Consider the following 144,179-nt stretch of genomic DNA (forward strand, 5'->3'; position numbering starts at 1 on the left):
ATTTTATTTTATTTTGAAGATCTTATTTATTTATTTGACAGAGAGAGACACAGCAAGAGAAGGAATACAAGCAGGGCGAGTGGGAGAGGGAGAAGTAGGCTTCCTGCTGAGCAGGGAGCCCGATGCGGGGCTCAATCCCAGGATCCTGGGATCATGACCCAACCCGAAGGCAGACACGTAACGACTGAGCCACCCAGGTGCCCAAGACTGCTTATTTTAAACAAATTTTAAACTTACAAAATAGTTTAAAAAACAGTACCTTTCAGTACTCCTCACTCCACATCCCTTAAGAAAACCATCATTTTATTTTATTTTACTTTATTTTTTAAAACATTTTATTTATTTATTTGACAGAGAGAGAGAGCACAAGCAGGGGAAGTGGGAGAGTGAGAAGCAGGCTCCCCGCTGAGCCAGGATCCCAATGTGGGGCTTGATCCCAGGACCTTGGAATCATGACCTGGGCCAAAGGCAGATGCTTAACCGACTGAGGCACCCAGGTGTCCCAACCATCTTTTTTTTTTTTTAAGATTTTATTTATTTATTTGAGAGAGAGAGACTGCAAGAGCAAGGGGGAGGGGCAGGGAGAGGGGTTGGGGGAGGAGCAGAGGGAAAGGCAGACTCCCTGCTGAGCAGGGAGCCCCATGTGCGTCTTGATCCCAGGACCCTGAGATCAGACCTGAACCAAAGGCATATGCTTAACCGACTGAGCCACCCCCGTGCCCCTTAAGAAAACCATCTTATCTAAGCATAGTATAAGGCTGAAGAACAGGATACTATCACTGGCACAAAATAGGCAACTGAACTATAGAGCTTATTTGAATTTCACCATTTTCCCCACTAATTTTGGTACTAGGATCCTAAGGATGACCCCACATTCTATTTAGCTGTTGTTTCTAGTTATAAGTTTCTCAGTCTTCCCTTGTCCTTTCTTGACGCTTTTGATAAATACTGGTCAGATACTTTGTAGATTTTCACTCAGTTTGGGTTTATCTGATATTTTTTCATGATTAGATTGAGGCTATGCATTTTTGGATAGAATACTACAAAAATGCTCTTGTATCTCTCTCTGAGTGCATCATAGCAAGGGGTTCATGAGGTCGACGTGTCTAACTGCTGGTGATATTATTACCTTGATCACTTGGTTGAGTTGGCGTCTCACAATTTCTTCATTGTAAAGGTATCACTTTTGCGTTTTTAATTGCTAAGTATCTTGGGAGAGATACTTTCAGATTATGCAAATCCTAGTCCTCCTCAAACTTGTGTGCAGTAAGCTGAGCATCCATCAGTGCATCTTGTCTGCAACAGTTACTGTTAGGTTTGTCTAATGATGATTCTCAATTCTTCTCTTTTCTTATAGATTATCAATTGGGATCTGTTGTGAGAAAGAGCTCTTGAATCCCCCCCAACCCCATTTATTTATATGATGATTTATTATAACCACATGGACACATGGATATTTATTTTATTTTCTGGATTAAAATCTAATGACATCAATATTGATTTTTTTGTTCCAGCTTTGGCCTTTAGGATCTCCTTCAGGTTGCCCCCTCTTTTCTTTGAGCTGCTGCCGTCTTACTTCAGCATGTTCTCTCTGCCATCACAGTAGGTTCCAGGATCACCTTGTGTCTACCCTGCCTCTGCTTTGAAATCAACCACTTCTAGGATTTCTCTTCATTGGAGGATGGTGTTTAAAGACCAAGATCTGGGGACCAAGTGTATTCATTATTGCTGAACTATTATTGCTACCAGAAGACAGAGCTGGAAAAACTATATATGTATGTATACATATTTTTACATATGAACCTATATATACACGCATATCTATATACTGATACCTCTGCTTCCACTCCAAAATCACGGGGTTCATTCTAGAATCCCCCCTTTCCTTATTTATAACTTCTTTTCCCAATGGTAAAAAACTCAGCTCTCACAGGGCTCCTGGGTGGCTCAGGTCATGATTGCAGGGTCCTGGGATTGAGCCCCTTGTCGGGCTCCCTGTTCGGCTGCTTCTCCCTCTGCCCCTCCACCTGCTCATTCTCTCTCTCTCTCAAATAAATGAATAAAATCTTTAAAAAATTCTTTATGTATTAGATAAACTATCCTTTTGTCTATGGTGTATGTTATGAATCTTTTTTTTTTTTCCAGTTTGCCAGTTGCCTCTTGACTTTATGGTACTTTCATTGTATAAGATGGGGAAGAAAGAAGAGGAATGGGTGGTGGTCTATTGATAGCAGTTCCCATAGACTGTACTTCTTTTTTGTAAACCTCATCAGACTTCCTATTTTTTGTTGAAGGTTCTCTTTTTAACTAGATTCTACTTGTTCAATGTCTTATTTTCCTGTTATACAATATGTCCCATGGGGGTAAAGACTGTGTTCTTTACCTATTGCTTTATCCCAAACACCTAGAATAGCTCCTGGTACATAGGAGTTACTCAATAAATATTTGTTCAGTGAATAAATACATGAATAAAATGTGACCTAGAATCTTTGTTCCCAGTAAAGTAGTGTGTGAGACATAAGGACATATAATACATGGTCTTTCTCTTCAGTTAACCTGCAGCCTAGGTAGACACTTGGGATCAAGCACGCAAAAGTCTAATACAGAAAAAAAGATTCTACAGCAGGAATTAAATTCAAACCTTTGCCCCCAGATTTGTGACCAGAGCTCAGTGACCAATAAAATTACTCTGATCCTTTATGGTGATTGCAATAAAATATATACTTGCCTACATTTTCTCATATCATCTTCTAGTAGCAAACGAACACAGGACTGAAATTAAGAAGCCCAGGGCATAGTCTCTTAGCTCTCTAGAATTCACTTTCCTCATCTGTGAAATGCAAGTGAGGTCAGGCACTGGAGTGATGGTTGAAAAGGACCTTCCTAAAGGTAATCTTTGTAAAACTTTTAGAAAATCTAAATTGCAGAGTGAATATAGAAGGGGATAGTTTTCCAAGTATCTTCAACCCAAAGAGGCTAGAAAATACTGAGTTAAATGAAGCCAGAAAAATGGACCTGCTCTCATTATCAGATTGAACTATACATGAACTGTAAAAGGAATATTAAATTTTTTTCATACCACACAAAATAAATCCCTGAGAAACCAGTGAACAATGTATTGTCTAAAGGAGAATTTGACATTAATTGATCTGCAAATGTTCAGGAATTTATGATTGATTAGAGTTGAATACAAAGAAGACATAGGAATGTCATGGATTGCTATCAGTCAGGAGAGAATGTTGTACTTGGAGCCATGAGAAATATATATGTGTGGTCAGGGTGCTGAAAGAATAGGAGTGAAATGGGTTGTCAAGAATGTAGGAATGATTAATATGTACATGCAGTGACATGGTTTGGACTATATTGCACAGTTGATTGAGTGGGAAAAGTAGGGGGTATCTAGTACCTATAAGTGTATGAGGATTGTTTTAATATTGTGCATTAATAGTAGCCAAATCCATTAAGAGGTTGTCACCAAAACTCATCAATTTTTCTTACATTATATTTCTTGTATCCATGCTTCTTTTCATTTCCTCTGCTTTTCCTCTAGTTTAGAACCAGCATTTCATGTCTTGGATATTGCAATGGTCTCCCAATTAATCAATATGCCAGTCTTCACCAAATCCAGCTGACCATATCTAACAACCACCAGGTCAGTATTCCGAAAGCATCCTTTTAATTCTCTCAGCCCCTCATTCTCCTACTCCCACAAAATTGCCCAGAATAGTGGGTTTCAAACTGTGTTCTAAGGACCAGACATAGTATGCTCACAAATGTGCTGGGTTTTTTTTTTTTTTTAAAGATTTTATTTATTTGACAGAGAGAGAGAGAGAGAGCACGAGAGGGAACACAAGCAGAGGGAGTGGGACAGGGAGAAGCAGGCTTCCCGCTGAGCAGGGAGCCCGATGCGGGGCTCGATCCCAGGACCCTGGGATCATGACCTGAGCTGAAGGCAGACGCTTAACGACTGAGCCACCCAGGCGCCCCTGTGCTGTTTATTTTTACTCAGCCATTGTCTTTCCAGTGTCTAGCATAATGCCTGGGGCAGAATAAGTATCCAGTAAAAATTTATAAAATGAATTAATGAATTGGGTGACTCATCGGTTGCTGGAAGGTGGAATTTGAGAAGATCAGAAGACTAGATTCTACTTCCTCTCAAATCAGCAGTCCCACTGTTATCTACTTACTATGTTGGTGTTCCCAAGTTAAATTTTATTTAAGAGTCCTGTTGCTTTAAGTGCTTGTTTAAAAATCAACAAAGAGATAAAGATGTCTTATCTTTTCTTGCACCTGACATTCAAAATCACAAATTAATCTTCCAAAGGCAATTGCTCCTACTCCCTGAAATGTAGAAAATATCATCAAGGGTTTTGCTCAGCAATCTTCCCCCAAACCTCATGGCCCTATGGGGGCTGCCATGTTTGTTCTTATATGATCCTATCCCTGAGAAACAGGCTTTGACCCAAGCATAGCCAATTATAATATCTTGACACCCAGGCCAGAGGTGATTTGCTTGGGGCTGGGCACCTGACCCCAGCTGGGCTCTGGGATTTAAAATGTTTATTTTTAGAAACTGAATAATAGCAATCCGTCTATCTCTGTGGCAAAAACAATGAGAAACTCTTCATGTTCAGGTCTCCTAATTTTTTTTTTTTTTTTTTAATTTAAAAGCAACATCTTGGGGCATGTGGGTGGCTCAGTCGGTTAAGTGTCTGCCTTTGGCTCAGGTCATGATCCCAGGGTCTGGGATTGAGCCCCATGTCAGGCTCTCTGCTCAGCGGGGAGCCTGCTTCTCCCTCTTCCTCTGCCCCTGTTTGTGCTCTCTCTCTCTCTCTCTGTCAAATAAATAAAGAAAATCTTTTAAAAAAATAAAAGCAACATCTTTTTTGGGAATTTTCTTTTTCATTTTTCTTGTTTTTTAGTTCCAGTGTAGTTAACATACAGTGTTCTATTAGTTCCAGGTATACAATATAGTGATTCAGCAATTTATACATTACTCAGTGCTCATCATGGTAAGTGTACTCCTCAGTCCCCATCACCTATATCACCCACCCCCTTACCTACCTCCACTCTGATAACCATCAGTTTGTTCACTGTAGTTAAGAGTCTGTTTCTTGGTTTTTCTCTCTTTTTTTTCTTTCCTTATTTGTTTTGTTTTGTTTTTTTTTTTAAAGATTTTCTTTATTTATTTGACAGAGAGAGACACAGTGAGAGAGGGAACACAAGCAGGGGGAGTGGGAGAGGGAGAAGCAGGCTTCCCGCCGAGCAGGGAGCCCGATGCGGGGCTCAATCCCAGGACCCTGGGATCGTGACCTGAGCTGAAGGCAGACACTTAACGACTGAGCCACCCAGGTGCCCCTGTTTTGTTTCTTGATTTGCACATATGTGTGAAATCATATGGTATTTGTCATTCCCTGACTGATTTATTTCACTTAACATTGTACTCTAGCTCCATCCATGTTGTTGCAAATGGTAAGATTTCATTCTTTTTTATGGCTGAATAATATTCCATTTATGTATATTCCACATCTTCTTTATCCATTCATCTATTGATGGACACTTGGGCTGCTTCCATAATTTGGCTATCATAAATAGTGCTGCAATAAACATAGGGGGGTATATAATCTTTTCAAATTAGAGTTCTTGTATTCTTTGGGTGAATACCCAGTAGTGCGACTACTAGATCATAGGGTATTTTTATTTTTAACTTTTGAGGAACCTCTAAACTGTTTCCACAGTGGCTGCACCAGTTTGCATTTCCACCAACAGTGCATGAGGGTTCCTTTTACTCTATCTCCTCACCAACACTTGTTTCTTGTATTTTTTATTTTAGCCATTCTGACAGGTGTGAGGTGCTACCTCATGGTGGTTTTGATTTGCATTTCCCTGATGATGAGTGATGTTGAGCATCTTTTTGTGTTACTACTGGCCATCTGTAGGTCTTCTGCAGGTCTCCCAATATTTGGAGAAAGCCAATCTGGAGTGGAGGAGACAGAAGCAAAGATGCAGACAGAGGGAGAAATGAGAGACAGAGAGAGCATCCTGGTGGCGTTTGAGCCCTTTGCTCTACATGTTTCTTAAGCTGTCAAAGGTTGGGCTCTATGAAATCAGACCCTGGGATGGAGTTCAGGGTATAGGATATTTATTAGGAAACAACAGTCATGGAAAGGCAGGGAGGAAACAGGTTGGGTAGAGGGGGAAACTGAACTGCAACACAGGTCTCATGAAGACTTGGATGACCCCACAGAGAGTTCTGTAGTGTACAGGGCCCATTGGAATTGTCCTGCATGACCTGAGATTACCTGGCCTTTATCCTCCCACAGTGACCAGTCAATGGATATGGAAGAAGTATCCACGGGTGAGGCGACTCTCTACAGCCGAGGCAAACCCTGAAGTAGCTGAGAACTGCTGGCTGTCCACTGACCACATGGTCAGTATCTGGGGCAACACATCCTTCTTTGAAAGGGATGTGGACAGCACTTCTCACGTCCATCACAGAGGCCCACCTTCAGTCTGCCTCCACTGTTTAATGTTCAACACTTTCTTTTAATTATGAGACGCTTCAATCTGCTTTCCACACATTTCTATTTTTGCCAAATCAAGGTCAAGTTAGATTTTTATCATTTGCTGCTAAAAACGTCCAGGCTAATATCCTCCAGCCAGATTGCTCCCCGGAATGCCTTCTCTACTCCTTTGGCTGGAAATAAATGCCTATACTTTTTCTTCTTTACCCACTCATTTATGCAACAAACATTTCTTGAGTATCCAGTATGTGCCAGGCACGAGTCCAAATCCTACTTTTTCTGAAGCTCCAGCGGCTGCCCCACACCTTTAGAAAGCCCTTTGTTACCGACGATCCCTCAGCAAGTTCACCCTCCTCTGAATGCCAATAGCACTCATGGGCTCTACCATTCACTCAGCGCTACTTTGCCTTTCCTTGGATTTCTGGCCACTGGTGGAACAGTTTTTGTGACACTGTTCTGTGAAATACATGGGCCTCATTGAAGAATGGGGTCAGAAAATTCCTGTGGGACTTGTCCCAGTGTTTTTTTTAAAGATTTATTTATTTATTTGAGGGGGAGGAGGGGCAGTGGGAGAGGGAGAGAATCTCAAGCAGACTCCCCGCTGAGTGTGGAGCCCTATGCAGGGCTCAGTCTCCCAACCCTGAGAGCACAACCTGAGCTGAAACCAGAGTCAGATACTTAACCAACTGAGCCACCTAGGTGCCCCACTAATGAGGTTTTTTGTTTGTTTGTTTGTTTGTTTGTCTATTTATTTTTATTTTTTTGTACTAAGCCTTTGGAATCCAGTGGCTTTTACTTTTATTGTGGTAAAGTATATGTGACTTAAAATTTACCATTTTAACCATTTTTAAGTATACGGTTCAGTGGCCTTCAAGGCAGTGCCCAGCACAAGCTTGGCACAAAGGAGGTGTGTGACACGTAGTGTGGGCACGGGTCACACTGGAGGGGAGGCAACTATGGAGGGGGCAGGCAGGGGGGTGCCTGCTCCTTGGCTGGGGTGATGCAGGACACAAAACCAGGGTCAGCCTTTGGTGATCATGGCTATGTGTTTCACGGTCCAGCATTCACTCTGCTTCCTTCGTCAGCTTTCATGATGGTCTTAGTAATCGCCTTGTCAACATACGTTACCCTCAAAACACTGGACTGGGCGCCTCTGGGGGAGGTGCATGGGCTCCTCTCCCTGACTTCCTATCCCAGCCTCACTGCTTGGTGGGGACAATCACTGTGAGATCAGCCTTAACTAAGGTGTAAGGCTGCTTTAATGCTCAGATGTTTCCTGATATTCAAATTCATTGAGAAACACTTCTAAACTTTTAAAAATAGAGATACAATTCAGTGATTTTAGGGAAAAACCTTTAAAGACCAACCTAAAAAGAGAAGCTTTGCAAGGAACCTCATAGAGAGCTCGGTCGTCTCAAGAAACAAAGTTATATGGGGTCCGTGGCTCCCAGCAGGCTTGTGTAAAAAGGTTGCCTGAGAGGAGAGAGGCTAGGCTAGAGTGGCCCATCAGTGTAGATCCCCTTAGAATACCTTAAAATCTGGAGGATTGGAAGTAGAGACAGAAGCATCTAATCCAACTAGGAGAGGCCCATCCCTGACAAGTGGGCATCGAGCCCATGCAGGAGCCGTGCAGGGATGGGAGCTTGCCACCCATCCATACCTCCCTCACCCGCACAGCGCCCTCTGTGTTTAGACAGCCTTGTGAGAAGGATTTTCATTTTACTGAGACCAAAACATCATTCTCTAGAATTATCACCTTGGTTCATGATTTGCCTTAACATACATATGTCTCATCCACAATATATACACTCACTTGGCCAATATACATATGTCTAATCCTCAATATATACACTCAGGTGGTCCTCACTTGGGCAGTAGACCCTGAGGGAGCTCAAAACTGCACTAGGTGATTTTCATAACACAAGAGGGGTTGATGCTGTTCAAGGACGCATGTCTAAATGAGACTCTGGGGAGGTAAGGTGGAGGAGCTGGGGATGGCAGTGGCTCTGGCAGGGGGCACTGGGTGGCAGGTAAACAGTGGGAGGGACTTGAAAGATACCTGAAGACTGGGAGAAAAGAGTCCAGTTGGCCATCCTGCTTTCCCTGGATCTCTCCCACGCTGGAGCCTTGGGCACCACAAGACACTGGGCCCTGGGCTAGAAGTGAGGAAACATGAATCTGGTCCCAGCCTATCTTTACTGGTTCTGTTATCTTGGGAAGATCAATTCAGCTCTTTGTACCTCAGTTCTGTCGTCTGGAAAATTGGGTTAATAATAACTAGGCCTTTCTATTTTGTAGGATTATGTTAAAGATCAAATGGGATGATGCACAGGAAGTCTTGTAAGATCAAAGCTCCTTAAAGCACATATATTGGGTAACATAACCTGTCTCTGCTTCTGTTTTACTTCTTGCCTTCAGTTTTCTTTGTGTTATGGAAACACTTATTTATAACCTTTTGTATAATGTTAAATTATATATACTTTTCAAGATACCTCATACGTTTTTTGAAATATGATGAGGAATAAATGTAAACATATATAAAATAAATATTTAATGGATTGTCTTGGGGAAAATATACTAGGAAAATTACATATGGATTATATTATACAAGGATATCATTTAAAATTAAAACAAATTTTTCCCTGTAATATTGAGAGTCTGTTTTTTGAACCTAGAGATTAAATATTTTTAGGGGCTTAGCAGGCAAATGGAAACACAATTATGTTGCATCAAACCAAAAAGGAGGATATGTCTTCCTGTGTCTGATTTTATAAAGCAGTGAAGACTAAGCCACCTAGTTGTCATTCTAATCAGGATTCTGCTGCAGCCTGTGAATCATGATTCATGTGCGGGCTCTGAACCCAACAGTTGGTAAGCTGAGCTTCAACAAGAACTTATTAAGGAGAACCACCCCCTCCCCCAACCTCTACCCACATAAGGATGTGTACCTTGCACTTAGCTCTGGCCCTTTTTATGCACATTGTGATATATATCATTTCACCCAACACTGCTGGATGAAAGTAGTCCTCCTTCAATTTACAGACTCACTTTACAGGAGATGTTAGAGCAAGGCCAGGGTGTGATTTAAGGGGCCACTACCAAACACATCCACCCAGATGCATCATTCTCATTGCTGTGCCACAGTTCCTAGAATTGCACCGGAGATCCGAACCTTTGTGTTCACTAGTATTGTATCTCCAAAAACTTTGAGAGAAGTGCATCTATTATGCACTGTTTGCAGTATATTGTAATGCCTATTTGCATGTGGTGTTTGACCCACCCTTTTCCAGGGCCCTCCATGAACTTTGCCCGCTTACCTCTCCCACCTCTTCCTGCCACAGCTCATTCTGCTCCAGCCATCCAGGCCGTTCTGTATTTTGGACAAACAAAGCTCATCTAACCTCAGGATATTTGCATTTGTGATTACTTCTGCTTAGGACATTCTTTGCATGGCTGGCTCCTTCCATCAGGTCTCAGCCAAAATGCCACCTTCTTAGAGAGGCATTTCCTTACTGCCACTCTCAGTGGTGGCTTTTCTCCATACCACTCCTGTTTCAATGCCTCCATAGGGCTTACCAATGACTGTAACTCATGGAGATGACTGAGTGATGACAGGGAGAGGTCAATGTTGAAAGAAGAATGTGCCACTTTCATTTCCGGAAAGAAGGGGGCATTCAGCACCATGTATGGCCACAGGGCAAAGATCTGGTTTGGGTTGGGAGGCAGAAGCAGGAGTGAGGGTAGAGCCCAGGCCAGGGTCTTTGTCAGGAAAGGCAAGGCAGGGCAGAGAAAACCGATTATGATCCGCTACTTTGAATAGTTCAGGCGGGCTTTGGATTATAGGGGTGGTCTCTACTTGCCTGGTACTCGGCCCTGGATGACATCGGGCAGAGGAAGTATGGACTTGGTGTGTGAGAATTAGGTAAGGGGTAGTTGGAGGGAGGAGACTCAGAATCTGTTGGTTTGCACAGGAAAGGTATGGTCCAGGTTGAGCTCTTTGCCATCTCTAAGAACTGGTTAGCCCTGGGTAGGTCAGCTCTCCCCTGCCAGCAAAATTTCTAATACGTTAAAACATCATGTGATAAGGCACAAACTTCCAGTTATAAAATAAATGTCATGGGGACGTACAGCATGGCGGCTAGTTAATAACATTGTATTGCATATTTGAAAGTTGCTAAGAGAGTAGAGCTTAAAAGTACTCATTGCAAGAAAAAAAATTTTGTAAGTATGTATGGCAGCAGATGTTAACTAGATTTATTATGGTGATTATTTTGCAATATATAAAATATCAAATCATTACATTGTACACCTGAAACAAATATGATAATATGTGTCAATTATATCTCAATAAAAAATTAATCTAAAAAAATCATAAGATACAGAAAATAAAAAACATGATTAATGCACACTACCTGAAATAATCTCACTTATTTATGTACTTCTTTTGTCTACTCCAATAGAAGGTAAGCCCCAGAAAGGTAGGGAACTTGTCCTTATTGTCCTTTACTAAGTCACCAATACTTAGGACAATGCCTGGCATATAGTAGGTGTTCAGTAAATATTTGTTGCCTAGATGAACACATATGAGCTTGTAGAGTCAGGAAGCGGACTCATTTGTATGTCCTGATCCCACCCCATCCCTATACTTCCCCCAGGACAGTGCAGAATATGTAGCACCTGTTATAAATAAAAAGCGTTGTTGAATTAAATCAAACTGAGAATGGTAATACACCATTTTGATTTGTGTCGTTTCAAATAGTTTTGGCAAATTTATTTATTTGTTACAGATAAGGTGGATGGACGGGCCCCCCAAAACCATAAGCTTTGGTGGGAAGAAACAAGATGAAATAGATTCAAGACATATACCCTTTTTAGTGAGCTATTAGCAATAGCTTCTTCAAATATCAAGGACAACATATCACAGGTTATAATGACATGCCTTCATCTCTGCATTTAAGAGGCCCTTAGATTAAACTTTGAAAAATACGAATGTAATACACCAGGATGTTAAAAGCATTTAGGTCTGGACAGCAGGATTATGAGTATCTTTGGAGTTTCCTGCATTTTCTATATTTTCTACAATAAGCATGCATGACTTTTTAAAAAAGAAACAAATCATTCACAAAGACATTAATATTTTGGTTACATTTTATTCTAGCTTCCACACTAGAATATGCCAACAAGATTAATAGAACTAACAAAGGAAACTAAAATCTGCTGTGTTTTTTTCTAGATCCTTCTTTATTTATTTATGTCTCAGAATAAATGTGAATTCCTAAATTATCCCTCATGAAATCTATTCAGAGTTTCGATTAACTCCAGCTAATGAGAGCATAGCACGTTACCATGTCATGCAAGAACAGAAAATAGCCTGGTAAGTTCTCCATGTCCCTTTATCGATGTCAGCCCTGCCAACGTTCCTTACTGACGTCCCTGAAACTGACATTACCCTTTCATTGATGTCACTGAATCAGGAAGCTGAAAAGCTGTTGCAAAGTGACTGTTTCTATTGCAAAGGTTTAAAACTTTAGAGATTGAAAGGTTAAAGTTAAAAATATGTATTTTAATTTGAACAACAGATGGCCTTGGAGTGACTACAAGGCTGAATTAACTCTCGAGGCTCTATGGCTGTTTGTGGAAGAGAAAAAAAAAAAAAAAAAAAAGACAACCAAAACCCTTAAAAAGCCCACACTGGAACACACAGCTAAAGTGCTGGTGACATCAGCAGAATCTCTCTGTTGAATTAGAGTCCCGAATTTGGCTTCAGAGCCATCTGTTAGCTTCCAGACAGAATAATCTTCTATGAAATTATACTGCATAGTTTCACTAATGAACCTTTCCAATTGTCAGAGCCTCAGCCTCACAGCTGTCTCACCTTCTGAAGCCGCTGTGGCTCCCTGAGCCCCTGAAATACACAAGGGATCCTACTTGCTCAAGTCCACTGCGGAGCTGTCTTTTGGAAAGATGTGTCCTGTCCTAGACAGAGGTCTATGGACACAGACTTTGAGACAGGGACTTGCACGGAGAAGGTTTATTAAGACATACTCTTGTGAGGAAATGAGGAAGGCAGGATGGGGCAGAGCGGGGTAGCTGACCTATAAGATGGTCCAGCTGAGACCTCAGCCGTCCTATCAGATATTCTATTGTTGGGACGTCCCAAGAGAGTCGTCCCAAATTGAGTCAAGGAAGCCAGACATTGTCCTCACATAAGCTGTCATGGGACACAGGCTGCTCCCTGAACACAAGCATGCCTTGGATGACATAGTTCCCTGTGGCTGAGACAATTTCCAGTGATAAACGTAGCCAATAATTCCAATAGCTGAGGGATGAGCATGTCAACCCTGATGAGGGGATCTGAATGAAACACTCCAGTCTCTATTCCACCCCCGCCCATCCCGATTCTTCAGTGACTGTGGCATCCACCTCCCTGGAGCTCCTTGTTACTCAACTCCTGCCTTCCCTTTCAGCCTCGACCCAACTTCTTTTCAGCACCATGGGATCCTAGAGACAAACCTCAGTTACCTGGAATATTGAGCACATTTTTTTTTTTTAGAGTAAGCTGTATGTCTATTGTTGGGCTTGAACTCATGACCCCGAGATCAAGAGTGGCATGCTCTACAGACTGAGCCAGCCAGGTGCCCCAGTTACCTAGAGTATTTAGATATTCATTCAATCAATTATATTTTTAGCACTACCAACCCTTTGCTGAAGATATGTCCCCTCTCTCATGGAATTAAGGGAAGAAGAAATGCCTTGTGTGGAGGCCTATGGTCAAGAGAGAGCATTGATGAGCTAAGAGAACTGAAAATGGGTCAGAACACAGAGGGAAAATGGTGGGAGAAAAGTAGGAGATTGTGAAGTGTGCTGTCTCCCATACTACAGAGTTTGGGATTTGTCTTGATATCATTCCATCATTCTTTCATTGCTTTGGCAAAACACTTTTGTGTCATCCTTGACTCATCTCTTTTGCTCAGACCACGCATCCAGTCTGTCATCAAACCCTGTCAGTTCCAAAATAAGACAATTTATTTGTTTGTTTGTTTTCCAACCCCTTCTTACCATTCCCATCACCCCTACACTGGTCCAAGTCTCATCGTCCCCTGCCTGGGTTATTGAAATAGCTTCCTGATTGGTCTCTCTGCTTTTGGCCCTGCCCCCCTTGGTAGTCCATTCTCAGGAAGGAGCCAGAGTGATCTTATAAATATATCAATTCCAATGATCTAATGCAGAGGAAAAGCCAAAGTTCTTAGTATGACCTGTAGACCCAACCTGCATGAATTATCTCCTCCCTCACCCCCGCATAACTACTCTAACTGCTCTGTCTCTCCCCACTGCTGCAATACCACTCTGTGCCCCCCTCTCTCCCTCTGCTCCACTGGTCTCACTGGTCTGCAATAAATCAGCTATGTTCCCATTTGGGGACGTTTCCTCTTCCTTCATCCTAAGATGGTGCTCCCTCACTTCTTTTATGTCTTTACTCAAAAGTCACTGTCTAGTAAGGCTTTTCCTGGTCACCCTATCTAAAGTTTTAGCCTTCAACCCCAATATTTCCTAGCTTCTTTCCCTGTTTCATTTTTCTCCTTAGCACTCTCTACTCTGCCATATATATGTATACACACACACACATATATATATACATATTTAGCTTATTCATTGCCTGAGGCTCCACAAGAGTGTGAGCTTCATAAAAGCAGAAATTTTTGCATATTTTGTTCTGTTGTATTCCTAGCACCAAGACCAGTGTCTGCCAGCTGATAAGTGTCTTGATAATTACTGAATAAATGGATAGAGAGACTAGAAGACTTTTCTGGATGGCTGAATTGCCAGATAGCAGGCCTATCTTACTAAAGAGTAAATCTTTTTATTTTAAAATTTGAACATGGTTAATGGATAGCTTTCTAAAATGTACTACACTATTATCTGCACTTTTGAACAAACATAATTAGTTCTGTGTGCTAAAGTAGGGACACTTTTAGAAGCTCTTGGGGTATTTGCCCCAGTGCTAAACAACCTCTGTGTATTGTATCTTGGGTCTGTATTTTACAGTCTTCCTCCCATTTCTTCACTTACTAGTAGGCTTTCAGCTGTCAGTGTACTTAAGACTTCTCCAACGTATCAAATGGGACAAGAGCCAAAGACATTGGCCCAGCATATTACAATAAGTGGAGAGTCAAAAGATTGCCTGGTCAACTAAAAAGCAAAGAGAAGTGGGAGTTACAAGATCTAGATTCTAGCACAGCCAATAATAAGCTGAGTGATGTGGGGAAGGAAGAGAACTGATACTTACGGAGCTGTTATTTTATCTGCTTCACGCAATAACCTGGTGATGTTTGTATCATTTCCATCTTACAGATAAGAAAAGCAGATTATGGGAAATTAATCTGTTCAAGATCAGATGGCTTGCCAATAATAGACCCAGGATTGATTCCAGGTCCCCTGATTCCAAATACTATGCTCTCTTTACCATATTGAGGTAAATCACTACTTATTTCTTCAAGAGAGACGTCAAATGCGTTAAATCTGAGTGACTGTAGTCAAAAAGAGTCTCATATGCCATGGGCTGATTGCCTGCAAGAAAAGCGGTTAAGAGAAAAGGTGCATGTCAAGCAGACTCACATTAATTTCTGGCTCCAAGTCATTTAAACTTTCTGAGCCTCAGTCTCCTCATTTGTAAAATAGAGACAATAATAATAATAATACCCAGGTCAGAGGGTTATTGTGAGCTCTTCTAGAATAGTGTATAATAAATGTATAATAGTGTATAATAAAATGTAAAGCATTTACCTTAGTACTTGGCATATAATAAACACTAAAAAGGATTGCATTATTATTATTATTATATTACCAAAGTAACTGAGTCCTTCTCCTCAATACCAGGCACCATCCAGGGAGCCTTTGGGCCATTTGTACCCGTGACTTCAAAGGCTTAAGGGAGGAGAATAGAACACAAGTCAGCTGTGCAGAACCATAGTTAACAGAAAGGTGATGTCATCCTGGCATGGCTATAAACATGTAGAGAGAAGCTAGCCACGCTCCCCAACAGGGATGAAGCCCTAGAGTCCCACTGGCCTGGGCATCTCATTGCTTTTACTGGAAACTTCTCAGCCTGGGCTGCCATCAGAGTGGGTCTGAGCAGTCTCTGTTTTAGGCAGAACATTATGTGGATTGGATTCCATGGCTGTAAACTGATCAGTGCATATTCATATACTGTCAAGCATCTGAGTTCAAGCAATTGGACTATTTTAATAAGATTAGCAACCTGTCCCCTTCCTACAGTTTTTCTCTCTGCATGATTCCATGCAGAATCCTTCAGAGAAAAGTGTCTTAGAGAACTAGTAGGATTTCAGGATGCCCTGAATCTTCCTTCCTGAGGCAGACATAGTTAAAAAAGACTTCCATGTCTGGGGCCCAGAACCACCTATGCACCCAAAAATGTGCCAGGAAAAACCCAAAACCAAAGGAGTGGTAATGTGGACAGGAAGCTCAATAGGATGAGTCTGTATTTTTGAATGGTCAATCTCGCAATGGTTGTGCATGTGACTCACCCATGGGTTGAGAACCAAGCTTTGCCTCCAAAGGCTAGAGTGTAACAGATGGCTGTAATTCCCACAATGTAAGGCAGAGTTTCATCATTATATAATTGTTAAGGGGTTGGTATAAAGCTTGTGGAATCACACAGACCTGCCTTCCAAATCCCACTTCCTTCACTTACTAATTTCAAGAAATTGATCAAGTGATTTAACATCTCACACCTTATTAGTTTCCTCCTCTTTAAAATGGGTTGGTAATACCTACTTGTGGCAAATGGACCTAAGCCTATTGCTTACTCAGAAATATCAGATCCTCCAGGGATTATTATTATTAGGCCCTTTTTGGTAGAGAGTAAGTAGCTTGTAATAGTTACCTCGTGGGTAGATAGGTAGATGAGGGCTGTAGGTTTCCTTCTCCAGAATCTATCAGGTGCTACTTTGCAGTGAAAGCAAATCTCAGGCCAAATTCTCAAATTCTGCCACAGATAAGGAAGCACCAGTCATACAAACCATTTTGTAAGTGTGACAGAATCTCAGCTCTCTGCGATTCTGTTCAGGTGACTCTGACAATTTTTAAGGGTAGAATTCTGCCTAAATTTCTGATAGGAGCCAGGTAACACCATCTTCTCTTTTAGAACCCTAAACCTAGGGATGCATTTTTGAAGCAACTGGGCTATTGAGTGACAAGATTTTTTTTTTTTTTTCTTAAGTAGGCTTCATGCCCGGTGTGGAGCCTAACACGGGCTTGAACTCATGACCGTGAGATCAAGACCTGAGCTGAGATCAAGAGTTGGACGCTTAACCGACAGCCACCCACATGCCCCAAGTGACTAGATTTTTATATTGTTTTAGCAATGGAGAGAGAGAGTGCCTGTATACTACTACTAGTCAATCCAGCATCTGAAACACTCCTCATGTCACTAACAAAAATGATTTCTAATATCCATTATGCTAATTCTAAATAATAAACTTTTGGTGTTGACCAGAGATCATGATGGTTAAAGGACTAAAGTAGTTTTGTAGTAACCTCATCTGGAATGTGGGATTCTAATAAGGTCTTTCAAAGGCTAACTAGACATCCTTAGAGTGTGTTTTTCTGATTAGAGTCCTTTGAATACTAATTAATCTTACTAAAGTGGTTTTAAACAGGGTAATTACCTAGGATAATTAACTACCCTAAGGTGTAGATTGAAACATGCACACACATTGCTGTCTGTGCTGATATGTTTCAAAGTTAAAGATGACACAGAATATCTCATAGAATCAAATGATGCATGTTAGGGACTTAGTGTCTACCACGTGCTAAATGGTAGCTATTAATGTTATATAAATTTGTGTTTCTAATAATAAAATTAACAGAGCTTGGGCCAGTTAAGTGCATCCATCTTGGTGGTTGGCTCAGAATGGTGGCCCAAAGGCCAGTGGTAAGTGGCAGCCTGTCCTGAATTGTGGGGTGAATGATACCTCCTTGGCAGCCATCAGAAATACATTGATGGTAGGGAGACTTATGCAAGGGATTGGAATTTTTGGGGCGAACAGGTAAGGGTGGAATGTAGAGAGCTTTAGATATTAATGTTAATGTGATGCTAATAGGTAACACCAGACAGTAAACTCCATAAGGACAGGAAATTCTTTCATTTTCTCCCCTGATACATCTCGATGCTTAGAACAGTGCCTGGTATATTATATTTGCTCAATAGATAGCAGTTGAGTGAATGAATAAATTAATTTTTAAAATCCAGTCTAGTTCTCTTGAGGATGTTCAGGACTTAGTGCTGTGCTAAGCATAGAGTAGAAGTTCAATGAATGTTTACTAATTAAAATGAATGAATAAATGAATGAATAAGCAGTTGAATGAACACATGGAAGAATTCCCTAAAGAATACTGGCAAACTAGAATAGAACAAAGCTTCTTGAAATCCAGATATGCTTCACTTATAGCAACTCCAATGACAATATTTTAAATAAGATGGTATGAATATAGTGGCATTATAACCAAATGAATATCCCTATGTGAAGAGTACAGGTGGATAGATCCATATTGACCCGAAGAAAGGGCTTTTAGGTCGTTATGGGAAGTCTCCCTTCCAAGCTCATCATAATTTTTGTTTAGGAGTTGTCGTTTCCTTTCTTTGTGGTATTTTTTGATAAACAGTTCTTAATTTTAATGACCAAATTTATCAATCTTTCCTTTTTTGGTTTGCACATTTTATATCTTTATTTTTAAAAGATTTTGCTTATTTATTTGACAGAGAGAGACACAGCGAGAGAGGGAACGCAAGCAGGGGGAGTGGGAGAGGGAGAAGCAGGCTTCCTGCTGAGCAGGGAGTCTGATGCGGGCTCGATCCCAGGACCCTGGGATCATGACCTGAGCCAAAGGCAGACGCTTAACGACTGAGCCATCCAGGTGTCCCTGCATATTTTATATCTTGTTTAAGAACTCCTCCCTTATTTCAAGTTGAAAAATATATTCCATATTTTTTACTAAAGGTTTTTAAATTTTGTCCTTCTCAATGTCATCAATCCATTGGGAACTGATATTTTGTGTATGGTGTGTAGTAGGTATACAATCTCATTAGTATTTTCCCAATCATTACTTAGACGAAATGTTATTAAGTAGTCCAATAACTACATTTTTATCATTTTGAACTACATTTTTTGACTAAAGTTATTTTTTTTCAGGGGTGTCCACACATAATGTTAATCCATCCCCACAAATAGTGTGAGTGGGAGCCTGTGGTTAGGAATTTGGGGTGAGGTGTCCTTCCCTCCCACATTCCCTCTTTCCCAACTCCATTTAGAGTCAAGTCTGAGATAGGCCAACACTTTCTTCTTGTTGAAAGTTTATTTATCATCTAATGAGGACATCAATCTTTGAATGTGGGGTTCCTTCTTTAGAATTTTTGCTTTACTTTCTCATTCTACTTTGGCCACTTCCAACTTTATATCTCATGTCTGGCCCAATAAAACCAAGGCTTTGGGCTTCCTGGGATAAGCAATTTTTGTACTAGGTTATTTCTTTTTACTGTTGATTCTGGCCTCAAGGATTTTGAAAATTCCCTTTAACTCCCTGACAGTTCATCCATGCATTAAAATATATTTTAACAATTTAATTCAAACTTTTAGGTGTTCTGTACCGTGAAAAAGTCTCCAAGGACTAGTCTCTCATGGTGCTGAAATAGAAGTCTATGGTTTTTTGTGTTTAAATCTTTGATCCATGTGGAATTAATTTTTAAATATTAAAGAGTGTGGTAGGGATCCTACTTCATTTTTTCTGAAGTCATCCAGTTAATCCAATTATTTACTGAATAAGTCACAAGATGGCAGTTTTAGAATGCAAATACTCAACATGTTATAGGGAAAAGAACACTGATACAAATATGAATAAGACGTAGTCTCTGCTTTGAAAGATCTTACAGCCAAATGAAAAATAACTCCTACTATTACCATTTGCCAGTCTCCAATGGGTAAGAGCAACTTCTTGTATCATTAGGGTCATTTTTGCTGGAGATACTGCCATCCCATTTTAGTTCCAAATATTTACAGACAGACATACACCGCTGAGAGTATAATGGAGGATATATTAATTTTTTTCATGTGTACTGTTGTGTTACTGTACCTAGTAGATGAGTTCCAGAAAAGTTGTATTATGTTTAAATCATGCTTTAAATTTCCCTGGTAAGTTTCCTATTTAAAGGGATTTTACTTTGAATTATTTTCGGAAATCATTCTGAAGAGTAAACAATGACTCCCCAATTTTTCCATGCAAATACGAGTTTTCACTTACTCGGGTTTTTAATGCAAGCTGTATTTGCATAATTCAGGTTTTTTTCTAAAAGAGGGAGAAAGATATAAGGAGATGAGAATTTTAAAAGCAAATCAATGTGTATTTTTAAGAATGCAGTTGTTGGAATACAGACTTAAAGACATTTCTTAAGGATCATTTACATGAATTCGATTTGCTTGCTTCCACACGCGAGGCAACATTTTGGGTGATTTTTTTTTTTTCTCAAAAGCTAATTTTTAAGCTTTGTAGGGTGGGTGCCAAATGGTATTTTAAAAGACGCGCATTTAAAAAAAGAAGAACGTGCAGTTTTGCGTGGAGTGCAGATGGAGCTTGTGTCAATTGAAGGCGTTTTGCCTAAGGACACAGAGAAAAGCACTTTTTCATAAAGACCATAAACTCCACTCTTTCGTTTCTGTTCATCCTAATTTGTAGAAGGTGGGAAGAAATCAAATAAAAGGTTTAAGGGTTCAGTTGTTTCAACAATCTCATTGTTCAAATTTTATATCGAGCACGCTGTAAATATTATTTGACCTTCAAATCAGTAATGAAGGAATATGATAATTTCAGTTATTTCTTATTACTTCTCTTATTGATTCATTTCTATCTTGTACAGATATGGCCTAAGTTCTATTTTGTATTTACATCTAATATGTATCTCCTCACCTTGGCCCCTGCAGCACACAGTATATTAAAAATGATGATAGTAACTCTTATTACCAAGCGTTACCTTGTGCCAGGCATTGTACTAAGGACTGTGGAGGCAGCATTCCATTCAAACTGCAAAACACAGGGCGCCTGGGTGGCTCAGTCGTTAAGCGTCTGCCTTCGGCTCTGGTCATGATCCCAGGGTCCTGGGATCGAGCCCCGCATCGGGCTCCCTGCTCCACGGGAAGCCTGCTTCTCCCTCTCCCCCTCCCCCTGCTTGTGTTCCCTCTCTTGACGTCTCTCTCTGTCAAATAAATAAAATCTTAAAAAAAAACAACTGCAAAACAGAAATGAGGTACCAGAGAGTGTTGGAGAGGCAAGGGGCAGAGGCAGGATCTGAGCATGCACTTTAGCATTAAATATTTTGTCTTTACCATCAGAGGATATGTTTTGTAAAAACACGTATGTGAAACTGCTAGTAAGATGATGACGTAAATCTTCATTCTCTGACATGGAAACATGCCTGTTACATATTGTCATGTGCAACCCTCAGGTTGTAATACAGTGCATGCAATAGGATCCCATTTTTGTGAAGATAAATTTGTGTATGTGCAAAATGACTGGAAATGTTAATAGCAGTGATTTTTAAAAATTCTTCTTTAAATTTTTGAATTTCACTTATTAGTCACGGTTCTTTGTTGCAACCAACAATTCTGGAAAAAAAATAAGCAGCAGTACATGGCTCTAAGTGGGATCTTTGGTTTTTATGCCGCATGCTACTGTATCATTTATATATATATATATTTTATTTATTCATTTGAGACACAGAGATACAGAGAGAGAGAGCATGAGCAGGGAGAGAGGCAGAGGGAGAAGGAGAAGCAGGCTCCCCGCCGAGCCAGGAGCCCGATGCGGGGCTTGATCCCAGGACCCCGGGATCATGACCTGAGTCGAAGGCAGACGCTCAACCATCTGAGCCACCCAGGCGCCCCAACTACTGTATCATTTATAGATTCTAATCTATCCTTTTGATTATAAAGCCAATTCTCATCAGATAGCTGAGATAAAATTAATCCCTCCTGGTGATTTCTCATCAGTTTTCTATTTCTAAAAATGAGCTCATTTTTGTTTCTCTTATCATTTAGCCTCAATGTGGTGGTGTCGAGTTACAGAAATCCCTGCACAAACTAGCGCATACAAAAAAAGGGGGTGGGGGGTTATTGGCTCCTGTAACTGGACTGTGGAGGTTCTCAGTGTCATCAGGTACTGACCCACTTCTCTGGGATTCATTTACCTCTGCTCTCCCGCCTGTGACGGGCTCATTCTCATCCTGGTTCCCTATCTTTGTATAAAGAGGCTCCATATCCTTTCCTTACTCTATTCAGGGGAAGGAAGACCATCACCTCTGATAGCTCTTAGAGAACTATGAAGAAGCTTCTTTCCCAGAGAAGTCCCAGCAAATATCTCCTTGTCTCTTATTGGCCCAAATAGGGTCACCTGTGTGACCTGAGCCAATTACTCAAATCAGGAGCTGGCCATTTCCTGAAGCTGAGGTGGAGGCAGTTCTCCAGAGGAAAATTTAGATGCTGTTGAAGAGAGAAGAGGGAAATGGGGGCTGGAAAACCCACCAAGAGCTCATCCTCCCATTCTCATTGGCTTTCAGATTTTGGCTCTTCATAGCCACATCCCCTCAACCACCCCCTCCCCCAACACACACACTCTTAAGCCTTCCTAACTTCATTGCTCCAACGGCTTTATTCCATTTCCTAAATAATTTTTCTCACTTTTTTATCCTCACATCAAGACTCTAACATAACTTGCCTGTGGCCACAACATCTAATTCAAACTCTAATATCCATCTAAATTTTTCTCTCCCCGACCATTCACTACCACTTGATCGATCATCCTAAAAAAAGTTCTCGTTTCGCTCCTTCCCTCTTGAAAATCTTCAATAGTTCTCTGCTGCATAACAGATAAAGTTCATTCACCTTATCTTGCCATTTAAAAATTTCAACAATCTGGCCTCATCTACAATTTAATTTTTTCTCTTGCCCTTCCCCTTAATTATTTCCAGAAAACACTGTACTCTTTCATACCTCCACAAATTTGAAAACACTGTTTCCTTCCATCTGGAAATCCTTTTCATAGGTCTGGGTAACTAAGTAACATTCCAAATGATGTGCTTCTGCATAATTATGCCTTTTGCTATGTATTATAACTGTTCATTAAAATACAAACAATAGCAGTATTTATATAAATGCACATTTCATTGATTAGTTTATTTACTGATCATGGTGTATAAGGTCCTGCATGAGCCTTATAAGACCCAGCCTGGAGTTACACCGCCCTATTTCTTGCTTGCTGCATGCACCCTGCCACACAACAGATGCTCAATGCTGTTTCCAGTTTTAACGCACATATTCTCCTCCCAAAACATTCTTTCCCTACCTCTTGAACTCGATAAATCCTACTCATCCTTTAGGTGTCTCCTTGAATATCATGTTTTTAGGAAAATCTTCTCTGACTCCCAAAAGTAGATTTGGTCCTCCTGTTATGTGCTTTTATAGGACCCTTTACTCTTCCTTTATGATACCTATTTCAGTTATAATTAATTATTAACTTGGTTATCTCTTTAGTGCTGTTTCTCCTAAAATACTCTAAGCACCTAGACAGTGACTGGTACTAGTGGATGCTCCATGCTTTGTTGAATGAATACTTTTCCCCAACAGTGATGCGTTTTTTTCACTAGTCTTCACTGGCTAGCAGACACTGCTTGATCTAATACTGGTTTTAGCTCTGTTTTCTTTTTAATTTTTTAAAAAGTTTTTATTTATTTATTTGAAAGAGTAAGAAAGAGTGAGCACGAGACAGGGGGTCAGAGGGAGAAGCACACTCCCTGCTGAGTGGGGAGCCTGATGCAGGTCTCGATCCTGGGACTCCGGGATCATGACCTGAGGCGAAAGCAGACACTTACCCGGCTGAGCCACCCAGATGCCCACAGTTTTAAGCTTTGGATCAAGCAGTGCATCCAAATCATTTCATTAGATTTAGAAGCCTTCCAGGAAATAGACATAAACTACCAACTCTAGAGCTCTGAAAGTAACTTTATTTTCAGATCTTCTGGGTCCCTTTCCTTGTCCTTGGTCATCTTACTAACAAATGAGTCATTCTGTCACATCACATATAAGAAGAAACTCTCATTTGCTACTGGTGTCCTGTTCTATGTCTTTTTGTTCTCAAGGACAACACATAAGATAAAAGATTGTATTACATAAGCCCATCTCCCTTATGTCAGGGTTTTTCCAATCAGTAGCAGATAGATATAGATATAGATATAGATATAGATATAGATATAGATATAGATAGATATAGTACCTACTCCAGGTTGTCCTCATGTAGCCTGGCATCCATTTCAAGCAGTGCAATCTGGCCTGAGGCCGGCAGCAAGGCCAGGGCCAGCTGGGGACCACCAGCTGCCTCTTCCACGTGGCTGAGGTCTGCCAGGGCTGTGTTGTCCACAAACTCAGCTGAGTAGGCACACACCAAGTTCCGCATGGGTATAGGTATAGGCATATAGATAGACTGGGCCATTCCCTTAGGATCAAATGAGATCTAACAAAATGCTGTTTTTTTTTTTTTTAGGGGCGCCTGGGTGGCTCAGTCGTTAAGCATCTGCCTTCGGCTCAGGTCATGATCTCAGGGTCCTGGGATCAAGCCCCACATCGGGCTCCCTGCTCGGCGGGAAGCCTGCTTCTCCCTCTCCGCCTCCCCCTGCTTGTGTTCCCTCTCTCGCTGTGTCTCTATCAAATAAATAAATAAAATCTTTAAAAAAAAAATGCTGTTTTTTTTTTTAATGAAATATCAAAAACCCAAGTAACTATTCTAGTAGACTCCAAAATTTTTCAGTTTGGTCATTCTTTTTGAATATTTCAGGACCTATTTAGTCAAAATCTTATGCTATTTCAACTGAGTCTACAAAGTTTTAGAATGAATTTTGGAGAAACTAATTGCCAAGTATTTTTCTCACTGATCCTATGATATCCTTCTATGAGGGCTACAGAGATAAATGCTGCTCTTTTTTTTTTTTTTTGAAGATTTTATTTATTTATTTGACAGAGAGAGACACAGCGAGAGAGGGAACACAAGCAGGGGGAGTGGGAGAGGTAGAAGCAGGCTTCCCGCCGAGCAGCGAGCCCGATGCAGGGCTGGATCCCAGGACCCTGGGATCATGACCTGAGCCGAAGGCAGACGCTTAACGACTGAGCCACCCAGGCGCCCCAAATGCTGCTCTTCTAACTTGAAAAAATGGAAATGGGTATCATGTCAATGCCGCCCCCCACTCTATTTGCAACAATAGAAATGTTCTAAATCTTGGCTGTTCAGTATGGTAGCACTAGACTTGGGTGGCTATTGAGTACTTGAAATGTGGCTGGTACGACCAAGAAACTGAATTTTTCATTTTAATTAATTTAAATTTACATAGTCACATGTGGCTAAGGGCTATAGTATTTCACGGCACGGGTGCACTTGCTCAACGTGATGGATGGGCAGAATTCTGGATTTGTAAAAACAGAGTGAAGAAGTGACTGTTAATTCTGGTCCTCTCTCCCTTTATTTCTCATTTAGGTGAGGGAACTATTCAAAAGCAGAAACTTGTTTCTGATAGGATGCCCAGGCTACGCGGGACATGCCATACTACAAAAATTACGCATCACCTCATCTGAAACACTGAAGGACGGACTTCCACAAAAATAATTTGTTGAGCATGTTCAAACAGATACACTCAGGGTTTTTTTTCTCTCATAAAGCTCAGATGCAGGAATGTTTAAAGAGTTCCGATTCATGCCGATCGTATGAACACCTATTGCAGCTGAATGTTTGTGGAAATATTGCACATCCACCCAACTCATCACCTGTTAAGTCACATCTTTGTTTAATTTTCAAGAATGAAATGATTCATAGTCATTTCATTCATGGGAATTGGTGCCAGTTCATTTCTGGGAGTTCAGTCGCCAGCTTCTGGAATTGAGAAACAAATATCTTATTATAACCAGGCTATATGCTGAGCTTTCTGTCTTGTTTCCCCCTCGGAAAAGTATCAGTAATTTCATATTTGGTCTAAGATATCAGTTTCCGGAAAAAAAAATTTTTTGATGTCATTTTTGTTATTCCCTGCAGACTTGATATGGGAAAATAGTCTAGGTCCTATTCAAAATGGGAGATTAGCCTGAGCAGTGTCCTTCTGCCTGCTGAAGCCCCTACTCCTCCAGAGTCACAATTAAGAGGTGTTTTTGCCATACCACACAAGAAACAACACGGTGGAAGACAGATCGGGAGGCGCACTGGGAAGAGAAGCTGGAAACTGATTTCCTTAAACAGTGATTTCATCACGTCCACTTCCAAGTTGTGTCTGCTATTTGCTATTTCAGAGAAGAGGTCGGAGTCCCAGCGCTGCATCCAAAGCTTTTTGTAATCAAGCAAGCAGGACTCCCAAGGTGAACACACACAGCAAAGGCCCACATTTAAAATTTTATCTGTGTGAATTTTGATTCAAATTAACATGAAGGGCAGCCCTGAAGGGAAAGACCCAAGGAGGATATTTCATTTCTGGAAGAGAAGAAAGAGAAGAGATTTCTGGTTTGGAGCACATACTGCTGTGGTTGTATATTTAAGAATATTCTAGGGGGGGCGGGTGGGGGGATGGGTTAGCCTGGTGGTGGGTATTGAGGAGGGCACGGATTGCATGGAGCACTGGGTGTTATGCACAAACAATGAATCATGGAACACTTCATCTAAAACTAATGATGTAATGTACGGTGATTAACATAATAAAATAAAACTTTAAAAGACTATATAGAGCACAAAGATTAACATGTTAAAACTCTACAAATGTGAAAAATCCAAATCAGCTGAATATTAATTGTGGATTTAACATTTTAGTTGTGTTTTAAAGAAGGCTGATAAATATCACTCTATATGAGGCTACTTATACATAAACAACTTTTTAAAAATCACAGACCTGTACCTCTAAAACAAATAATACATTATATGTTAAAAAAAAAGAAGAAGAAGAAGAAGAAGATAGCAGGAAGGGAAGAATGAAGGGGGGAAATCGGAGGGGGAGATGAACCATGAGAGACTATGGACTCTGAGAAACAAACTGAGGGTTCTAGAGGGGAGGGGGTGGGGGGATGGGTTAGCCTGGTGATGGGTATTGAAGAGGGCACGTATTGCATGGAGCACTGGGTGTTATATGCAAACAATGAATCATGGAACACTACAGCAAAAACTAACGATGTACTGTATGGTGATGAACATAACATAACAATAATAATAAAAAGAGTAGAAAGGCATTTTCCGTTCATACTGTAGTTGTTTTCCATGCTCCAATGCCAATAACTTTCCATGTACTTCTTGAGCACCCACTATCGGCAAAAAGCTGGACCCACTGGTACAGGAGGATCCATTTTCAGCCTGATTGATGATTTAAGCCACACCTTTTTTTTTTTTTAAGATTTAATTTTTTTACTTTATGTAATCTCTACACCCAATGTGGAGCTTGAACTCACAACCCTGATATCAAGATTCACCCCCTCTACCGACTGAGCCAGCCAGGTGTGCCTAAGCCATGCCATTTTTTTAAATGAATTTTTATATTAAAAAATTTCAAACACACAGAAAAATTGAGACTAATATAACGATCCCCTATGTATCAATCAACCAGCTACAAAAATTAGCAAATGTTAGCCATGCTCACATCATTTATCCTTCTCTGTTGCAGTTACTGTTGCTAAATATTTTTAAGCAAAACCCAGATCTCATATCATTTCCAAATTCACTTATACACATCTCAAAAAAATTAGGGCTTTCTTCCATAACCTCAGTGTGATGATCACACCCAAGAAAATTAAGAATATTTGCTTGGTATCCTACAGGGCACCTGGGTGGCTCAGTCGGTTGAGCGTCCAACTCTTGATCTCTGCTTAGGTTGTGATCTCAGGGTCTTGAGGTCAGCCCCGGTTGAGCCCAGGTGGAGCCCCACTTGTATCCCTGCTTTGAGCCAGAGATGGTGAGGAGACCCACGCTTAAGTCCGCTTCTCTCCCTCTCCCTCTGCCCCTCCCCTCGCTTGCACTCTCTCTCTCTCTCTCTATTTAAATAAATAAATAAATAAATAAATAAATCTTAAAAAAAAAAAAAAGAATATTTGCTTGGTATCCTCCAATAACCAGTCCACATTCAAATTTCCCCACTTATTCAAAAATGTCTTTTTAAAATTGGTTTGCTCAAATCAGGAACCGAACAAGGCTTAAACATTAAATTAACTCAACCCAAACCAAGTTCTATTATCTCTCTCTCTCTCTCTCTATCTGCAGGGCAGTTGACCAGCAGTCGTTACACTCTCAGATTCTAAATTTTTCTGTTTACTTCCTTATGGTGTCATTCATCTTGATTCTTTATCCTTCTGTTTTCAATAAACTGAAAGTTAGATCTAAAAAGCTAACTGGATTTACATTCAACTTTTTTTTGGCAAACATACTTCATAAGTGGTGCCATGTGCTACATCAGGAGGCACACAGTGTTGGTCATTTCATTCTCTGAGCACTGAAAAGTTAAGGGTGACCTTGCGTACATCATTTAACCCTGCAGAGCTTTACTTTTCCAGTATAGAAGATGGGGACAATCATACCACATACTTTTAAAGTTTGTTGTAAGGATTAAATTATGTAATTTTTGCAAGAACTATAACATGGTTCATGGTAACTTGAAACACTTAGATGATGACTATTATTGTGGACAAGCATGTGATGTGTTTAGTACAGTATAGTGGTCCAGGAGGTACTTAATAATGTTAGCTAGTATTGTGGTCATTACAAATTATTTCAGCTGAACAGATTGGGGAGATTTCACTGGATAGCATTTGAAGGATGAAATGAAAGGGGCATAGACACCAATACAGTGAGGCTCCGAGAAATCCAAGCATCTTTTTAGGACTAGATTTTAAGATTCAAGATGACAGGAATTTATTAATTCCTATGCCTACAGCATATAGCTCAGTGCATGACCCTCAATAATGAGTGAGCAAAAGACCCCGCACAAAACTCAACTTCAGATCCTTATTCTGGTCCCTTATTTCATAATACCCTGCTTCTACCTTTGTAACACCCATATAACAACAAAACGTCCCCCACTCATTGCCAGCTCTGGACATTTGCCCCTGCCACCCCCACTGTATAGGTAGCTTGGGCCCCTCACCTTAACAGTGTCAATTGGACCAGCCCCTCCTTGTCTATCTTATGCCCCTCTCCTCTGGAAGGACCTTTCTGAGACCATACCACCCTATGTCATTTCTTTCCTTTTCTCATTACCTCTGTCACTTACTGTTTGCCACACAACTCGATGCTCTCACTTTACGAATTTGTAGATTGCCTTGATTTTTAACAATTCCTAATATTGCCATCTTATTTCCCACAATTAAATTGTGAACTCTTTGATGGCTAAAGTGATGTTTTCTTCCTTCCCAACTTCTACCCATTCCCAAACCAAACACTTCGCACAGGAGTAGGAACATAGTAGAACTTTATATGAATACTCTATACTAATTTTGCACCTCCTCATTATACTTTTTCAATGTACTATATTTGGAAACCCAAGGATGTTATCATCAATACACTTCCAGGATGAGGCTGGCTATGGCTCTGTGCTCAAAAGCACCCTATGTCTACTCCTCTACCACTTACCACATAATAATTGTCTGGTTATGTGCTTGTGTCCCCATCAGAAGGACAGGGTGCCAGAAAGAGGGATTATGAATCTTAACCCCTGTTGCCCCAGCAGCTACTGTAGGGCTCGGCATATAACAGATGCTCAACCAATCAATGATGAATTTAAGAAACAGTGGGTCACTGAATTTGATGAATTCACTTTTGTCCAGAAAAGAATTTCCAGCTGATATAGTCAACAAATTAAGATGTTTGAATCAATTACATGTGAAGGTCTAGTCTTCATGAAAATACAAAACATATTTTTAGGATGCAGAAAGAATTAGACCTGAAACTGAAATGGGGGGGGAGGAAGAAATTAAAGAAAGACATTGATTGCTAATAGCTTTGTTGTTCTACGCAGGAACATTATAGAGCTTCCAAGGTTTTAAACCTAAAGAAAAACTAGCAGTAGAATTTCAGGCAGGGGAGAGAGCTATTTTGAACTGTGAGGCCTCTTGATACTGCTTAATTCATACTAAAGAGATAGCTCTCTCCTCCCTTCTAGAAGCTCCAGAAATGCTCCTACTTCCCACCTAGCAACCAAAACAAGGCAGCTTCAGGTGGTGGGAAGCACAGAAGAAGAATCCTCTCTGCTTATGTTGTAGATGTGTTTCTTCCACAACTGGAGGTGGCGCTTAACACCCAGGTTGAGGCATGTCCAATTTCCATGTTCCACATACCTTCCTCTGAATCCTGAGCCCAGATATAAATCAGACACCCCCACATTAGCATTCAAGAGAAGAGTTGGCATTTCTGTGTTTTAAACACTGATATCTTCTGGTTCAGTGGTCCAGCTAAAAGTAAGGGAAAAGATTGTTATCCAATTATCTTTATCCTTCAAGCCAAAAAAGATGTCCTTCCTTGCATTTTACTGACCACTGCCTGGTTTGGGGGGGGAAAAATATATATATAAACCTCTCTTCAAGAACCTGGCAAACTGGCATCTTAATGTTACATAATTTAGTTAAAAGTTAATTCTCCCCTGCTGTGAGCCACAGCTGATTTGTTTAGAGAATTATTACCACTCATTGTTCATTGAGTGTTATCTTTCTGAATTTCCATTGATGTAGCATGATATGTTACTAAGAAAAATATTATGATTTTAATTGCATTTTGGCATCTTAAAAGACTATTTCACACTGCTTAACATCTGCAGTCAACAGATGTTTAAACACAACTCCCTCAATGACTAAAATTTGGCAAAATGTGTAATAGTTGGAACAGCTTAAAATTCTAAATATACTTCTAGGAACATGATACAGGCAGAAGAAGTACTACTTGTATGTGTTTTATATTAAATATTAAAATATAATATTATATATATACCATCCCTCTAAGATATGACAGGTTTCAGGGAAAGGATAAGAACAGCCAGGAGACATTTAAATCTTATTCTATTCTAGATATTCTATAAATGGGGTTGCGTGTATGATCACTGTCAACTGCAGTTGACCCTTTTTGAAATGCTACTATTACTTGTGGTTAACTCTGGAAGGTAGCAGAAACAAGGCTATGAGGAAGAACAATTTGTCCCTCTGCTTCCCCTTTTGGTATCCTTTTCTCTGACTCAGTTCCCGGTAGTCTCCATAAAGATTGATTCTCAGACTTATCTTGTAATTAACTGGTCAACCTTCAGTTAATTCAGGCAAAAATTCAGTCAGAGGAGACAGAGAGAGAGAGAGAGTGTGTGTGTGTGTGTTTGTGTGTGTGTATTGAGAGGTGAAAGACGGGGAAGGGAGAATGACCCAGTTAACTGTTGACCAGTTCACCAGTTATCTCCGTCATGGCTAGCACAGCTTAAAGCAATCCAAAGATAACTATGAATTTCAATTGATAACTGAATGTCAATTCAATCACAACATTCAACAATCTACCCCCACTGACCCTTTATGACAGTTGCTAACTCCTGGTTTAGCTGACAGTTGTTTCCTTTCTTCATGTAGAGCTAAACTCCAGAGGAAACCCCATTTCCACAGCAAGCATCCAGAATTCTGTAGCAGAAAGAATGAGAACTCACATTTTCTATCCCTGAATGGTTGAGTTCACAGTCACAGGAAATGTATTTGAGATTCTGACATTCAGAATTAAGACTCTGAGATTCGGTATTTCCAATTCTGGTTACTATATGGGGCTTTCAGTAGACACATCTCTTCCTGAACCCATGACGTCGTTCTGTTCCCTGCTCTCCAATAGCTTAAAATCCTATAGAGGAGAGACAATTCAAATATATAAAATAATGGTAAAGGGTCAATTTGACCAGGCTATTGTGCCCAGTTGTTCGATCAAATAACAGTCTAGATTTTGCTGGGAAGATATGTTTTTAGATATGGATTTGGGACTAAAGACTGCAACGTCAAGTCGTATCTGAATTTACAACATGCAGGCTTGCCCTACAATATACATACACATATAAACTTATATATATGGTTGTGTTCCTCTGGAGGACCCGGACTAATAAAGGTGTGTTTATGAAACATCTGGGTTCAGAGAAGGTGACTATTGCTAGGAGGAAGTAGAGGGAGCTTCATAGTGGGATAGACAGGATTCAGCTGGTAGAAGTCTGATGGAGGTGGTTTGTCATGAAGAGCAACCAGTTTATACAAAGATGTGGAGATTGGAACTGTGCCCTTGTGGGGATCAGTGTAGAGTCCTGGCCTGATAGTCGGGCGATTGTATGTTGGAGAGCAGTGGGTTCTACGACTGGAGGGATTGATGGGACCCGAGGACTGATGTGTAGAAAACAGCCTCTCCTTTTTTCTTCCATGCAGGGGGCTTAGATGGCATTATTGCATTTTTCAAGGGGCAATTATCTTTTCAGTAGCACTCTGACAGCAGAGTCCCCTTCAGACTGGGCACAGATGTCTCCAGCCATCATCTTCTCTCCTACCTACTCACCCCTAGAGGCATTTTCTCTTCCTAAGAGGGAAGCCCTCCAAAGAAATTTTAAAACAATCTCATCAAGGAAATCTGGAGAATAAATGAGTGTGAAAGTAAGTTCACAATCTGACAAACATTTTGGGGAAAACTTGAGTCAGGAGATGGATGAAGAGGTGGTAGAATGAGGATTTATTTCTGAGAGAGTAGAGGAATTCAGAGTCTAAGGGAAGCCGAAATTCAGGACCCGGGAGAGTGAGCATTCCAATTTGTGCAAGTATCACAGACCATTTGAGCAGGTGGATCTTTCAAGTGATATTTAAAAATATATATATTTATTTATTTCTTTTAGGGAGAAGGGGAGGGGCAGAAAGAGGGAGGAGAGGCAGAGAGGCGGGCAGGGAGAGAGAATCCTCAAGCAAAATCCCCACTGATCGTGGAGCCCGACAAGGGGCTCAATCCCAGGACCCTGAGACCATGACCTGAGCCGAAATCAAGAGTCTGAGGCTTAACTGGTAAGCTATCCAGGCGTCCCTCAAATGATGTTTAAATGAATAAAGAGGACCCATGTCTTAGGGTCAGAAATGATGGTTATGCAGTTGACTGTCCTTCTGGAGAGGTTACCACCTCACTGAGAGGGGGTGGGATAACTTAATAAACATTAGAAACAGGTGTATTAGAAAAACATGGGGGGTGGGGAGGGGCAGCAGAAAAATAAAAATAAAAGCTATCCATAATCCTCCCACTTGAAAATTTCATAAGGGAAGTCCTCCCCTCTAACTCTCCTGTCTAATTACGTGTAGTGAACATGAATTTTATTTTATAAATTCAGGTGTGCAAGAAATAGCACTTTATTTATTTTACATAATTTAAATCCAATTCTGAGTCCACAGCCACTCTTCTCATCCTATCAGGTTATTAGAAATTCAATCTCAGTCATTATTGCCATCCTCAGTGTTGGGCAAAGGTCCCAGGGTTTTATGTAGCACCAAGTCCTCGGGACTCTTCAGCCATTGGATGTAGTCTGTGTTTACTGCTGAGACGTTCATGGTCTCAGACCACATGATCTCTTCCTGTTCTGGCTCCCCTTCTGCCTTTTTGTAAGCCAGGAATATCTTTGGTGAGACTTTAGAATTCCCAGCTTCCTAAGCCAGTTCATCTGAGGTTTTCCTCTTCCTGGGAGTACTCCAGGATCACAGACTTCTATCCATTTCCATTTCAAAGGCCTTCCCTTCTCTCTCTCCTGCTCCTCCAAGATACCAAATAGAATCTCCTCAATGGATTTAGGTTTTATAAAATTCCAGACTGGGATCAGAAGTGTCTTAAAAACAACTTTAGCTTCTGGCCCTGTGACAAAAATTTCCTTTGTGGCAAGAGGCCACAAAAAGCCCTGGCCATCTGTTTACAATGGAGGAAAGGAAGAAACACAGGGAGGATAAATGTGAGTTAATATGCCAAAAATTGAGCCACCACACACTGTTCCTGCTTGGAGAGTATCTTTTGAGAATTTTCTTTTGCTTACAAAGTCAAATATCTAGGTACCTATAAGCTGTGTTTTAGACCGAAGGGGGATTAGACTTTACACAGGCAGTTGCAACTTACTTTTTTCACTTAGTATAGCTCGAATATCTTTCTAGATTAACTTTATTTTATTTGATGACATTGGGTATTGTGCCACTGATGGATACTCAGACTCTATTGTTTTGTTATTACAAGTAATGCTGTACTGTTTACATATATGCATGCATTTGTGTTATTTTTTTTTTTAAAGATTTTATTAATTTATTCATGAGAGATAGAGAGAGAGAGAGGCAGAGGGAGAAGCAGGCTCCCCGCGGAGCGGGGAGCCCGATGCGGGACTCGATCCCAGGACCCTGGGATCATGACCTGAGCTGAAGGCAGACGCTTAACCGACTGAGCCACCCAGGTGTCCCGCATTTGTGTTATTTTTTATCATTGCTTCCTAGAAGTGAAGTGACTGGGTTGACCAAGTGATTAGTGGATATCAGACACTCAGGTTTATTTGCAAAGGGCAGCATAATTCTCTGCTTCCTGCGGCCTGGGCCCTGGCCAGCCCTGGTGAGTTGGTTTCCACAAGCTGGTTTAAAGAGAGGGACCCAAGAGCTATATTAAAGCCACATTGACCAGAGGTGTGAGGGTCAAGATGGAGAAGCCAAATAAGATGTCAGAACATCAGCAGATGTCAGGATGTCAGATGCCAGAAACACAATGAGCAAACAGGTGACAAAGTCCAGGAAAGGAGTGAGAATAGCAAGAAAGGAGGAGGAATCCAGTGTGGAGGTGCAGACCCAGCTACGTGTTAGATGGCAGCTCTGTGGTATGTGAGCGGCTTTGGGGGACAGACACCCCAAAACCAAGATCCAGGGCAGAGGGGGCACCGACAGGAGACGGCTTGGCCCCGAGTGTCAGATCGTGTAACTGTTTGGGGTGATAGAAAAAAACATTGGCAATGAACCAAGGGCCTGGGGAGGGTTTAGTCAGGTGTTAAACGTTGCCCCTTCCAATTTTGGTTCAAGAGAAAAAAAAATAACTCTGGTTAGAAAAATTTAGGAAATTGACTTGGTAATGTCACTAAACCAGAAAAAGAACTTTGTAGGGAAAAAAAAAAAAAGCAAAAAGCAAACCTATATTGGAATTTGGGTCTTTGACTTATTACCTGGAAGAATTTGGGCAAGCAATGTGGCCTAGTAACCTCTGTGCACTTCAGTTCTCATCAGGAAGTATAGATAATATCCCTGGGCTGAGGGTGAGGAAGCAGGAAGACAATAAAATAAGGATAGTGACGATTTATTGAATACGTAATATGTACCAGGGGCTTTCATATACTTTGCTTTATTTTCTATAATAATCCTACAAGACATGCACATTATCATTCTTATATTACAGATGCAAAATGAGTGTCCGTGTGGTTAAATACCTTGCTCCACGTCCTGTAGCTAGAGAATATATATAACCAGCATGCATGAAACACAGTGGGTGTTTAACACATGTGGATTCTCTCCTTTCATTCTGCCTGCAGTGCCCGCCATAGAGGAGTTTAAAATTATCTGATGATTGAAGATAAAGTCCTTGGAAGTGTTCCCTCTATGCTGGGCTGGGATTGGTTTAACTATCATGTTCTCCTGAATTTGATAGCTTCTTAATCCACCGAGGCCACGACCTTATTGTAATGTGTTGACTTCCTCTGACGCCAGTGTCTCTCAAGAGACCTCCATCTGCATTTGCTTGTGGCTGTCTCTCTCAGTGACATTTCTTTCTCTACCTGATTCCCAAGACGATTTGTTTCTCATTTGAGCTTGGGCAGCCTAAGAGATAATGTCAAAATCAATCAATCCCCCGACAAGCTTTATAAATACATCCCTCAGCTTTGCATTAAGGGTGATCTCTACGGCCCGATTTTCTCAGGAGCACTGAGGCCACCCAGAAGAGAACCAGGACAGGAGAACATTTCTTAGAATGTGGAATGTCATCATACGGGGACTTCGGTCTCATAGCACCTGAGTCCAAATATAGGAAGATGGGAGCTGAGAGTCATTCTCTGGGACTCCTAGGGGCTACAGGTGGGACACGGGAGCTCTAGATGCAATGTGGATAACCAAGAACCCCTCTAGAGAGCCACAGGAACAGCCCCTGAGTCTTATCTTCCCTTTTCACTCAGTATGGCCTGCTGTTTGGGGGAAACCAAAGATGCCTTGGGTGGTTTGAACTGGTTTCTGAAGAGAGGTTAAGGGTGGAATCTCATCATTACCTCTTCTCTCAGGATGGGCCAGCAGCCGTGGGCTGAATGCAGCCTGTTGTGGATTTGCTTTATGTGGTTGTTTAAAAAAACTGAATTATTTGAGACATTTAAAATGAGAGGCTATACATAAAAACTCCTCATTTTTGACTTCTCTTAAAAAATCATGTCTGATAATCCTGGGCTGGCATTTCCACAGCAAGAATAGGCCGGATCTAAAGAAGCCTCTTGGGATGGGGGAGGCCCTCTACTATATGTCCTGGTCCCTCACTCACCTAGGTTATCTGCCCAGTCCCCTGGGCATTAGAGCTTTCTTTCTTTTCTTTTTTTTTTTCTTAAGATTTTACTTATTTATTTGAGAGAGACAGAGATAGTGACAGAGAGCACAAGCAGGAAGGAGAGGGAGAAGCAGGCTCCTCTCTGAGCAGGGAGCCCAACGATGTGGGGCTCGATCCCAGGACCCTGGGATCATGACCTGAGCCAAAGGCAGACACTGAACCAGCTGAGCTACCCAGGCGCCCCTGCATTAGAGTTTTCAAAGAGGAAGTCGGAAGGAAAATAACAATGGGTTAAAAGAGAGTCTTAGGGGGCGCCTGGATGGCTCAGTCATTAAGCGTCTGCCTTCGGCTCAGGTCATGATCCCAGGGTCCTGGGATTGAGCCCTGCATCGGGCTCGCTGCTCGGCGGGAAGCCTGCTTCTCCCTCTCCCACTCCCCCTGCTTGTGTTCCCTCTCTCGCTGTGTCTCTCTCTGTCAAATAAATAAATAAAATCTTTAAAAAAAAAAAAGAGAGAGTCTTAGTTTATAACAACAGGGAAAATAAAAAGCATTTTATAACTATTGGCTTTATATATCGTTCTCCCAGTTTTGCAGAAAGAGAAACTGGAGACCAGAGAAGTGAATTAACATGTTCTACGTCACATGTTTGGTAAGTGGTAGAGCCATAATTTAAGGTTGGGGCTCTCTGGCTCCAAGTTGTGTGACCACAAAATCCCACTCTGCCTTTCCCTCATGGTGGCCTCATCCGGAATCTGCTTTCCCCGTATGAGTAGGATGTCGGTGAATTCTTGAAACCCCAGGGCACCTGAGGATTAATATTGCCAGAGCCCTCAGAGTTAATATTAGTCCAGTCACCATGCTGGATACCAGGAAAACCCAAGTAGAGTCTTGCTTTCCTCCTACCCTAACTGGCATCCTCTCTGCTCTCTGAGGCCCTAATGAGAATGTATGCAGTGATATTCAAATAGGCGAGGAACAACTGCTCTGTAGATCACTGAGGTTACCATTTGCATGAAGGTGAAGAGGTTGGATGATTCTCGGTCCCGCAACTCAGCAGCCATCTGCATTTCACATCACTGGCCTGAATTTTCAGCCTCATTAAACTCTTTCAGGGCATCTGGTCCCCATCTTTGCAGTTGCCTGAGTGCATATTTATGTCCCAGGAGTTATTGCCATTTCTAACCTGTGCTTTACTGCTCCCAGCTCCCCACTGCCCTTAGTTCTCTTGCAGTACTTCCAGCGTTATTTTAGAAGACTTCCCTCTCTCAGTGATTCCTGAGAGCCCGCAGAGGCTGCATGAGGATCAGACATTTGTCTTCTGGGTTTCTGCATGGCATCTGCTTTGTTCCGTCAAAGCTCCCTGTGAGCCACGTTTGCTGGGCACCATGATCTCTACCTTGACACCAGATGTCAAGGTCTTACAGGCTCCCGTACAGCAGCGGGTAGAATAAATGCTTCTCTCTCATGTTTTGTGTTTGGCATGGCTACCAAACTGCTGTTTGAGAGAGTCTTAGCCTGGTTTTTATCCCAGCATTGCCCTTACTCTGCCCCATACGATCCAGAGGAGATGCCGCAGGGAACTGAACACAACACTGAGCTAGGGTTTGCCCTGATCCCTCGCCGACTAAGGCTTTGCTTTTGCACCCAGGATGTCTGCCTATTGCCTTCTTCCTCGAGACTGAGTTTTCTGTGAAAACCCCTACTATCTTGCCCACACTAGGCATGACTGGATCTCAGGGATGCAGGTGGCTCCGAGCCCAGTTGGGACTCCTGAAATCTTGGGTGCCAGGATTTTATATTATCTTGTGTTCTTAAAGCCTAAATCATTTGAAATAGGCTTGTCACACAGCCTCAATCCAGACACAGTTTGGCTTCAGTGTTCCTCTGAGTGCCTGGGTATGCAGCTTCCATGTCCTCTTTCCTAAAGAAGCAAGCCTCATGATCTAAGGAGATTTGGGGGTTTGGACTCTTGCACGGTGTGGGCTGAGTAACAGAGCTACGGGGCCACAGTGGCTACTGCAGTGTGTGGGACTCCTTGAGCCTGCTTGATGGAAGTGGAACCCGAGGACAGGCTCAGAGCTGGGTCTTCGGGAGGAACTATGGTAGTAAACTCTTTCTTACGACTGCCTTCCTCTGCAGACTGGCTTCGTCCCGTCTCTCTCTGCAGACTGTACATCTTTGCCCCCCAGTTCATAGGGCCACCCCATCCCTCTCAGGTTTCTATGCAATAGTCCCAGAAATATGCACAACGTAGCATGTCTTTCCCCAGTCCGAGTTTCAAATTCCCAGAGGGAGAACCTGGTTGTTTCCACCTAGAGTGGTGTTGACCTCTGACTCAATCAGTTCTGCCCCTCAGCAGACCTATAGATCAAAGGTAGTCCGCAGAGAAGGTCAATAGAGAGCTGGACAGCTATAATCATGTCCATTCTAGCTGATCGTACTTTTTCCCCCATCTTCTTACATCCACTTGTATCTTTCTGGAAAGGCACTGGGAGGTAAGGGATGGCACTCAAGAGACACAGTGAGGTCTGGCAAATAATCTCATAGCAAATAGTTCCTGAACATGTCCTAGGTGCCAGATATGTATTGAGTGCGTCACAAGAATCATCTCACCTAATACACACAAGGAGATCTTATCAGTGGTTATTATTAGGCTCATTTCACAATGAGAACACCAGGCTTAGGGAGCTGGCTGGCCCTAGATCTCTGTGGAGAGCAGAGCTCAAACCAAAACTCATGTTTCTCGTCATTATATTCAGAGTCAGGCACACCTGGTTTCAAACCTTGAGGTTGCCACCAGCTATGTGATTTGGGACTAATCCCTCTGAGTCTGAGTTTCCTCACCTATAAATGGAGATAAGAATCCCTTTCCAATTCAAAATGTTCAAGCCGGGCAACTCAAGACCGTCTTTCTTTTCTCCCCCGTACCTGGGCTTTTCTGCCTCATCCAAGCACGCACATCTGTTCTTACTCTCCCTGACTGTAACCAAAGCCTCCAGAGTTCTCCAGCCAGCCCCTGATCTCCATGAAACCTCAGATAAACAGTTTGGAAAGTGACAAGAAAGCAGGATTTGGAGTCAGAAGATTTGACTCTTGTGTCAGCATTGTACTAATTTCTTGACCTAGGGCAAGTCTTTTTGTAGTTCTGAACTACAGTTTCCCCATCTGTAAACTCAGACTAATAGAGTACTGCAGACAGGGGGAGGTGGTGGTGGTGGTGGTGTGTGTGTCCGTCCCAAGGATTAAATTAAGAAATGCATGTGAAAGATTCTGGAAACGCTAAGGCACCACACACTTGGAAAGGATTATTATTATTAAGGCAGAAAAATCCTAGAATGAACTTCTGGCCTATTGCCTGGTTCCCAGGATGTTTTAGGCAGGCTATTCTTTGCACAGGACTTTTTCGCTCTTAATGTGTAGCTGCATGTACGTTTGTGTATCTTCCCTTTCAGGGGGCACAAGTCCTGAGTCTAGGGTGTGTCTTTTATGTTTCTTTACAGAACTTAGAAATGATGGATGCCTAATACTTGTTAGATATACAGATAGGATTCAGGCTTTCTATGCATCTGTCTTTCATATTTTTGTTGCAATGCTTTTTAATAGTTAGGAGATCTCTTAACAATGAGGGTGAAAGCCTTTGAAAATCTCAAAAAGCCCTGTGTAAATGCAAAGGCATTAAATTTAAAGAAGGTGCTGTTACTACTAACACCATGCAAATAACTCTATGAGAAAAAATGCGTTTATTTCTGTTTTATTTTTTGCATTTGGCAAATATATCCTATATAGGTCAAATTTCTACATTTCTGCATCCTGGCTGCCTTAAGACACATATTGAGATATCAGAAGAAGAAAGGAATGTATAACAACATGGAATTATGAAATGTTAGAGCCTAAAGGTCACTATGTTCAGCCCTGTCACTTTACTACATCTAAGAGACAAGAAATGACTTGCCTAAGGTCACACAGTGAAATAATAATTCTTTTATGTCATTATTCTTCCTTGGAAACATTTTGATGTCTTCAGTATTACTGACATTTCCTTGGAAAGAGAGTGCCATATATCCTAGGCTTCCTGATGGAGATGGTAGAAATGACGCAGTGGAAGGAAACCAGAAAAGGAGTGTGGGCTCACCACGTGTGTGTGTGTGTGTCAGCTCACTACAGATGTGCCGTTCAAGTAGCTAATCCCCAAAATGCACCTAATCAGGTCAGTTTCTTCAAATTAAATATTGAGCCACTGTCTTCAAATAATTATTTCTTGAGCATCTACTTCATGCCAACAGTATGCTAGGCTCTGTAAAGAAATAAAGTTTTTTTTAAAAAAGATGTGTTTATTTATTTTACAGAGAGAGAGAGAGAGAAAAGGACAGGGGGAGGACAGAGGGGAGAGGAAGAGAGTCTTCAGCAGGCTCCACATGGAGCACAGAGTCCGACACGGGGCTCAATTTCACAACCCTGAGATCATGATCTGAGCTGAAACCCAGAGTTGGATACTTAATCAACTATACCATTCAGGCACCCCAGAGTTGGATGCTTAACCAAGTGCACCACCCAGGCACCCCAAGAAATAAATTTTATTCACGAAAAGAGGTAACATTTCCAGAACAGAGGCCATTAAGTACAGTGGCCAAGAGCATGGATCATGGAGCCAGACTAGCTACTTGACTTTGAGCAAGAGATCTTAGGTTCTTTGTATAAAGAGGGGTTTAATAATAGTTGCTGTGAGGTTCCTGAGTTTAAAAAATATCAGGTGCTTACCATATCTGGCATATAGTAAGTGCATATTAAGTTTGATTTCACATATATTTCCTGAGTGTCCCAGCAACCTTATGAAGTAGGTACCATCCACCTTTTACAGAGGAGCAAACTGAAGCTGAGGGGTCAGGTAGCCCCTCCAATGTCACCCAGAAACCAGTGGCAGAGCCAGGATTCAAACCCAGGTCTATCTAACAGCTGGACTTCATACCCCTGTGCCGTGTGCTACCCTCAGAAGCAAGTCTTGCTGTCGGGAAAGCACGATTATGTTCTAGGGGCACTATTGTAGGATTGGAAACACTAAGTGCCTTGAGGGAGGTCGAACCAAAGTGGGATGGAGACTGTTTCTAGCCTAGGAAATAGGAGAAGCTTCAAGGAGGAAGTGGCATTGGAGTTGAGTCTTAAAAGATTTATTTATGCAGACTCAGGAGTGGGAAAGGACAAGCAAAGGGTCAGGGGTGGGAAGGGCAAGGCAGAGATGGGAAACAGGCAGTGGGTGTTTCAGTAAAAGTAGATCCTGGGGTATGTGCAAGAGAGCAGGGAGGGACGTGGCCTGAAGCCCTCAGTGAAGCCAGATCACCAGGGACCTCAAGGAAGAAGCTAAAGCATATACATCTAAAGTTGAAGGTCCCTAAAATGGCTCTTAAAAAGACCAAATGGAAAAAGAACAAAAAGTTAAAATAAGACCTAAGCCTTTGAGACATGGTGATTATTTATTAGTAAGAATTGGCAAAACATGGGCTTATTTATCTAGTTAGTTCATTTCTGAAGAAGTTACATTAGTTAACCAGAATAGAAAGCTTTTTTCTTTTAACCACAAAGGGAGCTGATTTTGCAAACAACATACTTGTTCATTTGAAGAGCTTTCTTTTTGAAATATAATTTCCCTATCTAAGTTAAAACGCAACTATAGGTATTTCCCCCTGATGGAATAAAATATATCTAGGCTTTAAATTTTATTTGTGAATTCTTTGGCTCTCTCCTCTCCCTTCCTTCCTTCTGCTTGCGTTTGAGCTTGGTTCACAACTTGGTTCCTGGACAACTGGTGTCTTCTTGATCTTTAATTCTGATCTCGCCTTCATATTATGGATGTTGTCCTATATTCAAATATTACATTCGTTGTGACATAAACTCTCAGCCACTAGGGCACCCGCTGTTCCTAAAGTGGCCAAGCTGAAAGGGATGGTAGAGAGAATGTACTCGAACATCAAATTACAGCTAAGAAGAATAGGACCCAGAGAGGGAGTACAACTTTCTCTAGAACATGGAGCCAGTTCAAGGTGGAACTGTGTCCCATCCAGTGCTCATTTGGGTGCACTGTCTGAGCACATGTGTAGGCAGGACTTGGGGGAAGAATTTTGTTTCTTAAGAGTTGTTCACAGAGTCTCAACAGACCTCTCGTGTACCGCGTCAAGACTTAGAATCCATGGAGCATTTAGAGCTGGAAGGAATCTTAAGATCATTGAATTCAGTGTCCTCCTTTTGTAGAGGACATGACCAAGGCTGAAAGAAGTAAGGGGGGAACCCAGAAGGGCAGAGCAAGGTCAGGGATTCCAATCTGCTAACTCCCAGACCCACGTTTTCTCTCTATTCATGCTCACCCTTACTTTTCCAAGTGTCCATTTCAAGAATCCATCTCTTTACAGTCACATACACTGAAAGGAATTCTGCTTCACAATGCCTGGAAGAGCTTCAAGTGGAATGTCGCCAAACCAGAAGGAAGCCATTTCCTTGGTTTTTCTCTGGTTAGTTCGGGTCGGTGTGTGGTGGAGATGGAGCTGTGGAAAGCTGGCCAATTCTGCTTTAGCGAAGTTTTTATCCATTCGAACCCAAAATGTATCACCGTTATTGACTTCTTGGTGCAACCAGAACCCAAAAAAGTTGCGAACCAGGAAGCAATGCCCAACCCAACCAAAACCAAGACTGCATGTCTGCATAGCATAGCACTTCTGTAATCACCTTGTTCCTCATACTCACAAAGTGAACACCTAGCAAAGGCTCAATGGCCAGATTGTGCTGTGGGTGTGGCATGTGCCCCTGCATGTGTGAAGCTCTGTGTAAACTATAAAACACGTACAAGGAAAAAAAATAAAAAGAAAGCCATAACTCTCCCTCATATTATCTTATGGTCTCTTCTATGTCATGCATTAGACCCAGAGATGCGTATCAGTCCAATTCTCTAGCAACCACCCATAATTTTCAACCTTGCTGCCCAATAAAATCATCTGGAAGCTTTGAAAACAATATGGATGCCTGAATCCCGAAGATTCTAATTCACTTGACCTGGGATGGTGTCTAGACATGATGATTTTTAAAAGAAACTCCCCAGGTGTCTAACATGCAAATGGGAAAAAGAATCACTCAATTAGACGGTCCAGTAACTTTACCTGGCTGCTGGGATTGGTTCCTTATGCTCCTGCTAACTCTTTTGTAGCTACGTAGCGCTAAATGCATTTAAAATGTGGTGTCACACTGTGTCATTCAATTTAATCGATGCTTATTGAGTACTTTCCGGGATATAGCTAGGCACACTGTGGTGGGTGCATACATGAATGAAATATCCATGGCCCTACTAAAGCATGGGGTATAGGCTTAGTCACTATATAAGTAACTACCATCTGGGAAAGGAGGAATTCCTTTTTCCTGGGAAATCCTGAAGGCCACGTGGAATTGAACTCTGAAGATTCTATAAACATGTGAACGATTTTTATCTTCTTAATAGACGATTCCTTTGTATGGAGGGGCATGCTTAATTGAAAAGTTGCTTAGGTAAATCAACCATCATGTGCAAAAGAGCCTTGGACCACTGCTTAGGTTTGGAAAATGGAAGGTTCTCTGCATAATAAAGAATGGGAGCAGAGCTGAATGCTACATAGGAAAGAGATCAAAAGAATACTTGGTGACCTTCTGACCAAGAACAGAGGTTCTTGAGGCCATTTTTGGTAAGAATTTTTTTAGACAAAATATGAGATATTATGGAATGTAAACCCCATCTTCCATGTTTACTGAGAAACCCTCAGTAAAATACACATTGTTTACCAATGATTTGGTAAGAGTGAATTCTGTATGGAAAATACAAAGGAGCACTGAACCCCACTTTGAGATGGGCAGAGGAAAACCAAAGGATACATATATGGCAACATCTTATGAGTAGGGTTGCCAGATTTGTCAAATAAAATGATGAGATGCAGAGTTAAATTTGAATTGAAATAAACACAAATAATTTCTTAATTTAAGTATGTCTCGGGGCCCCTGGGTGGCTCAGTCGTTAAGCATCTGCCTTCGGCTCAGGTCATGATCCCAGAGTCCTGGGATCAAGCCCCACATCAGGCTCCCTGCTCGGTGGGAGGCCTGCTTCTCCCTCTCCCACTCCCCCTGCTTGTGTTCCCTCTCTCGCTGTGTCTCTCTCTGTCAAATAAATAAATAAAATCTTAAAAAAAAAAAAAAGTATGTCTCATGCAGTATCTGGACATACCTATATTAAACAATTACTCCTTATTTACCTGAAATTCAAATTTAACTGAGCATCCTGTACTCTATCTGGCAATCCTACTATGGGTTACAGTTAGGTGGGCTTTCTACAATCAGAGAGGAAAACAGGAAGGGCACAAAGGCACAGAGGATCAAGAGTACAAGGTGTATTTGAGGAATAGGGAGAGATGGGTGGGAATGCAGTGTAGGGAGTGTTGGGAGTTGTCTGGACACTAAAGTAAGAAAATAATGTAAAACTACATCCTAAAGGCCATGAGGGCCACTCTGACTGATTTACGCTCTGTCAGCAATGGAGAGCCCTTCAACATGTTAAAGGGAGGGAAACATGCTCCATCCATTCATCCACCTGCCCATCCATGCATCCATCCATCAATGTATCTGTATCAGAATGGTGCACTGGAAAGCATGTGTCCTCTGAATATGCGTTTTGGGTCTGCTATGCACCTCCTGAGTGATGTTTGGCAAGTCAGCTAGCCACTCTCGTCCTCAGTTCTTTGAGAAGTGGGCATGATTAGGTCTCCACCCTACACTTCTCATCAGGATTATCATAATGACATACAATTGCAGAGCACACAAGGGCACCTTGAATGCCTCTGGAGGACTTGTTTGAAGGTTCCAATACCGTGTGCACAAATTCGTCGCCTTGTTACCCTAAAACATTCCTCTCAGTCTGTCTATTTCATCCTTTTGCAAAAGCCCTGCACTTTATCCCTGTGTCTTCACCACTGAGGAAGGACTGCATCCCTGTCTCCTGCCAAGTCAGCAAATTTGTATGTAGGTGGGTGTTGCTATTTGTATCATGTGTTGCAAAGCGTTTTCACATTATTCCCATTGAACCTTGCTATCATGGGAGGGTAGATTGCGCTGGGGGGCACAGTTGGAGGTAGAGAGCGCCCCAGAGGGTGCTGTGAGGGTCCAGCCGAGATCTAATGACCTGAACCCAGTGGTGGGAAGGTGAGCCGAAAATGAAAGGAACAGATGAAAAGAAATGACACAGAAATAAAAACACAGGAAAGTTGTGACACCCACATTTTGGTCTCCTTGACATTGCTTCCATTTCCTCTAGGTATGTGTCCAGATAAGGGTGAAACCGGATGCTGCCTGGAAGTTTCAGATGACACCAGCCCTAACTTTCCATTGGATAAAGGAATGCCCAAAATAGCCTCTGGTCCCACAGCCTGGTGATTACTGGGACTCTGATCCCTGTTCTGAAAACATGGGGAAAAAGCCAGGCACTTGCCCACTCACCCTCTAACCAGCTGACCCGGGGCGTTAGCACCCTGGTGCTGCTGACACAGAGCATTTGCCAATTTCGATGAGCCCCGTGGCCTGGCTAAGCCGGGCATGTCCTGCTTTGCTGCTAAAAGAAGCCCTCGAGGAAGGGGCCATGAGACGTGGAGATGCTTCTTCCTTATACTAAGTCTCAATCAGAACTGACTGCTTAGCAGCTTGAGGTGGGGACAGGGGAGAGGTAAAAAAATATTAGAAGGAGCAGAAGACAAAGGCACATGTTAAGCTAATGGTCACTTCTGGAAACAGAGAAAACATGTTTTTCTTCTCTTTGCCCTCACCTTATAAAGTTCTTTGGAGTCTAGCCGAACAAGCCAAGCTTTAGTGAAATGGCTTGTGGGAGCTTGTCAATGGCTCAGAACAGGCTACCTGGAGGTGGGACAGGTAATGACCTGCCTGCCTTCTGGCCTATGGAGCTCTGTCCACTACGCCACTGGGCCACTTGACCCTCATCTGCGGGCTTCACCCTCCTGCAGCTGTTAGCACGTCCCCTGTTTTGGCAGGGGTTCTGTGGTTCTGCTCTGGCTAGTCAACAGAACTACTAGGAAGCTTTAAGAAATACCTATGCCTGGGCCCCACTCCCCGAGACTCTGATTTAACTTACCCGGGGTGGGGCCGGGGCATAGGTATTTTTAAATTCCCTAAGTGATTCAAATATGTATAGCTCAAGATCTAGAACCACTGGTCTGGTGGTTAAGATTAGGGGCCTTGGCATTTGTGCCATGACCTTGAGGGTATCATGCTAAGTGAAATAAGTCAGATAGAGAAACACATATACTGTACGCTCTCACTTATATGTGGAATCTAAAAAAATCTGAACTCCTAGAACTAGAGACTAGAATGGTAGCTACAAGGGGCTGGGGGGTGAGGGGGAGAGAAGAAATGTTGGTTAAGGGGCACGGACTTCTAGCTGTAAGATGAATAAGTTCTGGGAAATCCAACATACAGCACGGCGACTGCCGTTAACAACACTGTATTGTATACCTCAAAGTTGCTAAGAGAAGAGATCTTTAATGTTCTTACCACGAAGATGAGACAGTTAATTATGAAAGGGGATGCAAGTGTTTGCCATCACTATGGTGGAAATCATTTTGCAATATATGGGTATCAAATCATTGCATTGTACATCTTATACTTTCACAATGTTATAGGTCAATCATATCTCAGTAAAGCTGGGGGGGGGGGAGAAAAATACCAGAAAATACAGGATTACACTGAGAATGCCAACAGATGATTAATATAGAGGCAGCAGTAAACTTACTAAGATTTTTAGGTAGCATATGGACAATGAAAGAAAATAAAACAATGCTGATTTTTTAAAAACTGGGGACCTTGGAATCATCTATATGCTTCAAATCTGAATTTAACATTTATTACTGTGTGACCTTGGGGCAAGTTATTTAGGCTTGTGTGTTGTTAGTTTCCTTATCTCTTTAATCACTCTTATGTCATGGTTAACATGCATTTTAGATAGCATGCAAAGCATCTACCATGGCATCTTGTACAAAATACTTCAGGGTTATAATATTATTGCCTATTGCCAAACTTTTTTCCTAGTGTTCAACCACTTCCTCATGTCATCACCCCTTTCCTGGGCTTCTCACATCTGGATCATCTGTCCAAAGCCCACGGGTACCACTCTCTGCATACTTGTCTGGAGAACATTCTTGACCCTTTCACACCCCAATTCTGCTCCAGCCTGCTGGGCACATCGAGGCCTCAGCACTTGACTTTGTTGCCTGATCTATCCCACAACCTATGGGATCTGTTCTTGAGAAACTGGGGAACCCAGGACAGCAAACTGAGTTCATCTTTTGAGTCGGTTACGTTCAGTTGGCTGTGACCACACAAAGCCCCATTTTGAGTATTCTGAGGCTGAAACGAAGCTCAGCAAGGACTTATTAGTGGCGTCTGCCATAGTTGGAAGGGGTGGGGTGAAGGGGAGGGGTTGTCTGTGTTACCCCTACAGCGCGTTGTCCAAGACCATTGCAGACCCAACAGGGTCTGGGCCCCTGCCCTTTCTCTCCTCCACCCATCTCAAACACAGAATAACTTCATAAATGTTTCACCTAGGGAGGACTGGGCAATCCTGAGTTTAGCAAGCGGATCCAGAACACTCTGTCTACCCACTCCAGGCAACTCACAGGAAACCCTTCCGATGTGCTATGAGGTTGAAGGGGGCGATAGCTGCCCTATTTCCAGGCATTGGAAATAGCTGGCACAAAGCTCTAGAAACCCTGCCCTCAGATTGTTTAGCACAGAGCAGTGTCCTATCTACTCTTGGAAGGGCCTCCCTGCAACATGAGCCTCTGTGCACGTTAACCCTTCAAAGAGCCAGCCAGTGATCTCTTGAAAGCTAGAAACTAAAAGCACCACTAGGGCTCTTCCCTTTCCATGGAAGCCCAGATCTTCTTAGACCAGAGCTACTTTCCATTGCTTTTGTTTCTATTTTCCCCCAATGTTTTTACACTCTTTCAACATTGCAGCAGTTAGGGGAGTGGCTCCAGACCCAGACTGCCTGGATTCCGGGCCCTGCTCTGCTGCGCACCAGCGCTGTGACTTTCGGCAGCTCCCTCGAACTCTGCGCCTTCCCTTCCTCACCTCTAAAATGTGAGAACGAATACTGCCACCTAGATCTGCCTACGGTGCCTGGGACAGCGCTTGCTTAGGGAGAGCACGAGTCCTTACCACTGTGTCATGGTCTGGATGACCAGCGGCTGATAGATCCTCCTGACGGGCCATGGCTATTTTTAGAACTGTGGCTCGTTTCTCTTTCCGGCTCGGTGAGTTCATCCACTTTGCCCTGGCTTTAGTCCGTCCCATTCAGCTGGAATGGACACTTAAGGATAATGGGCTTCGTTGGGATTGCATAGTCTAGAAAAATGCCTTTTATTGTAGCGTATCTCCTCCATTTGCCTAAGTGTGTGTATTGGCCACAGCTTAACGGCCAAGGAATACTGTTAGTGGATACACGAGAGCTGCCTCTCTGAGTCTTCCAGAGAAGACAAAGTGCCCTGGCGGCTAATGAAACACAGATGAAATGGGATCCCCTCTAAGAGTCGGGGAATATTAGAGAAGAATCTCTGATATCTGGGCTAGGTGAGCCCAGTTCATCACCAATCAATAGAATAAGAGTTTGTAAAAACTTCTTGAGACTTGTGCACGGGTCCATCATTTTTCTAAGTGCTTTATGTGCGTTAACTTATTTGATGTTCACGAAAGTCCTGTGAGGTAGGTTGTACTTTTTACCTGTCCTTTAGAAGGAAATCGGGGCACAGAGAAGTTAAGTAACTTGCCCATAGACACACAGCCCTAGTAACAGAGCTGGGATTCAGACCCCAGCAGTCAGGCTCCAGAATCTGTACTCTCAACTACCATACTATGCTCTGAGAGGTAAGAAGTTGGATTCCAGAAGAAACGACTCCTCGGGTCACCAGGAAGGGAGGAGGGGCATACACTGGGAGCAGAGGCAGATTGAACTAGAAAGAAAATATAGGTTTCTCAGAGATTCAGGTCTAAAGGACTCTGGGCCAGGAATAAGCCAAAGTTAGGTGGTTGGCATGAGGACTTCCAGACTCTGTTGTGCCAGGGAGGTCTGTCTTCTAGACTCCACTTGGAACGACCTTCCCTAAGGGTCGGCTCTGAAGAAGTGTGCTATTGGGTGTAGTGTTGCCCTGATTTATCATGTGACACCCTGTCTTCAAGTCTATTGTCTCGAGAAAGAGGATATATCCAGAGTGTCCGGGGCAGCGGTGAGGCAAGTTGATAACTGCAAGTTGGTAACTGCATGTCGTTGGTGAAGTTACAAACCCAAAGGAACTGAGATGCAAGCCCTGTTTGTTTCAGAGTTCCATAAACAGCTCTTCTACAGGATGCCGATCCTGCAGCTGGCCCCAGGGTTCCCTGCCGTCATCTCTCTTGGCCAGCCACCGTATAGAGTACGGAGTGGCATAAAACGGGCAACTATCACTGTCTGGCTTGGAAATGAAGTTTAGGAAAAGTTTGTCCCTTGAATAATATTTGGGCACCTTCCCCAAGGCATTTTCTGCCTGATTGTCCGACAGTTGGTAACATTTTCATAGTCACATAAGCGGTGAAAACCTTCCTCAGGGCATGTCGCTGCTTCCTCAACTCCTGTGCAGACCCAAGTGCCTCTTGATTTCCATTTTGTGGCAAGTGGCCAGCAGTGAGGGCATCAGGGACAGACACAGGAGATGGGCGGTGAATTCTCAGATTGTTCCCCAGCTTTTAAGTGCTTCCGATACCTCTTTAATCTCTTTTTACCACAAGTAATGAAGTAGGAAAAACAGGATGACAGACTCTTGGAGCTGGAATTTACCTCCAAGACAGCCGAGTCTCTTCCTAGGACAGACGAAGGAGGACTTGAAGTTTCGGAGTCCAGACATGGCTTGGCTGACTTGGTTAACTGAGCTACTGGGACTCCTGGTTCCTAAGGCAGACCTGTCAGGATTCAGGTTTCCACATTGCCCAGTAAATGGGTAACATATTTGGACACCTCCAGCCCAGCCCACAAACAGAAAACCTTCGAATGCTGTTTGCGGTGTCTAAAAATGTGCAGGAATGTGCACACACACAGACATACACATACACACAGATATGTGGTGGGGCTGGGAATAGATTATTCTCCAGTCCTCGTTTCCAGAAAAACAGTTCCTTACAATCAGGAAAAGGCTGGCCACAAAGACTGGAGAAGCCCTTTGTGTTTACAACCTGGTCATTCTGGAGGGGTGAACCTCGGACTCCTCAGCTGGATGTTAATAGCTGATTAATCCAGGAAGCTTATTTAATTTGTGACCAATATAGCTCTGTTTCACAGAGAGAGGGCCGTGTTGGCAGGTGCAGAGCCCAGCTCCCCAGATGGAATAATCTTTTCCTTATTAATTTGCTGCGTGTTGCTTCTCATTTCTCGCAGTCGTTCCAAATGTGTTACAAATGACTACATGCTCTGGGTCCTGAATCCACGACTGCTGTAGCTTTGAAAGGAAAGAAAAAAAAATTGTTGACTGTAAACTGTGGTGAGCTTTTCTCGCACACATTTATGTACTTGCTTCTCAATCATTAGTGCCTTCTTCCAGCGCTGAGAAGTGCTCCACCTGGGAGCACCCACTGTTCTTGTGGCTTTTAGGAAATGAAAAGCTCGATGGTTTGAATGATGTTTTGGGGGCCCTGGAAAGAGGTAGTGGCATGCCTGGGATTCGAACTCACAGCTCCAACGTCTCGGGCTGTGCTATCTTCCTATGATTTAGAATACAGGGGTGGGGCTGATTGCTTATGTCCCTTAGTCCAGTGATTCCTAAATGTGTGTGGGCCTCAGAAGAACCCGGAGGGCCTGTTAAATACACAGATTTGCTGTCTCCACCCCCAGGGCTTTTGATTCCAGCAAGTCTAGGGTGGGGCCTGAGATATGCATTTCTACTAAGTTCCTGAAGAGGCTGCCGCTTGCTGATTGCAGAGCCTACCCTGAGAACCGTAGTCCAATTAGACCCAAGCATGGGGACCACTACCTCCAAGTAAACGCTGTGCTGTGCGGTACCTGTTGGAGGTCTCCCGCTTAGAGAGTTTCGACTTTGTTTTGTGTCTTTTCCTCTTTCCCCACTTGATATGCGCCAAATTCCAGTTAGAAAAAAATTTTTTTAACGTTAGGGCTCAGTGGAGAATGTAGCTTGACTAAATTAATTTGAGTATGTACTGCAATACTTGATACGGATTTTTCCAAAATGTGAGCACTTAAGCTAGACAAAAATATTTCCCCTGGGTTCAGCCATTCTATGCAGACCACCTCCTGGTTTCTAAGGAACCATCTGAACAGAATACAATCCCAAACTGCCGTGCTGCAGAAGCATCCTTATGATGATTTCTAAATGTAGAACATGCACTTCAAGCACAGTCTTCCCATCAACATTTTTTGGTTATTTACAGGCCTAAGACATTTCCTGTCATTAAACTGCAGTGTTTTGTGTGGGATATTTTAGGACAGAAGGAAGGGCTTATCTTTCCAAAGGGAAAATACGTTTGTTTTGCCAGGTAGAAGAAATTAGCGGCTCACACAAATATATAATGAATGCAAAGATCCTGCGTGTGTGTGTGCATGCAGTGAGAATTAATTAGGAGATCAGCATTTACAATTCCATGATACCGAGAATACTGAGGGTACACTATCCTTAGTCAGACAAGCAAATGCCAGGTTGGGGGGCCCCTGATCCAGTGTTTGTGCCGAGCAAATAATTAGAGGGGTTGAGGTGAGGCCTATGGAAAGCCTACAGACAGAGCTCTTTCTTAATGAGGAATATAATGATGTGTAAGATCACAGTGTTTTTTCTGTTAATATTTAAACATTCTTCAGGCAATTTACTGCATTTAATCACTTATCAAAAGATGAGGAGGGGGTCTTTTTGCTTTTCTATACAGAATTAAAATGGTGGCTGGAATTGGGGAGTAAATGAAGACACTCAAGCCTGGGGACAGAGGTGCAGGGGGAGGGGGACACTTAGCTGCAACATACGTAAACGCTGGCTGGTTTGGAGTGGTTGCACCTACTCTAGTCACTCAGTTTGGCTCTTAGGTGAGGATTCACAGAACCAATCGCCGGTTAGCTTAATGTAACCAATGAGAGTCAGATTCTCAACCCTCGTTCCCCCTGCCAAATCACCAACCAACTAACCTTTAAAACAAGAGTTAAAACAACCCACAGCTAAAAAAAACAAAAACAAAAACCAAAAAACCAAAAACCGAAAACCAAAAAATTTTTAAAAGGGCCCAATTCCATCACTAATTTTGCTGTCCAACATTTTGAGGATGGGTCAAATCCATGGATGAATTTTCTCCAGGCTAAATACTTTATCTACCTACATGTATGTACATATATCATTTCTTACTTAAGAGTAGCTTATCAAAATATGCAGCCGTTTCAACTTTGACTGACTTCCAGAACAGGCTTGATGAGAGAATGCAGAGAAGGTATGTATGTTTTGCATCAGGCTTATGCCCTAACGCTGCCTCAGTGCTGGCTGAACTGAGGCCAGGCTGGAAACCCTTGGTTGCAATTAATAAGGTGTTTGACATCTTATCCAGAGTCTAGTAATCACTTAAATGAATAAGAGAAGATTTAGCACGGATCCACTCTAGTACTTCATTCAGAATCTCACAACTGAGGGAGTATTCATGGAATTAGTACCGCTCACAATACCATAGACACCGCCAATAATCAGAGAGGCCTCTTAATACTGTGAAAAACAATTGGTCCAAGAAAGCAATGATCTGGGTTATGTCTAGGCATCCCAATGACTGAACAGGTTTAACGGCTTGTACCCAATGAACAGAGTACAAATTGACTACTCCTGTTAACTCCAAGTTGGTTAATTTGGTAGAGCCTCCATTTTTGTTTGTTTCTCTGACCTCATCTTCTGATGAAAACTCCCAGGACTGTTTACCACACCCTTTTAAGTAATTTGAATGCCATACTTAATTCTCTTTTTACACAATCCTTTCAAAAAATATCTTAGTCTTCCTGGACTATGAAAATTGGTTAAGCCTGACGTTTACCAAAGATCTAATTCCACGGCTGGGCTCATGCCCGGACTGCCAGGCAGGGTCTTCTCTTAGAGTTTGGAGTACTTTGCAAGCTCCCTGGACAGATTAGGATCGAGTAATTCATCTCATTGGTTCTGTTCTTCCATATACACAACACAAGTCAATGTTTGTTATGACTTTCTTGATCCTTATTTATAAGACAATACAAGAGGAAACCATGTGTGTATGTTTGAAATAGAAATGATACATTGCACAGATATGGTTCACCACGTTCTGGGATGGGTTGTCAGTGTTCAAATGGGGAGTCTGAAGAGTAGGAACAGATGCTTTTTTTCCTTAATGGCTCTTTCCCTAATTTAAAATCCTTCCATTTATTTCCCTAAGATTTAGTGATAACTTTAAACACTTTAACTAAATTACCCAGCGGCTTGGCAGCCATCACAGTGGCAAATCTTTTTAGAAATCCTAACAATCTGTTAGATCATGGGTACTATGATATAAAATCTGCATGCTTCACATAGAAAAATTAAATCAGTGCAATGGATACAAATACATAATGCAAATGGCACCATTTCCAAACGGAGGGTACATGACCTGCTTCTAAATATTGAATTTCTATGTTTTCTTTCAGTCATTGACTTTCTAAATTTGGGCCAATTTATTCTCATTATTCCTAAGTAAACCTATTTTGATTTTTTTTTTTAACAGTTATTTTATAATCAGATAGAGCCAGCCAGCCCTGATTCATGGATCCTGATGTTGCTAGGATACATGGTTTGGTACTTGATGAAAGTCTATCACTTCAAAGGAGAAAACTTTCAAGTGTCCTAGAATCTGACACTCTTGTCTTCCACTGCAGAAGGTGGGCCCAATCCTAGAGCTTCTCAGAAGCTCACAGACTGCAGGATTGGCCTCCCCTGCTTTGAAATAAGCCTCCTCTCTGTTGGGGCTGTGCAATTGCTAACACTAGTCAGGTTGGTCTTAAAGCAAGGAACACACGTATTTATAATAAAACGCGTTTTCATGTTTGGTTTTATAGTGAAGAGAAAAAACCCAGAACCCCCAGATTTTATGTACTTTGAAAATATATTTAAAAACATTAAAAATTCTATATTTAAAACATATATTATATGTTAATTAGTACACTTAAATAGAACTTGTATTTACAATAGGCTTCTGATGCGGTTAAGTTTTAATGCCAATTTTTTTTCAATAACATAATTATATAAATATACTAAAATACAATAAATATTTTTTTGTCTGTTTTACATGGTGAATAATATCTTTACCATAGAGAAAACAAGGCCACAGACATTTACTTACATTTTCAATGGGAATCACCATAAAAAAGCAACAGGCCTGCCGGCATGCATGAAACACTTCTGCCACAGAGACCACAGCAACACTTTAAAAAAAAACAAAACAGAACTGAACAGAACAAAAATGAACAGCAACAGAGAAAGATTTTAACAAAATAAATCTTAGGTCAACATAAGCCACCAAGCGTGTGACTATGATGTAACCTATGGGGTAAGAGAGAGCCAGTGACCACACAATTGCTCAGGGTCTCCTATTCAACCACGTAACGGATCTGGCCTTTGCAGGACTTTGAGATTGTGACGGGACTTCCTGTTTTATAATTTTGTCCCTCAGAAGCAAGCTGCAAAAAGTTAACATACAGCAGATATTCGTTACATGTCAAAAATAATTACAAAGACAATATTTTCAAACAGCACAAAACAAACCTCTATTAAATCTTCCCTCTTTTAAAGATAGGTGTTCAGGTGGTATCATAAAGGATAGGCTCGGCTCGTTCTAAATGAAAGACTGAACAAATAGAAATTATTTGCTGATGGTATCTTCATTCCCTGGGTCATGGTGGACGTCCTCTTTTGCTGACCCCTCACCCAACCTCCTAAGATGCAGCAACTTCTGGAGGCTTTCTGCTATTCAAGGACCCTGGTCTAGGACATTCTCAGATCTGGATAGGGGGCTGAATGGGGGAGTGGGTTTAGCACTTTCTCCCAGGACCACTCTTCCAGACTCCCAACTTTACTTCTCCAAACCCAAGATGGCAGAGGTGAGGCAGGGACCCTCTCCATGAACAGACAGGATGGGCAGGAGGTTGCTGAGGCCTTCACAGGGAGCAACACTTTGTCAGCTCTGTCCCGGCCTCTTCCATTGAGCAAGGCACCTTTTCAAGCCTTTGGTGTCCTGGATGTGCAGACACCTTCTCGAAGTCTTGTCTCTGGACAAGATTTTCTGTCAGTAGCCTTGGTCATCCAACCTGAGTTTTGGGGCCTTTTCCTGTCCCTTCCCCCTTACCAAAAGTTCTCAGAAGACAAAACCCTGGTTTCCTCAAGTCTAATTTCAAAGCAGTAAGTGTTCATGTTGCAAGCATCTTCTCTCTCATTGTATCAGTCTCAAGATCACAATGCCATATTTGGTTCTGAACCTGCTCCAGGCTTATCCAGCTTTAGGACAAATTACCCAGGGGTGGAGAGCATAAGTCAGCTTGAGTGGGGTCCTCCAGCGAGAACCTCTTAGCACAGTTAGATAATGTAGGCACTTAAAGCGCGAGGTCCAAGCAACTTGACATAGTCATTCCAGAGCCACCTCTGAAAGGTCCTTCAGAGGCCTCCCTTCTGGAATGTCTCAAGTACCATTCCCCACCCCCACCTAGACCTCAGGATGGCCGCTCAGGAATTTCTCCTGTACCACCCGGAAATGACACGTCAGCTCCACACAGCCTCCATATGGCTGCTCTGTAGTCTCATTTCACTGGCGTGTGGACTCCTACTCTGATCTAGGCGTTTCTGGGTCCATACAGAACTCCACCTTTTGCTTGCAAGACAATTTTTAAGCCTTACCATGATTCTGTGAAGGCTTATAATGATTTACCCAACGTTTACCCCTCGTAAAAAAGAATCTTCATTTTTGTGTTTTGTTGTCTTTTTCTCTTCTTAAAAAAAAAAAAAAAGAAAAAGAAAAAGAAAAGAAAGAAATCCCTGTTCTCCATGCTTCTATGAGTGCCACAATGACAAAATTTGTTCACTCGTTCACAGCAGTGGTAAATTATTTAGAGCGCGCAACTGATTTTTCTTCCTTTGAGAGAAAACAAAACAAAGAGGGGACCAAAGGGGGAGGGAGGGAAAGAACGTGCTCTAAGAAAATGTAGGTTTTTCCGACAAAAGGAGACTCCCCTGACCAAGGCCCAAAGGGCGAGTGGGAGCCTAGGAGGTGCATCATGGGAAGTGGAGTGAGCACTTGGTTCAGTTGCCTTAATTTTTATTCATTGTCCAGTCATCTGATTGATATTGCAAACATCTTTACAACATACAAATAAATCTCTTATCAACCAGAATATATATTGAAGGAATTCTTTCCCCATCCCTACTCCCTATGGGAACTAAAAAAAAAAAACAAAAAAAAAAACAAAACAAAACAACAAAACAAACAAAAAAAACACAAAACAAACAAAAATATACCCCTCCCAGCCCCCATTCCCTAAGCCAGTAAAGCGATGACAACAGCACCTTGACATTGTTTTAATTCCAACGCTATCAGAAGTTAAAAGCAGTAAAACAGATAATAGTACTAACAAGAACGAAGATACTTACTGTCTAAAATGTAAACGGAATGTTTTGGTTCAAATTTTTGTTGTTTTTTTTTTTTTTGTCTGTTTTCTGAAAGAGGACAGTTTATTATCAATTCACAATTAAAGCAGCATGCAATTTATTATTATTTTTTTTTTAAACTTTTTACGTTTTCAATTCTTGGCAACGGCAACAAACCACAACATCATCGAGGAATGTAATGCAGACTTTTTAAAGTTGTGCGCAAAATGACTGTTTCCCTTCTGGTCATGGATAGGTCCAATAAATAGATTGTAGAACCACTGTACTGTATAAACTTCATTTATACATGCAGTTCATAAAATTATTTTTCTTAACTGAATAATTTACCCTGTTATGTATATATACAAATAGATAATTTTTGTCTCAATATAATCTATACAACATAAATCCACTATCTTCCCCTTTTAATGGTCAATGTACATACACAGGAAGTGTCTATCCTTATGAACCGCCAGCCAATTCTCTTTTTGCTATCCATGGTCAGGGCCCGCACGTACGACTGGGTAGTTCGGCACTGGGAGTTCCAATGCCTTTTGTCTATGCCCCTGCAGCCCTCCTTTGTGTAACCCATGGGATTGCACTTGGTCTCATAGAAGTACTGTTTCAGTTGGCCTTTCGATACGGGGACTTTTTCAAGGACCGTGACCGTCCCGCCCGACATGTCCACTGCAGTCTTTTTATCCGCCGCTGTCACCCACTCGCTAATGCTGTCACACACGCTCAGCTCCCCACGGCGGGCGGGGTCAGAGTGGCGCCGGACCCTCATAGACATGTTTGCAGCATCCAGGTAATTTTTGTATTCCTCAAGCAGAAAGAGAAGAGGAGGCTCCAGAGGCACTTGACTACTGAGCATCACCCTGGAAGTGTACAAGTCCGCGTCCTTATTGTTCTCTTCACTGGGCCGAACTTTCTGGTCCTCATCCAACAGCTCCTCTATCACGTGTTCAAAAGTGTCAGCCAAGGAATTGAGGCCTCTCGAGCCTGCCTTGGGCCCATTCACGCTCTCCAGAGTCCCATGGGTCCGCACACCTGGGTAGGCCAAGCTGCCTTGTCCTCGGACGTTTGCTTCCTTCATGGGGGCAGCCTTCATGCAACCGAAGTATGAAATAACCATAGTAAGGAAAAGGATGGTCATCACTCTTCTCACCTGGTGGAACTGTAGGGAGAAAGCAGAGAGAGGACACAGAACTCGTTAGGGCTTCCTTCCGCGGGGATGCAGTGCGGCCATGTGATTGTAACTCCAGGCCATTCTGCAGGGTCAAGGATTTTATGTACTGGTGATAAACTCCGGCTGCAACGCGAGCTAATGTCAGGAGTGCGCTCTGTGTGGTTTAATATAAACCAGAGACCGTGCTGTGTTTGCCCCAAGACTGGGCCTTGAAACCCAGGGTGAGACGGCTTCTAAGCAAGTGAAAAAAACAGGGCTTCAAGTTCTCCTCCTTCCTCCCACTTTGGCAGCTTTGTAAGCTTAATTTTTAATGATCTCTGCTCAGGCTGTCACAGAAACACAAAATCAGAGATGTTACTAAGCAACAACTGCAAGTGTAATAGTAATTTTTTCTCTTTTCAAGTTAGCAGCATGGTCCTACTGCGGGAACGTGTGACGGGAACAGTAGTGGCCTGAGGGGTCTGTGGGGGCCTTTCTAGCTGTGAGAAAGCTAGGCAGGAAGAGCAGCAGAACAAAGAAGTCAGCGAGGGGCAAAGAGCCTTTACACTGACTTTTTTTTCCCCCTCCCGTAGAGATAACCTATTACGACCAAGCAGAAAGATAATCCCATCAAGCCATCCTGCTTTACAGATAAGGAAACCAAAGGCCACTGAAGGAATTGCTTCCTGTCCCGAAGAAAGTTTATATTAGAACTGGGGGCTCCCAACTTCAGCTCCAGTGTTTCCCTATTACACCTGGGTGGTCATAACCGAAAATGTTTTGCTTATTTCCAAACACAAATCATTTTCTACGCGTTGATTTTAATGGCGTGTCTATGCCTCGGGCTGATGTCATGAAAACAATGTGTCTACTTAAGAGAGAACTGGAAAAGTCAGCATTAAAAAGGCACTGAAGTCAATTTCAAATGCCTCCCAGATGCGGATCCACAGTTATCTCCACCAACTCTCCGAGCCCCTCACCCCTTGGCTTTCCTGGCTCACAGGCGGCCCCATCTAAGAAAGCTCAGTTTCTCCTTTTATTGGAGGTGTGGTCCGGTGTGTATGTGTATGAGAGAGCTCGGAGTTTATCACACCTTTAAAAAGCTGCGTGGCATTTTGCACATTTTGGAATAGGCTTCTTTCTGTGCTTTTGAAGTTTTCTGGGAAGTCCCTTAACAGCACACCACAAAATTAATCTGTTCCTGTTTGCCAGAGGGCTGCTATTCTCTAAATTTGGCTCTACGTCTACAAGCAGACTCTGGGAAGCCAATTAGGATAGGTGAACGAACAACATGAAAACATACCTACAGACCGACCCAAGGTTACCGTCTGATGGTGAAGGACTTCAGAATCACTTACCTGAAACACTGGGTCCCTTAGCAAGAGAGAGAGAAGCATCCCTCAGCTCCAACACTCTAACTATTCCTACTTCTCAGTCCTGGAGCAAGGACTTACAAAGAGACACACACGTGCCCTAGTTGTTATGCTGTGCTAACCAGTAGGAAGAAGGACTGTTTTTCTGTCCATGAAGTGTCACTGAACAGGAAGGCAACAACCTACCTCCAGTCAATGGGTCATTCTGCAGAAATGGCTGAAAATGCTGGTACGGAGAAACAAACGTTTCTGTTCTCCGCTTTTATAAGAGATCACGGAGAGACTATTACTGTCCCCAAACACCCACAAATTTCCTTGTGGATTCACTCTCACTTTGTACAACTAGCAAGCATGCTCAGGACTGTCTGCAGTACACAAGGGTCTGAGGGTTGGAAGGGCACACTGGTTTGAATGAACCACAGATATCCATTCTGCTTACACCTGAACTTTTTGTGAATGTTCTGGATTCTGCACCACCAAAGAAATGTATCCTCCGAGGAGCTTTCTGTACCTGGCTGTACCACTGAATGAAAATCCTTTCTCCTAATGTTCCCAGTTCAAATTAAAACAACCCAAGGGGCACCTCCGATGGAGGCTGAGGAAAGAATGCAAATTTAGAATATTTCACTCCAGCCATCTATATCATCTGTATATTACTACATCCATCTATATCACTAGAGATTTGCTGTGATCAGTTATCTTTTAATACTATTATTTCATTAAATCTAAGATGCCTGCATTATAAAACACACCATTTTATGTACCACTAAGAAATTAAAAAGGCAGCCAATTAAACTATTGCTTTCTTTATCGCTTGGAACTGTTACTGTATACTTGCTGAAGAGCTCTCTTAGGCTTATTTGGGCACATTTTATCATATATAATTTTTCTGCATACATAACCAAAGAAAACTAAGCAAAATAAATTGGCTAAGGTGGTGACAACTGTGCCGTGACTCCTTCCTACCTGGCCAACAATAACAATAAAGTGACATCAACTGTAGGACACAACCTATTTCAGAGATGTTAAAAACATGAATCGGAAAATGCTCATTTTAGAATTAATCAAATAGAGTAAGTCTCGTAAATATTTACTAAGTGCCCACACAAACTGCTTACAATGGCCTAAGGCACTCAGGCACCTTTAAATACAGGGTTGGGCAACTGTTTTATAACCACTACCACAGTAATAAGTCTTTTAATGATAACCTTTTCCTATACTTGGCTTAAAGAAGTTTACCCTGCCTTTTACTGGTCTCATCTTTTTATTAATAACTTCTCGGTTACAAAAGTAGTCAGTCCTTTACATATTCTTCTTAGCAGTTCCATAAGTATTTCAGATACAAATGGTATCTGAGTCAATATAACTTGGCTTCCATCCTGAAGCCCAAACCCGGGGCATCCCTGAAAGTTGAACATCTGCAGAGTCAGTAATGAACTTCCTGGTGCTGAAGTCCAGCCCCCATCTCCAGCCCTGCCCAGAGGGACACTTCTGGGATGCTCACTGCCTACTCACTCACAAGGCCTGGGAACGCATCCAACACCTACTTTTTGTGGGGACAATGTTCCTTCCTAACTTTTCTGTTTCTGACAGTGATTTCTTATTCCTCTGGACCGTCCAGGGTGAAGGCAAGAAATCTTGGAGTCAGGTTTGACCATACATTTTAGGTATGGTCTTCAAATCCAATCAGCAAAGAAGTCCTGTTCATTTTTCCTTTAAGACATTTTTTTCTTGTCCATCCCCCTTTTCCTCCGTCCCACTGCCACCATTTTGGCTCAGCTGTCACCATTTGGTTTTGGGACTACAATGTCCCCCAGACGTACTTCACATCCTTTCTGCTCCATTCAACTATGATGACCACTGCCTGACTAACCACTCTGAGCTCATCATTCTCTTACAAAAACTTGCAATGGCATTTTTTTGTTCCACTAGATCCCATCTAACCTCTTTGTCTGGTATTCATACCCTTCAAAATCTGGTCTCACCTTACTCACCTCTACTCTGATCAGGCCTGAGTCCCTGGAACCCCAGAAACATTATTGCCTGGAAGTGACTTGTTCCATTCCTGGCAAACTCTTTTCTCTCTCTCTCTAAGTCTTGTTTATCCTTCATGGCCCAGTTAAAGCATCAAATCACACATGGCACCTTCTCTAATTACTCCAGCACACACTGTCCTCCTTCTCTTCTAAAATTTGCATGTTACATCGCATTTAGTACTTCATTCCCTACTCACTCATTAATTGTTGACGGTGTTTGCTAACCATGGCCAGTCTTCAGTTAGATGATAAGCTCTCTGAGGGAATGAGTCATGTCTGACCCAATTAATGCTTAACACAGAGTAATATAATAGTTCTCAGTAAAAACTTACTGATGAGTTTTTTGAACCATGAGAAAAGACAGTTTTGACCTAATCTTCATGGGAAGCCTTCCCTTTTGGAAAGCACCAGTGAAGTCACTGGAATTATTTGGTCAAGTACAGGCCATGCTAAACCCAAATTATAAGCTCGAAGGGATCTGATAGATGTCAATGATCAGTCATGAAGAATCTCTTCAGCTTCTCTAACAGGGCAAAGCTTTACTTGAATGATTTCTAAAAAGCAAATAACATGACATCATATGAACAGCCCCCGTCATTTGTGTAGCTCTGTTTCTAATAGAAGACTTTGGAAAAGCAGCTGGTGATAATAATAATCATAGCAAAACTTGGACTTTTTAGTCTTGTAACTGCTTTTTTTTTTTTTTTTTTTTAAGATTTTATTTATTTATTTGACAGAGAGAGAGATAGCAAGAGCAGGAACACAAGCAGGGGGAGTGGGAGAGGGAGAAGCAGGCTTCCCACCGAGCAGGGAGCCCGATGCGGGGCTTGATCCCAGCCAGGACCCTGGGATCATGACCTGAGCCGAAGGCAGACGCTTAACGACTGAGCCACCCAGGTGCCCATTGTAACTGCCTTTTTTGCTGTTAACCTCCTCAGTGAGTGATTTTATACGCTGTATCAGGAAATCCTAAAAGTAAAAGCTTCCATGACAATTCCTAACATTTTAGCCCTTCAGATGAGTCTATTACGCCAAAGATGAGAGGCGGTGTAATACTGCTAAGTAGACGGTTAGTCTATATATCTGTTTATATGTAATAAATTCACTGGTGCTGTCTAATTCTGCTCCAAGGCTTACAACAATCAACTCAACTGCATCTATAAAATGCTAGAAAGGATTTCTTTTTTAGCCCCATTCTCAAAAAATTAAATATAGTACGCTGGGCTAAAAAGAAAATCGACAAAATAGAAATAAAGTTTAGTTTTAAGCATGACTCACAAGTCTTAAACATTCAACCAGATGAATATCCATGACAGCATGCTGTAGTAATAACTTACATTTGTCTAAAAGACTACAGAACATTCACAAGTATGATCTAATTTGATTGTTACAAGGAGATAAGACAGATATTATTATCCATATTATACAGATGAGACAATTATGGTTCAGAGAGGTTCACAGGTTACCTCTTCGTCCAGGTTTTCACCATCAGGACATGCTGCTGGGTTTAGAATATTTAACTGCCAGGAGAAGAGAGGCTCTGCTACAGAGGGTGGTCAGAGAAGGAACTTCTAAAATGTGGCCACAGTTCTCTGCAGGTGTGTGTATCCTGGAGCCCAACTTTCTTTCTTTCTTTTTTTTTTAGATGAAGACATTGAATGTTTATTTTTTTTAAATTTATTATTTTTTTTATTCTTATGTTAATCCCCATACATTACATCATTAGTTTTAGATGTAGTGTTCCATGATGGAGTCCAACTTTCTAAAGGCAGCACCCCCGAGATGCTACTTTTTAGTATTGGATTAATTGTGACCTAGAAGACCCTTTGACTTTAATGCCATTCCAGTGGATGGAATTTCAGACAACATGGTCTTCCTCTAAAGGAAAGCTTTGCAAAAATTTAGGCATGCTAGAAAAACATTTCCATGGCCAAAGCTAAGAAGGGAAAGCAAACAGTAATATGGGTAACTCAGGCAAACAAGAGAGAAAACACAAAGCGTTCCTTGTTGCCAATCCCTTAGGGTTTTGTCTATGAGCATGTAATCAAAGAAAACAGTTTAAAGATAGGGCTGCTCATCTTAGTCCTATAAGCAACAAGGATAATGGTAACATTGAAGAAATTGTCAATTAATATTTAATTCCTAACATATATGATGCAAGCCTATTAACAGACCACCTTAATGCAATCTTGCAAATCAATGCAAATAATCTTTGTGTCCAGTTTCACTACATGCATATATTTTGTTTGTTCATTCATCATACAAAGAATCTACCTTCAAATCTTACAGTCTAGAGGGAAGTAGGACATATATTTAAGTAATAAAAACAGAAAGGTAGAAACGACCCAGGAAAAGTAAAGAAAAAATTCTATAAAGAGAAAGAGGTTACTTCCAGTTAGAGAATGAAGAATGCTTTGTGAAGAGGAAGGCAAAGGATAGGGAGGATTTAGATGTGTCCGGAAAAGACACCAATGGATGGATGGAGGCTTGGTTGAAGTCATAGAATACATTTCTGGAGAGAAGAGCTCTGAAATGGAATAGTGAGAAATAACAGAGAATGACTGTCAGATTCTGGAAGGCTCTCAGGGGGATGTTAATGAGTTTGGACCCTGCCTTCCCGGCATGGAAGAGCCAGTGAAGAGTTTCTGAGCAGGGAAATTCTTCCAGAAGCCCAGTTTATCACCAGGTATAGGAGGGCCTGAAAGAATGATAGACTGGGAAAGACCAGTTAATTCATTGATTTTCTTCTTAGTGGCTGTTGAGCTTTAAAAATAAACAGTGAGGGGCACCTGGGTGGCTCAGTTGGTTAAGCAGCCGACTCTTGATTTCGGCTCAGGTCATGATCTCAGGGGTTGTGAGATCAAGCCCCGCAACCAGCTCCACACTAGGCATGGAGCCTGCTTAGGATTCTTGCTCTCTCCCTCTGCCCCTCCTCTTTCCCTAGCCCTGTGTGTGCACGTGCATGCCCTCGCTCTAAATAAATAAATAAATAGTAGTTACTTAAGTGTGAGATTGGAGTTAAGGACTTGGGTATATCTTTTGACTTAATTAATTTATTTCTATTTTCTACTTATTTATTTTTAGGCTGAAGTGAGTTCCAAAAGGAGAAGGGGTTAGAGAGAAGTGTGCAGAGATGAGTGTTAACCACGGGTCATGTCTGGGTTGGCTGAAAGAACACCATGGAGGGAGATGGAGGGAAGGTGGGAATGGAAGCTGTCATTCCAATTATAATTACACTGAACTTGGATTCCACTGCTCAGCACTTTTAATTCAAAGATCTCCAAACACTTCGCAAATATTAACTAATTAAGACTCATAGGACCCTAGAGGTGCAGGTAACTATAATTATCCCCCTTTCGTACAGGAGGAAGGAGGACCAGAGTTTTTAATCAACTCATCCACTCACTGTGGTTCCCCTGATAGAACAAGGTCAGAAGCTCAGATTCCAAAGGAAAACTAGGCCTTTCAACTACAGAGACCAGTTCCTTTCATCCCTCTGCATTATTTTCCCATTAGGTATATACTGCTTAGGCGAGAATAAAACAAACAAACAAACAAAACAAACAAAAAAACCTGAAAACAAATAACTTCACATTCCTCAAAGAAAATAATTGGCAGTTGGAATCCATAAGTAAAATGGCGGTGGAGGCCTAATGATCATGACAGATGCTCACCTATTTGCTTGAATGACCAATCAATTGAAACTAATAAATATTTTAGTAAATGAAATCTAATAAGGCAGATGTTCCAAAGCTTTGAAGGAAGTACCTTTAAAAATGTAGTTTTCAACCATAATGTATTTTATGTTCATGGGTATCCAATTATGCTTTCTACACAACACAGTCCTTCATACCAGAGTACTCTCTGATCCCCTAGTGGACACATGGTACTGTGACACTTGCAGACATTACTTAGCCTCACTGAGAGTGCCAGAGAAATTGCTGGTTCTTACAGACCCAGAATAATACATACATGTAATTAGCATGTAAAAAAGTATATTGCCCTGAATTATTAATTTGATAGATAAATTTACATACATCTTTGATAGAAAGCACAACAGCTCTGGTCCTTTATTAACACCTTCTATTCCATACTCCATCCTTGAAAAAGCAAACATTTTTCTACTGGTCAGACACCCAACTTACCCAGGACTAACACTAGACCATATTCTCCATTAGGATGGAGAATTACAATTTCTGCAGTACCTTGTACAAAGTAGGTTCCCACGCATGCTAAATGACTCTCTTCCCTCTGCTCTGGTAATATTTGTATAGTATTTAGGGAGGTGAAATTAAAGTAAGAACAGGAAGTCTTAAAATGAGATGGAATGAATTTTGGAATAAGGGCTAGAACATGCCTAGCACAAGGACCAGGTCTGGGCAGAGAACATCCCACCTGCCATTTCCATCCCAGGCACAGCTGCCACCATCCAAAAGTCTTTAAGTGCCTCCAAAAGTACTGCCCCAAGAAACCTACTGTTCTACAGTAACCAAGGAAGAATGCCTGAAAGCCAGAGCCACCCACAGCTGGAAGTCCTATCCATGCCCTGCCCACTTCCTCCAGCTCCTCTTCACAGAGTAATACTGCCCAAACAGTGCACAGATCTGTAATAAAGTCAAGCATATCCAAGCCAATTGCCTATCAAATGAATAGACAGCTTAAAAATTTTGCTTTTTAAAATACATTTTTACATGCTATTTTTATAAAAGATTTTATTTATGTATTTATTTTGAGAGAGAGCAAGCGAGTGCTCACGTACACAGGGGAAGGGGCAGAGGGGAAGGGAGAAGGGAGAGAATCCCAAGCAGACTCGTGCTGAGTGTGGAGCCCAATGCCAGGCTGGATCTCACCACCCTGAGATCATGACCGGAGCTAGACGCTTAACCGACTGAGCCATCCAGGTGCCCCCTTAAACTGCTATTTTTTAGATCAGAAGAACAAAATGGCAGTTAACATTCAATTAAAAAGCTTAACTTCTTTAATTAGGATTCTGTTTTCTTTAGAATTTCAGGTGAGATTTGTTTATATAAACTAAAGTTCAGATTTAACAGTATTCTAACTATTATTATTGTTCTTGACTTTTTAAGTTTCTTATTTTAAGTACAGTTAATTAACACCCAGTGTTATGTTAGTTTCAAGTGTGCAACACAGTGATCCAACAATTCCATACATCACCCTATGCTCATCACAAGCACACTCCTGAATCCCCATCACCTATTTAACCCATCCCCCCACTCACTGCCCCTTTGGTAACCATCAATTTGTTCTCTGTAATTAAGAGTCTGTTTCTTGATTTATCTCTCTCTTTTTTCCCCTTTGCTCATTTGTTTTGTTTCTTAAATTCCATATAAATGAAATCATACGGTATTTGTCATTCTCTGGACAATGTTCTATTAAATTGCAAAAAAACAATGCATTATTAAATTCCCATAGGTGGCAGACAGTAATGTTAATTATGATCTGATCTACCAGGTTCCATTAAGTTTCAATGACCTACTTTGTAAGGACCTGAAAAAATTAAATGAAACCTTGCTTCTCAAAGTGAGATCCATGGGCCAGCAGCATTAGCATCACCCAGGAGCTTATAAGAAATGAAGACTCTTGGGGCAGCTGGGTGGCTCAGTTGGTTAAGCGTCTGCCTTCGGCTCAGGTCATGATCTCAGGGTCCTGGGATCGAGCCCCATGTCAGGCTCCCTGCTCAGTGGGGAGTCTGCTTCTCCCTCTCTCTCCCTCTGTGCTTTCTCTCTCTCTCTCTCTTTCAAATAAATAAAATCTTAAAAAAAAAAAGAAAAAGAATCTCAGCTTCCCTTCCTCCATCCCATCCACCCTATCCACTAAAACAGAATCTGCACTTTGACAAGATTCTTATACTTCAAGATGATTCATATACTTATTAAAGTTGAGAAACATTGGACTGTAAATGATAAAGAGAAAAGAAGCTACTTCAAATGAGGAAATGAAAGGGTTAAGGTCAACTTAAGTATTGTGGTACATTCTGAGCATATCATGGGCTTACCTGCCATCTTTCCTCATTGGTTCAACTTGTTTTATTGGGACATTTATTATGTAGGAAAATATTTTTGCTTTTGTAATGGTATTAAATAAATCTGGGCTCCCTTTATTGTCACCTGGCTTTTCCACTATTGTGTTTATAAAGTACAGGATACCTATAAACGTGATTGATTGAATGAGAATTTATATTGTACTATGGACCTAAATCTGGACTTCCACTCACTTCCACTCCACTAATTTTTATCTCAATGCTACAAACCATGTGCAAGCATAATTGGTCTCCCTGATCACTTACAAAGCCTAACATCATTCCCTCAATGGAAATGACACCAATAGCATTAGCAGGCGATAGATTTCCACACACATGAATATTCCTTTCAGCCAGATAGCTCTGAAGGTGAAACAGAGACAGAGGCAGGGAAAACGGACTCACTCAATAAAGATTTATTTCTTTTTTTTTTCTTATTCTTATGTTAATCCCCATACATTACATCATTAGTTTTAGATGAAGTGTTCCATGATTCATTGTTTGTGCATAACACCCAGTGCTCCATGCAGAATGTGCCCTCCTCAATACCCACCACCAGGCTAACCCATCCTCCCACCCCCCTCCCCTCTAGAACCCTCAGTTTGTTTTTCAGAGTCCATTGTCTCTCATGGTTCGTCTACCCCTCCGATTTCCCTCGCTTCATTCTTCCCCTCCCGCTACCTTCTTCTTCTTCTTCTTTTTTTTTCTTAACATATATTGCATTATTTGTTTCAGAGGTACAGATCTGAGATTCAACAGTCTTGCACAATTCACAGCGCTTACCAGAGCACATACCCTCCCCAGTGTCTATCACCCAGTCACCCCATCCCTCCCACCCCACCCTAAAGATTTATTTCTAAGCCCGCCCTAAAACTAACAGATCTAGCTAACATCTACCACCTAACTCCTAAATAAAACCCACAAAACAACAGCAGTGGCAGCAACAACAAAACCCTAAAACGTATCAGTGTATCAAGCATCCAAATCCCTAGCCAACCCAAATTCATCTTTATCTCACTCAGTAAGGTACCCAGCAGGCAACCCAATTTCTCAGTTGGGTTCCAACAACTGGGATCATTTGCTTCAAGACTGAAGGAGGCAACGTGGTTTAAAAAAAAAAAAAAAAAAAAAGTTAGCTTTCTAAAGAAAAGTCTAAACATTTTTGAGTTACAGGGACATCATCAGGGAGTTGATGGGGTAGTTTCATCAACAGAACTGGAGATTGCTTCACTGTTTAGGTTTTTTTACAAAGGATTGAAAGACAGCTAGTTCCCAAACACCAAGTCACCAAGTCATCAGTATGTACACAAATGACTCACACTGGGAAGCCTGATAGTGTTGTGTTAGATCACCTGCAAATGGGTGGGGCTGAGATGACACAGAACCCTCTTTTCCCAGGCGGAAGCCTAAGTATTACTGGGTTCCATCTTAAGCCCCATACAGTACAGATGTGAACACAACTAAGGAGCTGCCTCCTCCAAATTACAAACACGGAGGACTTACTACCAGGGGATGTTGTGAAAGTGCAGCAGAGCACTGTCTTTCAAGTTCCGGGATCCAGGAATAAGCATGTTCTGTACTTTAAAAAAGTGCAAGGGTGGTGTAACTGCGCCCTTTGTCCCCAAGGGGAGAAAACATGCAGTAACTCTCTCAAGCCAGAGGACAAAAGGAATCCCCCTTTAAGAAAAGTTTGCAATAATGTGGAAATTGAAAACAAGCCAGAACCCATTACAGTTAAAAACCAAAACCAAAAACAAACAAAAGCGACTATATTTCAGTCTCTTTGCTCAGAATTGGAAACTTCAAATCAACAGGTTGCTTGTAAGATGTTGCTGGACACTCTGGAGTTCCTGGGATGAGATGCTATGGGAATTTTGGCAGCTGTGAGCTGACGCCCACGAGACACCATCCCCACACAAACACACTCTTAATGGACCCCAGAGCTGTGGTAACGGCATGCCCTTCCCAGTTTTTCCACAGATGGTGCTTCTGAAATTTTCCACAGCCAATGTATTCCTGTGGTTAATTAGTTATCTGAGTGAATTCCATCACAGAATATCTGTTCATAATTAGAGCCATCTTAGGTCCAAACTGGAAGCCTTCAATGTCATTACTTCAGAAGGGGTAAAATGAGAATGGGACAGATGATTCTCACCTGATGAAGAGACTGCTGTCTAGATTAGGCCCTATCCTCTGAACTACGATAGAAAACATTAATTTTTACAAAGCAAGAGGTGAAAAACAGGTAGGGTAAGAAACTGGACAGATAAGGTGCCCCTAGAACACAAGAACAGCGTTCCTTTTAAAACCACTATCGGGAAATTCTAAGAGAAAGATGAAATTAGCAAGAGAACGCCATTAGCTCTCCGTTGCTCACCTTTATGAGACTATTTTCAGGAATCAGTTTGTTAAATTCCACATGCCACAGCCCTTCTTCTGGGATGCACAGTCATACCATACAGAAGCGTGTGGGCAGATGCCAAGACGTGCATGGACATGCAGCCCTCTCTGTAGAAACTCAATGTTCCAACCGTTAACAAGGATTAACCTCCTGCACACGTGGAGAAAACTGGTGGTTCCACACATCCAGTTGTCCTTCGGGTTATTTTTGCATCTGACTCTATAATTTCTTTTAATTACTTATTGTAAAGCACAGGGAAGTGCTCATTATTTGTAGCTTAATGCAGGAGCAAAAATAATGGAGTACGTGCCCCTGCTCACTGCCCTACCACAGTCCCCAACTCTTGTAAGTGTCCCTGTTCATGTGAGTAGCAGAAGCAAGCCAGTTTCTGGGCCCTGCGCATAATGAGCCATGTGGACCCTGTTCCAGAAATTGGCCATGTTGCAGAGCTACTATAAAATACAAGGAAAATATTAACATCTCAGATGACAAAAGATCCATATGGCTGGTCAGAAAATATCCACAGCACTTAAGCCAATAGAATGTACCTATATGGAAACATTCGATTCTGTTTCATGAGCATCAGGACTGTGAGAACATCTGTTTGTCTCCAACCCTTTTCGCTAGACATTGATTCCTACAGAATACATGCAAATTGAAACACCAATATATTTAATCTAAGCAGTGGGATGAGGGATGTGTTTCTATCTATGTGGTATTTATAAGTAAACACAGTACTGGAGGTAGTGGTGTGTATGGGGGGGTGGATTTTGGGAGAAGCCGTGGGCAGCTGGATAAATAAGTAGTATCAAGCTTCTCTTTGTATTAAAAAATGATTTAAAATAATAGCTAACATTTATGAGCAGCAAGGTAGATAACCAAGTTATCCGCAGCTTACAGCTAAGAAAACTGAGGCTCAGAGAGGTTCAATAAATTGCCTAAAACTACATGCCCAGCATGTGGTAGAAGTGGAATTTGAACCAGAGATGGCTTGCATGCTTCTTTCCACATGGGGTCAGATGTGGATGTGGGCTTATATTTTGAGGGAGGTCTACTTGGCAGAGACAGCCTGCAAACCCTATGTATCAATTTCTTATTTAAGCAAAGCCCTCTATGATCATTCCTGATAAGCAGTTTATTTACACACTAATTTCACAAGGTTGACAATCACTCTAATGTTTCTGCTTTACTATCTCTTCCCCAGATTGAAGCATTCCCTGAAGGTATCAACCATACACGCATACTTAACAGGGCATAGTGTCAACACAATGCACGGAGGTAATTTGTTTGAAATGTCATAACATTTTCCCCTGAGAAGATCTCACTGGGCCTCGAACAGAACCACATGCTTTTTAGATCGCTAACCACAACTGCCAAATACTCCTGTGTCAACTCCACTTGAGTAAGAATGATTTCAATCAGGACCCAAATACCAATGTGCCTTAAGGAAAAAAGAAAAAGAAGAAAAAACAACTTGTGACATAAAATCTTTCTTTTTAGTACCCCAACCTAATCCCCTCAAAATCTAAAGGCCTGGTTCCCTAGGCCACCCCAATTGTGACTCATGCCATGGTCCTGTTACTCAAGAACAGAGCTGAGGGCCTGACATGGCAGTGGCAGAAAAAAGGTATGGCAGGACAATCTCAAATTTATTCTCAGGGAGTGGTTCATACAACTAGTTAGGACCACAAAGACCGCAGAACAGGTGATCCAACATGGACAGAGCAGCAGACTCTCAGATTGCACCCATAAGAGCAACCAAGTTGAAACAGCCAAAGGAAAAAAGGTCACGGGGTGGAGACCTCACACGGGTTCCCTGCCTCCAAACGGGTACCTGGAGGCCCTTGGCATGAACCGCAAAGGCAAAGTGGACCCCACAGCCACACTGAGTGGATACAGAACATGTACCCAAGACGACATCCTGAAAGTGTGCGGCAGGTTGGATGCATGATGGCACAAAACACCGAATACCTTGCTTCTGGCCACAGTCAGCCCTCGGATGATAGCAGACTTCTAGAGAAGCAGCTGCAAAGAGCCTGAGAGCAGAACTGGAAATGCCTGCTGTGAAAGCCTTCAGAGGTACGGACAAGAGAAAACGTGTATTTGTCAGTGGTGTGTCAGCTAGCTTCTGGCAGTCCACCCTTATGCCCAGGAATTATTTTTTGTGTAGCCACATATACTCATCACTGCAACGCCCCACGTGCCACGAGGCCACAGAGAGGAAGAGGAGTGGCTTTCCCTTTTAAAGGGCCCCCTAAAAAATTCGATGAAAAAGAATGCCTGGGGCGCCTGGGTGGCTCAGTTGTTAAGCGTCTGCCTTTGGCTCAGGTCATGATCCCAGGGTCCTGGGATGGAGCCCCGTGTCGGGCTCCCTGCTCCACCAGAAGCCTGCTTCTCCCTCTGTCCCTCCCCCTGCTTGTGTTCCCTCTCTCGCTGTGTCTCTCTCCATCAAATAAATAAATAAAATCTTTAAAAAAGAAAAGAAAAAGAATGCCTGCTTGAATGGAATAACAATTCTGCCACGCTCCTTTCACCACACTTTTCTATGCAGAACTAAAGGGATTTTTTTCCCCCCTAAATACAGCACACTGTCTGCAGAGAAAAAGAAGACTAAGAATCAATCTTTCCAATGAGAATGATAGAGCCATGTGAACATGACCTGGAATATATGCTTTTTGAAATGTGGAGAGGTTAGCTAGGCTATAAACCCTGTGTTTTTACAGGATCCCTTATTTGTATGATGCGGGAGACTGCCTGGCAACTCTAAAGGAAAAGTAACAATACCGTGTCATCGTTCAATGTTTATGCTGTACTCCACCAGCTTTAATTTATCTTAGAAAGTACTAATTTAGGGGCGCCTGGGTGGCTCAGTCGGTTAAAGCGACTGCCTTCGGCTCAGGTCATGATCCTGGAGTCCCGGGATCGAGTCCTGCATCGGGCTCCCTGCTCGGCGGGGAGCCTGCTTCTCCCTCTGACCCTCCCCCCTCTCATGTGCTCTCTCTCTCATTCTGTCTCAAATAAATAAATAAAATCTTAAAAAAAAAAAAAGTACTAATTTATTCAATTACACATCTTCAGGAAAGTGCAAAATCGTTCCTCAAAAGTGCATCCCCTTGGGTGTGAAAATTCTAAGCTCAGCAAGACCTGGTCCGTGATTTGGGATATATCTTCTGAACGCAGTACCTAAAAATAAGGTTAACAGCTGTGAAAAGAGCATCGAAAGCCTGGTGCACAGCGCGTTGTGGTGGAACAATGTCCTTTTCTGTTCCAATAAACACTGTTGTGGTCTTTATTATTGTTATTTTTTAAGATTTTATTTATTTATTTATTTGACAGAGAGAGACACAGTGAGAGAGGGAACACAAGCAGCGGGAGTGGGAGAGGGAGAAGCAGGCTTCCCGCGGAGCAGGGAGCCCGATGCGGGGCTTGATCCCAGGACCCTGGGATCATGACCTGAGCTGAAAGCAGACGCTTTAACGACCAAGCCATCCAGGTGCCCCTGTTGCGGTCTTTAGATCTATTATTGCTAGTTAGGTGAATAGTGAGTGCATGCTCAAACTTCCATTGCGCGAGCTTCTTCAAGTGGCAACTGAGTCCATTTCGTGTGTGTCACCAGAGCTGGCATAACCCCGTGGCCGTGGTGAAGCAGTATTTTTACTGAAATTGGTGTCTGCACCAAGTCTGGGACCGTGCAATATCCCCACTGAAAACTAGGGGCAAGGTGAGAGACAGAGACCTCACATAGAAGCTCACTCTCCATTTCTCATCTTTCAGATGGACACACACTCTGTTGTTGAGGCTATAAAGAAACAGCCATTCTCATACACTGACGGTGGGAACACAAAGGGTTCGAGCCCTTTGTTTTCTTTCTTTATTTTTTTTGTAAAGACTTTATTTATTCAGTTGAGAGAGAGAGAGAGCATGAGCAAGTCGAGAGGCAGAGGGAGAGAGAGAAGGAGACTCCCCACCGAGCAGGGAGCCCAATGCAGGGCTGGAGCCCAGGGTCCCAGGATCATGACCTGAGCTGAAGGCAGACGCTTAACCGACTGAGCCACCCAGGCGCCCCAGGGTTCGAGGCCTTTGCACGGCCCTTGGAGCATATCTATCAAAATTATAAATGAATTTTCCTGTTGACCCAGCAATTCCACTTCTGAGAATGTACCTATATAGGTAGGTGCACATTTACAAAATGATGTATACCCAACGTTAGTAACTGCAACAGGCATATAATAGCAAAAATACTAGAGATTGCCCAATTTCTAGTTATAGGAAAACATAAACTATACTGCATACATATAATAGAATCCACGCAACTGTAAAGAACAATTAGCTGCCTACATACTGAAATACAAAGCTCTCTGAAATATATTGGCAAGTAATAAAAACAAGGTGAAGAACAGTATATGTAGTATAGTATATTTGTTCAAAAAATGGGGGAAAATAGGGGCGCCTGACAGGCTTAGTCAGAAGAGCATGCGACTTGATCTCAGGGTCGTGAGTTTGAGTCCCATGTGGGGTGTAGAGATTACTTAAATAAATACAATTTTTTTTTAAAAAGATGGGGGAAAATAAGGGTGCTTGGCTGGCTTAGTCAGTAGGGCATCTGACACTTGATCTCAGGGTCATGAGTTTGAGCTCCACATTGCGAGTAGAGATTACTTAAAAATAATGGCTTAAGCAAATGGAGGGAACCTTAAAATAAATTTTTAAAAATGGGGGAAAATAACACATTCATATTTACTTATGTTTTCATAAAACACACTATGAAGGATTCACATGAGATTAGTACAAATGATCACCTATAGATGGTATGTGCTGGATGGGGAAACTGAGGTGGGCAACACACCTCAATGCAGACTTTTTAATACTTGTTTGATTTTGAATCATGTAAGTAAATTGACTATTAAAAATTAAATTAAAACTAGCCAATTTTTTAAAAAAAGTTTAACCCAGTGACTTCACTTTTGACAGACACCAATGCTCTGGTACAAGAAATTTATGCCAGTTCCTTTGTTATGTCCCAGTAGTGACTAAAATCAAGAAGTCTCAATTTCTGGGACATTTTCTGGAAGAAACCAATACAAGATGGGGGCAGTTGGGTATAGAGGGCAGTCCCTGGGACTGGGGAATGAAGACCTGAGTTCTGGGCCTGCCTTTCCCACTGGTTTTTAAGTTGACCCTATGAAATGGCTCATAATCAGCCATTTTTTAACCAACAAATTCGGCAAATTCATAGGTGAATCTTCATGGATGAGCCAACTGAAGGACCCTGCTGCCTCAGCTCTGTGATGGGACGATAAAAAATCTCACCTTGCCTGACTCATAGCATCATGCCAAGGGTCATCAACACAAGGAAAGGGGCTTTATAAACTGGAAAGGGCAACTGTACAAACAAATGTTGTTAACCACACCACCAGCCTGAGGGGTGGTCATAGCCAAACATAGAAGGGGAACAAGACCCATTCCCAAAAGTTTCTGAGACACTGACATAGTGGGGGAGTGGAGAGGAAATCTCCAAAATAATCTTGAAATGTCAATAGAAAACAAGAGTGGGCTGACAAAAACAGACTTGAAGAGGAAGACATGTGGTTAAATGACTCCATATGTGGTCATCTACAAATGAATATACTGGAAATCCCATAAGCCTAACAGGGAAATTAGGGAGACATGACATATATGGGAGCAAACTTTAAGGATACAGACTATAATAACAAATGCAAGATCAATGTCAAATCCAAAATCCAAATTCAAATCCAAAATGATGGTGCTTGTGATCAGTAAAGGTGTCGGAGACAGATGCCTGTCACACACAGGTAGGCCTCCAACTTTCCTCCAAAATCAGATGTAAACTTCAAACATTTCTGAAAATACTCCCTAGGGGACCTTTTACCCCAAATTTAGAGACTGAATGAAAAACCATGCTTTAAAAAGGCAAAAAAGACAAAAAACAAACAAACAAACAAAAAACCTTCTCAACTCCATATGTACCGTCATCTGGAAAGCAGAGCTCCCATTAAACGGATGGTCAAGGCCGCACCACGATGTTAACCTAATCAGAAAAATCCAGGGGTGGCTTTCCACACCCTCCTGAAGTGCAACATTCCCAGAAGCAGGAAATAACTATAGGAGGAAGTTCACTGGAGGTGCTCTACTTGGTACTGCTACCTAGCCGCCTGGGAAGAAGCCAGAAGGCTGTATGGATGGAACTCAGAAAAAGAAAGCAAAGAATGCCTTTCTTTTTTGATTAAAGAAGGCCCTGTGCAAGGTGCCTGGTTCCAGCTGGGTCTTAAGTAGTCCAAATGGTGCAGCAAATTCTGGGATCACCTCTTAATGAAATGAATCTTGACTTTAGGCCATTCTGAGAAATTCCAATCCCTCTTTGGGTCAAATACAACGTCCTCACCTCTACCTCCAGAAATGTGGTCTCACAGCAGACCATGCTTCCTTACAGAAATTTCTCTAGGGGGCTTTCTAACCTATAGTATTTCAGGTCAGAGTCTCTTCTTGCTTATGAGTGGTAAACTATCGCTGATTAAGAAAGCATTACATACATTTTAATGATTCATTTATTTATTAAAAACTTAGAGTTTAGGGGCACCTGGGTGGCTCAGTCGTTGAGCGTCTGCCTTCAGCTCGCGTCATGATCCCAGGGACCTGGGATCGAGCCCCGCATCGGGCTCCCTGCTCGGCGGGAAGCCTGCTTCTCCCTCTCCCACTCCCCCTGCTTGTGTTCCCTCTCTCGCTGTGTCTCTCTCTGTCAAATAAATAAATAAATAATCTTAAAACAAAACAAAACAAAACAAAACTTAGAGTTTAGATGTACTTGGTTTAAGGAAAATAATTTTCAAGGCTGCTTCATGTAAAGTGGGAATAATCAACTTGGTAACTCTTATTTTTTTTTTTTAAGTAAGCTCTATGCCCAACATAGGGCTTGAACTCACATCCCCAAGATCAAGAGTCAAATGCTCTACTGACTGAGCCAGCCAGGTGCCCCTTGACTGGGTAACTCTTAATGAAGTCTTCAAGTGACTGAATCCTGAGTTTAAATTGTCACTGACTTTTTTTTTTTAAAGGCAGTGATATTTTTTCCATTTTTAAATTTAAATTCAATTAATTAACATATAATGTATTATTGGTTTCAGAGGTAGAGGTCAGTGATTCATCAGTCTTATATAATACACAGTGTTCGTTACATTATGTACCCTCCTTAATGTCTATCATCCAGTTACCTCAGCCTCCCACCTCACTCCCCTCCAGCAACCCTCAGTTTGTTTCCTATGATTAAGAGTCTGTTATGGGGGCACCTGGGTGGCTCAGTCAGTTAAGCAGCTGCCTTCGGCTCAGGTCATGATCCCGGGGTCCTGGGATCAAGCCCCGCATCGGGCTCCCTGCTCGGTGGAGACCCTGCTTCTCCCCCTCCCTCTGCTTGCCACTCTGCCTACTTGTGCTCTTTCTCTGTCAAATAAATAAATAAAATCTTAAGAAAAAAAAAAAAAGAGTCTGTTATGTTTTGTCTCCCTCTCTAGTTTTGTCTTTATTTTTTCCTCTCTTCCCCTATGATGCTGTTTTGTTTCTTAAATTCCACATATCAGTGAGATCATATAATTGTCCTTCTCTAATCGACTTATTTCACTTAGCATAATACCCTCTAGTTCCAACCATGTCGTTGCAAATGGCAAGATTTCGGTTTTTTGATCACTGAGTAATATCTGTTGTATATATTCACCACATCTTCTTTATCCATTCATCTATTGATGGACATCTTGGCTCTTTCCACAGTTTGGCTATTGTGGACATTGCTGCTATAAACATCGGGTGCACATACCCCTTCGGATCCCTACATTTGTATCTTTGGGGTAAATACCCAGTAGTGCAATTGCTGGGTCGTAGGGTAGCTCTATGTTCAACTTTTTGAGGAATCTCCATCTGTTTTCCAGAGCGGCTGCACCAGCTTGCATTCCCACCAACAGTGTAAAAAGGTCCCCCTTTCTCCACATCCTCACCAACATCTGTTGTTTCCTGAAATTGTCACTGACTTTTAAGTATAACAAGAAAATCTGAGACCTACAGAGGTGGGTGCTGCCGGCAGCGTTCAAGGAAGTGTTTCAGCGTTACCCCAAATGGTCAATTTTACACAATTAATCAATTAGAGGTTCACAAATCAAAAACAGTTCTTAAAAAAATGTTCATGGGAACACAGGGACAATGAGGGGACACCTCCAAGGTATACATCAGAGTCAGGGATTCAAGCTCATGTTTTATCAGCAGAGCTCTGGTCGTATCATTGAAGTGGAAGGTCGTAACCAGCTGTGTTTCTGTCCTTCTCTCATGTGAAGAAACTCAGTGGTAGACCATGAGTATTCCATGAGGAAAAAAATCTCACAAATATTTTTAAAGCTCCATTTCTGCCTTTTCTCCTTTCAGAGACACAAAGGTCATCCATCCTTCTGTGTCTGGGTTATCTGTGAAAGCCTTTTATTGGGGTCAACACATCAAACTCACAGCTTAGGAGGACTAGGACTTAGCCTTCTCCTAACATTTGCTCTTTAACAATCTCTGAGCACAGATGCCAGGGACACCAAGATGAATGAGGCAGAATCCCTGCCTTTGGGAGCCTCACCGTTAGAGAGAGGGGATGGGGAACAGGTTTGACACAGATTAAATCAACAACTATCGCTCACTGTAAAACATGCTGTCATTTGCATGTGCCCAGGAGCAGTCCCAAAAGAGGGAATGAAAGGGAGGAGGGGTGACAGAGAAAAGGAGGCTGTTGACCTAGGTTTTTGTTCAGTATAAATCATATTCTGTAGAGCAAAAGATTACGTTATCTGATCTGTTTAACCTCTTAGCACCTACAAGCCATAAAGCAAGAAAAATGCCCATAAAGAGTTCAATGTTGGTGAGCTTCTGGGGCATGTAAGCTGGAAATCAAGACTCATTTATGGCCACGTACCTAGAAATGATTTCCCATTCACAGTGCTTTCCTAGCTGAACATGACAATGCCGAAGTCTTTCCCATGCGGGAGGGAAATGTTGAGCAAGTACCCTGTCACCACCTACTATGCAGTGCACGACACCTAGGCTTTCAAAGGGTTTACAACTTTAACTGCAGAATTAAGACTAAAATACATGGCTGTTGAATTACTGTATTGTACACCTACAACTGTATATAACACTGTATGTTAACTAATTGGAATTAAAATAAAAACTTAAAAAAGACTAAAATACATGGGGGGGATAAAAGCTAACTTGTAAGACAGCTGTTTTGGGACAAGGACCCTAACTCATTCAACTTTGAAAAAAATTACCATTTATTTACTTCCTACTTAGTAGTACCTATTTGGGGTAGCCGTACCTTCTCTCTTTGGGATCTGAATTGAGAACAGAATAGAACACATTGCCAAGAAGAAATCAAAATACAGAATCAGCCTCATGTTGGCAAAGCTGGATTAGAAAACATGATGGGCATAGGTGTTGGCCTGAAGAAGCCAGCCCTGCATTTACTGCTTATTGCATCATGGCTAGAATGCCAAGAACCTACACATTTGGATGTGGTCGTCCCACAGAGCAAGAGAGCGGTGGGCTCAATCTCAGCACCAGCAGTCCGTTGCTTTGATTTACATAGTGTATACACTCTAGGATAGGACAGGTTTGGTAAGGTCCCACCAATCAGCTTAATCACCACTTCTCACAGAGAGGAGCAAGTAATGGGGATGAGAGAAGACCCAGAATGCTCCTCTGACCTAACCCTTCTCTTGTGCATTTTAGGAAGCAGGTGCCCTTGTGGAATCACAGGATGAGGGGAAAGTATTTCCCTCAACATTACTCAAGCCATGGAGAATTTAGGCAACTTGCCCAAGATCATAGTCTAGTAAGTGGCGGACCTGGAATCCAACTCCATCACTCCAGCTGGGTCTTGAAGAATGAGTAGGATTTAGATGGATGAAGGGGGAAGAAAGTAATTAATAAACAAATTAGACTCCAAAGATTACAGCAAAACAGAGCCTCCGTCTTGTCAACTTTGGTATAAAGTGGAGCAAATTTAGGCAGGAAGCGTGTTAATAAAGTTTTTAATTGTCTTAATAATAAGTCACAAATGGTGCTATTTAGGGCTGGGAAGTGCCAACAGCAACAAGAGTGACTGAAATTCATTTAGCCCTTACTACGCCAAGCACTGTTTTAAGCACCTTACTAGTATTAACACATTTAATCTCTACCACTACCCTGTCAAGAGGCTGAGGCACAGAGTTTAAGTGATATGCCCAAGGTCACACTTCTAGTACGTTGTGGACCTAGAATCCAACTTGATCATTGGGTTGGGGAATATTGTCCCAGGTCTTCTGCTCTCAAGGAAGTTTCTGAGGAAGTATCTTTGAAGTCAGAAAATATCTTCAATAGGCCTACTGTCTCAAAGCCTCTGGACTTCTGATTATTTATAAGGCCGCAAATCCCTTCTAACCATGCACTAATCCACATATTTGAACAATGAAGTAAATGACAAGTCTCTCTAAATCACAGGATATTCAATTTATTTAGCTTTTCATTCAGCAATTCTTAAACTTCCCTGCATATCTGAACCACCTGTGGAAGTTTCTAAACATAATATATGTCCAGGCTCTGTCCCAAACCTACAAATCTTGAATCTCAAGGACTAGCACCTGTTATTTGCATTTTTTTTACAGTTTCAAAGGTAATTCTGATGATCACCACGTTGGGGAACTCTGCTCTGTTATGGTCTCCAATGGTTCACTTACCAGGATGCTCAGCTTTAAGTAAAATTTTAACAAAGAAGCTCAAGGAACAAGACATCAAAAAATCATATATTCTGTTCCTCTCTCTTCAAGTTTTTTTTCCTTAAAAAAAAAGGGGGGGAATAAATTTAAAAGCCCTTTAAAATAGATATTTTTTAAATCTTCCCATCATCATTTTCCTCCTTGGCACAGAGAGGTCGCCAATCTCTGCTCTATAGAGTGGACACTAGGCCAGGTGACAATACTGGCCTACACCTATGCCAGATTCCCATTAATGTGCCAATGGTGAAATATGGTTTCTTACCTGAATACTGTAGGTTATGGTTGTGGACAGTCAGCAATGGCAAGAGGGCTAGGTTAGAAGTCACTGAGTTATAATCCTTGCTCTGGTTCTATAGCTATGTGTCTTGGATCAAGTTATTTAGCTACTCTGAGCTTCAGTTTCCTCATCTGTTATGTGGGAATAATGTCCACTCCATCTTTTTCAAAGGGTTATTTGTAGGATCAAATGGAATGAGACATGAGAATGCATTTTCAAAATATGAAACAAGATTTTGGACAAGATTACTATTGAAATGTGCAGCCTTGTCTACATATGATGTTAGCCAAGAAAATCATGTAGGAATGTTAGTGATGACAAACCAACTGAATTTTGGTTCCAGTATCAATGCTTACTCATTAGGGCAAGTTTTCACATCCTTTAATAGTGCTTAGAATAGCGATGGTGAGAGTTCCCTGAGATTTTTACATGAGACTGACTCTGAAGGACAATCAGAGGCTCTGGAATAATAAAGCCTTCCAACTTTTAACAGCGTCATTCTCAGGAATGTGAAAACCAGAGGAATATAGTGATATTTTAGGAAAAGCAGTTTAAAATAAATTTTGTTAATGATACATTTTAATGGTTAATAAAATCTTTACGTTAAGGTCATCCCTCCTTGCTTCTCAACTGTTCCGCACCTACAATTATTTCTTTTTTTAAATTTTATTATGTTATGTTAATCACCATACATTACATCATTTGTTTTTGATTAGTGTTCCATGATTCATTGTTTGTGTATAATACCCAGTGCTCCATTCACGTGCCCTCTTTAATACCCATCACCAGGCTAACCCATCCCCCCACCACCTTCCCCTCTAGAACCCTCAGTTTGTTTCTCAGAGTCCATAGTCTCTCATGGTTCGTCTCCCCCTCCAATTCACCCCCACTTCGTTTTTCCCTTCCTGCTATCTTCTTCTTCTTCTTTTTTTTTTTTTTTTTACCAAATAATGTATTATTTGTTTCAGAGGTACAGGTCTGGGATTCAACAGTCTTACATAATTCACAGCACTCACCATAGCACATACCCTCCCCAATGTTCTTCACCCAGCCACCCCATCCCTCCCACCCCCCACCACTCCAGCAACCCTCAGTTTGTTTCCTGAGATTAAGAATTCCTCATATCAGTGAGATCATATGATACATGCCTTTCTCTGATTGACTTATTTTGCTCAGCATAATACCCTCCAGTTCCAACCACATCGTTGCAAATGGCAAGATTTCATTCCCTTTGATGGCTACATAATATTCCATTGTAGATATATACCACATCTTCTTTATCCATTCATCTGTTGATGGACATATTGGCTCTTTCCATAGTTTGGCTATTGTGGACATTGCTGCTATAAACATTGGGGTGATGTACCCCTTCGGATCCCTACATTTGTATCTTTGGGGTAAATACCCAGTAGTGCAGTTGCTGGATCGTATGGTAGCTCTATTTTCAACTTTTTGAGGAACCTCCATACTGTTTCCAGAGTAGCTGTACCAGCTTGCATTCCCACCAACAGTGTAGGAGGGTTCCCCTTTCTCCGCATCCTCGCCAACATCTGTTGTTTCCTGACTTGTTAATTTTAGCCATTCTGACTGGTGTGAGGTAGTATCTCATTGACGTTTTGATTTGGATTTCCCTGATGCCGAGTGATGTTGAGCACTTTTTCATGTGTCTGTTGGCCATTTGGATGTCTTCTTTGGAAAAATGTCTGTTCATGTCTTCTGCCCATTTCTTGATTGGATCATTAGTTCTTTGGGTGTTGAGTTTGGTAAGTTCTTTATAGATTTTGGATACTAGCCCTTTATCTGATATGTCATTTGCAAATATCTTCTCCCATTCTGTCGGTTGTCTTTTGGTTTCATTGACTGGATCATTCCCTGCATATTTTCAGACTACAATGCTTTGAAACTAGAACTCAATCACAAGAGGAAAGTCAGAAAGAACTCAAATACATGGAGGCTAAAGAGCATCCTACTAAAGAATGAATGGGTCAACCAGGAAATTAAAGAAGAATTTAAAAAATTCATGGAAACCAATGAAAATGAAAACACAACTGTTCAAAATCTTTGGGATACAGCAAAAGCAGTCCTAAGAGGAAAGTACATAGCAATACAAGCCTTTCTCAAGAAACAAGAATGGTTTCAAATACACAACCTAACCCTACACGTAAAGGAGCTGGAGAAAGAACAGCAAATAAAGCCTAAACCCAGCAGGAGAAGAGAAATAATAAAGATAAGAGCAGAAATCAATGAAATAGAAGCCAAAAGAACAGTAGAACAGATCAACAAAACTAGGAGCTGGTTCTTTGAAGGAATTAACAAGATTGATAAACCCCTGGCCAGACTTATCAAAAAGAAAAGAGAAATGACCCAAATAAGTAAAATCATGAATGAAAGAGGAGAGATCACAACCAACACGAAAGAAATACAAACAATTTTAAGAACATATTATGAGCAACTATATGCCAGCAAATTAGATAATCTGGAAGAAATGGATGCATTCCTAGAGATGTATCAACTACCAAAACTGAAGCAGGAAGAAATAGAAAACCTGAACAGACCTATAACCACTAAGGAAATTGAAGCAGTCATCAAAAATCTCCCAACAAACAAGAGTCTAGGGCCAGATGGCTTCCCAGGGGAATTCTACCAAACATTTAAAGAATTAATACCTATTCTTTTGAAACTGTTCCAAAAAATAGAAATAGAAGGAAAACTTCCAAACTCGTTTTATGAGGCCACCATTACTTGATCCTCAAACCAGACAAAGACCCCATCAAAAAGGAGAATTACAGACCAATATCCTTGATGAACATGGATGCAAAAAATCTCACCAAAACACTAGCCAATAGGATCCAACAGTACATTAAAAGGATTATTCACCACAACCAAGTGGGATTTATCCTTGGGCTGCAAGGCTGGTTCAACATCCGCAAATCAATCAATGTGATACAATACATTAATAAAAGAAAGACAAGAACCATATGATCCTCTCAATAGATGCAGAAAAAGCATTTGACAAAGTACAGCATCCTTTCTTGATCAAAACTCTTCAGAGTATAGGGATAGAGGGTACATACCTCAATATCATAAAAGCCATCTATGAAAAACCCACAGGGAATATCATTCTCAATGGGGAAAAACTAAGAGCTTTCCCCCTAAGGTCAGGAATGTGGCAGGGATGTCCACTATCACCACTACTATTCAACATAGTATGAGAAGTCCTAGCCACAGCAATCAGACAACAAACAGAAATAAAAGGCATCCGAATCAGCAGAGAATAAGTCAAACTCTCACTCTGCAGATGATATAATACTTTATGTGGAAAACCCAAAAGACTCCACCCCAAAACTGCTAGAACTCATACAGGAATCCAATAAAGTGGCAGGATATAAAATCAGTGCACAGAAATCAGTGGCATTCCTATACACCACCACCAAGACAGAAGAAAGAGAAATTAAGGAGTCAATCCCATTTACAATTGCACCCAAAATGAGAAGATACCTAGGAATAAATCTAACCAAAGAGCTAAAGAATCTGTACTCAGAAAACTATAAAATACTCATGAAAGAAATTGAGGAAGACACAAAGAAATGGAAAAACGTTCCATGCTCATGGATTGGAAGAACAAATATTGTGAAGATGTCAATGCTACCTAGAGCAATCTACACATTCAATGCAATCTCTATCAAAATACCATCCACTTTTTTCAAAGAAATGGAACAAATAATCCTAAAATTTGTATGGAATCAGAAAAGACCCCGAATAGCCAGAGGAATGCTGAAAAAGAAAAGCAAAGCTGGCGGCATCATAATTCCGGACTTCCAGCTCTATTACAAAGCTGTCAACATCAAGACAGTATGGTACTGGCATAAAAACAGACACCGATCAATGGAACAGAATAGAGAGCCCAGAAATGGACCCTCAACTCTATGGTCAATTAATCTTTGACAAAGCAGGAAAGAATGTCCAATGGAAAGAAGACAGTCTCTTCAACAAATGGTGTTGGGAAAATTGGATAGCCACATGCAGAAGATTGAAACTGGACCATTTCCTTACACCACACACAAAAATAGACTCCAAATGGTTGAAAGACCTAAATGTGAGACAGGAGTCCATCAAAATCCTAAAGGAGAACACAGGCAGCAACCTCTTCAACCTCAGCCACAGCAACTTCTTCCTAGAAACATCGCCAAAGGCAAGGGAAGCAAGGGCAAAAATGTACTGGGACTTCATCATGATTATTTCTAAAAACTATGCAATGGGGAAAATTTCATGTAGAACTATCTCCTTTATCAAGTTCCATTTGTGAATACTCTGAACAAGCAGATGAACACAACTCTCAATGCAAGAGAACGGCCAAGGAATGGGCAGGAACACAGTCATTTTCATGAAAAAGGAAGGAAGATTTAGGACTCTGGGATTTGTACTTGTTGACTTTTATCTAGAAAAATAGTTTTCCATCTGGGTTTTGCAGAGCAGGGTGTCAAGGGGCCTCTTGCACGTGACAAAACTGATCAAGGCCAAAGGGGCAGGACACTGATGTTCCCACCTGTAGTTTGACTAGAACAGCACTGCTTATTCTTGTTTTACATACTCAGGTTCCATATATGATTTTGTTAGAGGGAAAAAAAAACCAGCCCTACAATTTACTTATTTATTTATATTCATACCACTAGTTTTGAGGTTAGTGGACATGTGTCTATCTCTCTGAGTTTGTCTCAAAACGCAAAGCATAGAGTGTTCTCTGACACTATTTATTCACTGCTTATTCTAGCTGCCCTGCTCAGGAGTGTAAACGAAGGCTGGGAACATGGCGGCAAGTACGGTGTAGGAGAAGGAAAGTGGGACCTATTACCCCTTCTTGATCAACTTCCTGATTTTTCTGAAATTCACAGAACTACGTGAAAATTTGCTTCCTTGTTATATATCAAGAGGTTAAACATTCCTTTCTGAGTTGATGGTGCCAAACTGCTCGTAGTTATTATATTGGCATATTTACATGACCCATGAACATCACATATGGATTCTTAGTTCTACCACACGTTTGAGCAAAAACACCTCCTGACTTCACCATGAAAGGAGATCCTATGGATTAAAAAGAGGTTTTTAGTAAACTCTAAAGGCATACATTACTAAATTTAAACATGTTACTGACTAATCTTTAAAGGCAAGATAGTATTCACTAAACTGATTTTTCCATCTTTTCCTTACTCAGCATAATCATGAAAGCAGCTTCCAGGAAATGGAAGCATCCTCACAATTTAAATTTATATACATACAGCATTTATAAACACTGTCAAATGAAAGACACATTCCTGAATACTAAGAGGCCCAAACATGTCCTCGTATGTAAGGAAAAAAAATCCATCATCATGTCAGTGGATATGAACCAGCATCTCTGGTTCAGAAGTTCTACTGTGGCTTCTACCAGCATCCAGTACAAAGAGCTCCTCATGAAATGTCTTCTAGCAGCAAAATGTTTAAGACAAAATTCTAACAAGCATTTTTGTCTTTATCTGAATACAAAATGACACCTGAAAATCAAGGTATAAGAAAGATCAACTCTTAAAAGAGAAATAAGTTATTTTTAAAATGTTATAGACCATCACTGAAAATACAGTATGGATAGGAAGTCAGAGAATTTGCTCAACACATTTTTTTCTTCTAAAGACCAAGCCTCTTTTGAAGTGAGTATATGAAAAGGTAATGGAAGCCTTGGAAAAATCAGTGGAGTTCCCTAACAGGTAGCACCTAAAGATGGATGGATCGATACAGGGAAAAGAAACCCCATGTAGCCCAGTGCCTGGCACCCCCTGGGCACTCAATTAATGCTTGGTGCATTAATGAGTAAAATAATCATCCCCGGTGTATAACACTTTTACTTTTTTAAAAGAAAAGCTTTGAAACAGGAGAAAACATAAACCATAAAATATGTGATGTTCTAAAGGGGATGTAAATAGTAAACTGTTTGAGGGGCGCCTGGATGGCTCAGTCGTTGAGCGTCTGCTTTCAGCTCAGGTCATGATCCCAGGGTCCTGGGATGGAGCCCCGCATCGGGCTCCCACTCAGCGGGAAGCCTGCTTCTCCCTCTCCCACTCCCCCTGCTTGTGTTCCCTCTCTTGCTGTCTCTGTCAAATAAATAAATAAAATCTTTAAAAAAAAAAAGTAAACTGTTTGATATACTGACAATATGAATACTTGAAAGCAGTCTGAGTGATCAATCGTAAAGAATAAATATTCATGAGTACTGGAGTGGGTTGTGCACCCCATAGTCTAGACTTGCATTTTGATAATACATCCATGTTAATTTCCAACTATTCTACCCAAGAGCAAAATAAGTTATAAAAAAGAAATTTATGTTGAAACCTGATGAGTTGGGGAAGGGGTCCATTTCTTTGACATTTTATATTTAAAAAGAGAAACTCTGGAACAAACTGTCATATCTCAAGATCTCATGGTTCCCAGAAGGGGAAGGTGAATGTTGAGAAGGTTTTTTTTAGTTCAGCCGCTGAACTCTCTAGAAAATCTAATGTCAAAAGTTAATTTCTTAAGCAATTTGGGCATCTGAATGTGATCAGGCCTCTTTTTAGAAACATTCTGCTTAGTCTGATCCAAAGGAAAAAAAAACTACTTTTGGGAATCCATATGAAAGTATGGAAAAAGTAAAGTTTTTTGCAAAAAAAAATGGGAAGCATTTCTGATACTCAATTCACAAAGCTGCAAAGGTAGAGGATTAGAAAACAAAGATACGTAATTGTTATTATTAGGATTGTATGTTAACTAAAAATAGGGAGTACACTTTATGATATGATCAATGTATATGAAAAACTTAGGAGTACAAAGGTACTTCAGATCCCATATACCTAACTCCAACCTCCCACATTAGCATGCATCCTTTCTAAACAGTTTGCAACCTCTGCTTAAACATCTATAACAGGAATGGACCATATCCTAAGAAGGTCTCTTTTTTTGTTAGATTATAAATCCACCCCCCCATGAAGTGTTTTGTATGCAGTAAGCATTCAATATTTGCTAAAATTAAATGGAACTTAAAATACTTCTAGACACTATGTACAGTTACCTACATTTATATCACTGGTCCTAGATCTGCTCTCTGGGGTGACACAAAACAAACCTACTCCCTCCTCCACATGTGAAGACTGCCCTGTAAATAAGGATGTCAAAAACATGATCACACATGCTGCCGCAAACCCCTCAGCCATGGTGGGCATTAGTAGTCAGAACATTCTTTCTCTTTTGAGCCTGGACAGCTTCAGAATTCTTCTTAAGCCAGCATTCCATGTAGCCAGAATCATGTGATGGGAGTTGCTAGAGAGACAAAAAACCATTTGCCATTCGGGCCTAAGTTTTTCCATCCCCAGCCACCCATTCCAAATTCCCTCAACCATTCCTCACATGCAATGATTTCAAATGCCCTGTGTATCTGTGTCACCATGATCTCAACAGATGAGAGCAATTTCAGTTCCTTGAAGATAATATCCTATATATAGTCTCTCTAAAAAGTGAAGGAGAATTATCAGCTTCCCCATTTGAGTGTTACGCTTCTCCTAGTGCAGACCAAAATTGCAGGAGCTACGTTCACCGCCCGTAGTCACACCACTGGCTCACACTGGTCCTGTGATGATTTAAAACATCTAGGTTTCCTTTCTATAGTCTGGTAAGTCATCCCCCCAAACTTTTTCCCAACTCCCTACTCTCTCCTGCATTTATACAATTGATTTTAACTGAATCATACTATTTTACATCTAAGTAAATGTAAATGATCCAGATTCTATGATTCAACAGAATGTCTCCTGGCTTTAGGTTTCTTTCTTTCTTTCTTTTTTTTAAGATTTTATTTTATTTATTTGAGAGAGACAGAGATAGTGAGAGAGAGCAGGAGTTGGGAGGAGAGGGAGAGGTAGCTCCCCGCTGAGCAGGGAGTCCGATGTGGGGCTCGATCCCAGGACCCTGGGATCATGACCCGAGCCGAAGGCAGACGCTTAACCATCTGAGCCACCCAGGCACCCCCTGGCTTTAGGTTTCAATATGATAACCATATCATCTGTGCCTTTAGATATATTATCAGCCAACATGTTAATGCTGGATGTACTTTCCCAGTGTCACGTACGTAAGCCAGCACCTTTGACAGTTTGGTCTAGGAGTGAGGCCTGGGACTCGGCCCAGCATCCCTTCCAGCGGCCTGAAGCAAACTGCTTGACCTTCAGATTCTGTATGATGTAAAAGAAATTTATCTGTGTTTAAAAACACTCCCCATAATTCAAGAAATAAACAAACATGTGAGAAGACAGAGAAACTTGTTTCAATGTGGGCATAGTTTCAGTTTTCAAAAACACAGGAAGGCAGAAAGAACAGAAAATGCAGTCAAAGCTGATGCTAGCCACTCCAAACCCAAGACTGATTAGATTCAATCTCATGTGGCAAAAATTGTACTCAGTGAGTTTCCTTTTTCCTCCTTCTCTCTGTCTCTCGTTTTTTAGTATTTTTTTCCTGAAAGTTTTCCACACCTGATTGTTCCCATGCATGACACAAAATACAGACAATATAATGACTTTCTTTGTTGATCTGCTTACTGGAAAAAACTGGCACTAACTTAACATATACTGTTAAAAAATACACACACACACAGTTTTCCATTCCCTGAAGCACAATAACTGACATCCAAAACTTTGAAAACATTTTAAACGAAAATCCACCAGTAAGTTCACAGCTGCTACTGCGTCCATCAACTCTAACCTTCCTATGTTCCAAACATGATTAACTTTATAAAAGAATGGTGCATAAGAAATTTCAGAACTAAGCCAACTAAAGGACATCAATAACCGGTAGCACTACACTTTCTTCCAACTTCTGCTCCTGTGCCAGCAAAACAAGCATTTTTCTGCAATAATGAGATTTCTTCATTGTCTACATTGCTAGTCAGACTCTGAAGCAACTATTAATCAATCTACTTGTCCATTCAACAGTATTTGTCCAAGTGCCTCCTCTGCTACCAGCACCGTTTTGGATGCTATTGTGGGAGCATGCAAAAACGAGTTAAACACAGATTTTTGTCATCAAAGAATTTTAAGCTAATTTGCAATTATTGGTTCCTGGCTCCACTACTATCTTTTGGTGCTGGCTCAGATGTCTATCTTTATCTATTCTAAGGCTGAGGCAGCTCTTATAATTTCCTTCTCCTTGTCTATTTTTCCCCTCTTACTTTTTTGGTGTTTAAAGTCTTGCTACATATATGACTCTATATTTTATTCTTAATTCTCCTCAAATCATTAAAGTTAAAATTGGATCTCAGATCAAAGACATTCTTCAGGTCTCTCTACTCAATTTATTTGGTGTTATTGTATCTCAGAAAGTGTAATGAATTGCCTGTAACGAGTGAATAAAATCAGAACCTTTGTACTCAATGCTTCAATACATATTACTGAAAATAATAAATGTTAAAAAAAAAAAAAAGAAAGAAAGCCAGCCTTTATTCCTGGCAGGCTAATCTACATTTGGCTACTATATTAAAATGCTAAAATGACTTAGTGTATGCAGTGAGTTGAGGATCTGCCAGTTTTAAAATCTCATCTACAATCCCAAAGGCATAAACAAACCTCTACGCCCTCCCGCCCCCACACTCACCAAATCTGAATAGGGTAGCAAGCAAATCCTAGTAACTGTAGCCTTAAAAGTATAGCCTGAAAAGAAAGGGCTCATATGGCAAATGAACCATTTGGCTTGGTAAAGCTGGTGATTTTGTTCTCTAGGTGGCACTATTACTTCAACTTTTGATGAGTTGCTTACATTTCTTGAAAATGCCGCTTTTTTTTTTTTGAATTTCCATTGTATAAATCTTAATTTTACACACACTCGTTGTAATTAAATGACAGGCTGTCTTCTAGTTTTATTTTAATAAGCCAGTTTGAAGTTAAGTGATTTCTTACCACATAATTTTACATTTCCTAATTATATTGTCTTAGAATTAAGGCATCTTCCTTTGCCCACCCACCTCCCTCTAAGTATGCAGAGGCATGTCAAAAACACAGAAGGTGGTCATAAAGCTTCAGTCAGACCAAAGGAATCAAGATGAAAGCACATTTAAGAGCTACTAAGTTCTGGGAGCTTTCAAAATCAGGACATTACTACCATGACAACCAGTGAAAAGTTCTTTCAAGTGAACCTTTAGGGAAAACTGCATAATGTTCTTTACTCTCTGGGATCTTTGGAAATAAACTTCTGCTATATTATCGCTGTCACTGAAGCTTGTAAATTTACTCTGCTTCCCCCTTGTCACTCTCCTGGTCCCGCCCCCGGCCCTCCCCCAATTCATTTAAAGGAACCCATCCTCAAGCTTCAGACCATGTGCAAATGAGAATCAAGGCAATGAACCACTTCTTAGCATCCAGCATATCCGGTCAGATTTGTTTCACCAAGAACCTAAGTGTCCCAGAGTCTGAACTTGAATTTGAGTATCTGCAGTTAAATGAAAGCTTCCATACTTATCTGACCACATTCTCGCGTTTTTCTACAGAAACAGAATACCTTTCTGTTCCACTTAGGGAACACACCCATTTACCACTCCCTTACCCCCCAAAAGTTTTTCAAAATCAATATATTAGTGAGCTTCATTGTTTCATGTCTGCCATCAAGAATGATTCCATATATTTAATAACTGGGTCCATGACTTATTCTAACGCTTTAGTCTAAGTGTTCTGGAAAGCCAGAGATGTGTTTAAGTATAAAATTATTTAGGACTAAACAATTCTATGCCTTCGGTGGAAATTTAAGGGGACTCTGAGAACACACATGCCTGAGCTTAAAAATACCAAAGCTTTTTTCTGTGTCTAGGGTTAAATCCCATATACAAATGACATACGGATTTCATTTGCCAACATCATTTATTGCTTAACATTACTCCATGCTGAACAGAGTAAATGGATGCAGAGGGTAACCAATAAGTTTGCTCATTCACTTTTGAAGCCCATCTGGGTATGTTATTCATCCTAGTAAAGAAAATTTATCACAACGCAACTTAATGTGATTCTTGTTCAAATGATTTCTTCCTCCACTGAACATCCAGCATTTAAACCTAAAATTCCCCTGAATTCTCTGCTCCATTCCTTTTTAAAATGCAATTCACAGTTTGAGATTACAGAGCCTGCCAGTGGATGAATGGCTGCTCTAGATGGCTGAGAGTCCTTCAATTAAGCAGCAATTTTGCAATTAGTGGAAACTGAGTGCTCCATAACAATCGTTTGAAAACAAGTTGAGAAAAGTTAGCAATTACCCAATTAAAGGGACATATTCACTCGCATTTGGCTGAGCTGGCCCCCTCACACAAATTGCAATCTTCCATACAGGGAGTTGAAAATTATGTTTCAACCATTAAAATAAATTCGCTATTATAGACATCAAAATGGGAGTGCCTTTCATTTTAAAAGATCTTCAGAGTTTAGCTATCATACAATTTCCATGCTCTCTGTTTTCATTCACGAAATCGAGAATTATTCTCTCTACTCTGGGACTAACTTCCTAGATCTTAAAATGTTAATGAACTGCGTGCATATGACCTTTCCATTGTGTATCTTCAATATTCTTGAAGTTTAGTAGAAGAGTAAGTCCGTAATTGAGACCCAAAGCTGCTGGCTGTTACATTCCACAAGTTCACTAACTGGATATAGAATATAGAGCTCTGTGTACTCCGTGCGTCTGAAGTGGGGGGTGGGGGGAGATATTTACAGAACGGTTTAAACACAAACGTAAAAACATGTAACAGAGCTCTTTGCTATTATCAGGTGGACGTTGGACGTGCCCAGCTTGCTGTGTGTGCTCAACTACAAACCAGAGCTATTTATGTTTGAAAAAAATGAGATTATCAATCATCTGCATTTGACTACTGAAAAGTTAAGATTCCAGGAAGAAGGGAATAGCTTATATTCTAATGGTGCCCCTATTAAACAGGAAACCAAAGGACTTTAAGCCAGGATTTTAGAAATTTGCATTTACAGGATTTCCCCCTCCTGGTAAATCACAATGAGCCAGCAATATTCCAGCACCTCCCCACCCCACTTTGGCCATTATGAGCTTTAGACAATTAATTCACTTAGTACAAATGAATCATTTGCTTTTTAGGCAAATGATCCTTTACCCAGTTCCTCTTGTTCGAAAGTAAAAGTTACACTTACTGAGAAGACATCCTAAAACAGATTTCCTTAATGCTTTATTCTGTGGATACTTAAATGTTGACCTACTTTATACCTTAAATGACCTTAAATATCACCTTAAAATAAACATGATTTCCAGTTACTAATTCAGTTCTGAATGGGCTATGAATGGCTCCAAAGGTATGTGAAAAATTACTCTGTTATTTTGCTTTAAAAAAAATGTGATGTCTAAGTGTGTATGCAATGTTCTAATGCTTCAAAACATGTACGTACGTCTTGTTTATCTGGAAATCATTTCTTTCTGCTTATATCATTTATAAATAGAATACGTTCTGTAATAACTTAAAATAGCCCTCCCTACATAACAATTCTATCAAAATACTTACTACCAGTCTGTATTTACCAACATTTATCACATTTTGCAAAATAATGTAGAAAAAAAAAAGACAACGATTTTATGGCCCTGGAATTCCAGTAATGATGACCAACATGTTTTAAATTCCAGTAAAAGTTATGGTTACATTTCAACAAGTGTCTCTTTCCTTTCTCTTACCTCTGCTGCTAGCCCAGAGGTAAACTCATAAAAGAAAAATCTTAAGCAAGGTGTTTGCAAAATCAGGGAACAGGAGTTAGTGAGTGTTTTAAAGGGGTGCTGGTCCCAGGGCCAAGAATTGGCAATCTCTATGTGCAATGTGTGATGTGATCTATTACGTGCAACAACATGGAGCAGTATGTGCCATAATCTCAGAAACTTCAAGTTAAAAATGATGTTTTGCAGGAAGTAAACATTGAGGGTTCCCACACTTAGACGAAATAAATCTGTAATTATACCTCAATAAATAAAAATATTTTTAAAAAGTATATAATTTTAAGACCAAAATAGCTTTTGACCTTATAATAAACACATACAGAAATAAACTTTTGGATAAGAATAGAGAAGGGGTATTTTCCAAGAAGTAGAGCCAGTTTGAAGATCTTATTTAATAGCGTAACACGTTTTATATGCAGTTTAAAAACAACAACAACGTTCCCAATTAGACATTGGTTTGCTTTAAAAAGATTACTGTACTAGGAGAATTAATAAACATTCAGAAATATGATTTTCTTTGCTTCTGGCCAAGAACATTCCTGCATTCTTGTCAAAAAATGTTCACTGGCTACTACTGACATTGTGAGGGGTAACTATAAGATACCTGGAGAACCCAGAAATAAGATCCAGGGAGCCCTAACACCACCAACTGTAGTCCGTCATAACTCCCCCAGCACGAGGAAAACTTTTTGCTTTGGAGCCAAAGAAGAGCACGGGTCAAATACATCCGAGTCGGGAGTCGGCAGCATCATTCAACAAGTCCCTCCTACCAGCTCCCGAAGGGATCCCGGAAAGTCATCCCTTACCACTTCCCCACCCCCAGCCTCCCGGCCCCCAGCAGCTGCTCTGGGTAGCTTGGCCGGCAGAGGGCACCCTCTACCTTCCCTAGCACCAAGCTCCCTGCCCCCTCCTCCTCGCCCCCCAAGCCCAGTCCCTCCACCCCGCTCCACCCCGCTCCACCCCCAACACAGAAACACAGCATCCTCCGACCGCGAATCCAATTCACTCCAGCGACCCCAAGACTTTTCTCTCCTGGGGGTGCCCCCAGTCTGCAATTTCCCTTCTCAGCCCGTCGGGCATAAAGCCCCCAAACCCTCAGCAATTTCTTTCCAGGCGCAGCTCACCCATTCCTTCTTCCCGGCTTTGCATCCCCAGAGACCCACCCGAGTCGACACCCCATCCTGCTCCCGAAAGTCAAAACTTGTAATTCCCTGGAAGGTGCTCCAAGGGAAGGCCGCGAGATGGGGTTAAGTGTGGGCGCAGCCAGCCCCGGAGTCCCGCAGCCCCTTTCAGGTCCGAGCTGCAGGAGTGTCTCAAGTTTTCCGAGATATACTGGCACTGGACCTGTGTAAGTCCGCTTTGGTCTCAAATCCCGAGGCGCAGGTGACCGTGTGCAGCCTGGCTGGAGCCCCGGGGGCGGTGGTGTGGGCTGAGGGAGCAAGGGACCCCCCCAAAATCTGCGCGGGGACCGCCAGCCCATAGGAAAGATACATATCCCAGCTCCGACACAGTCACCGCAGTCAGGGCCCCGACAGCTGGCGCCCTAAATCTCTCACGACCCCGGCTGTGCTAGGGGAGGGTTTCGGGGGATCCCCGGGGCGCCGTCTCCGCTCCTGCTACGCAGCTCCGCGTCTCCTCTAGGCTTTTTCTCCCCCACTTCAGGGCTGCCCGGGGTCCCTCTCCCTCGGGGGGTCCTGGCTGCCCTCTGGGCCGGGGGACGCCGAGGAGAAAGCTCCGCCGGAGCAACTCCAAGTCCCCCTTTTCCTGGAGGGGAGGAAAGGAGTTCCAACCTCTTCCCACAACTTCGGGCACCCCCAGCCAACTTTCCCCCGCGGACGGGCGGCTCCCGCGCCAAGCCCCACGCCCGCTACTCGCCTACCTCGGAGTCCACACAAAGCTCACGGGTCCCCGGCGGAGGAGTCACATCGTTATCTCGCTCCTGGCCCCTGAGCCCAGCCCGGATCCCCGTCGCGGAGCCGCTGGCCGCCGGCCCCACAACAGCGGTGGCAACTGCAGTTCAAGTGTCTCATCAAAGCTTCCCAAGGAGGAGGCGGGGGGCGCGCCGGGCCGGCTTCTCAGCCCCGCCCGGGAGCCCGCGGCGCGACGGGGGGCGCGGGACAGCGAGCGGGCGGGTGCGCCCGGGCGCGGCGGCGGCGGTGACCGGGAGCTCCAGCCTGCGCCTCGAGCTCCGGTCAGACATTATTTAGCTCTTCGGTTGAGCTTCGATTGGTCAAACGGCGCCGCCCCCCGCCCCCCTCCCCCGGCTCGCCCGCGCCACCGATACCCGTGCGGGGCGGCCGCTTAAAGGGAACGCCGCGCCTTTTCCTCGCTCTGGCTCAGCCCCTGGGGCTCCCGGGGCTCCCCGGGTCCGTGCACCCGCCTCCGCCTGTCCTTGGGACCCCGCGACGTGTCCCCGCAAGCCCCGCGCCCTCCCGGGGTTCCGGGGCAGGACGTACGCGCCGCGCCCGCTGCTTCGAGGAGCGACCTACCCCCGCCCGGGGAAACCCCGCATCCGCGCCCTTCGCGGAAACCCAGGCTGTGCGCGCTGGGGCGGGAAGGAGCTGGTGCGAATCGAGCGTCCCCGGGGTCTTGCTCCCCTCCCTTGCAACTCCCTCCGCCCTATCCCAGCACCCAAGTTCTGCGGGAGAGGGCGTGCATTTCCCGGGCCAGGAGACACACCTTCCCGCACCTTCCCGCACGACGGAGCTGCAAACGCGAGCACACAATGAAATCGCACGGAGCATGGGGGCTATAGGTTTACTCCGCTGCCTTAAACACGTCGGCTTAAACAGAGTTCGTGCACTGACCTCTCCAGAGTTTGCCTAATAGGAATTCAATCAAGATAATAAAGGCATTTTTTATTAATGAATGCCCCCAGATAACGTTACATCAAGTTACTTGCTCCAGCCAGTAATGACAGACCTCACTAAAGCCAAACGCTTTCTAGCAGACCAGAGAAAAACGGAAAGAGAGAGAAAGAAAAGAAACCCACCTTTTCAGTCACTACTTGTCAAAGTAAACATCAAGGCAGCTGCTCTGGGGAAGACTTCGGCCCCAAAACTCCCAGACTCTATTATTATTATTTTTTTTTCACGTTCCCTTTGGTTAAAAAGAAGTGGGGGGTGCGAGTCTTTGGTGCCCGGTATGTACGCCTTCTGTTCTGCAGCAAAGAAGTTAAATTATTGATAGTGGAAATTGCATGGCGGAGGTAATACTCGCACCCCCTGAGCGAGGAGCTCCATTTGATCTCGGCAGGGGCAGGGAGATTTCATGCTAGCTCGCCAGGGGGAGCGGCAGCGCGAGCAGCCCTCTCCGCGGTGAATGGGAAAGTGGGTGGGAGTCCACGAGAGGGCTCCACGGTGCCTTGACGTGCGGTGTCATATGATACCTCCGCTGCCTCGAAATAGACACTCTAGTGCACGAATTACCAGAATCAAAATTCAGCGCATTTAAAATGATACATCTTTTATTAGAAGAGTTCCGTTCCAGGGCATTGCATGGTTTTGCAGATGTTTTCACTTCTCTCCCTAGCAAACTTACACACATAAACCAATCCTTTTAATAATGAACCTGGGCAGCAAAGATAAAGAGCCTTCTGTTCTTACCTGTGGGATGGGGGGTGGGGGGAAGAAGCAGTTGGCTCAGTTAATCCTACCCTCGCGCCCCTCCCCCACTCAGCGAAGAGCAGTCTTTAGGGTGCAGGTAGCCAAGATCCTCGGAGAGAACTTAAGTGGCTAGGGTCCAGAGGACTATTTTCAATTTGCCATTGGACGAACACTGTCAACCGTCTACCTAGGTTCCTGTTTTGAAGTTGAATTTTCTTCCCAATTGTCCAACCGATTCGTAGGCTACTGGGAAAGACCTTAAAATATAGAATAAGGAACAGGACGGCAGTACTTAATTTGTAGTCCTTGGACCTCCCGCGAGCATACAAGTCATCTGGGTGCCTGCTAAAACGCAGATTTCTCCTCCTGAATTCGTGATTTAGTAGGGGTGGGGCCGGGTCTAGGAATTAACATTTTAACAAGCATCCCAGGCAATTCGGATGCAGAAAATCTGAGGTCACGCTCTGAGAAACACTTCCTTAAGGAATGAATAAATGGGTGTCAGAGGAATCGCCCATCCTCCCCCAATTTGGTAGGCCAGTTTTATGTGTATGTGCATTTTTCTCTAATCTCAAAGGGGTTTGACCTAATAATTGCTAAGACTCATTGCGGTAAGAATTTCCCTAAACACTCCAACATTAATTTGGGGAAAGGGAAAGATTTATAAACAGTTTCCTTTCCTGGACCCTCTTGTGGTTATCAAGAATGTGCTGTTGAACTGAGTATATAATAATATTATATCTAAGGGTTTACAGTTAATAAAATGAGTTCACTTGTATTAGCTGCTTTAGAGCTTCTAAAGACTAGTGACAGAAACTATTATTATTTTATAAATGAAGAACCTGAGGGTCAATGCCATGAAATAATTTGCCCAAATTCACACAGCTAAATGCCAGAGAGGAGACTTCAATGAACTCAGGAACTCCAGCTAGAAATATCCGTGCCTCCCCCCACCTCAAAATAAACAAAGCTATCTGTACCTTGGAAGTGTTATCAGAAGGATTTCCCAAATTGGTGGACTGAGTAGTCAAATTGCTCAAAAACATGCATATTCTTAGCGTGTCAGACATTTAGCTTTGCACTTCTATCAGCATGACAGGACACATGACCAATACAAACTACCTTACAGCACAGATGATGAGGTTTACTGTGGGATATTTAATGCATGTGAAATCTGCAGGCTAGCCAGAAGCAATAAAGGACAGTGGGCATGAAGCTGGGCTTGGCCACCTCAGAGAAACTCTGTATTGATTCCCAGGGCTGTAGGCTGAATGCAGACACAATTTCTTTTAATACTGCAAAACAATTTAAGAGACTAGATTTATAAATTAAACACACACACACATATACACACACAAACCTTGTACTATATAAAGTACTAGAGGAGCCCTACCTAAACTTTTTAAAATAACTTTATGCTAACTTCAAACCCATGCTTATTTTCCAACTTTAAATTTGCTTGAAAATGAGTTATTTCCTCAAGTTCTTAAGCTCAATTGTAATTTATTTCCTTGGAAAAATACCTACCAAGTGAGAGTCAAGAATCTTAGCATTCTCGGTGCCGCTCAGTTAGAAGTTATGGCAGATCTTCTACGGGCTAAATCCACATTGCCACATCAGCATTTTTGTGGAAGGAAAAGTGTTCTCATTTCCGAGACTCTGATTGTGTCTACGGCCAATCTTCTTATCCCTACTCTCCCTTGACGTTATACAAATAAATGTTTGTATCTCTACTTTCCAGTGTGTGGTGAAGTTTTACTGAGGAAAAGACAGAGGAGTCAGAAATGGCAGGAATATTTAGAAATAAAAGAAGAACAAATGTCAATTCAGATAAACCCTTTGATGAATCAGACCTCTTGACATTTCTGAGCATTTTAAAACTTTCTGATTTGTGATTACAGTGTTACCAAAACAGTAAAAGATCAGACTTAAAATACTTTATTTTTCTTAAAAGTACATCTTACATTCAAAAACAATGAAGCTAAGATAAACTAAGTTGTACTGGTGTGTTGCACGGAACTCTGAATAATTTTTTTATTTGTTTAGTTCAGGTAGCATATGGAGATAGTGCTAGAAGTCTAAGATCAAACTTTTTACAAAATTATTTTCCTATTATGATCAAGGGTGATGCTGAGAATATAGAGCAAACATTTCTGATTCTCCTTAAAGATTAGTCTCTCACATGATTGATAGGTTAAGAACAAAGTTCCCAAATTCATGATCTGAACATTTTCTCAATCACCCAAAGGAGGAAAAACTTGACTGCTTGAAAAGAAAATGCTCCATATTTCACTTTTGGGGGGCTTAAAAATTAATTTTGAATTAGTTAAAATCTTTATTTTTGGTTATGGGCTAATTCGATTCTAACCCAATGTTCTAGAAGGACAAAGGTCAGGAAGAAATGTGAATTCTCATCTATTCTTGTCAAGAAACATAAACTAAGCCTCATTACCCAAGTGGGAACAGAGGCAGTAGACTCAGATTTGACATTGACATATTTTTTTCTATTAATAATTTTAATTGGTGAGGTCAATTCTATCATTATAAGCATTTTATGTTTAATTATATTTATTTGTTTCCTAGTTACTCCTGCCTTCAATCCTCCTTGCAAAAAAAAAAAAAAGTTGTCTAGAATCAAATGAATTGACTAAAACTGCTGAAAATCTTCGTAATTAGCATAGGGAAAATAATCAGTAAACAGAAAACTCTACTGCTTCGCAGAGTGGCAAAGGTATTTTCAAAGTCATGCTGCATGATTTCAAAGGCCCAATCCAGCACTGAACTGTGTCACTTCTAATCCTACAAATTATTGAGTAAGGTCTGTCCTGAGAAAAATCTTAAAAGAGAAATAATATTCCTGTTTATTAGATGGTACTTTAATATGGGGTGTATTTCTTCTCTGTAAGCTTTTTGTGAACCTCAAGAATAGCTTCTATGCCACAATCAAATGCCCAAATTGGCCAACACCTGTTACAGGAATTATGGAACCAAGTATGGCCATTAGTGGCAAACAAAAAAAAGAAAGGAGTCACAGCAGGAAAATGTTAGAAGGGCCCAAATTAGGAGAATAGAACAAGAAGGTCAAAAACCGATCCCATCTGGGAATAATATTTAGTTGGATCAAGAGAAACAGCACCAAAACTGTTATAAAACAACTGAGACTAACCTCCAAACATATGAGAGTCATCAACTTGTAACCCTCTGAGTTACCAGATTTTCCCTGAGAACATTTAAAAATTAATAGTGAAGAATAAATTGGTTTACTCATTGTAATGTTTCTGTAAGCACGGTCAAAAGGGTTGCGATCGTAGACCGAGAACAAACATTAGAACTGACAGAGATAGCTGCCTGTGGTATGTCGTTGGTTTTACTGAGAGAAGAGTCATGAGAAGAATTAGCAGGTTTAAACCAGAAGGTTTCAGGACATTGAATCAAATTGTAAAGTACAGATTACCTTATTTTTGAGACAACTAGGCTGTTTGGTGATCGCAATGAGAGATTTTCTACTGTTAAATTTCATATTCTTCATGGAGAAAGTTAGAAACATATGCAAAAAGAGAATTTAGAAAAAAAACCATTGAGCTTCCTAAAAAACAAAATCACACTAGGAATTTGGCCTATTTTTATATGATTCTGAATCTATACAGTGCCTGTCTTGAATGGGCTCTCTGACAAAGGACCTGAGCAGGACGTGCAGCTGGCTCTCTTGTCTAAATCCTCCCGATAGCACAGGCATGGTAGGAATAAAATCCTCAGTGCTACACGTGTGGCAACAAGGGTTGAGACTTAGATTTGTCTAGCATACAGAACCATTGGAAACATCTGAAACGCTTGACTTTCTCAACTTCAGTTAATCTTCAGTTTACTATCTTCATGTCATGCTTACATTCATTCAGTTGATGAAAACTTGCTGAATACCTACTGCCAAACATTGCTCTATGTTTTGTTTTAAGATGTTATTTTTTAAGTAGTCTCTACACCTAACATAGGGCCCGAACTTGCAACCCTGAATTCAAGAGTAACATGCTCCGCCAACTAAGCCAACCAGGTACCCCACCCCTTTGGACTATGTTAAAGGCAGATGAATAAAACATATTTCAGCTCTTTAGATACTCAAATTCTAGAACATAAGATCTGTCTTTTAATCCATTGGGTCATTTGTGAACTAGTTAAAGGTAGGAAATTATGTTTGGTTTTGCTTTCCTTTGTCATGGATTTGGTGTATGGGAAGATGATCTTCAACATGCTGGCAGTGGCCAGGGATATAAGTGATGGACAAGAAACTTGTTCCCAAAGCTGGAAGGGCACCTAGCAGCTGGGGAGGCCTGTCATGATTGATCAGGGCCCTAGTTACCCTTGGTTAGCAGCATTTTACAGAAGGTAGACAAAGGATAAGGGATCCTGATATAAGTAATGGTAGGAAGGAAATGAGGCATTGTTCAGGCAAATAATTTTTCTAAGTGGTTAGGTAGATTTATAAAAAGAGATCCAGAGGGGATCTTAAGAGATTATCTCATCTTCCTCACCACTCATAGGCCTATCATTGCAGACCAGTAGATTCCACATTCTTCTTCTGAAGACCTTTCTAAGGATCCAGCAATTCTAGGGCTTGGAAGTTCCCACTTACAACACATTTTTGTTCTTGTTGCAATTTATATCTTATTTCATTTCTTCCAACCTTAGTGAAGATGGAGAACAGCTGCTTACTAACCTCCTGTGTTATTAAGTCACCACTCGGACTTTTCTCATAGCAAGAAATCAGATCTCACAAACTTTCTTCATAAACTCCAACTTCCAATCCATTAATCATTTCCCTCGGTCTACCCTGGACCTCCTCCAAGATCTCCATATTCTTCTGAAAATGTGAAGCCCCATACTAGACATGTGTGTGAAATTATCCAGGGCTCAGGAAACATGAGAGTCATGAATTATCTGAACACAGCTGTTGGGAAAACTAAAGGGGAGATTCAATCAGATTGACAAATCCTTCCCTTGCAACTTAGAGACAGAAGTAGTTTGTTTCATAAAAAGATGAGCCTTCATGTCAAAGCTGTATCTTGTATCCTTAGTTTTTAGATGACGCACTTTGTGAAAGAAACAGAATTCTCTCTCAGAAGGTAAGGACTACAAAACACTACACTACTTTTAAAGCTTCTACTTTCTCCTAATTTGATAAATTTCTCCTATCTTTTAATTTTGTCTGTATATAAAGCCTAATTAGAATAGAGTAAAACTAAATTGAAGTCCATACAAAAGAATCATGTTAACCTACATGATACCTAGAAGCAAGTTTAACTGATTATTTCACTTGTCATTTATAGCTCTGTTATGATCTCACAACCCAATGTGACCAAATATTTTGGGCCTTCTCATTCTTTATAGCCCAGATGAAGAGCATGGGATCAGCAGAAATACCATTCCCACTACTCATGGTTGTCTCTTTAGGGCATGTTTAGGGCCTTCAGTGGTGACTACAAACTCAATCTAGTAGTCCCGAGAAGAAATTAGGCCAGTCATGGAATGAAATCAACACTCTAAAAAGAAACTGAATAGGAGATGAGGACATTTATTTCCCCTTCATAATATGATTTTGAGAAGTTGTCAAGGGACTCTGTGACCAAAAGAAGACTACTAGGCTAGGAGTGTTTGCTGTAAGTAGTCTGAAGTTCTGAAACCTTGATCTATCAATGCAGGGCACCAAGAGTAGTAAGTCTAGTTGGATCTAAGAAAGGGTGATGTTGATGCAGGTGGATAGGACAAATATAATGTTTCATAAAAGTTGAAGACAGAGAGATGGGATAGAATGGGGAATGGATGGGGGAAAGCAGAGCCACACATTTAAATTCCAAGACCCCTTCATTGATTTTTTTGGTCAGTCATTGCTATATACACACTCAACGAAACCCATTTTTCTCTGCCTGGACAGTGGTTATGACCTGGGAAAGGTGGGTGATATGTGTGAAGTAGTGGGTTATATGGTTAGATATCCAATTTTGGAAGTCAGATGTTGATTCCACGGTACAAATTAAATATATTTCTGGGATGCATATTCAGACCACAGTCAGCTTTCCTCGAGACAGCCTCTATGCTGAATTAGAAAAATGAAGACCCAACACATTAATACCAAATTTCATGCCTCCCCCAAATGTAGTACAATGTTTAGCATTGAGGATCTTTTATTTCATAGACATGTTTTCCTGGAGTACTTGGGAAGAATGAGCCAATACTATTATATATTCTGACCTTTTTAATTTAAAAAAAGAAAAAGTTCCCAGGATAAATAACTGAAGTTAGCTTGCATTGCTCATTGCTTTATGTCTATACTGAATGCTAATTTGAATTACCATTCTCACATAATAAACATATTCTTATGGCATTACAACCAGATTGTGGATGTAGATCATCTTAGAACTACTTTGCAAGCCAAATTTCCATTGCCTTCCATTTTATCTGCACACAAAAACTAATTAAAGTGAGTAAAAATAAGTTGAATTCCATAAAAGAGAATCATGCTAACCTACACGATGCCAATTTGTCTCAAAAAATATATAGAAGTTTGACATATTCTTGACTATTCGCTTGGCTAATTAACATTTTTAATATTACTTTTTGTTATTGTGTTTTTGATAACTCATATTGTTATTTATTTATATAATTTCATTCTTCATTTTTAGGAAGAATTTATAAATATCTAATTTACCCATCAATTAATTGGTTTTTGTAAGAGCACAACTTCAGAACAGTACTTAATAATAGAAATTAATCACAAAAGTGGAATGATGTGTATGGATGTCATATGAAGAACAAAGAAACAGCTTTAAAGAGTATCTCTTGGGGGCGCCTGGCTGGCTTAGTCAGTGGAGCATGCAACTCTTGATCTTGGCATCATGAGTTCAAGCCCAATGTTGGGTATAGAGCTTACCAAAAAAAAAAAAAAAAAGAGTATTTCTTTGGAAAATGATGTGGGTTAAAAAATATAAAGTTTAGGGGCACCTGGGTGGCTCAGATGGTTAAGCATCTGCCTGCCTTTGGCTCAGGTCATGATCCCAGGGTCCTGGGATTGAGCCCCACATCGGGCTCCTGGCTCAGCGGGGAGCCTGCTTCTCCCTCTCCTCTGCCTCTCACCCTGCTCATGCTCTCTCTCTCTCTCTCTGTATCTCTGTGTCTCAAATGAATAAATAAATCTTTAAAAAATATATATGTATAAAGTTTAAATTAGCGAACATTCCCTAACATTTTTAAGACTAGGGATTCTAAGAAATACGATTGAGATTAGAATTCCCCTCTTATTTTTAATCATTTTAAGGGAAATAATCAATTTTTTGTTTTGTTTTGTTTTCCTAGGGGGAGTGGGAAGGAAGCTACAAAAATTGTCACTGAAAACCAAATAAAGCTGTTGTCAAATCTCAGATAAGAATCGAGAACTAAATGTAGTAACTGAAAACTCAGGGCATAATATAGGAATCAATGAAAACTTGAGGTCTCAATTCATCTTGCCTTAGCTAGTGTCTCAATAATCATAAAGTAATTGTGGAGTGTTGGAGAAATTTAAAATATAATTAGTTTTGTCCTGTCAATTTAAAATTAACAAAGTCTTATTGGCATGCTATCAATATCTTATGTTTCTATTTTAGTAATTAATCTAAGTTATTTTTTAACGTAATTAATCTAAGTTATATATAAACTTAGGCCATTCATTGTTTTATGTTTTTATTATTGGGAAATAGAAAAACTATCATTGTCACATGATTAGATTTTAAGGCCCATATTGTAGTCAAGGGAGTTTATGTCCTAGGTTAAACTTCATCACTTTCTGGCCATGTGACCTGGGCAAGTCATTTCACTAACCCACGTGGATACTATAAGTTTCATAGAAATGTTTGTTGAATAGGTTGAGAGATCTTCACTAGTGTGCACCTCAGTTGCCTGATCAATAAAATGAGGGCAGTGGGCTATAAGCAGGCAGCACATTCAGACCTTAGCTCAGAAAAAACAAATGATTCAGGTGATCTCAATGCACCAGAGGTACCTGTGAACTAGATCATCTTTAAGATACTTTTCTCCTTCTACATTCAGACTCCTTTCAGGAACGGTGTATCATTTGGTAAACTAAACTTGAAATTCATGTAATTATTTCCCCTAAAGTTAGAGACCTGAGCCAAGGTAAGAATTCATACTCTTCTATCTTTTAGAGCATGCAGTTACCTCTGACAAGGCTTTCGGTGAACTTTTTCATACATTAAAATATCCTTTAAGATCATCCTTTCCTGCCGGGATGGTTTCTGAGCTCCAGGACATAACAAATACATATGAGTTCAGGCCATCGTTTCTTGCATAAATCAGAGTGGAGGCAGGATGAGGTCTCCCCATCTTTGATTCCTTACATAACTTTGGCAGCTATGCAAACACCATTGACTCACGCTATCTAAGACTTACCAGTATGCCTCCAGTCCCTCATTTATTTATTTTTTTTAAAGATTTTATTTATTTATTTGAGAGAGAGAGCACATGAGAGGGGGGAGGGTCAGAGAGAGAAGCAGGCTCCTCGCTGAGCAGGGAGCCCGATGCGGGACTCGATCCAGGGACTCCAGGATCATGACCTGAGCCGAAGGCAGTCGCTTAACCAACTGAGCCACCCAGGCACCCTCCAGTCCCTCATTTAAAGCCACATCTTTCTAGGAGTTGCTTTTCAGGAGGACGATGAATGAGTTTTATCAGGAAGATGCCTAAGTACATGTATAACTCCCTTACCTGGACTATCTCCCAGCTTATTTCTAGAGCTGGTGTTCTGAAAAGATGCAAAGGACCCAGACACCAAGTTTTGCATTCTCCCAAATGAGATGTGATTTCCAGAGAAATTCCAAGTTTGGAGTGGAGCCTTTGGAGGAAGAACATTGAATTGCACAAGGAAAGCCAATAAACATTTTAGTCCCTAACAGGGGCTGTAAGCCCTGTAATTACATTCAGGATTGTGCTTGTCTATCCTTCTCTTCTCCATATCTGTAAACAACTTGTTAGCTTCGGAGGTTTGTCATCCACTGTGTTTTTGGAGAGGGTGTGCCTCATCACAGCATCTGCAGTGCTAGAGCCACTAACAGTTCGAAAAAGGCAAATTTATGAAATGGCTTCTAAACACACTAAGTCCTAATCTAAACAATTTATAACGTTTTTTACTCAATAACTCTCAGAAGTCAGCTAACTTGGAGCTGCCCTGAATAAGTTAAGAAAGGAATTAGACATCATCTGTTGGGTTAATAAACTAAAGTAAGTGGAAGGAAAAACAGGCAGGTGAAGAGTTCCAGATACTCATCTTTCTCTTCAGTGGCGATACACTTATTTCTGGAAATTCTCTTTCTTGCTAGTGTTTTAAACATGACAACAATTGTATTAACAGCTAAGGGATTTACAGATTACAGTTTACTGAGTAAAAGAAAGGGCTTTGGAATGAGATTGACCTGGGTTTGAGTCAAGCTTTGTCACTTATTGTCTCTGCTAATTTAGAACAGTTAATTAATTAACTGATGCCTCAGCTTCCTTATCTTCAAAATGGGAATAATAATCTCTGCCTAGAAAGATTGTTGTGGGGAGTCAATTAACTGTGGAAATGTAGAATGCTCACCACAGTGAACTCAATAAAGTTCGATTTTATTGTTAATTCATTCCCACAAAACTCTAAGTATTATCACTGTCTCCATTTGGTGATTGTGAATACAGGGCTCCATAGGTGACAATGAGTGGTTTGAAAGTCTTTCATTAGTTAGCAGAGATTCAATATAATTCTGGACCAGCACTTGTGGCTACTAATTTTGAGATTCTCAGCCATCTCAAAGGGCGTGGTGAAGATCTCTTAACAAAATATACGTGCAAACCTGAAAATGGGAGATGCAAATCGAATCTGGGTGGTAGCTATTAGATAGGGAGATGTGATTGTATAATGGGCTTTAGAACCAGAGAACTTTAGGTTTGAATTTTAGCTTTGCCACTTAAGATTTGCTATATAATTTTGGGTAAATCACTTAAACTCTCTGAGCTCCACTTTCCTTATTTGTACCATTAGAATATAATCCATCTCAGAGAGTTGCTTTGAGGGTTAAACAGTATATTCAAATGCAAAGCAAAGAACTTAGCACTGAATAAATGCAAAATAAATGTTATCTTATCCCATCATAATTTGCATATAGTTTCCCATAGTATGGTAGTGACAAAAATGAAGTCTCTATAGTTTGTTGAGGTTAGTGAAGTCATACCAGGTGTCCAAGGCAATGCTCACTGAGTTAGTGACCAGAGTCTGAACTTTTTCTCTTTTTTAATACAGTAGTGGATTTCTAGGGCAGTGGGGTAGTGCTGGTGGTACTAAGGGTAAACTTTAGAGTAATAGCAAGCTCAGTCAGTAGAAACATGTCACTATACCCTAACCACACCATCAGTTGGTTCTTTATCCACTTGGCAACTTGTCTAATGGTAAAAGTATATTTTAAAAGTTTTCCCCAAATGCCAGTTTCCTTCTGCCAGGGAGGAAAACTCAATGGCTAATACTGGAAGACAGAAAGAGACAAAATTAGCATTTCTGAATCTACACTATGTTCATAAGCACCCCCCAACAAGTGCTGCGTTGTCAAATATGTTTGTGAAATGCTACATAGTAGTATTTGTAGACCTTGTCACTAGTAGAAATTGTAGACACCTTCATATCACTTGTCAGTTGTTACAGACATCTCAAAATATGTTGATGCTTATCATTACTTCAAAATTTTAGTGTTTACATACTGTTAGACCTTATTTCATGCATTAAAAAAGCATGTTACCATATCACATAATATACTATTTTTTGATATTTTAATAACTGTATTAAATATAATTGGCTTCCTTTGTAAACTTATAATTTTTTATTTTATTTATTTAGAAACATTATTTTGAGAAGGATTTACATCTTGACCAGACTGCCGAGAATGGAGTCCATGGCACAAAGGTGGTCACAAAGCTCATGGTAATGCCACATATTCCAAGGAGAAACAATAACAAGCCCATTTTAAAATATTGATTATGGAAGTTGCTGGGGAAAAAGTAGCCCTTAGTGGAGGCGGATGGTAAAAGCAAAAGAATAGTTTCCTACCATAGTAACCAGAATAAGGAGCATGGATGGTACAGATCAGTCTCAATGGACAAATGGCCTTAAGGAAAACTCAGAGGGGATACTTCTAGAATCTCTGTTTAATACTGATCCTATTTTGGCTTTTTATTTTCTCTGCTCAATTTTCTTCATCGTCACATTTCTCTTTTCTATTCACTTACCCTACAATGTCCTATCCCAAAGGCTTTAGATATTTATGGAACCTTTCCATAATCACCCAATTTGGGTATTTCTTCCCACAGTCCTCTAGGGAAGTAGGGAAGTAGGTGGTTGATATTTTCCTTGAAGTTGGAGATAAAATAAATCAATTCCAATTCCTTCTAGTGCTGATAAGTATGGGACCTAGCATATTCTGAAGGAATTTCTAGATTCCATATATTATAACATACACCGTGAGCACAAAGATCTCAGAGTATTTTCTTTTGCTGCTTGGGCAATTGATTGGATTTCTCTTTCCCAGTGTGAGTTTTTTTAGTGCATTTAATGTTTACTCAGGGGTTAAAAATATCAGCAGAGCACTTTCAAACTCCTGTGGTGGTCCAGAAAATGCTTGCAACTGGTCAAAATGTCTTACATAGGCCACATGTTTCTCCCAGCTTCCGACCAAACTGTTAAAGTCAGGTCACATGTTGCTAAACTGCTGGTTTTTAGAAACTAGATTTTAAAGTTTTTTTTTTTTTTTAATTTTTAAATTAATACTTTGGAATATATTTTGCCATTTGTCTAAAATAGAATTCAAGAATGATATCTGTCATCCCTAGTGCATCAGAAGTTATTTTAAATATGGCATCTTTATAAAAGTCAATAGCTGCCTCATCAAAGGGCAATCATGTCCAGTGTGGGTGGCTGTGCCCATTGTTTTTGAACTGCTGCAGCAAGCTAGCCAATCCCAGGGAATGGCTTGCAGCCTTCCTACACCCACATTTTTTCTTAATTATCTCCACCAGGCTGAGTTAGCTAAGGACAGATCTATAGCATTTCCTGGATGTCAAAATGCCCACACACCTTCTGCAATCCTTGAGCTATACCAGCTCCTTTTCATGTATTTCCTGGATGGTCCATCTAATTATCTATTATCATGTGTATATAATGCATTATTCATGAGGCCCAGACAATTTCAGGATGTAATATCTTTGATTTTAAAAGGAAATGACCTGAAAAAGGAGAACTTATGCTTACACAAAGAAAATAAGCAATTAATTTGATAGTGAGTCAATCTCATCATCCCATACCTTTTAAAAAAATAATCTGTAGGAATTTGGGATCATTGTTCAAACTAAAACTCTCCAAGTCATCATTTCTCAGAAAATGATAGGTTCAATATCTAGATTCCTTCTAGGCTGAGTTTAAATAAGTTGCCTTGACTTCCCATAATGTGCTTCTTAACAAACAAGTTAAAAACCTGGCGGCACCCCAAATTGTAAATCATCAAAGGTTAGGGTGACTTAAGCCCTATCTTCCACCAAGAAAGAGTTATCCATTGTATCATTCAAACTTGGAGCTAAAGTGGAATTGAGAGTTTATCCTGAGACATCCTACTTGTCTTATGTGTGAAGAAATAGAGATCAAGAGGGACTAATTGATTTTTTTCAGCTACTGACTAGTTGGGAGTGAAGCTTGAACTCAGACTTTTAATTTGGTTCACTGTGTTTTCTTGAAAAAGGTAAGATTCCAGCAGTTTGTCCCCTTCCAGGGATTAGAGCAAATTAAAGGACTAGTCATGTCTTCAAACTATAAGCTCCACCAAGATAAGAACCATTTAGTCTTCCTTATTGCTGAATCTCCAGGTTGTCAGTTAATGCATACCGCATAAAATTATGAATTTTAATGTCTCAGTAGAAAGTATACCTTTTGGGCTAAGTAGGAAATGGCCAGTCAAGCTCATGATCCCCATTAAGTATCAGAATATCTACCAAGACAAGCAACATTCCAGGAATCCAAAACTGGGATGAAATTCCAGAGGCTTGGAAGAAAACAAGCCAGCATGAATTCATGCATCAGACATGGGTTGGGCCAAGTGACCTCTGAGAACCTTCCCAGCCCTCAGATTCTATGACTCACAAGTAAAAGCAAAATGATTCTTGGCTTTGGCTCTTCCTATTTTTGTGTTGGTTTTGGGGGACTTAGTGATTGTACCTTAGATGGTATGTCAGCTACATGAAGATTCCTTTCTTTGAGCCTCCAATTGTGGGAGATTGAAATGGCTCAAGAAGGGAAGGTCAGAGCAGAATTCTGGGAGCTACTTGTAGATAATTTTTTTTTAATCAAAGAAATCAAAATAGGAGGAAATAACACACACAGTCCCGTCAGATACCTAAGTATACCTAAGTGGGATTTGAGGCAGCATGGTCTGGGGAGAAACAAGCACAATCCTTGAAATTTGAAGACATAGACTGATTCAGTCTTCACCTCTTACCGGCAACGTGGTCTTGGACAACTCTGAATCTGAATTGCCTCATCTGTAAAAAGGTGATTGCTAATTCCTGCCCTACACAATTGCTGAAGAGAACAAATAAGGAAAACTGTAAAGAGCTATCAGAGTACTACATGCCTACAAAATACTATTATCAGGAAATACAAATAAATCTGCATTATAGCAGAATTGTTTGTAGGACTCCTTTAGAATGTTAGGAAAAAAGAAAAAATATTAAAAAGTCTGCCTAAATTTTAAAAAATTCAGAATGAACACTCCCAAAATTGCCAAATGAAAATGGAGGCAGGGATAAAGAATTTAACATTCTGATCTTTGCACCACGTTGTTTTGGGGTATTAGTTTTCATCAAACATGTCTATCTTTCTCAAGACACACTTGTTAAAGCAGTAGCTTTAACTTCCAAAGTAAAAAAAGAAAGATTTCATATTTTTGAAAGTATGATCACTCTTAAGTCAAGGTGGGGAGGAAATTTTCTTTTTATTGGTTAAGAATTTCATCTTTCTCCCCTTAAAGGCATTCCCCCTATTTCCATAGGATTCAATAATGGTAAGCTCTCTCTAAGTGTTAATATTTATTTTTATTAAGTACCACACTCTGTTCTTTACATGGATTATGGCATGTAAATTTAAGAGATCTCTGCTTGTGAAATTGACCAGAAAACACACAGAGACAAACATGCCCATACACACACACACACACACACACACACACAGCAGTAGCAGATCAGCAGAGAAAGGCAGGAGCCAAAGAAAGATAATTTGAGTTACTTCTGAGGTAGCAGTTGTAAAATTAAAATAGGCAACTCATTAAATTATCCATAGAGTGAAAAGAAAGCTACAAAAATAGATATTTTTCTGGCAAGTCAGTGCTTTTCAGAAAAAATTTAGTTTTAAGCAGAATTTTAAAACCAGATATCAGTTCATATTCATTAGAATCATTTAAATGGTTAGCTTGTCCTAATTAAAACAAAGAATAGCTTTACTGGCCTTTGGTAAAAGTCTATTTAATAAAAAATATGTTCAGTTAGACATCATTTTAACTGACAGATTGTAAGCAATTTGATCCTGTGAATGTTATTTGAGCAAGTTGGAGCCTGGTCCCCAAATCATAGAATTAAAAACAAAAATCCTTTTTCAGTCATGCCTCAGTGCTGATTTTTCTTCATTTCTATTTGTTGGTTTTGTGGCTGATTATCTATTTTGTGGTCATTCAGGCCTTGCCTCTCACATTGCCTGATTTGGGGATGTTGTTTCTTACTAATGCTTCCCCTAGAGGACAGGCCAGGAAAAGAAAAGAAACTAAATTCACAAGCTTCTCCTCTTATTAAGAATTTAGATTAGAGACTTGTTAGGAAAAGAGTCTTGCAAATAAATGAAGTTTATGTAGCTTGATTTTAGATCTTTTAAAGGCCTTCTTTCCAACTTACACTGATAGGCAATTAACAAATAATACTTTGTAAGTCAGCAAAAAACTTGCTTTTAAAATCCCCACTTTTTTGCCTTAACCATACAAATTAAATGATTATCTAAAAATAATTAGTACCCTGGTTCCATTAAATGAAAATGCTGTATGTAAAAAGAACGCAATAGTGATACCTCCCATTTATGGAGAGTGTCTGCTTCCCAGTTTGCAAAACCCTTTCAGACATTTTTTTTCAATCCTCAAAAATTGCTGTGTTGTAGGTCTTACTATCAATGACACTGAAAAAGCTACAGGCAGGATGAATATATTTTCATCTGAATCAATACTGATATATTCCATTGGGGGAGCTAGACCAAGCTAAAATCTCACACACGGAAATATTAATATGCAAGACCAGGGGTATAAAAGTAGGCTAGAATACTGTTAATTTTTAGGGTTAAAAATACCCCCCTCGCTTTCTTCCCCTCTGTTTATCATCTTCTAATCCTCCGTCTGATTTCAAACAGGACAACTGAAATTTCTTGCCTTCATGCTGAGAAGCTCTATGTAAATACACATCAACAGTGAATATCAGGTGCACCCTTCTTAAAGTGACATTCATTTCCACGGCACTTTAGGCGAAACCATTTTATCTCATAAGTCGAGGATGTGTGTGTGTATGTGAGAGAGGATGACGTGACACTTTGCAGGTTTAAGTGGTTAATGATCTCGAGGTTACAAGAATTAGACTGTTAGGCATCTTCCCTCCTTGTCTCCCAGAGACGCGAAATCTACAATTTTCTCGGTTCGACTGTCAGATAAATTGTCAAGTCGACTAAAAGGATAATATTCCCTTAACGATGCATTCATCTGAAGCCCTAGCAACTGTATTAGGCAGCAGTGAGTATTCGGTAGCAAGACATCTCACGTAGAGGGAACTCTGCAATTTAGAGTGACAGATGATTTTTTTCTCATCCATCAAGCCGCCTCAAAATGTCACAATATTTACACCTCTTCCTTGGTGAATTAGAATCCAGACAGGCAGACAGGAAAAAAAAAAAAAAAAAAAATCCGACCGGTTGCCGCTTGATTGGGGAAAAGCAAGCGTTGCACCTTTAAATTCTGCCCATCCATTCCCGGTTCCCCCCCCTCCCTTCCCGGGATTTTGCAATAAATCTCCCAGTTCTGCGTTCAGCCCTGCAGATCCGTATTTAAAACAGCACCATCTGGGAAGGGTGGGTGGCGATGGTGATGCGGACTCCTTGGAGTTCCTTTGCAGCACGCTTGGAATTGCATCAGACTGATCAGAAATCCCCCCGCCCCCAAGACCAGCCCCTCCCGCCTCGCTCCCCTCCCTGCCCCTCCCCTCTCCTCCTTTCGCGTAGATCTGACTGAGAAAACGACTGGATCTCGGAACAATCTGTGCCCCATTCGCTGCTGCAGACTTGCTCCGTAAACCCTGCCCTACGCTCCCTTTGTGTGCAGAGCAGCCTATCACCGTCATCTGATCCTAGTGCCTGTTTTTTTTTTTTTTCCTTCTAAATCTTCACAATATTCTCGCGTTGCCTATGAATCCGTCCCTTCCACCGGAGTAAAGTTGGGAATCTTTCGTTCGCTAGAACAGTCGAGTCTTGAGTTTCGGAAATAGGTTTTCCCCTACGCTACCCCCGCCCCCACCCCAAGCCCTCGACTCTTAATTAAGAAGGGCTGATCCGCGAAGGAGGAGTCCAGAACGCCCAAGCCCTGGGGCGAAAACTGCCATTGGGTTTGGCTCGGCGGCCGGAACAAAGGGTCCGGGAAGGGGGTGGGTTGAGGTTTGTAGGAGTGTGGAAAGGGTGGTGGCCCCCGTGCTAGGGCGCGCAACTCCCTGGGCTCCCAGAGGAGAGGCCGGAGGACAGTGCTGCCGCCGGCTCTGTCCGCTCTGGGTCCCCCCTGGGGCGGAGGCGGGGGAGGTGGAACGGAAGGCAGGGAGGCTCTGAGCAGCATCTATCTTCCCCGCCTCCCGGCCCACCCCGCCGGCTGCCGCGGCCCCGCGGCGAGCCGGCCGCCCTCCACCAGCGCCTCCGGGTGCAACCTCGCGGTAGCTAGGCAGTCTGAGCCCCAGCTGATTGGTGGCTCTGTCCAGCCGCCGAGCGGATCTGCGAATGTTCTTCTCCACCGCCTCCAGCAGCCCAGACCCCCTCCCCCGGCCCGCTCCCTGGCTTTTCGGCCCGGAAAGGACCTTCTCCCAAGCAGAGGCCCCCCTTTTCTTAGTTACCCCGACTGACTCGGACCTGGGCTCAGTGAGGCATCCGGCCCGGCGGGGGAGCGGAGCGCGGTCTCGGCGGCTCCCCTTTCCTTGAGAAAGCGGGAGCCCTCTAAGCCAGCGCCCGAAACTCGTGGGGAGGGAGGGGAAAAAAAAAAAAAAAAAAACACAGAAAGAAACATCCAGCGAGGCGCGAGGGCGACGGAGGGGAAGAGATAGAATGAGGGAGGGATGGAGGCAGGAGGAGGGGGCGGGGTAGAAGGGGGGGCGGGAGGGAGGGGAAGAGAGAGGAAGGGAGGGGGGAGAGATACATAGAGAATGAATCCTTCTCACTAGAAGAGCTGAAATTACCTTGATTCATTTTGTGTTGGAGATTTAGCGTTACCTCCTACCCTCTCCCCAACCTCCACCTCCCCTTTCCTCACCGTATACCACCTCCACCGCCTGATTCTAAATGGTACAAAGTCAAAATTTAGGAAATCGAATGTTGTGGAAAAGCTTCATAATTAGTAATGAATCTACTGTACACACACACACACACACACACACCGGCAAAGAGAACGGAAAAGAAGGAGGTGAAGGGGAGAAAAAGAGAAATCTTACATTTGAATCAGACATATGCAGGTCCAAGTTAACTAAACTCATTATATCCGCAGGAAGACTGAGCATTTTTTTTATTTCTCCCCCCCCCCCTTCTCGCTTTACCCCAAGGCTCTCACCTAGGGCAATCCAAACTGGGCAAATACCAGGAAACAACCCCCCTCTCATGCTCTCCTTCTACCTCCTCCCCTTCACCACAAGTCCTCTCGGGAAGATCGAGTATCAAAATAGCTCAAGAATTGGGGTTGCAGGGGGTCCCCGCCCCGATGCTTACCTTCTTTGCGGCTTACACCACCCCGGTGGCTAGATCCTGGAGATAAACACTTGCATTTCCCAAAGTTAACCCAGTATACCAACCCGGAGCTTGCCAAGTGTCTATTCCAGCCTACACCGCTAGGAAGCCAACTTCAGCGAGCTCAATGAGGGGACCAAACTGGGGCTCGCTTTCCAAACGCACCGCTCCAAAATCTGACTCTCCAGCCCGATCTCGGTGTGAGCCGAACCTCAGAAAAGACGCTTCTTAAGGGCGACACGGAGCTGGCTTTACTGCGGGGCTAAGACGGCTACCTAGGGTACCGCCACCTCGGACAAATCTGTTGGCTCTGTCCAAGGTGCTGAATGGACTCCGATCGCCCAATTACACACCCGGCGCAGCAGGAGGAAAAGGCTAAAAAATCTCTAATTCAGTGATACTTGATATTGCTCTAGACGGTTTCTTCCACTTCCTTACGTTTTGTCACGTGTGGATGGCTTTGCCAAAGCCATCCTGTTAATAGTTGATCACATGTTGATGAGACCCTTTCCTTCTATGAGAGGATTTCCCATTTCATTACCGGTGATATGCACTTCTGACTTATTTCTCCCCCACCAACCCCACCCCCATCCGCACCCAAACTCCCAGTCTCTACCCCATCCTTACCCCCTCCACCCCCTAACCTCAACCTCTAATAGCATTATTGTTTTTAGATGGAAATTAACCCCCCTGTGAATGTCAATTACATGCCCATATATAAATCATAGAATATGCTCATACACCACACACATAGAGGAAAAGAATGGAATGCAAGAATGCTGGGAGAGAAGCATCAGCCTTGAACAGCCAATATAACACACACCCCCCCTCCAGCTCCAAGTTTGTTCCACGCAGTTCCACATTGCTGTGTTAAATCTCAAATGATTCCAATTAAAGTTGCACTATGTAAAAACCCGATTCTCCTGGCCTGAGTAGCTGCTGTTCTTTGGCGTGTGAAGTGCCAGGAAGAGCTGTGATATGCCCGTTGTTAAGCAACATGTCAAGATTTTTCAATTATAATGCAGGGTTTATTGCTACTCACCATTGTGCCTTTGCTGTCCTGGAGACTCAAGTGTCTTAAAATCCCGTCTCCCCAACAGATGCTGGAAGGTAATGTGTCTTGTTTGAAGTCATCATGTGAGAAGTTCGGCTTTGCTCAGTGGATCGCCCACCACTTGGTGTGACTTATGAATCTAATAACCCTTTGCAATATCCGCAAGCTTAAACTCTCAACCACCTTGGCGACTACAGAAGACAAAGCAACTGGCATCGATGTTGAAAAACCTATAGATTTACGCAAACGCCCTCACTCCGAGAGACACGTTTTCTCTTGAGTTCTAACGTAATTCTAATGAATGAGCGAGGTTACCAATGACTGCTCAACTGCCCTGCTAAATAGCGGGTGGTTCCTGGGGCTTCCTGCCAACCGCCCGTCACTGGGTCCTGGCACAGAAAGTTCCCGGGGAAAGTGAGGAGTTTCAGGGTACCCTCATAAAAAATAATCCAGCCTGCACACCGCTCCCTTGCCCACTGCTCAGGTCACACCTGGGGCTCTAGCAAAGCTGAGCTCAGCTCGAGAGATTTCCCTGTCGCCAGGTAAGAAAACCTTCGCCTTGTCAGGCTAGGGCGGGAAGACCGCTGGGGAACTTGTTGCTTATCAGCGCCAGCAAGCTACCGCTTTAATAATAATACCAGAAGAGCGCAGGGGGAGGGGGCGGTGGGGCGGCAACAACGACTCTCCGTGCTGTTTACGTGACCAACTCACTGTGACTCCCTTGGTAGAAAGGAAACTTCTTAGAAAAGTTCGTGCCCCTCCCCCTTCCCCATCATGACTAAGGGTCTCCTGCTGATGAGGTCGTGAGTGATGATCAAGTGGGGGGTTGGGGGGCTAGGCGGCAGGGGCTATGGGTGAGTGACTTGTCCTTGGGAACAACTGCATGCGTCGAAGCGCGCATCAGCCCGACAACTTTTCCTTTCCCTCTTAGGGACTGATGACTAGGCGAGAGGCACCGGGGTGAGCCACTAGTTGCCCACAGGAACCTGTGTAAACCGAGCTCTCGAGCAGCTGAGTTGAATGAAGTTATAACTGCGTTTGCTCTAATAGGTTATGGCTTCTCAAATGTGAGTTAACAGCCCGGTGCGCAGCTAGGTCGGCCTGGCGCGCCGCGGACCGTAGAGCCGCGGGCAAAGGCAGAGAGGGGTGCCACCGCAGCGTCTCGGCGCTCCGCGTCCGCTTGGTGCTTCCTCCCCAGAGTCGCTTCCGCATCGTCTGGGGGCCCCTAGGCCCGCCGGGTGCTGGGGTGAGCGCAGCGGGGAAGCTGAGCCACGCGCCAGATGAGCCTGGACTGGGATTGCAAGCAGTGGGAGGGGTCTCTCCCAGGAAGCCCCGCGGTTTAGACCCGCGCTTCCTCACCAGTGGCTGCGCAGGCTGGGAAGTGGAGAGGTCACGTGTCGGCGGAAAGTAACTTAGGAAAGGATGAACTTCAAGGAGAAGAAGGGAAAAAGGCACAATAAAACAGACCACCTTTCCACTTCCTCACCCCCCACCCCCAACCGGGTATAAAATAAAGGTAAAGGCGGGAGAGGTGATAGAGGGACCCCGCTCTCTGAAGACTGGGGGAGAACTCGGGAAATCTCAGGCAACAAGCTATAACTCGATCTTTAGCGACGTTCCCCCAGCCTAGGGAGGCGCTAACCCAAGGTATCTTTCCACTGAAGCTGCCTTTTGCCTTCCCCTAGCCCGTCCTGCGAGCCGAGCAGAAGAACCGAGGAGGAATGTAAACCAGTTGTTATGGAGATGTCGCTCTGAGGAGCGCAAGTGCCCCGGGAAGTACCCATAAGGATTTCGGGTTTCGTCGTTTTGGCACCAACACCATGATTTTACTTTCCACCTAGAGTTCCCACAAAGGGGAGCCCATCAACGTCGTCACAGGCCCTGGGCGCGGCGCTATTGACTGCAGGGATGAGGCAGAGATGCTGCAGAAGATAGTGGATAGCTCTTAAGTTTCAGACCACCCAGCCTTTTCCAATCTGCACTTTCTTTATGCCAGTCAAAAGTACTGTATTTGAATGTCATTCGTGCTCCCTTATGTGTAAAAACCTCAGTTACACGATAGGATTAGAGGCAACAGAATATTAGCATTCTGTGACTGCTTCAAGGTTCTACTCCCCTCCCCCTCCCACCCCAGAAATGCCTGCCTTCCTCTTGGAAAACAAGCTTTACTTCCTAATTCTGTATATGGACTTCTGTTCATTGGAATTCCCATTGGCACCGGGTTATTATTACTATATGTAAGTCCAGTGTTGAGTTGATATCACTCTAGAGATGCTTCCAGAGCCAACTCAGTTTATCATAGGCTCTAGTCAAGGTACAAATATACAGATGCTTCCTAGACCTCATTAGGGACAGTTCTAGATTTACCAAGCTCCTGGACACCTGAGGTAGGTCATGATAAAAGGGTGCCAGACACCCTCACAATCATCAAAGCAACAGTTCCCTCCAACTAAAAGGACTGCTCAGATTGTCCACAAACTGCCACTCTTTGTTGATCCATGCATTAGCCAGCAGATGCTGCCCTAAGACTGGGACAGTGGGCACATACCATCCTCAGAGGTCTTGGGGTACAGGTTTTGTGGACAAAACTGGTTTCCTGAGAATGCAATTCATAATGCTATAATTAAGTTTCCCTGCCTATTCAGTGACTCCATTACAGATCTGGAATCTTGAAATAACACAGGAAGATGATCACTATATGAACATAATTATTCCCATTGTCATCCATGTTATATATTTATTTGACTTCTTTGTCAGCAGTCTGTAGTTTGTATAGAGACTATCAGATTATTTCTCTGATGGATCTTTATTCTGAAAACTAGTGCCATATTTTATAGTAGGGTACCCTGAATTGTTAGCTTGGGTGCCTGGGGATTCAAAACATGAATGATCAATTAGTTTTCAGTACAACACATAATTGTACTGAAAATATTTTCCAAGGAATATTTTTGACCATTGCCTTTCTTTCTTAGAGTCATTACTAAAACCTACAAGTCATGGATCAAGATGAGGGACAAGAGCTGCTATATAATGTGAGTTATTATAGAAAGTTGGAGAGAGGAATGAAGAGATGGTGTTTAACATACAGTATTTTTTATTTCTGCTCTTGGTTTCTCATGGAGAATTCTCTTCTCTTGGAGTACAATCTGCTCTCCACCTTTTTATCTCTTCTTTCCACTCACTTACATATTTTTTTTTCCATCTGCAGAAATCCAGTGTCTAATATAAGCAAAGATTGCAGTCATTTCATTTGTTAAGACATATGCCAAACACTGTACCTGCCACAGTTTTCATCTCGGGAGCACTTATTCCTGAGGTCATCTCATTTTCTCCACACAACCCAAGTCAGCTGTGGTATGAATATCACACTTCTCTAGGTTCATCTGACCCCATTCATTTTTAGTAATGGTAAGAACATTTCAAACTAAACAGTAAACAAATCTTGTTCCTTAAAGATCACTACTTAACAGTGTAGCCAGATTTAAAGCAAGATGTATTAACATAACGTAGAAGAAAGGATTTTTGCTTTGAAACCATGAATATTGTGTTCCTGATAGGTGAATTCTCTAATGTTCACATGCAGTGTTCTGCCAAAGCCATAGTTGTAAAATTTGTTCTCTGACTGTAACTTTATGAAGATGAGTATAAAAATTAATAAGAAAGGACTTATCTAGACTAGGAGGCACAAGAATATCATTAAGAAGATGTGTGAAGAGTCTTAGGATTAGTAGGAGAGAGGTAACAAAACAGTAGTCTATGCAATCAGAAATGGAAGTGTTCTTTTTTCTTAAGGAATTAACAGAAGCTTGGAATATCTCTTGAGACAAAGCCTACTCTCTTGACTTCTAAAAGGAAATTCAATATGTCATATTAAAAAGAATGGTTTGGGGGCGCCTGGGTGGCTCAGTTGGTTAAGCGACTGCCTTCAGCTCAGGTCATGATCCCAGAGTCCTGGGATCGAGTCCCGCATCGGGCTCCCTGCTCTGCGGGAAGCCTGCTTCTCCCTTTCCCACTCCCCCTGCTTGTGTTCCCTCTCTCGCTGTGTCTCTCTCTGTCAAATAAATAAATAAAATCTTAAAAAAAAAAAAAAAGGATGGTTTGGGTACTCCTTCCCCCCTATCAAGGCATAAGTGATGATACAGTACTTCCATTCTTTCTTTCCAACTTTTCTTTTCAAATCTATCTGATTGTAATTAATTGCCAAGTGTGCCATCTCACCTTGTGTTTGATGGGTTAGTTCCTTTCTTCTTTCTTATTCCTACTTCTTTTTCCCTTCAGTACTTATTCTATGCCTGCCACTTCCTAGGGGCTGATGATCCATATATTAATAATTCCTATCCTAACGAATCTCAGAGTCAAATAAACCCAAGATCTAATCCATGAAGAGTTGGGGAGTTAGGTGAAGATGACACAGTGGAAGAGTGTTTGGCTAATCATTGCTCCGATGTCAGCAGTCATTGCCTAAGGATCACTTGTTATAACCAATGAAGAAGAGTGTTCATAGAGAAGCTTCAGATGGTGACATAATTACTGGAGGCTAAAAAAAACAAAAACTACCAAAAAAACCCCCACCAAAAAACCCAGCAAAAGAGTTCTGTTTATGATATAAGAAATGATTCTGACCAGGTAGGAAGAAAGATTGGCTCCCTTAGTCACTTCCTGATTTTTAATGGTTTTCCACAGGCAATAGAAGAAGAGGCAAAGAATCACGATGCACAATTTGGAAAGCTTTCTGAAAACAAGAATAGGCAATGATTGCCAAGAACCTGATGTTGAGCTCATATTTAAAAAGAACCCAAGGAATCTTCCAGTTATAAACCTAGTTTAGATAAAGGAAACAATCAGAGCATCAAAAAGAAGCAAGCAAGAGAAAGCCTTGGAAAAGTTATGGTTTAGTTGTAATAACTCTGGTGCATTCCTGAGCCTGACAAGTAAGCATGAGACAAAAGATCTGATCATGACCTAACTCAATTTCAGGAAAACCAGACAACCACATAATGAGGCTGAAGCAAGACCACATGGGATTTTGAGGAAGAACTGAATGACTCTTTCCAAACCATCTTACAGACAAGAGATGAATAAGAGGAAGTATGGGTGGCAAGTAGGGGAGAAGTGACGTTGTTCATGTGAAAAGCTGATCGAAGATTAAGATAGGTCAAGAACATGTCAGGTCCGGGCTTGGAAGAAAATATACTTAGCTAAATGTAAGAAAATATTAGAAGTTGAATAAAATGAGAAAGCAAATCCCAAGGAGTTGCATAACTTAGGATCATGAAAAGGCAAATTAAAACTCATAAAAGTAAGAGTCTATGTTGTGATGGGGCCTAACAGGGTATATTTGAGATTTAATCTGCCTAAAACATCTGGAGGGAAACTTTCTCAAGTGCTAATTTAATGGGCACATGGATTTCCTGGGTAGCTTTTTTTTTTTTTTTATTAAACTCTACCCCCATCGTGGGGCTTGAACTCACAACCCTGAGATTAAGAGTCACATGCGCTATTGACTGACCCAGCCAGGCACTCTACCTGGGTAGCTTTTTAAAAAGCAGATTCTGAGTCTAGCATGAGGACCAAGATTTGGCATTTTTAACAAATTCCCAGGTGATGGGGTTGGACCACACTTTGCATATGTTGCTCCAACCCATTGCATCATTTGGATTACAGTCTTTGTTGAAACCTAGCTAATCAATTTATTAACTGAAGTGAATGCCAAATAATGAAAAATAATTCAAGTAATAGACCTCTTTTTTTAACCCTAATATTACACCAACCACAAACTCTAACTTGCTCTTGAACCCATTAATTCTAGAAAGTTCCTGAACACAATGAACATCAACCTCTTATTATAAATAACATTGGCCATAGTTTAAATGTTTGTCTTTTTATATACACTGAAATAAAAGGAAAGTGAATTGGCTTGGAATATACTGGGCACATTGCAAAACTGAAAAGAAGTCAGGAAAATTATTCTAGTCATGTAAAGAGGATTGGTTAGGTCATATTATAAGTCCTGAGCTCATTCTGGGTTTCTTTCTATAAATAGGATATTTTGGAACTAGAGAAGGCATAGCAGAAGGCAACCAGAATGACAGAGGGATTTGGGGAATTTGCTTCTGCTGAAAGGTTAAAGAAACTAGGTCTGTTTTCTTTTGTAAGGAGAGAAAAGATGGTACCTCACTGAGGTGATATCATTCTAAAAGTAGTGGAAGTAATAGGATGCGACAAGAGTGCCTTATGGAAACAAGAGTAGAAAGATTCTGGCACAGAATGAAGGCTAGAAGAATGGCTCTAGCTTTTCTAAAGGCCCTCAGTTAGCAGTATTCCTACTGGCAAAATTTCACTAGTCACAAAAGGAGGGATAAACAATGGATTTCAACCAGGAATTAAGTGAGAGATAGAAAATGAAGAGACAATGGGGACCTTATCTATTTCTTCATTGAGAGCATTTTAAAATAGGCATTTATTAATCCTGTAGAAGTCCTTACTCATAACACATGGTGAACTTTACCAACATTCCCCAGGCTCAAGGACTCTGCTTCTGTAACACATCACATTTCTGCTTGCTCTTCATCCCCAAAATGGTACTTTTTCCATCAGTTCAGCAAAGAAATGTAAATAATCAGTTACAACATGCAGGACTCTTCCCTTTTTCCTCTTCATCAGTCCTAGAAAACATTCTTTTTTTTTTTTTCTTTAGTTCATAGAAAAAAGCATTGTCCATGACTTTGCATATGAGATCCTAACACCTTCATCTGATCCCCGAAGCTCAAAGAGGGAAGGACTTGCAGGTTACTCTGGTCAACCCCATCATTTTACAGCAGGAAAATATAGAGCTTTTAGAGTGGATAATCATGCAATTTTGTCCGTTTGGTAGTAGAAAATATACACTTTCCAGAAACTTTGAAAATTCCCCAATGAACTATCTGGAAAATAACAGTCATACCATGAGTTAACTCAGAATTCTAGTTTTCTGTCAAAATTCATTTTCAGCTCTGTATCTTTTCAATTAGACAGCCCTTGGCAGGAATTGTTCTAGGTCCACTGCTTTAAGTGGTCTCAGGCGGCTGTGAGTGGTCAATAATTCAGGGAAGCAGGTAAGAGAAGGAGGCATTTCTCTCCAGCTTCTCCTTAGACCTGTATAATGCTCATATGCATGTGATTATCTCTAACTGACTCTCCCTACATCAGGACAACAAAGGGTTGCCTATCCCCACTTTCATACTATCTTGCCCTCCTCTGCATCCCCAGTAAGGGTTAGCCTAAGGAACAGAGCAGGAATGAGTGTTGCAAGAAGAGAAAGTAACCTCTGTGAAGTTCCTGAGGGGATGTTTCAGCTAGTTACTGCTATGTAACAAATCACTCCAAAACTTAGTAGTTTAGCATGAAAATAAACATTTATTACACCCATATTTTCTGTGGGTCAGGAATACTTAGCTGGGAAGTTCTGGCTTGAGAGGCAGGGCAGGGCAGATCTCTTGTGATGCTGCAGTCAAGATTTCAGCTAAGGCTGTAATCATCTGAAGATTTGATAGAGAAGCTATTCACATACACAAAAAATTGTTGCTGTGTGTTGGTGGAATTCCTCCCCACGTGGCCCTCTCCACAAGCTGCTTGAGTGTCCTTACGATATGGCAGCTGACTTCCCCTTGAGCAAACAATCCAAGAAATAGAGAGCCAGGCAGAAGCTATCCTTTTTATAAACTAGCCTCAGAAATCATAAAGCTTCACTTCTGCCACATTCTATGTGTTAGAAGTGAGTCACTAAGTCTGGCCTATGTGCAAGGAGAAGGAAATTAGAAGTCACCTATTAAATGGAGGATTGTCAAAGAAATTTATAACATATTTTAAAACCACCAGAGGTGGGAAAAATGTTAAACTGTATAACTTGGTACCAAAAAGGACAAGGGCATAGTGAAGGAGGAAGGGAAGAGTGCAAGATGAGATTGGAGAAGCGAGCAGGTGGGTTAGACCATGCAAGGCCTGTGGAACATTTTGGATTTTTATCCTCAGGGCTTTGGGAAACCATTAAATGGAAGAAGTTACATGATTATGTTTATTTTTTAAAATGATTAATCTGGATGCCCTGTGAAGACTGGATTAGAAGGGTCTAGGTATAGAGCCCAGGTGAAAGTTTATTACAGATTGAGGCTTACAATTAGAAAGTAGATAGATATGAGATATATTTGGAAGGTAAATCACAAAAGGTTCTGGCATGAGCAATGGCACGTTTGAAGAAATCATTTACTGAGTGGAGAACATTGAAGGAAAGGCAGATTTACAGTGTAGGGGAGGGGTAGGGAAGATTGAGAGTCTAGGTCATTTAATTGTTACAGCCACACTGGGAGACAGGTTAAAATGATAGCTACCATCCATTGGGCACTAACTCTGTGCCAGACACGGTGTTCAGGACATTACCTACATTCTTCTGTTTAATCCTCTCGATGTGACTTTTATAACCAAGTTATGGAGAGGTGAACTAACTTTCCCAAAGTCAAACAGCTTGTAAGTGGTAGGGTAGGGATTAAAACTCAAGATTTTCAGATTTCAAAGCTAAAGCTTTTAAGGCTACATTTACCCCTCTTGCCCTCTCCCTCCCTTAATATATCTGTAATTGATTTTTTGCCATCTAATGTGTGTTAGAGTATTGCAACAAGCCAGTCTCAATTAACTATACTGCCCCTACCCCATCCCCCACATGGCTGGTAGAGAATTGAAGCATAATATAATTTTGTTACATGAGTTGGCCAACTCATGTAATTATATTACGCTTCAATTCTCTACCAGCCATGTGGGGGATGGGGGAGGGGCAGTTAAGGTCAGGGGTAGCTTGTTACAATAATAATAAGTAATTATTATTTATTATAATAATGAAAATAATAATAAATATAATAAACATTTCTGAACTTACTGGATGCTTATTGTTATATGAGCTCTGTACAAGCCCATTCTTACCAGGTCTCATTTTGTGGGAAGAAGTAGGGGCAACTTTCCCTTTTATCTCTGGGAACACTTGTTTTCTAACCTTATACAACACAGAAACATAGATTGGAATGCAAGGTGAGACTGGAAGAAGAGCATTGAATATCAATTGTCTTATGTTCCAGGAAGGCATAAACCACATCTGGAGTCTCCCCTTCCTTCACATCCATCCTAGAAGGTAGCAGATGCATCCTAGAAGAAGCCTAGACAGAACATAGGTCAACTCCTTTCTAAGATGCAGGTTATTCTTGAAATCCAAGAGCTACAAATCAAAGATGGGGTATACACTGCAAATTAGGGGGCACTAATGCGATGACTCAGAGTCCCAGAATGGGTCTGAGTTTGCAAATCGCTGAGGAGATGTTCCCAAAGTCTTGACAGATCTATGTTAAGGCAGAAACAAGGACATCATATTCTCTAATATTACTGTGATTCAGAATCTAAATAGTGACCTGAACATCAGAAATGTCAGCCAAGAAATGGGAAAAGAAATGAGCAGGCCAGAGATTTAGGTCTGCTGAGAGGTCCATGAACCCAATGACTTGGAATAGAGGCAACTGTGAAAAGCCTGAAATTTCAAGAGAAAAGGAGAAATCTCTGGCCCCCACACTGGGCCTTTCTTGGTTTCTCTGTCTCTGTTTCCTGCCTCCTGTAAGGCAAGATAGAAGTCTTGGAATCATCTGATGTGTTGGGAAAAGGACTGCACTGGAAAGAACTCTCATTCTGACTCTATTAATGATTGTATGATCTGATCTGGGCAGATTTTTCCACTTACATAATGGCATTAGATTTGACATTTGTTATGGGCTGAATTGTATCCCCCCCCCCCCATTCATATATTGAAGTCCTAATCTTCAGTATCTCAGAATGTAACTATATTTAGAGATAGGGTCTTAAAGAGGTGATTAAGTTAAAATGAGGATGCACGGGTAGGGCTCTAATCCAATATGACTGGTGTCATGATAAGAAGGGAGAGACCCCAGGGATGTGTGTGCACAGAGGAAAGACCATGTGAAGACAAAGCAAGAGAGTGGCCATCTGCAGGCCAAAGAGAGAGGCCTCTGAAGAAACCAACCCTGTTGGCCCCTTGATCTTGGACATCTAGCCTTCAGCACTGTGAGAAAGTAAATTTCTGTTGTTAAAGCCACCCAGTCTGGTAGTTTGTTATGGCAGTCCTAGCAAACTAATACATATTTCAAAAAGGCAAATTATCTGCCTTCCTATTTCTGTGAAATTTCCTTCAATAGGTTTAGTATTGGAATCAACTGAAGTTGACTGCAAATTCTCTGATGGTTCTCTCATCAAGAGGTGGGATCTAGGTGCTCCTCCCTCAAATCCTGGTGGGGCTCTCTGACTGCTTTGACTAGTAGAATATGAAAAAACAAAAAAACAAAAACACTGTGACAGTTTCTGGGTCCAGGACTTAAGAGATTCTTAGCTTCCTCTTCCTGTCTCTTGAAACACTTGCTCTTGGAGCCCTGGCCCACCATGTCAGAGTCCAGCTACCCTGCTGGACAAACCATGTGAAATCCATGAAACTCCCTGGAGAGGGAAAGGGGACCTAGCTGAGTCCAGCCTTCCTGTTTGCCCTGTCAAGATGCTGTGCATGTGAGTGAAACTGTCCTGGAACCTTCAGATCTGCCCAGGCCCAGCTGAAAGCCATCAAGTGTTCCCTGATTAATGCCACGTGGAATGAAAGAATTGCCTAGCCAATCTCTGCTTGAACTCCTATGTCACAAAATCATCAGATATAATACGGTTGCTGATGTGAGCAAGCCACTAAGGTCGGGGGTAGCTTGTTACAATAATAATAAGTAATTATTATTTATTATAATAATGAAAATAATAATAAATATAATAAACATTTCTGAACTTACTGGATGCTTATTGTTATATGAGCTCTGTACAAGCCCATTCTTACCAGGTCTCATTTTGTGGGAAGAAGTAGGGGCAATTTTAAGGGATTGGGTTTAAGACTGAGATTTGGATCTTGATAAACCCTGCCATTGACAGGCCACTTGTTTTGTTTCAGTCACTTGGCATCTCTGATCTCAGTTTCCTCATCTGTAAAATAAGGATAATCACCCCTGCTGTGTGGGCTTTTGAGAGAACTTCATGTGTTAATTGGACATCATATTGCTATGCAGATAGGGAGCATATTATAAATGGTGACCACCATTCCTGCAATAGGAATGCTGTGCTGCTGCTGATTATAATGATAAAACCAGGTCATCCTACCTATAGCTGTCAGTGGAGTTGGGTGAGATGCCACAGGACCCAAATCCCACCATTGACTCCTTCCAGTTGTAGCATCTCAGTTTAAGGACTCAATATCCTGTAAAGTTCTCTTTCTACCTGGAGAGATTAATGTATGCAATCCTCAATGGCGTTAAGGACTCTTCCTAGAAGATGGACACTGGTTTTGCTTATATCCCATTGGCCACAACTTAATCACATGGCCAAATCTATCTGATACAGATACAGGCTGGGGAAATGTGGACTTGAGTCAGGACATCCATGTGCCCAGCTAAACTCCAGGAATTCTATTAGCCATGGAAGAAGAGGGCATTACCAAGGAAAAGAAGTAGTCTTTCTAACAGCTACCACTTACTGAGCATTGTTTCTAGTCAGGAATAGTGCTAGGCAATTAGAATACTTACCTGTCCTTGTGCTTAATCTTCTCATTTCCACTTAAGAGAGGGGAAAGGTGAAACTGAGAACTGACTTGAGCAAAGGCACACAGCTCATTAGTGCCTGAGACAAGATTGGAACCAGGTCTCTGTGACTTCATAGTCTGTGTTCATTCCACTCAAACAACCTGGTTCTGGTCCTGGATTGGCCAGTTTCCTCACTGCGTGACCTTGAGGCAGTCATTTCCCTGGGCAAAGTCAGGCTTACTGTGAAGCTAATGAAGCACTTCACGTGCACAGACTCCTGGAGAGAGACAGGAGTTTCCAGGAACTGTAGAGGGCTGGAGGTAGAATAGTGGTGGATGGAAGCCAGGTAGCAATTAGGAAGCATTCCTATGTAAGCATTTCTGGCAAATTGACAGAGACCTAAGAAGAAAAAGACCCAACCCCCAAGGCTACAACGATTTGTTTGTGATATTTTTTCTTATTCTAAATAAACATTCTCTTTTGGACCTGAGGTTGTGTTTGTAACATTGTAGTCTTTCTTTTTTTTCTTTAAAGATTTTCTTTATTTATTTGAGATAGAGCCAGAGGGAGAGAGCATGGGGTGGGGGTGGGGGGGTTGGGCGGGCAGGGGGAGCAGCAGAGGCAGAGGGAGAAGCAGGGTCTCCTTTGAGCAGAGAACCCAATGAGGGCTCTATCCCAGGACCCTGAAATCATGACCTGAGCTGAAGACAGCCACTCAACCACTCAACCGACTGAGCCACCTAGGCGCCCCACGTTGTAGTCTTTCTTAAGGAGTCCCCCAAGTTATATATACTTTAGGTCCCACAAAACCTGAATCCATCCCTGTCCCCACGGCAAAATTTAAGAAAGCCCAAGAGAATGAATTCCAGACAAGCTTTATAGAAAAGTTGGGTCTAAAAAATGGCAAAGCAGAAGCTCCGATTAGGAGGGCAAACCCAGGCGGAAGTTAGGGTGGGGTTTTGGAAGCCCAGGAAGGCAGGCTTCCTCCAGGAACTTCTCCCGGATTCTTCCCTGGAAGGAACTCCCCTCTGGCATACTCCCATGGCCCAGTTTGTTCTTGAGTCTAGCCCATGGCACATCTGCCTTCCGATAGAATTATTGCGTCCCTCTACCCACAGTAGCAGTTTTTAGAAAGCAGAAACCAGGTATCCTTCATCTCTAAATTCCCAGGACTTCAGTGAAAGATCTGAGACAGAGCAGGAGATAATAAATAGTTGTTGAGTTAAATTGAATTGGGGAAACTGGGGACTTAGTGGCACAAAAAAGCAAAGTTACTAACTCGTTTCTTTATCATGTGATGTTCTCCAGGCCTCAGTTTCCCTCTGTGGATGAAGGCATTAGACATATTTGTCTCTAGGAGGGCAATTCTGAACCTGATAGCAGTGAACTAACTAACATCTCTGCACTCTATATTCTCAGAGTGCAGGTTTTATCCCTTGAATTGAGGTGAAATCCAATCCGGAGGCTTCGTGTTCATTAAAAAGGCCTATGGCATTGCTTGGAAGTGTCAGATGCTGGGCTCCCCAAATTCCAGCGGGGATAATTGCATTCTGACAATTTCGAGTTCTGACACTCTTCAATTGGGTAAAGTAGGCTTTGCTTCCCATCCCAAATTATTTTGCACTGCTGTCCTTGGCTATTAAACAGAGATGTCACCTCATTTGTAAGCCATTTTGTGCTTCCTTTTGAAGGACTATGTAGTTTTGCCGAGGTTTAATAATTGTGACCAGTTAAGACATTGTATGATTTCAAGTAATTCCCGTGGATGAAAGGCTGTTCCCACATACTCTATCAGAACTATTTTAGAACCTTATTATTTGTCCTCTGGAGCTAAAGAATGACACTGAGACATGAAAACTCCATCACAGCGATTGATCTGTGTGTGTATGGGAGCAGAATGAAATGCGAAGAGTATGTGAATTCCCCTTCCTATAGAGGCACAGACTTGACTAAAAATTGCCAGGGGCCACAGGTGTTACCTTGTTAATAAGACAACCATAGATTCCAATTGGTTATACATTTAAGTCTTAGAACACCCTGAACCTGACCTGATATACCTTTCAATCTAATAAAGGAATGAGAACATGTGAAAGATATTAGAAAGTGAGATGGCTCTATAAATATTGCTATGATCATGATTACATTTATTTGTTTATTTTCTGTTTTCGTCATGGAACGCAGAAACAGGGGAACCAATGTGCCATGACCTGCCCTCATATTCAGTTCCAGCAAGACACTTCTGTAAAATCATTTGTTTAATATTAAGGAGGTAATTTAACCCATTTTATGAAGATTTATTTTATTAGCAGCTACTTTAATAGGTTTGCATCTGATCATCTTTCTTTGGTTATAATAACATCCTTATCCTCTTAATGATGAAATTTTCTCCACTTCTTTGATGTCTGTGCTAATTGCTATCTATTGTAATATTTAAATTCAGAATTAAAATGAGTTCCTTCCTTTATCTGAAGCTCTTAAAAAAGTCAAGTTGTGAACACAATGACATCAAATCAAACCCTAACTAGAGGCCTATAATAATCTTACTTAACAGCTCAATGATTCTGCTGTTATAAATAGATGGTTCATTCCTTCCATTACTAAATGTTTACTGAGCACTTCCTTTGACTTTGTATGGGTGATGAAGAGATTGCTATACCCAACATGTCCCTGTTACTCTTTTCTTCCTTGACATGGATAGTATATATCTTGGAAAAACTAACCATTTCACAAACTGAAACTGGAGTTAAGATGAATGAAGATGGGCCATGGAAGAAAGGAAAGGGGGTGGTCAGGGATGACAAAGTAAAGGCCCTGTAGGAGATCTTTTTAACTATTTTTGGACTTTTTCTGGCATCTCTTAGAAAAATGTACCCACTCTCCAAACTTTGCTTGGAATTTTAGAGCATTTACAGACTTACGGAAGCCCCTCCATGCAACCAGACCGTGTAACAGTATATTTGGGTAAAACTAGGAAAACATTTAAGTTGCTACACAAAACATGTCATGTGCTACTTGTAAGACTTCCCACATGATTATTGACCTTGCCCCAGAGTTTTAGGCAGTGTTGGGCCATGTCACCCAAGACAGGAAGCTTTCTGCTAAAAGGCCAGAGTGTCTTTATAACCTTAAATTTATTGTCATTATTAGAGTTTGTCAAAATTCTCCTTATTTTGGTGACCAATTTATTGATGTCAGAAAGCCTTTAGATTATATACTTTTTTAGTGATTATGATCTGGTTTAGTTAAGGGATGGCCAACATTTACCCTTTTATTTAGGAGACTGAAGGCAGACATGTGACATAGTATTTATACAACTTCTAGGCCAGACCTACCTGTTCACTTGTGTTTTATTTGCCTACTATCATGATTTTACCAGGTAACAATGCTCAAGGATGATCATGAACTTGGGATAGGTAACTGTAGGCAGAGTCCTAGACATACATAGGTCCTACAGGCAGACAAAGCAAACCCCAAAACTCTGTTATCATGGGTTTATGATTAAGGGGTATGTGTGTGTGTGTGCGCGCGTGTGTGATCACTTTGATCTCCTCAAGGGGGGATATAGAGGAACTTCTTCCAACTGATAAATGCTTAATAAATATGTTGGGTGGGTCACAAAAGTACCAGCCAGACATGTATAAGGAAGTTACTTGGCTTATTGCAAATAGTCTTGAGGGCCACTATCCTTCCATTTAATTGAATTCAGCAAATATATATTGCATCTACACATGCTATAAGCTGTGCTATGCTCTATGAGTGATTCAAAGATGCATACTATCTTTCCCTGAAGATATTTACTGCTAGTGCAGGCTGGTAAGCACATATGCAGCCAAAATATGTGTGGTACCAGGTAGATTGTATCATCAACAAAAATAGATATTCCTTAAGTATTTAGTATATGCTGAATCAAGTTCTCAACAATAGATTGTAGTAGCAATGCCCTGCAAATGAAAACTATTTTAGGAAATCCTATTGGGACCTTCTTTTGAAAAGCAAAGAATCACTTTGGAAGCAAATCATCATCCTCTGATTGATCTGTTTGATGAGATCAACTATGTATTGAATTTTTTTTGTGTACCACACACCTAGAAGAAAAATAGGGCTCAATTTCAATTGCCTTCACTGGAGTATGAGATGAAGCAAAACAAGGAAAAAGGAGTGGTTTTTTTTAAGGAAAAACAATTCAGACTAAAGAAACAAAATTAAAGAACTCAATGGGAGTGAATGGAAAAAATATGGAAACTGAAATTACTACATGAATTTCTTTTCCCCTCCACTTGATAGAGAAAAAGTATGCATTTTCCTTTTCTTCCCTAATTAAAAAAAAATCTACTTCTTGTTAGATTAGTTTCCTTAGGAAAGTCTAATCTTTAATATGTTAACAAAACATAGGATATTTTTTTGAGGTGAGGCATTTCAATTTAACAAGTTACTATAGACTAAATGCTGTGTCCTCCCCAAATTCCTTTGTTGAAACCTAATCCCCAATGTGCTGGTATTTGGAGGTAAGGCCTTTAGGAGATCATTGAGTCCTGAGGGTGGAGCTCTCAAGAATGGGATTAGTGCCCTTATAAAAGAGGACCCAGAAAGCTCCCTCAACCTTTTCTCCTTGTGAGGATATAGCAAGACCACAGACACCAACTATAGCAGAGCCTTGATCTTGGACTTCTCAGCCTCTAGAACCATGAAAAATGAATTTCTGTGTTTATAAGCCACCCAGACTATAGTATGCTATCCTTTTCTAGCAGCTCAAATAAACTAAGACACAAGGACTTTCCTTAGCACCCATATGAGATTAAAAAAAAAAAAGGTGAATATATGTACACAATGCAAAGAGAAATATTACATTAGCAAAGGGGCCCTAGATATGGCACTTGTTAAAAAATAAAATAGACAGGCATATCACTAAGCAGAAAATTTGGGGGCCCATTGAAATGCCCTACAATCACTTTATTTTCTAGTTCATTTCTTTTTTGAGGGAATTCTTGGCCTAAAACAAACTTGGATCAGTCCTTGATCATCTATCATGTGCCAGATAGTAATAATAGCTGCTTGGGTATGTCCTGAGTGCCAGGGACTGTTCAGGGAGTTTATATGTCTTGATATTTAATCTTATCCACAGTCCTATGAGATAGACACTTTTATGATCCTCATTTTACAGATGATGAAACTGAGGCAGAGAAAGGCTAAGTAACTTGGTCAAAGTCATGTAGCTAATATGTAATAGAGCTGGGATGAGAACTCATAGTCTGGCCCCAGTGTCTGGATTCTTAAGTGAAATGCTTTACAGCCTTAGATGGGAAATTGAAGCCCAACTGGTATTCTGGATTTCCTGGGAAGTTCCACTTCAAAATAATAATATTAGGATTTTTTGCCTTCAAACTGTACTTGCTCTTTTAAGACCATATGTAAGTAGGAATGCAAGGATGACCAAGATTTGGTATTTACCTCAGAAGTAATGATCCCATTCACTTATTCATTCATTTTCAATAAAAATGAATTATTGGCGTCCTCTCTATTGGTTTTCTTATCTCACTGGCCACCCCTTCTTGGTCTCATTTGGCTGATTGTTTCTCAACCCCCAGACTTCTAAATCATGGGGCTCAGTCCCTCATTTTAGTTCTTGGTTTTTTTCTCTATTTACAATCAGTTTTCAATTAATTTATTAAGTCTCATGACTTTAAATACCTTTTATATAATTTGACTCTAAAATTTATAGTTACATCTCAGACCACTCCATTTAGCACTAGATTTGTATTACCTACTTGATAGACACTTAGATATCTAATAAGCAACTCAAATCTAACATGCCCCAATCCAAACTACAGATTCCTGCTCCTGCTTCCAAAATATGCTTTTCCCATGGTCTTTCCACATTGTAAATGGCAATTTTATTTTTCTAGTTGCTTGGGATAAAAATCTTGATGTTATCTCTAACTCCTTTCCTTCTTTCGCATTCCATTTTCAATCCATCAACAAATCCTGCCAGTCCTTTATCCTTGAAATGTAACCAGAATCATTACCTCTCACCTGGGTAATTTCATCAGCCTCTTAATTGGCCTACCTACTCCCACCCTGGCCAATTTCAGTGGTGTGTCTCTAGTATCCCTCAACATAACCCTCAGAAAGATCATTTTAGAATAGAAGTAAGGTCAAGTTACCCCACTGCTCAAAACTCTCCAGGGGCTTCCAGCCTCATTTGGCACAAAAGCCCATATTCTTAAAGAAATTATATGATTTGATCTTTAAAGGACCTGTGAAACTCTACATTATCTTCTTCCTCTTCAAGTTTTCCAGTACTTTTCTGACTATGTCTCCTTCCACTCTCCCCCTCACTCATTTTGTTCGAACTACACTGGCCTCCTTATAGTTCTTTAAATATGTCAAGCATAGTCTTTCTTCAGTACTTTTGGACTTGCTGTATCTTTGCCTGGGCACTCTTGCTTTAGACAACTACAGGGCTCACTCCCTGACTCTTTCAGTTCTTTGGTTCAATGTCATTTTGTTACAGAGGTCTTTGATGCCATCAAACAGTATACACCTTATCCTCATGGCCTACATTCACCAGACAATTCCTGTCACATTATTCTACTTTATTTTCCACTAAAGTATTTATAAATGATAGACATTTTATATCTTTATTGGTTATTGTTTGAATTGCTCCATCAGAATGTAAGCTTAATGAGGGCAGGGACTTCATCTATTCTGTTCCCCGTTGTATAATAAGCTTTTGGAATAGTATCTTGTAGGTAGTTGGTGCTCAAGAAATACTTGTGAAATGTCTGATTGACTGACTGACTGAATGAATAGGAATCTACCATGAATCAGACACTGGGCTCAGCACGGGGGGTTAACAGGGAATAAGACAAACATGGCTCCTGCTTTCATGACTCATGCCTTATACTGGTTATTGGCATTCTCATTTTCTCAAAAATGTAGCTCAAATTTCTTTTATGGTCAGTTGAAAGTGAAGAGTGAAGAAAAAGTGGGGGAAAATACAGTGGTATAGTAAGATGATGGCTAAAGAAAGGGAGAGAGAGAGATTTTAATGTATAATGTGTTACAAGGGTTTTAACATTCCTTGTACTCCATTAGTGTCATCAATACTGGAGTTCTGTTAGGAAGGCTTCAGATACAGCTTGTTCTGAAATTGGCCCTCTGGAATATCTTTAAAATGCCCCATTAGGGGATGGAAGATGGAAGTCAAGCCAAACTACCATGATAGTAGCTTATCACAGAGGCACTACTCACAAATGCTCTCTTTACCCAATATTATTCTTAGGACACATTTTCATGGAAAATTTACACCTGCTCTTTCTGATTTGTTCACATATCCAGAGTTTCATGTATAGCAAACTTGAGGAGTATCACATGCTGCTTGAATTCTCAGGGGTAAGTTGGACATTTTGAAAATTATCTTCCATGTCCCCATAGAAAATTCTTAAGCCAATTCTTGCCCCTCTCCTACCTAATTTTTAAAAGTGGATTTAGTTTTAAATAGTTCTCCTTTCTTATTCTACAAGTAAGCCACTTCTAGGTGAGAAGATCCCATTGTGAACTGACCCCTACAAACCCTCAAATGATGACATTATCTTGGTGTAGTTAGATGGTCTTCAAGGCTTAAAGCTTCTGAAAACTGATTTGTCATTATCCAGAAGGAAGTACCATTCTCTCAAAGACAATCTTATATTAACTAGGTATACTAAGATTTTTGTATAAATTGCCAGTGTCAGTTTATCAATTTACAAAAAAATGTCATAATCATTTGAATCACAATACTTCTGTGGCAAGAATCAATGCATTCTTTCTCTGTACAACAAGCCAACAAGGGTTCCTTTAAGGTTCATTTTAGGCATAGCTTAGAACAGTCATTTGTTACTTTGCTGCTTTGGAAGTGGGCCTTTGTCTACCCAACAGTATGATTCAAAGGGTCAGAAGATAGAACCACAGTTTGTTTTTTAAGCTAGAGGAAGTTCCCTGCAATCACAGAATACTATGATTTACTTTGCTTCTTGAGATTAAATTAAGCATGAAGGATGGTCAGAATTTGTTTGGGGATTTTATGGGCACAGATTAAATAAGAACAGATATCGTCACAGGCAAGTACAGGTAAGTCATACTGTCCTGGTTCAGTGGGAGATTTCCCCCTGGTTCTACCAAGTAACATCTTTGCTAGATATGGAAGACTTGTCTTTTTGAACCACCACCACCTTTTTAACTTGGCTGGGCTAATGATTATCCTGGTCATTGAAGGGGCATCACAAGATGGGTTAGATAGGGATGAACAAAGTCTTAAGGAGTAAATGGGCATTGTGTTCAGACCATCATTGCATGATCATTGGATGACATGCTGGCTGCTATCATTGGGTGATCCTTCTCAGATGAGAAGAGAGCCAAAATAGCTGCTCAGGTCAGGGGATGCACATGGGTAACAGGAATGGAGAGTGAACCATATGAGTGCACTGACCCAGTTTGTGGTGTTGGCCTCCCTGTTCAGCGGGGAGCCTGCTTCTCCCTCTCCCTCTGCCTGTCCCCCCAGCTCCTGCTCTCTTTGTCTCTCTCTCTAAAACAAAACAAAACAAAACAAAAACTGAGGGCACATAAAAATTGATGTGGGGTAACCATCCCTCCTGGCTTAGACTTAGATTGTGTGATAAGGGTGCATGCATTGCCGGAATGTTAAGAGGCCCAGCTCCTTATTGCCATCTGAGCCAGGGCAGAGGCATCAGTTTCTCCTTTATCTACTAAGGGTGTCTCCTACAAAAGCCCCAGGGACCCTCAGGTGCCCAGCCGGCCTCCGGTGCTGTCTTTCCTTCAGAGGCTGTGGAAAACGGCCAGCAATTGTTTTCTTCCCTTTCACTAGCAATCTTTGCTTTCACCTGGGCCTCCATCAAGTAAACCCTGTTCTTCTGTTTTCCTCTGGATGGCTGCCCAAGCCTGGTGCCCCCTCCCCAGGAAAACAAGGAGCCCTCCTTTCTGGGAGAAGCGCTTTCTCATTCCCCACTGCAGCTCTCTCAGTAGATAAGGATTTTGGGCATGTTTTCAAGGATGTTGCAGCTGAATTATCCACCTCTGTGCATTCTTCCACTTGCTTTTATGATAGTTCTTCCATTCTTCATTGTTCCTTGTTAACTTTTGTTGATGACAAAAGATACCCCCCATTTACATTTGAAAAAGGGTAGCGACTGGGTTGGAAAGCCAGAACAATACCTGCTGCAGCTCAGCTTCAGTCCCACTTACTCAACTGAATAGTCAGTTAATATTTTAAAAAAATAAAGACCTCTTTTAGTATCTGCTGCTGGGTCTGTGAAGTTTATGATGCATCCTTTATATTCATTTCCACGTTTAAATTCTAATATTTTCCCTCTTACCCAGAGCAGCTTAATACACTACAGGGAACACTTTCCCTTGATGATGAAAACAATATTTTGTAAGGTAAGTGGGGCTTTTAGTTTAAATATAACCAGGGGACTCATTAAGGAATCTGTTCAATGTCCCAGTACCTGGATTCTCACTTCTAAACCACTAACATGTATGCTTGAGTCTACAATATTGTTATATGATCATTGGTGGGGGCGGGGGGGGGGGCGCTGATAAACCATTTGCATAAAGTTAATAAAAAATCATGAACACCTGTGAACTGACCCCTACAAACCCTCAAATGATGACATTATCTTGGTGTAGTTAGATGGTCTTCAAGGCTTAAAGCTTCTGAAAACTGATTTGTCATTATCCAGAAGGAAGTACCATTCTCTCAAAGACAATCTTATATTAACTAGGTATACTAAGATTTTTGTATAAATTGCCAGTGTCAGTTTATCAATTTACAAAAAAATGTCATAATCATTTGAATCGCAATACTTCTGTGGCAAGAATCAATACATTCTTTCTTTGTACAAAAACCTGTAAATGAAACCATATTATAACTAGAAGATTCTAGGGTGAACGTGGAATCAGTATAAAGGAGATTAAATTGATTCCAATGTCAGGTTTAAGATTACCTGACACAATGGTGGTTCTCTGGCTATGACCCTGGCTATGTCTCTGGAACCAGTGGAGTTTACAGAAGCTTAGGATCCACCTCAGACCAAAGATTAGGTCCAAGCATTTGCTTTTTTTTTCTCAACAACTCTACAGGTGATTCTCTTGGTCAGTCAGGGTTGACACCATTGATCTGACACACCATTGTCTCCATAACAGGAATGGTTTTGCAATGGTGTCAAATTACCCAAGTCCATTGGGCAAGATTCTCTCTCCCTCTTGGATGGTGGTTGGAATTACACCACCAGGATTTGCCTTCATTATTTGACTTTGTCTGAGGTTACAAGTATGATCAATTCTTTTTTTAGATAGGTTTTTGCATTTAGACAAATGCTTGCTCTGACTAGTGTCCTCTTAATTTTGAATAATTTTATTTATCTCTGCTCTGCTCTAGCATGCACTGGTCAGACAATTCAATATTCCAAGTACATGCAATCTTGTTTCCTTCTTTGTAAGTTTCGAGGGACCCCTGTTATTTTAATCCCATGTTCCATTTTTTCAACCAAGAAGTGAGTGGACAAAGGAAGATTTCTTTTCCAGTGATATAAGTTTATGCAGAGATAAGACAGCCCACAGGAATATATATTTGTTCCCATGAGGACTACAACCAGAAGCTGTCATTCCTTCCCCCAAGGTACAGCCAGAATAATCTTTTTTAAACATAAATTTGATCATGGCAGTCCCATTCAATGAATTTCCAAAGCTCCTGTGCTTAAATCTAACCTCTGAAAGCTGCTTCCAAAGCCTTTCATGCTCTACACACGGACTACTTCTCTAGATACATCACCCTCCCACACCTCCACAGTCATGCTTCAGCCAGTTCTGGATTTTGTCCAGTTCCTTAAATGTGTGGATCTCTTACATCTTCTTTGCCTAGAACACTCACCATCCCCTTCTTCCCTGGTTAGCTCTTCTCCTTGGTTCTCAACTTCAGTATCACTTCTCAGATTTCCTGGCCTAGTTTAGAAATGTAGCCATGAGCTTTCATAGTACCCTTGATGTGCATGATCATAACTCATATCATGTTTTTAAAAATAGCTCAGTGACTTGCCATTGCTTTTAGGATGAAGTCCAAATTTGCCCTAGTACTTAACCAATCAGCCCACTGCTTGGGATCTTATTCCTCTATCTCCTGGCCTACCCTTCCTCGAGGATCTTTTATTTCAGCCATTCTTGGTTATGTCCTGGCCATCTAAAACTGCCTTAAACACCAGGTCAAAACACCAAAAAATATCTTGCCCGCTTATATTAGATTCATATTATGATTAAAATTAAACATGTTCTTTGCAAATCACTGTAGACTACAGTAGAGAGTGTGGTATTTCCAAGGTAGTTTTAGTTAAAAATTTTTAAGACATCCTTTCTTTACTATTCCTGAGTTTAATTTCTAGAGACAGCCACTCTTACTGTTAATCAAATAGTGCTATCCCTGGCTGTGTCTTTACTGAAATGAATAAGGAGGAAAGAACTCTTATAAGCATGAGATCCCAGTCAATCACATTTCCTGGGCTTAATTGGGAGGAAGCTAGTATATTGATGTGTCTGCTCTAGATAGATCCCAAATTTTCCAGTAGAGTTAGGATTTCATGTAATTTTATATCTTTCAATATTAGTATTGTGTTATGTATTTCCTTAAATAGGAATTCATTTTTAAAACTTCCAAGTTATAAAGAAAACAACTTAAAAAAAAATCTTTTGTAAAGTTATATAACTATATACAACTGGGTCTTTCTGGTTTGGCAAAGTACTGTTGCTGTATATATATAGATGCTTCATAGATCTATTTGCTAGGAGACAGAAGGGTCTCTTTCCTGTGTGTAGTTTACATTGCCACACACTCTAACATTCCTTGGGTTTTCATTTACCATAAACTTTTGCCTCATTTTTGGATTATAGGAGGAGGGGGAAGAGAGGTTTTTTTTTTTTTTTTTTTTTGGTCTAAAACACAAAAAGCTTACTATTGGCTAATCACTGTAATATTCAACTTCTCAAAGCAATATTATCTTCCTATGAAATGAAACACAATATCAAGACTCTTTCATTTGAAAGCGACGGAGACCCAACAAAAAATAAACTCAACAAAAAAATGGAATTTATTGGTTTGCTTAACTCAGTGTTTCACAAATATTTTGGCTTCAGAATCCTCTTACACTTAAAAATTGCTGATGACCCTCAAAGAGCTTTTGTTTGTATACGTCATATCTATCAATATTTACCATATTAGAAATTAATGCTGAGACTTATTTTAAAATATTTATTTATGACCTATGAAATCTGTCCTTATGGAAACACTAATATGTATTCCAAACCACTGGGATTATTGGCTATGATTTCAGGTCAGCAGGACAAATGAAATTTTGGTTAAAGAGCAAATAGTTCTTTTATCTTTCTAGTCCATCAAGACAAGTTTTTGAAGAGCTTAAACTCTCACAATTGCCTTCTTCTAATGGGGTTTGTTACATGGTTTTTGGTTTTCATCAAAATTGCATTCAATTTCAAAATTCATGAGCCAAGAAGCTGCTTTGAGAGTGTCTGAAGATTCAACTGGGTACTGATTTTGGTACTTGGATAAGACTGATATATCTGTAGACAGGCCAGTTTTGGGAAAAGAACTATAACAAACACTGTATTTTTTTTCTTTTGAATTGCAGATATTCAAGGATGCATGGACTTATTTATTGAAGAACCATTTAAGCAGAATGTCATAATGAGAATATCTATGGGGACAGAGAAGGCCTCTCTAAGGAGGTGACATTTGAACTGATCTTTGTTGTGGGAAGATGATGTATAAGAAAGTTACTGTTAGAGCACACAGCAACTGCAGGAATCTCTAAAGTGCAAAAACGCTGATAAATTTGCAGATTAGAAAAGAGGCCAGTGTGAGGCTAGAGTAGAGTGAGTGAACTCCAGGAGAGAGCAGGCAGGAGAGAGATCATGTAAGCCACTGTTCAACAGAAAGTCATTGCAGGATTTCAAACAAAGGGGGAGGGGAGACAAAATGTATAGGAATGTAGAAAGTAAGGATGTTCTTTCCTTGGCTTAGCGCTCTAGGGAAGCCAGACCATTGATAGCTCCTATGTGCATTCCTAGCTATTCTGGCTACTTTATTTTCTCCTGCTGTTCTTGATATCCAGAGGCTGTTCCTCATCTCCACCTGTTGAAATCCTACACAACCTTCCAAGAACCCCTCAGATACCATAGTTCCTCAGTGAAGCTATTAAGTTGGGCTGTTTGGTGCTACAGAAAGCACGTGGACATTGATGTCCAGGAAATCTGGTTTTGAGTTCTGGCTCAGTCACCTTTAAAGTCACTGTGGGTCTTGCAAAGGATTCTTAACCTTTCTGAGGCTCTTGCTTCCTTTTAGCTGACAATAATGCCTATCCTGAAGAATTGCTGTGAGCATCAATTATAGGTGCTCCATAAATACTGGTTCTCTTCTGCCTTGAAAAGCAATATGGCGATGGTTAAGAGCATGGGTTGTGAATCACAAAGGTTGGGTTTGCATCCCACCCTGCTGTAAGCTTCCTGGTTGATCCTGGGCATTATTTCACCTCTTCACAGGTTTCTCATTTGTATATGGGTATAATAAAATCATGGTCCTAAAATCATAGGATTGCTGTGAGAATTAAGGAAGATAATCTGGTGAAAGCACTTGGCATAGTGCCTGACAAATAATAAGCACTCGGCAAATACTGGCTATTATGAACAAGAACACTACTCAGTGCGGGTGCTTTGTAAACCACATGTAGCATGATCTATGAATACTTTCTGAATGAATAACTGTTGATGGGTATTGGTAAATTCAAGTCTGAAGCATGGGCAGCTGAGTAAGTCGAGGGAGGAGAGGAATGGGAAACAGATGTAGATATCCATGAGGATCTTGAGTATCCAGGAGTAAATGCCAAAAACAAGTATAGAGGGTAGGCTACAGAAGCTGATGGTGGCAAACTTTGCCTTCTTCACAGTCTTGATGCATGAACAACACAAGCTGAATCTCCTAAGCTATAAACAACGAGAACAAACTTCTTCAAAAATACAACTGAATTTCAATGAGTCATATTTCTTCCTTGATGATATTTGGAGAGATCCAGAGTCCAGACGTGATAGCTCCCACAGAATGCATGCGTTTCTGTCTCTGCTGGTGTTGCAGCACGCTTGCCAGCCTTGCTCAGGGAGGGGGTGGGCATCCAGCCTGACTGTCCTAGACTAGGTTACATATTATAAGCAGTTTAAGGCGCCCCCATAATCAAGGGGGGAGCAAATGACCCAAAGTTCTTGAGCAAGGAATCTTAGGGAAATGTCAGGAAAGAAGGCTCCAACATTAATATTGATCACTAATGACATGATGACTCTTATATCGGTACTGGTTCATACTCTAAAGGTAAGCCCTGAGTTCTAGAATATTCCCAAATGGGTGACACATGCTGAGCCCCTGGCACAGTGGCTTTCACGCTGGACATTCAATTCAGGTTATTGGGATTATATTTGATTTCGGAAAGATGGAATAATTGAAGGAACAGCACTGACAAAGAACCGGAGGGCTGAATGTCAGAGCTATCCCAGAGCAACTACTTTGCACAACTTCATTTGTGTCATTGTCTATATTATTATAGATATGACAGGCTGCATGCTCTGTTTGGTAGCATTAGAATTTCCAAACTGAAAATATCCTAACTCCAAATACATAGATGAGTTTTGAACCCTTATTTTGTGCCAGATACTTTCTCACAGATGGTTTTTTTTTTTTTTTAACCAAATCAGGCCCAAACTCTCAGAGGCCATTCTTTTTTTAAAAAAGATTTTATTTATTTATTTTGACACAGAGAGAGAGAGAGGCAGTGAGAGAGGGAACACAAGCAAGGGGAGAGGGAGAAGCAGACTTCCCGCCGAGCAGGGAGCCCGATGCGGGGCTCGATCCCAGGACTCGGGATCATGACCTGAGCCGAAGGCAGATGCTTAATGACTGAGCCACCCAGGCACCCCCAGAGGTCATTCTTAATTCCCCTCTTTCTCTCACCTTACCCCCAACTCAATAACAAGTCCTGTCAGCTTGACTTACAAAGTATAGTGTGAATCTGATTACTGCTCAGCACCTCCTCTGCTACCACATTAGGCCAATCCCTCCCGCCTCCACTCCATCCCTCTCCTGGAGGATCTCAGCAGCTGCCTAACTGCACCTGCTTCCACTCCTGTCCTGCTCAGCAGCCAGAGTGCTCTTTGAAAAATATAAGTCAGATCATGTCACTCACCTACTGAAAACCCTCCAGGCACTTTCCATCACATTTCAAATAAGATGCAACCTGCTTAAGACAGTCTAGAATGCTCTACACCATGTTGCTGCACTGTCTATGTCTTTGATTTCATATTCCCATTCTCCCTTCTTTGCTTACTGTGCTCACTGGTCATGCTAGCCATTTGGCTGTCCCTGAAAGTCTTCAAATCTATTTCTTCTTTGGGATCTTGGATCTTTGTATTTCTGGTCTCTCATATTTGAATGTTCTCCTAGATCAAATATCTTCTTCCCTTCTTCTTATTTTTGATCAAGTATCACCTCTTCATAGATATCTTCCCTGACTGGTGTATCTGAAAAAACGTTCCCAATGAAATCCAGTCACTCATTATCCCCTTAACCTGCTTCCCTTTTCTTTAAAGTATGGTATGTTACTTTTTATTTCTAGGGTTGTCTATGTCTCCTTCTAGAATGTAAGCTTCACGAAGATAGGGGCTTTGTCTCCTTCCCTGCTTTTCCTTCAATACCTAGAATAGTTCCTGGCACACAATAGATACTCAGTAAAGATTTGTGAAATAGATGCTCAATAAACTTAATCTATAGAGCAGGGGTTCTCAAAGTGGTGACCCTGGACCATTAACATCAGTATTAATTGGGAAATTGTTAGAATTGCAAATTGTCAGTTTCTAACCTGGACCCACTAAATCAAAAACAGTGGCAATGGAGCCCAGCAATCAATGTTTTAAGAAGCTTACCAGGGGATTCTGATGTATACTCAAGTTTGAGAACCACTGCCTTAAAGCAAA

General features: G+C 41.4%; 1 protein-coding gene across 1 annotated transcript; it reads right to left on the reverse strand.

Annotated features, from left to right (window-relative positions):
- Positions 1–56,925: 56,925 nt before the first annotated feature.
- Positions 56,926–97,009, reverse strand: BDNF (brain derived neurotrophic factor). The gene is made up of 2 exons (XM_035012477.1): positions 96,697–97,009; positions 56,926–58,040 (listed from the first exon to the last, which is right to left on the reverse strand). Exon 2 carries the CDS (start codon positions 58,017–58,019, stop codon positions 57,276–57,278), a length of 744 nt encoding a protein of 247 aa, XP_034868368.1. The 5' UTR covers positions 58,020–58,040; positions 96,697–97,009; the 3' UTR covers positions 56,926–57,275.
- Positions 97,010–144,179: the final 47,170 nt, after the last annotated feature.

This window comes from Mirounga leonina, unplaced genomic scaffold (assembly GCF_011800145.1).
Source record: "Mirounga leonina isolate KUSES-001 unplaced genomic scaffold, KU_Mleo_1.0 Mir_166, whole genome shotgun sequence".
NCBI classification, from domain to species: domain Eukaryota; kingdom Metazoa; phylum Chordata; class Mammalia; order Carnivora; family Phocidae; genus Mirounga; species Mirounga leonina.

Excerpts from the sequence above, each read along its gene's own strand:
- BDNF (XM_035012477.1), bottom strand. The coding sequence starts at position 58,019 with ATGACCATCCTTTTCCTTACTATGGTTATTTCATACTTCGGTTGCATG.